The sequence below is a fragment of the Pipistrellus hanaki genome, assembly GCF_964339955.1.
Source record: "Pipistrellus hanaki genome assembly, chromosome: 10".
Classification (NCBI taxonomy): domain Eukaryota; kingdom Metazoa; phylum Chordata; class Mammalia; order Chiroptera; family Vespertilionidae; genus Pipistrellus; species Pipistrellus hanaki.
The window spans coordinates 55,075,262-55,197,217 of NC_140512.1; the positions used below are offsets into that span (position 1 = coordinate 55,075,262).

Genomic DNA, 121,956 nt, shown 5'->3' on the forward strand with positions numbered 1-121,956 from the left:
GCCCAGGGGCAGGCGCAGGGGTTACCGTTCAGAGCCGTTTGAGTCCACGGCCATGACTCGGCATACCTGGTGTTTTGCAAGGAAAAAGCGGGCCTGTCTGCTCTGCTCTTGTCCCCACCTGGCGCTCCCTCCCGCCCCTCGGTTCTGCCCTGAAGGAGTCTGGCTCCAGGCAGACCACAGGCAGGGCCCATGCAGAGGGTGTGCCCTCCTGGGCCCTGAAAGCCCGCTGCCAGGCCTCTCTGCATGGCCTGGGAAACCCCTCCACGTTCTTTGTTCTGCAGGGGCAGGAGCTCACCACCTACACACTGGCCCTGTCCTAGGTGTCCTCCATCCCTGTGCACACAGGTGAGAGAGGCTCCTGCCCATGTGTGGTGGCACAGATGTGACCCTGACCCCGGCCGGAGAGGCTTCTGATGCCCTCACAGGGCTCCTGAGAGAGGACCCCGCGTGCAGGCCCTCCTGCATGGAGTGACCTAGTGAATACTGTGGCCCTCTGCCGGGGCGGGGGCTCCCTTCTGCGATGCACACCCCTGAGCCCGTGCAGAAGCCACTGTTTCCATCGCAGGCACCGACAGCCAGGGGCCACATGGAGGGTCGGCCTTCCAGGGGCCAGAGGAGCAGCAGGAGGCCTGGGAGGGGCCAGAGAAGAGGCAGCAGGGGGGGCCAGTGTGGGCCTCGGGGTCAGACAGAACCTGCTTCTGCCCCTGTGGCCCCGGTCCCACTGCCGTGGCTGCCCCTGGGCTGGGCTGCCCGCAGGAGGGCGTGGTGGTTCCCTGCCCCCCCCCCCCCTCCAGTGTGAGGCCTGGGCCTAGTTGTCGGGGGCATGTCTGTGCACCCCCAGCCTTCCCGCTCATCTGCCTTCCCCTGGGGGGCGGCCCCCCTCCCCTCCTCCCCTCCTTCCTCCCCGCGGCCCCCGCCCGGCCTCCCCCGCCGTTTTCCTGGGGAGCCGGCCCGTCACGCTGACATCCGAGAGCACCTCGGCTGCCCTCCGGTTGCCATGGAAACGGAGCATTCTCTCCTCCTGTTTACCTTGGTCGGGGACTGCGGCAAAGCAGCCTGTGCGGGCGGAGGAGGGGGCGGGGGCGGGATGGAGGGGATGGAGGGATGGAGGGAGGGGGAGCAGCCACTCCAAACCGGATCATTCCGGTTCGGAGCGCCTCTCCCGCTAGGCGGGCGGGCGGGCGGGCGGGCGGGCGGGGCGGGCTGGGAGGCCCTGCAGCAGCTTTAGTCTGGAGGCTTCTCTGCCCACCCCACCCCCTCCGCCCACCTCGCCGGCCTCCCGCCTGCCCCGCTGGGTGGGGGCCCAGCCTTTGTGGTGCTGCTGGGCAGTTGCTCCCCCCGCACCACCAGGGGCCCTGCAAAGGGGGGGGGGGGGGGCCGATGGAGCTGGAAGGAGCCCGCGCTGGTCCTCCTCCAGGGGGCGCTTTGCCCCCCCCCCCCCGCCCCCGGCTCAGCCCCCCTGCGCCTGCAGCACAATCCGCCCCTCCGGCCCCCCAGGCCTCCTCCCGCCCGGCCACAGGCCCCTTCCCGCCCAGGAGACGCCGGGCCTCTGGAGGCTCTGGTCCTGCAGGGGGGAGCTCGCTCTCGTGCGCTCTGGCTCCTGTGCCTGGGCCGCAGGAAGGCGCCCCCTAGCTGGTCCGGGTAAAGCACCGCCTTCATCAGCCTCTGGTGGCTCTGGGGGGGCAGGCTGCCGCACCCCATCACATGGGGGCCCCGAGGGCAGGCCTTCAGGGCCCGGCCCAGAGCGGGGAGCCAGCCCGGGCTTCCCAGCCCGACCCCCCACCTTCCCGGCCCCAAGGCCGCCCCCTCCTGGCGGAGTCCGATGGGCCTGCTTCCCGCCAGGGAGGCCGGGAAGCCCCCGAGGTGCGGGGACCAGCACCAGGCCCCGTGCTGCGCAGGGAGACCCCGGACTGCGGGCCCCAGCGGGGAAGGCGGAGGCGAGGGCTGCAGCGACGGGGTCTCACTCCGGAGGGGAGGCGGCGCTTCCAACACCCCCTCCGTCTTCCCCCAGCGGCCACCCTTCTCCCCACCCCACCGCCATCCGACAGGGGGACCAGGGGGAGGGGGGACTTCCATTCTCCAGACACCTTCGAGGTCTTCTCCTTAAGGACTGGCTGTCACACGGCTAGAGGTGACATTTCTTAAAAAGGAGGCCTCGGCTTTGCAGGCAGGGTCCCCGTTTCCTGAGCTCCGCGGGTCTGGCTAACCCTCCTGGCAAACCACTGACCTTGGCTGGCCTTGGCCTTCCAACCTGTGGGATGGGGTCAGACCTCAGGCTTCCATTCCAGCACCGGCTGCTGACCCTGAAAATGCTTGGCTGGGCTCTGCGGTCACGGGGAGACCGAGCAGGGCTGCGGCCAGCCCCCCTGCCCCAGTGCACCCCCCGCACATGCCGCCTGAGCCACCGCCAAGGCCTCTTACTTTCAAGGGAGTCCGGGCGGCGCAGGAGGAGCAAGAGGCGGGCGGTGCCATCCTGAACCTCGACCTGATCTTGGCTGTGTCAGTGCACATTCTATCATACCTCTCCTCTAGGCTGAGCCGAGGGAGGAAACCGAGGCCCCAGATGCCTGATGCATTTCTCTGTGGTTGGCAGAGCAAATAGTACGTTTGTTCGTGGCACTAGAGCAGCGTTTTTCAACCGCTGTTCCGAGATGTTGCCTGGTGTGCCGTAGGTGCAGACAAGACAAGAATTTTATAATTTTTCACTATTTTGTTTACTTAATATTTCATAATAAAGTAATTATAAAATACTTTCTTTGTGTTTATTTGATTCCTATTCAAGAGAATTACTTTATATATAGTCAATATAGGCACAGAGTTAAATTTTTTAACATTTTCTAATGGTGGTGTGCCTCGTGATTTTTTTCATGAAACAAGTGTGCCTTTGCCCAAAAAAGGTTGAAAAACACTGCACTAGAGGCCCGATGCACCAAATTCGTGCAAGGGGCTCAGCCCCGCCTGCCGCCATGGCTGCCTCGACCCTGGCAGCTCCCGCTCCATCTGGAAGGATGTCCGGTCTAATTAGCATATTATACCTTTTTTTTATTATTGGGGGGGCGGGATTTTGAAAACACCCTTCACAGTCCTGGGGACAGCCTCCTCAGCTCTAATAACAAGTTGGCTTTAGGTGGAAGGTTCAAGAAGGATTTGCCCAGCTGACGTGGTTCAGTGGTTGAGCATCCACTTATACACCAGGAGGTCATGGAGTTGATTCCTGGTCGGAGCACATGCCCGGGTTGTGGGCACAATCCCCAGTGTGGGGCGTGCAGGAGGCAGCCGATCCATGATTCTCTCTCATCATTGATGTTTCTGTCACTCCTCTCCCCTCCTCTCTGAAATGAATAAAAATAAAGAAGGATGAACTCCCCTCTATGGTGACAGACTGAAAGACAGCTGCTTTCTCTCCTTTTCACAGCTGCCACATGCAATACTGCTCCGAACTCCTGGCCTGGTGGGAGGTCCGGAAACCAGTGGCCTGTCCTGTCGCAGCCCTGGGGTGGCCAGGTGGTCACTGCCCTTCCTGAGCGGGGCTTGGCCCCTTCCTTCCTGCAGGGGCCGCCGAGGTCTTCCTGAGCAGCTGGCTACTGCGGAGCTTGGCCACACCGTGTGTCAGGATCTGAGAGAAGTGTCTCATTTCTGCTTTTGCAACTTCCGGGCCAGGCCCCCAAGGCCTGTGCAGGATGGAAGGATTTGCTGCGTCTGCTTTGTATGTCACTCGGAAACCCTCTCCCTCCCCTCACCTCACTGTGTTTATGGAATAAAAAACGTCAGCCCTGGAATAATGTTCTTGCTCAATTTTATGAATGGATGGAATAATGAGGAATAGGCTCTGGGTGACAGGATTAAAACCACACTCAAACCTGGAGAGACTGTCGTTTTTAAAAAGTCCCTCCCTCCCTGCACTTTTTTTCCTTCTACTAGCTTCCAAGATCGGCTTTTAAATCAAAGATTCCTCCAAACCAGTCAGGCTACAACTGAATCAATGAATAAATTAAAAATACCAATACCCCAGCCCCACCCTTTGAAACACCCGATCATTTACAATCTGACCCAGATTTACAGTATTCTGAGGAACTAAATTGGAAGAGCTGTGAAGAACTAAAAGAGAGAGGGGGGGGGGGGGGGGAGAAACACACACACACACACAAAAACCAAGAACACACTTAAACAAAACAAAAAAAACAGCAGTCCCTGCAGCCCCATCTCACTACTGTTAGCTCTTTGGGCTGCTTTTTGGATACCCCCTTTACATCTCCAATTAATATGCTTCACTGGTTATTGCTCCGATTTGAGACATTCTGTATATTGCCTACCTAATATGGAAGATGAGGGTTAGCTCATTTACATAGTTCTACCTTCCCTGCCTCATCCTCTTATATTTAACTTCTTGACTAACTGTAATTTGAAGTAAATATTTCACCTTCGTTTCTTGTTCCATCAACTTTAGAGGACGACAATAATAAATGTCTAATAATGTTTACTACGTGCCAGGCAGCATCCACAGCACCTGACACATACCTACCTGCTCACTGAAGCCACATAATCACATCAAGAGACAGGTTACTGTCACTGGCCCCACTTTAGGGAAAATAGAGGTAAGGCCATCTTACTATTGTTTTAGCGGTTCTCCAAGAGCGAGAGGAGGTAAACGCAGGGCCCAGTCTGCCATCTTTAGAGTTTTATCAGAACAAGGATTGGGAGGCATTGCTTCTGGCCCCCGCTCTGGTTCCCTGCTGAATCGTTAAGAACGACAGTGATGCCCTGGTGGCTTGATTGCTGGTCAGGGCACATAGCCAGGTTTTGGGTTCGATCCCCAGTCCGGGTGTGTGTGGGAGGGAACTGATCAGTTTCTCTCTCACATCAATGTTTCTCTCAAAAATCAATCACATTTTTAAAAGAATGACAGTGACTAGTAAGGTAGCAAGTTCTCTCAGTCATCTCGGCCGGCACCAGGCCGTTAGTCACTCAGCCGTGGGGCTTGGATTCCCACATGCCACAAACCAGCTAAATTAAAATCAACTGAGGAGTCTGTTCAGAATTCACCTGCTAAACTGAATCTTTGAGATTTGGGCCCAGGAATCTGTATTTTTAACCAACATGCCTCATGGTTTGGAAACCGGGGGCTTACAGGTGGGCCGGCAGCTGGGCTTGTTCTATTGCAACCCCAGTGCCAGCACGGTCACGCGGAGCCTGCACCGCCGCGGCACTCACAGAACGGTCAGATTCATGATCTTAATCCCAAGATCAAGGTGAAGAGCTAAACCCGGTGCAATCTCAGTGCTCCCATCTGATGCTCACCGTGATGCTCACCGTAAGCCTTTGGTCTAATCACAGGATGTTAGGTCTGAAAGGGACGCCTACTCCGGACACAGGGAGCGGGGACAGCGCTGTGGGAGGAGGGGTCCCAGTAGACGGTGCAGTGATGCAGAGCACAGGTCTGCAGAGGGAAACGTGGGGAAGAGCAACGCCAGAACTAGGAACTGGCTTCATCCCCAAAGGACCTCCTCCTGGGGCTTTTCCCTTGAATCATAAAGACAGTCATGACTCTGAGTTCACAGTCTTCCCTTTCAACTCTCTGTGGCTCTTCCAACCATTCAGAAAAGAGTTCATACATCCATACAGACTTGTCTAGTGGTAGTTTGTGGAGCACATGGGTGGGGCAGTAAAAGGGAGTGGGGCCTGCCCCACAGTCACACCCTTGCTGATGTCCCGAAGGGACTCGTGTTCTGTGGAGGTAACTCTTTGCCCAGGAGTTCCATGTGGCAAGCAGAGAGAAGGAGCCCACAGTGAGCGGGGGTGGAAGGTGGATGACCCACAGAAATTACACAGAAAAGTGGACCCTGGAGGGGTGATAAATTAGGGGGTGGGGTGGGTGAGATTGATGCTTAGGTCACACAGGTGAGCTCACATACCCACAAATTACCATCAGACAATCAAGATAGTCTTAAACCAAATAGATTCGGATGATTTATTGATCATGTTGTTTTTAGAAAATCAACAGCAAAACACTGACAAGGTACATAAATACAGATTGGACATTTTAGGGTAAATTCACTATATTTCCTACTTGTTTGTAGGAAACCAGGTAAGGTGGGAAAGCTGTCCTGATCATACGGCATGCACACCAGACTGCAAAAGGACTTCCACTCTATTTAACAGGACTGTGGCAACAGCTTTATAATAAGGCAAGCATCGCGTGTGGCCTGAGCATACCCTGTATGAGAGCCACGTCCAGGCTCACGCTCAGAGGCTGCGTGCGGGAGAGGTTTCCCTCTCTTGCCTAGGATCTTCCAGAAAATGCTCCTTGGCAGGTGCCTGTCTAGGAGACGCCTGGCGCTGCCCCTGCTCAGACTCCGTGCCAGGAAGGGGCTCCAGAGAAGGTCAGTGTGCTCCTGATGCCTCCTTTGTATTCTAATTGTGCAACTAGTACAACAGCAACTACTGAGCTTGGTGAAACTGCCTTGGACTCACCCTGTCCACTAAGCAGGGCCCTTAAGAAACTTCTAAAAAGTGGGGGGAGAAATTAAAAACATGAAAATTACACTAAAAAGATGGCACCGCTTTTGAAGCATAATTCAGAACTTCTTTTCATAACGTCAGACTGGACAGGTGGTTGCTTTCCCCCAATCTAACAGCCTCCGAAGGAAACCCACTGCTGGGCACGATCTGGTGGCGATGAACGGAGCGCAGAGGTTACAGACCCCGACTGCGTCTGCCTCGGGCCTGGCCAACGCTCCACTCTGCTCCGGGAGTCCTCAGGCATTTTGGGAACCAAAGCCACTGAAGCGAACAGTGACAGTTTTTGAAGCTTATGGTCACGAGACCATAAATCCTCACCCATCTTGAAGCTCAAGGCCAGAACAATGAAGAATAAGGAAAATGGCTTTTTGTGTTACATCAGAGTGCTGTCAGGTAGACAGTTCAATAACCTTTACTCTTTCTAGATGTCTGTAAGACCACCTAAAGACAGAGGGGTTTTACAGGAGTAAGACAACACAGACTCCGAAGATAATTCAACCTTTCCTGCAGGCCAAGCACTATGGCTGGACAGGAAAAAATAAGGCTCCTGCATGAATAGTGGGAAAGCAAGTATATGTCAAGCTAAAGACATGTGTTGACATGATGGGTTTTCTCCTCACACACTGCGTCGTCTTCCCACGGGTGCTGAGAGTTCTTTGATGGTTAGATGGCAGATGGTCTAGAACTCAGGGCAGGAAACTATGCCAAAGCTGAACTCAGGATTACCACCGGTGGGTCCTAATGTCAGCAGACTGCCCAAGCTAACCAGGCTGCTCATGTGTCTACTGGTTCCCAACCCTTACCAGGATTCCTCCTTTTCCATTTCTAACCACTCACAGCTCCACCCATTGAAGAGAAGGTGCTTCTGGGGGAAGGGTTAGGAAGGAAAAACTATATGAATCAAGTGTGACAGAAAAGTTGAAACACTGATTATCTATGGATTTCAATGATCTGTGCTTTACTCTTGCTATTCTGGGTAACCGAAGGTCACTGTTAACATACCATTGCTTAGAAATGTTAACGCTTATTATACACCTAAATCTAGCTATGTGACAGACATGAATAGTTCAGAGCGAAGTTTCACATCATGTCACTAGGGCCCTGAAAGAAGATTCTGCCGGTGGAAACGGTTTCAGTGTGGCCCTGAAGAATAGCTAACATTTCAATCTAGTCTATATTGTTTTATAGATTTCTCCAGGATGTGGAAAACACTCTATTAAATTAAGAAAGCATGATTTTCTTTACTTAAAGTCTGACATTCACAGATAAATTCGTATGTACATGGGAGAACTGGTAGTATTAAATATTAGGTTTTAATTCTCCACTTAGGAAACTCTCACAGATAGACTTCCTTGTTCCTGGGCAAAGAAATGTAGGCAGATATGCAAACACGAAATAGTACAAAGATGACTGGGGGAAGTCTCAACTCAAACAAATCTAAGGACTGGAGTAACAAAACACTGACTTGAAAATCCAGCTCAACCAAGAGTTGGCTTAAGCCAGCCGACTCCAACTCAAATTCTGGTTATAGTTTCATCTAAAGTGATGAGCTGGCTTCCCCAAAAGTGTTGGCTACCTGCCTTATAGTCATATCCCATATATAATCTGTACATAGCCATATGTGTTTCTTTATATTGCACTTAAATTTTCAGGACTGCAGAAAGATGGCAGGGAATACCTCAAAGAGGTGGAGAAGCAGCAGGCATAAACTTTCCTAAATCAAGTAACAGTGTCAGGAATTCAGAGTTAAAAGTTCAAGAATAACTTTAAAAGCTGGTTACAGATATACCAAAATGCCTGGTGAGCCTTTATATAAAATTGTCATCTACATTTAAGTCATCATAGACACAGTCCCATTTGGCATCCAGAACATGTGCATAAAGTGAAGTTTACAGCACTTAGAGTTGATCATACTACATCATCTTCACTAGTTATATTAAAAGAAGACATTTTGGACCAGACATATGTACTTTTATGAAAATGTCACACAGGTCTTATATGTCAGGCCTCCAAAGTCTACCTCAAAGACGACCGCCCTGAGGCGGCTTTACAAAAAGAATGCTAGCAAGTGCGGACTGAACCAGACTTTCTCTCTAGCTCTCTGTGCAGAACTAGAGACCTACTTATATCCCAAGAACCATGAAGGAGAAGCACAGAGGCTGAGCTCTCCGTCTTTGGTCCCCATGTAAATCCATGACAAATCCTTCCACCACCCTCGACTGCAAGACTTGTTTAATTCTTGACGTATTTCCCCCAATGATCCAGAGACTACACTAGAGTCATGCAGCAAAGCTTTGTTTTGAATTCATGGGGCTGCTCACTCTGACCTGCTCAGGAGAGAGCTCCTCGTTGCAACAAGCCTGGCGGTGGCTGGAAAGTTAGTGCCAAACAGCCTGGTCATGGCAAAGTGAGGGCGGGGCCTCTAGAGGACCTGCTCCTTTTCCCGCCTTTCTCCACACCCCTCCCTCCCTGCAAAAGGACCCAAACTCAGAGATGAATGGTTATTGCAAGACCTTGCCAAACACAGGCTCCATAAACTCAACCCAACATGGATGGGATGGTACAATATAATAAGGCCCGCACGTTAGGAGTTCAAGTCTAGAGGCCACAATTTTCTCTTCCCCAGCACTGAACTCTAGGTGGTAACTTTTAGGCATAACTCAAAGATGATTTTTAAATCCACACATGAGCTAAAAATATCCCTTCTGGGATGAAGTAAAAAGAATAACTTTAAAAGCTAAGTGAAAAAGAGGCACTTAAAGGAAAATGTGTCCTAAACTCCCATCCGAGTCTCCTGTGGTGAGGCGACCAGTGGGATGACCAGCACTGTGTGCCGTCAGCACCTTTCACACGCCCAAGGCCTTCCAAATGCTGAACTACTCGAGCAGCATGATGGCAGAGCATGTGAAAAGTTAAGTCATTTCTTTCCTAGAGTTAAAAACAACACAAAATAAACCAGAACTAAAATTTTGCACCAAAAAGTGAATGATCCTCAGTTTCATCCCTTCCTCATGCTAGTTTTTTGTTTGTTTGTCTGTTTGTTTGTTTAGAGAGAGTGGGAGGGGGGGAGAGAGAAAAAAAAATCTATGTGTGAGAGAGACATCCATTGGTTGCCTCCTGTACATGCCCTAACCAGGGCCTGAGATTGAATCTGCAACTGAGGCATGTGCCCTTGACAAGGAATTGAACCCGAGACCTTTAGGTCCCAGGATGATGCTCTAAACACTGAGAAACCAGCCAGGGCTTCTCATGTTAGTTTTTAAAATGATGCTCAGTTCTTCAGGAAAGATGACCTGTGGCTTCCCCCTGCCCCCTCCCCCAGGACCTTTTATCCATTTACTAGACAAGTACTCACAGCACTATGCACATTAAAGCAGACAGAGAAGGAGGCGATAAGCTAAGAGAAAAATCAAGGTAAACCTGTCATCTAAGAAAATGGCAGGTGACGGGCCAGAGTTGGAGAAGAAGCAAGTTCTGAAAGGAAATGGCCCCGTGACAGTGGAAGCTCACAGCTCAGGGCAGTGCCCTCCCAGCCCTGCCCTTCTCCGCCTCTCATGAGCTTACAGTCATGTCCCACAGCATTTGTGCCACTTATTTAGGATCTACAACGCCCCATGAAGAAGACAAAGTGATACTTGAAGAATTAATAAGCATAGGAGAATTTCAAAACTGCTCAAACGAAGAACTTGGACCACCATCGATTCTTGATTTGAAACATTCTTGGTGTCCCAGTTTCTAAGACAAACAGCACAGCTATGACACACGGAAGTCCTTTGACAAGTCACCTCTAACTACTGCTGGCACCATAAGGATGAAAAAAGAAATCACTAATTAAGAGTTGCTGACCTGCTTAAATTTCCTCCAAAGTCAAAATTTAGGTTTGGATATCTCTATAGCAAGATGTCAACCACTGTGGCCTTTAGAACCAGCTATTCAGATGTATCTTTGAAATAAGTAAGTTAAACATCTAGCTTTACACACAATCTGCAAGACTCTCAAGATTAGCCTTCTTGTTCTATCCTCCAAATGTCTTGTTGCAGGATTTAAAATGTTTAAATTTTATTTTTCTTTTCATTTATGATTTAATTTATAGAGCATTAGCTGACATGGTCATGTGTTCAAATTTTCTTTAAAAATTATTTATCTTATCTTGATTCATAACATTATTAAGGTACTTTCAGACTTTCCCTCAATGCCATCAAGGAAGAGGGAGAATGTGAGTATGTGTGTGTACGTATTGGGGTGGGAGGGAGAGAAGCAAAGAAAGAAACACAAGGGAAACTGAGGTTCCATAAACTTAAAACCAAAACCAATGTACAGAAAGGCATCTGATGTATTTTCTGAATAAGGCCTTGATCAGGGTAACCAATCCTCTTTGTAGCACATTCTACACTGCCCATAAATAAAGGAGTCTCTTTAAATTAACATTTCCAGTATCAATGAACAGTCCAGAAATCCTCATTTCAAGCGCTCGATGAGTCCCTGTGTGAGTCCGAGGTGCAGAAGCTGTGTTCGGGAGAGGTTGGCTAGGTTAGGGAAGGCTGCGAGCAGCCTCTCCCATGCCAGTTCCAGCAAGTTAGGCACCACCAGCCAGATCTTAAACAACGAGCCAGTCCGTTTGTTTTCGTGGATGTTCACCACTCCTCCATGAATGTACATGCAACCAGCCTATGAGCAAATGGCAGTCAAAGAGGATAAATTCAAACGGGAGAGAAACAGATACTAAGACTGAAGAAAAAAATTCAACATAGGCTGAATTGAGATGAGGTGAAACAAAAAATTTCTCACTGATTCCAATATAGTGCAGCGATCACGACTGGTTTAAATAATGAATGAGATCATAAGGGGAAAACTATACATTTTTTTAACTTCAACAAACATTAAGGTTACTATCCAATGTGCCCAATAATGGACATAAATAGATGAAAATCAAGGTCTTTGCATTAAAAAAACCTAGTAGAATTCTCAATAACCTAGCATCGTGGGGTAAATCTATTCTGCCCTCCCGGGAAACCCCTTTGATAACACTATCAGGGCCTGAATGCTGCATGTAGCACTTCTTTTACATTTATGCTGCTCTCTTACACTTGTATATGATGTGTTTTCTCCCCGCTGCTCAGAAGAAGAGCTGGCTTTGGGAGAACGTTTTAAAAACACATCCTTAATCCAGAATCTACTAATGTCAGGATCTTTTTTTCTTGCTAATATTCCTAAAAAGATTTCTTTAACTGCAACTATGTAAGGGAGATATGAAAATAAAAACTTACTGGTGTCACAGCTGCACAGTGAAAATACACGGGCTCTGGCATGGTAGCTGGAAGCTTTACCCATTGAAAAGTCTGCAGATTCAATTTCCAGATATCTCCCAGGATCACTTCTCCATTGTAGCCCCCACAAATAAACACATCTGTCAAACAACAAGAGAAAGCCGAGGTCACACAAAGAAAATGAACCACAGCTCTAGCTCAGGGCTAGCTGATCTGGGACCGGTTCAGCAGATTTCCCCAAACCACAGAGGACTTCAGCTGGGTGGGCCTCTCCTGCTGCCGGCTTGTCCCTCGATGGACACTATGCTAGGATCTTTGCTAGGACAAAGGAGCAAGCCTCTAAGCAGGCTTCGTGTCTAGGTTCTGACACCTATAGGTGCCAGGCACAGAAAGAAGTAAAAAGGTCCAGGGAAAACAAACACACACAAGGTTCAGGGCACAAGCAGAAGTGCACATGCTCTATAGGGGAGATGGCAATGGGGCTCCAGGTGATCAATACCATGCCAGACTTACGGTCAGGAGATTTGCCCTAAAGAAAGCTAGCCTTGGATGGTGTGGTTCAGTTGGTGGGCATTAGCCCATGCACCAGGAAGTTGCCGGTTCGATTCTTTGTTAAGGGTGCATGCCCAGGCTGCAGACTCAATCCCCAATGGGTCATGTAGGAGGCAGCCAATTGATAGTCATATCGATGTTTTTTTCTCTCTCCCTCTCCCTTCCTAGCTCTCTAAAAATCTATAAACTATTCTTTTAAAATATATTTTTATTGATTTCAGAGAGGAAGGAAGAGGGAGAGAGAAACATCCATGATGAGAGAGACTCATCGATCAGCTGCAAGTCCCCCACTGGGGATCGAGCCCACAACCTGGGCACGTGCCCTTGACTGGAACTGAATCTGGGGCCTTTCTATCCACTGAGCCAAACCAGCTAGGGCATAAACTATACTTTAAAAGTAAATAAATAAAAGAGCAAAGCTTCTCAGCTAGAGGAACTACATTCCTCTACTGGACACCTCATGTAATCATGCAATAAATCTGGTATCACACACTGGGTTCCCAGGAAAGAAAAACAAAAATCTGGATTTCTTTAAAAGTGAAGCATTTTCATTTTAAGTGTTAGTAATTTAAAAAAAATTTAATACACACATAAGCCAAATAAAACACATCTGTAGACCACCAGTTTGTAAATTATTCTTTTAAATAACGTCCTGGAAAGGATCGACACTTATGTGCACGCAGAGACAAATGTTCTCTATGCAGACATTTAACCTGAGGAGAAACATTTGTTGGGCTGTTCTGTTTGGGGGCACAAAAGAGGCTCTTCCAAGTTCTCTTCAGCCCAAAGAGGACAATCTGAAGACCCATTTGATGTGTATGGCTATTTATGTCAGAGGGGGAAAACCTTCCCAAATTCAAAGTTTTTCTTTGTTGTTGTTTTGTTTTTAGCTTCATAAATTCTGTTAGTTATAACTAATTAGACAACTTGTAATAAAGGCTATGTGAGCCTTCAAATTAAATGTCCAGAACTAAGGCTGAATTTCATTTGTAAAGTGCCTGGTCTCAAAGAATAAAAAAAAATAGCTGTCTTATTTCAAGTCTTGATTAAGATTAAGCCAGTACTTAAACAAACAATAAAATACACAGGAAACCATTTTGACTAGGATTCAAGAAAAGTACAGTTCCATTCTTAGAGAGGCAAAGTTGAACAATGCCACTATCTATAAATCTTATCCAAAAAGCAGAAGCATAATAAAAGGAATCTGTACTAGAGACAGCAGCATAATCCCAGGAAAATCCAAAGTAAGCTGCTGAAAGGATACAGGCTATCAAACTCAGTTATATACAACTTCCTCCCAGAAACACATTTAAGGTGCTACATCAAACTATAAAACAAGCTGTAAATTAAAAGACAGAAAGGTTATCCAAAGAGGAGTCATTTATCACACTTAGATAAAGTAGCTGCAGCTGCTCTCTGAAGCCACACAATGCCTTTGTTGTAAGATGGCCCAGCAATAAGCTAACAGTTCTGTTTGGCATCAGTTAGAGAACAAAATAAACTTTACGATATAATACTCCAGAAGGAGTTATTACAATTTTAATACAATGTTCACTGAGGTCTCTATTGTATGTCAAGATTATTAGTATTCCCCACCATAACCACTGACATTTGCTCAGGTGGGGTGCTGAAAATCAGGTGGTACAATAAAAGCTTATTTATCACCAAGTTCTGAGTTCTCTGATAACTGGAGGAACCCAAACATACGAGCTTACTTTATAAAAACTGCTGAGAGAAGCATAACTTTATGAATTTCCTTTTAAGTTGAAATTACAAGAAACAGACTGTTCCCAAAGTTATGTGTCTTTTAAGGAGATATCATTAGGAAATAAGGCATTCTCAGTATATGCAATTACAAAAATGGAACCAGAAAGTTATTTAGAATCCTTACCATTTTTTATTTGAACACAACTGTGGCATCTTCGGGCTGCAGGGAAACCTACCAGACACATAAACACAGAAATTCCATTATTCATAGAAATAGCATTGATATGACACAGTGATGGACATACTATGAGCAACTCACTTAAAACAATCCCTTTGCTGCATTATATCAACATTGCTTAGCACTTCCAGTCTTCCCTTATTGCACACAAACAAAGCCATTAGAAGTCTCATCAGAGTGGTACAAGTTCAAGGTGGTTCAAGGTGCCAGGAAGACAAACTGGGGTGGCCAACGTCAGGGTTACTAGTGGGTTTCCCAAGCCCTTTTACTTTCAAACAGGTAGATAGATCTTGATTTAAGTACCTATTTCTTATCCCACCCATGATTTCTCACTTCCATTGAAATCAGCAATTCCCGGAGAGAAACCAAGATGGCAGCATAGGTAAACACCTAACTGCAGCCTCACACAACAATTTCAATAAAATACAACTAAAATACAAAATGGACATTACCCAGAACTACAGGAAAGTCAACTGACTGGAAATTCTACAACGAGAAGGAAAGAGAAAACCAGAAGGAAAATCAGAGGAGCTGTAAAAGCCTAAGGTATGGAGACCCGTTGCGTGTGCGGAGAGGACGGAGCCGGAGAGGAGGGGGTGGCTGAGTGCCTGGCTGGCGTTCTCTAACGGGAAGGAGATAAAAGCTCCGGACTGTGCTGAACCCCAGTTCCGACTGCACTGAACCCCAGTTCTAGGCCAGACCCTGGAGACCCAGGCTCACATGGAGGGAGCCTGGGCTGTAAGGCAGAAACTCAGGGGAGCAGCGAAAGGAAGTCCCAGAGGTATGCACATTGTATGCAGAGAACGCGCAGAGAACGGATGGTTGACTGTGCCGCTGGACTGCCCTGGCAGGAAGGAGACAAAAACTCCAGATTGCTCTGAACCCCACTTCCCACTGAACTGAACCCCAGTTCTGGGCTCATTGGGGGAGAGTGTAGACTGTTTGGTAGTGGGCGAAACTCGAGGGCGCCTCACTCTCAGAGGTGCTTGCAGCGAGTACGGAAGCACACTGAGGAGCACTGAGACTCAGAAGCCTCATAGGGCGGGGCTGACAGAAGCCAAGGCTGTAGGCTCCACCCTGAAACTCTGCCCCATCCAAGCTGAACACAGAGACTTTTAAGGCTACCAACTCAGGGAAGCTGTGAAAATGCTGAGAAAAGGAAACAGATCACAAACGAAAGAAATGGAGGACAAAAAGCGACTGGATATAGAATTCAAAAACCACGCTTATAAGGTTTTTCAAGAATTTCCTAGAAAAGGCCGATAAAATAAACGAGACCTATGAGGATATGAAAAGGGATCAACTAGAAATAATAAGGGATCAACTAGAAATAATACGGGATCAACAAGAAATAAAGAATACATTGTCTGAAATAAAAAATATTATACAGAGTCCTAAAAACAGAATGGAAGATTGCAAGAATCAAGTCAAAGATTTGGAACATAAAGAGCCAGAAGATACTCCTCCGCAGAAGCAAGAAGACAAGAGAATCCAGAAAGTAAGAAACCTCTGGGACAACTTCAAGCGAACCAACATCAGAATTATGGGGGTCCCAGAAGAGAGAGAGCAAGATACCGAAAACATACTGAAAGAAATAGTGACAGAAAACTTCCCCCACCTGGTGAAAGAATTAGACTTACAAGTCCAGGAAGTGCACAGAACTCCAAACAAAAGGAATCCAAAGAGGACCACACCAAGACACATCATAATTAAAATTCCAAGAGTAAAAGACAAAGAGAGAATATTAAAAGCAGCAAGAGAAAAGCAAGTAGTTACCTATAAAGGAGCACCCATACGATTGTCAGCTGATTTCTCAACAGAAACCATGCAGGCCAGACAGGAATGGCAAGAAATATTCAAGGTGATGAATAGCAAGAACCTACAGCCAAAAATAATCTATTCAGCAAAGCTATCACTCAGAATCAAAGGCAGATAAAGAGCTTCACTAATAAAAAAAAGCTAAAGGAGTTCATCACCGCCAAACCAGAATTATATGAATTGCTGAAGGGGGTTCTATAGGAGGAGGAAGAAAATAAAGATAAAAATTATGAACAACAAATACGTAACTATCAACAAGTGAATCTAAAAACCAATATTAACAATATTAACTGGTGAATATAATAGAATCAGAGGTATGGAAGGGGAGTGAACTGACAATTCTCAGGGAAAAGGGGAGTGGGGTGGAGGAAGAGACTGAGCATAAACTGTGCACCTATGGATGAGGACAATGGGGGCGGGAAAAGGGCAGAGGGTGGGGTAGGAACCTGGTGGAGGGGAGCAATGGAGGGGGGGAAAATGAGGAACATTTGTAATAATACGAATAAAGATTTATTTAAAAAATAAAATAAAATAAAAATAAAATAAAGAAACCAGCAATTCCCTTTAAAAGTCTCTGCTCAACTGCTGAAGAAGAGGAAGACTTGGGTTAAGGAATACAAGTAATTTCTAATAACGGTTCAACAGATATTTTACTTGTCATGTAACTCAATAAAATTAAGTTTTCCCTTCCAAAACAAGTAAAAGTATAAAATACATTTGTTAAAAATAAATGAGCCAATATTATAAATTTACCTATTTTTTCATGGGGTTTTGTTGCAATTTCCTCCCATGCATTTGTTTCAAGGTTGTATGCATGGATCTTGGAGAGAGAGAAAAAGAAGATACACAAACATCATTTTAGCTAGCCTGAAAACTGGATTTTAAACAACAGCCTGTACAAACATATATTCTTTTTTGAAAATTTTTCTTTTCCTGTTTTTATCTGATTTGTTGTTAATTCTAAGACAAAGCATTAACAGTTAAAAATTAAGCACATAGATTATCTCAATATTTAAAAACAGAAAATGAAGAAAAAAATTAGAATTTTGCAACTTCCACATTTTCTACATTGAGTATGTATGATTTTATAACAGAAAAAAAAGACTATAAAGGTTCCAAAGCAGACCAGGATCTCTGCCTCCTACTCTAGATGTCCTCTGCAGACGTGCGTTTAGAAATGCCACAGGATGGAAGGACTGAGAGTCCTTCAGAGCTCAGCTTTCTCAAGACAGTGATGCACAGCCCTGCAATTCCTGTTCTTTTTAGATAGAGAGCCCTGATGATGATAAGGATGTGACATTCTGAGAATGCTGGTTCCAATTCCAATTAGTTGCTCCATTCAAGCTACTATATCTTCCTTTTAGTCATTTTCCTCATCCAGCATGAGAGGATAATTTTCACGGAGCGTATTCAATGTGTGATAATGCAGCTGTCAAATAGAGAGCATATTAGGGGCACAGAGCTCAACCTTACATGATAAAGAGCATGCAACGAAAAATAGATATTAATGAAGAACCTTTTCAAAACTAAGGTATTACAGTAACAGAAGTATCTTGCTCAGCATAGCACATTCCTCCCTCTATACTTCTCCCTTTTCTCTCTCTCTCTCTTTTAAAAATATATACCTTGTTTAAGGAATAAGCTGTCCAGGAAGTACCACCTCCCAAGATGTAAATCCTCTGTCCATCATGTGCAATTTCATGTCTGTATCTGAAATACACAATAAAATACGTTTATAATTAAGTGAAAAATGATCTACCTAAGATTTAGCCACTAGGCTTCTTACTGGATTATTATTTATAATAATAAATTATTAGAAATAACCTAAGTGGCCTAAACCGGTTTGGCTCAGTGGCAGAGCGTCGGTCTGTGGACTGAAGGGTCTCAGGTTCAATTCCGGTCAGGGGCATGTACATTGGTTACGGGCACATCCCCGGTAGGGGTTGTGCAGGAGGCAGCTGGTCGATGTTTCTCTCTCATCGACATTTCTGGCTCTCTATCTCTCTCCCTTCCTCTCTGTAAAAAATCAGTAAAATATATAAACTGAATAAAGAGTTGTTTCTTGAAAGAAAGAAAGAAAGAAAGAAAGAAAGAAAGAAAGAAAGAAAGAAAGAAAGAACCTAAGTGTTTAATAATGTGAATTGGTTAAATAAATTATGGAATATATATACATAAAATAGATTAGTATGCAACCAGCAAGAATGGTGGCATAGAGAATAATTAATATATTGAGAAGTTGTTTTTGTGTCACTAACTGAAGGGAAAAAAAGAGTTATATAAGAGCAGATGGGCTATAATTCCATTAAAAATGTATAGATAATTGCAGGCTCTCTTTGGAGCATACCCATGCCTTCCTTTCTTCTTTTTCCTGGCACCTTAACAATGTGCCGCTCTGATGAAACTTCCAATGGCTTTGTGTGAGTGTGCAATAAGGGAGGGCTGGAAGGGCTAGGCAGTGTTCGTTGAATGCATCTTTACTTTTCTCTCCTAAATTCTAAGGGTCCTCACGAGTCTTGCAACCAGGGAGCAATGAGCAGCTCAGGCTAACCCTGAACCTGTCTCCAAGACTGCCTTTTCTCTGACTTTTCAGGGAACTAACAGCAGCCCTGCCATGGCCCAATTCTTTCCTCTATCATTTCTGGAGAGCCAAAGAAGAGCACTGCCTAGGCTCTCTCCTGCTGCTTCTTGTGCCCCAAGCCCTGTGTCCCCAGTTTTAATAAATGTACTCTCAAAATAAATAAATTATAGATATATAAATATGCAAGGAAATTATTATAAGGTTACAACCAAAATATTAACCTTGGTTATCTCTGAGTTTAGATTTTGTTTTTTTTTATTTTCTTCACTTTGCTTATTTGTATTTCCTATAATCTTTTTGCGATAACTTTACATAAGGAAGGAAGCCATTATAGAGATTTAAAAAGTGATCTGCCTACATTTAATTAGAAACTCTAGACCATGGGCTTTTAAACTAAAATACTTATTTAACAGATACAGGATACCAGGAAAATTATGCTATAGAGAACTGTGAATAGAATGTGAAATGCCTATAACTTTTATCTAAGCAGCCTAGCTACCAGCTGAAATAATTTATAATATGACCATAAAATAATTCAAGAAGGCAACCATTTTTAAATGCTTTGAAAACTTCATCTATTTCCTCCTTTCCATGAAGGAAATAAATGCTGATAAAATAAATTACATCAAAATTATTCTAGTAACATTCCACTTCCCAAGTCCTCTCATGGTAAGGTCTGCAAGTTAGCCCACTGCTGTACTAAAATAAAGTCTTTCTTAGCATCTGTATACCATTTTGCTTAAAGATTGCAAAGAGAATTTAGATTAGTTTAAACAAAATAATTAAAAAATTATTTACTATACCTCTGATTTTAAACTAGAGGGCAAAGGATCATTCTAAGTTTTGCAATGAGTTTAACTCTAAGAAGCAGCAACCACTATTAGGAAATAAAAGTGAAAGATCTAGGGTCTTCTAGAAGGCAGCCAGAGTGAATCATGTGCTGTCTGTTTAACAGATAACTTGAACAACCCTCCACCCCTTCTCTCTCTCTCTCTTCTTCTCTCCCTCCATACCTCTCTTCCTCCTATCACTCACCCAATCGATTTTCATTGAGTACCTCTATAGGTATGGCACTAAGTCCTATTCTGGCGATACAGCTGTGAGCAAATGAGCCAAAGAATCAAAATATGCAAAGTAAGATGGAAAATGAAAAAATAACTAGAAAGTAATTGTTTTGCCTGTGATATAAAATGTAATTACAATGCTACCATTGGTGCCTTCTTCAAAGTATTACTATCTTCCTAATGCAGAAAAAGTGAAGTATAAGAGAAAATAACATGGGAAAAAATTCCAGAGTTCAGAGGGAAATACCACTCCCTTACCAGGAGACACTTCTTTAATGATGAGCTGGGATGTAACAACCAGGTAGCTATTTTAACCAGGCCAAAGGATTTTTTCAAACCATATTACCAATATGTGGAAAAAAGACAAATCTTAGGAAGAAAGAATAAATGTGCTTTAATCTTAGAACCTTACCTCTCTTCTGGTAGATCACAGGATAGGTTGTTTGGTTTTAGTTGTGTCCACTCTCTGGTATTAAGATCTAATTTGTGCAGGTCTGTGCTGTAAATATAGCCAGTTGTCCCTCCGAAGACATAAAGGGAGCCATTGATGATGGCCATGGCCTGGAAAACAAGGAAAGGGGAAAAGACTGACTCGTTAGCACTTGATTAAAGAATATGAACTTATTAAATACCCCCAAATCAGGTTTTATGAAATTCTCTTGTATTTTTTAAAAATATTTTTACTGATTTCAGAGAGAGGAAGGGAGAAGAAGAGAGAGATAGAAACATCAATGATGAGAGAGAGAATCATGGACTGGCTGCCTCCTGCACGCCCCTTACTAGGGATTGAGCCCGAAATCTGGGCATGCGCTCTGACCGGGAACCAAACCGTGACCTCCTGGTTCATAGTCTGACATTGAATCACTGAGCCACACCAGCCAGGTCTCTTGTATTTTTTAACCTTCTAAAACACAAGACACCTAATGAACTAAAGATTTTAGAGAACTCAGAGATTATTTTTATTTTTATTTTGAGAGAGGGGGGCGGGGAGTGAGAAGTTATGGGTAAAAAAGGGAGAAACATTGATGAGAGAGCAAGACATTGATCAGCTGCCTCCCACCATGGAGCCCGAAACGCAGGCATCGTGGGAATCAAACAGGCAACCTTTCAGTGCATGGGAGCTATACTAAGCCACACGAGCCAACTGAGCCACACTGGCCAGGGCACTGAGATTATTTTTAGAAGGTAAAGTTTACTCAACTGGAAAGCCAGTTCCACCTAGATAGCCAAGGGGGTCAGATGTTCATAAGGGCTTCTAGCCAACCAAAGAATTTATAGATCATGGATGTGAACATTTTCACTGAAAACTGCTTCTCACCTAGCCAGCATGGCTCAGTGGTTAGGTGTCAGCCTATGAACCAGGTCACAGTTCAATTCCCAGTCAGGGCACATGCCTGGGTTGCAGATTCAATCCCCAATCTGGGGCACGAAGGAGGCAGCGGATCAATGATTCTCTCTCATCTTTGATGTTTCTATCTCTCCCTCTCCTTTCCTCTCTGAAATCAATAAAAAATATATTTAAAAAAGAAAAAGAAAACTGTTTCTCTTCCTAAGCAATTTGAAGAAAAATGCCCTCAAGCAGAAGCAGTAATGAAAATAAGCCACCAGAATTCCTTAGGAAAGATTTAGAGTTGATAGTCCCAAAACTTGATGTTTTCCACCAGACTTTCTTCTTCAAAGTAAGAATGGCTATTTTTATTGGCCACTTCTTAAGAATTTAAATTCCTCCTGTTGTGAAATATAGGGTTATGACTCTACACATATTCAGAAGGTATTTATCAGTACTGATGCCAGCCAGTCAAGTAAGAAACAAAGATTATTTTAAGTTTAGTCATTATTCTCAAAGAGTCTCTGATATATGGCGAGTTGCATCCTAACTTTTTGGACATAACTTTTCAAACCTAGGTTTGAAGCACTGAAACCTAACTGGAAACTAATCTCTACATAATCTGTGTTTCAGCTCAGATCTTAATCAAGTGCAGGGACCACATACTCTGCTACTTAGGTCAAAAAGCTCTTCAAAGAATCCTATCACTAAAGATGACAAGACCTAGACCATATGGTGCCCAATCTCTTGTTGGAGGTGGGAGGGAGAATGGGGTGAGGTCCTGATATTTAAGAAACTTCCATACAGGTCTACATCATAATCCTAAATTGGATTTGAAATAAAGATGGGGGGAAGGAGAGAAGGCAAGATATCAGATTTACAAATTACAATTTCACATCAGAACTGAAAAAACAAATATTAACTAGAGTAAATTTACTCTCCATTTTAACAACTGGTAGTACCCTGAGCCACTGGCCATGTGGCTCAGTGGTTGGAGTGTTGGCCCGTGTACTAAAGGGTCTTAGGGTCCATTACTGGTCAAGAGTATGTACCTGGGTTGCAAATGTAATCCCCAGCCCTAGTCCCTGGTCGGGGTGTGTGTAGGAGGCAACCAATCAATGTGTCTCTCACATTGATGTTTCTCTCTCTCTCCCTCCCTTTCACTTGCTCTAAAAATTAATGGGAAAAATATGTGATATAGTCAACATCTTAGTAATATATTAAAATGAATGTAAATGGAGGTTAAAGTTACATTACTGTGAAAACTCATCTTCCAACTCTAAGTTAAGCTGTGGAGATTTGTATTAGTAGGTAACTGTTCAGAGCTTTGAAAACACTGCACATTTCTGTACAAGCCAGAATTATTATTTCTTTGTAACTTATTCAAGTTGGCAATTGCTTTTGATTTGGTGAGTTGATAACATGATATAATACATTTAAGTAAGAAGAATCATTTCTACACACTATTTTTTTTAAATAATCTAGAACTGAAATCTACAATTAAACTACCTGTGCTGAAATTTGGGGGAAGTTTAGGTTCTTTTTTAAACAAGTATTAATAATCATTAACTATATCTATGATAAAGTGCTTATTTTGGTTTACTTAGATAATGCTGCAGTTGGTGGAAATGATAAACATTTAAAGTGTTAACACTCTGTGAATGCATTGGATTTAGGAGAATAAACATTTTATAAAAATCACTTGGAGAGGGTTATAAACTTAATTGTTGCACTTGAAACAAAACATCACTTTTTTTACAGTATGTCACAGAAGTGGGCTTGTATTATTTGTACACTTGTGTGACTTATCCCAATTTTTAAAAACTATTTTAATTGAAACACAGGTCTTCTTTTTGAAGAAAGTGTGTTCTTGCTTTTCCCCAAAATGTTATTAAGAGTAGAAATTTAATTTAAAAGACATGACCTTTTAAATTCTCTTGTAAAATATATTGTTTTAATTTAATTTGCCTCATTACAACTAATAATTCCCATTTCGATGGGAAGTATAGGGAAGAATAAATGCGTGTTTGTGTATATAATATATATATATATATTCACAAAAAAATAATAAAAATTAATGGGAAAAATATCTGCGGGTGAGGATTAACAAAAACAAACAAACGAACAAAAATTGGTAGTAATATAAAGATTCTGACATTGTTTGTTCCCAGAATTAGAAAAATCCAAACAAATACATCCGCCATGACCAGCCATAGATTGGTACCTGTCCATATATACGACTGGGTTTCTTCCCCCGACAGCTGAGGAGAGCCCATCTCTTATACTTCACGTTACAGACGTGGACATCATTTCCGTTGCTCTCGCCAAACGGGATGCCTGTGCCTCCGAACACTAACAGGTTGTTTCCATGCAGCACAACTGGGGAAGGAGAAGCACAAATTCCATTTATGTACTGGGCACTTAAAATGTATTCCCACACAGCCGCAACCGGTTTGGCTCAATGGATAGAGCGTCGGCCTGAGGACTGAAGGGTCCCGGGTTCGATTCCGGTCAAGGGCATGTGTCTTGGTTGTAGGCTCATCCCCAGCAGGGGGTGTGCGAGAGGCAGCTGATCGATGATTCTCTCTCATCGATGTTTCTAACTCTCTATCCCTCTCTCTTCCTCTCTGTAAAAAATCAATAAAATATATATTTTTAAAAATGTATTCCCACACAAACCCAGAATATCTAAGAAACTCAAAAATGTCTGCTTAAATGCTCTCAGAAGATAGCTCAACCCACTGATATCTAACTACTACAAAGTTCTGCAAAAAAAGAGATTTAATTCATGCTATATGGAATATATCATATAACAATATTGAATGATATGAACTACAATACACCACTACCACTCAAGACAGTTCGAGTGTATAACAAAGCAGAGGAAAATGAAGTATCATCTTTGTCCTAGCAAAGACCCAGTGGGATTCAGATGAAGGGGTAAAAGAATCACTGTTTTTGCCAGGGGAATGATTGCTTCTGGTAACTCTGGTGTTCTTCTCTGTATCGCTTCTATTCCTGCCAACATACACACACACACACACACACACACACACACACACAACTTACATACCTTCTTTCCTTCTCTGATGACAAATACCCCAAAATAGTGCTACCATATTATTTCAATGGCATTTTACCAATCTTTCAATAGATACAGTGTAAGAGTCAACAGCATGGGCTCTGGAGCCAGCAAAAAGCTAGGTTTAAATTCCTGTGTGACTCCAGGAAAGTTACTTAATCTCTCTAAATTAAATCTTAACAGTAAAAACTATTATCTTCTCCACAGTTATAATGAAACAGAAGTGATAAGTAGTTTAAATCACTTGTTGAAGGTTTCCTAAAAAAGAACCTTGCCAGCCGAAACTGGTTTGGCTCAGTGGATAAAGCGTCGGCCTGCGGACTGGAAGGTCGCGGGTTCGATTCTGGTCAAGGGCATGTACCTTGGTTGTGGGCACATCCCCAGTGGGAGATGTGCAGGAAGCAGCTGATTGATGTCTCTCTCTCATCGATGTATCTAACTCTCTATCCCTCTCACTTCCTCTCTGTAAAAAAATCAATAAAATATATATTTTTTTAAAAAGAACCTTGCCAAATTAGCATTCAATCCCAGGCAGTTGGCTCCAGAGCTGCATTCTTAGCCACTACCCAGAGGGCCTCTCTAAAGCCTCGGCTTCCTCATTTGTACAATGGCAGCATATCCAGTACCTGCAGTAGGGATGTTATGAAAATTAAATTGATACCCTGTGTGAACTATCCATGAACAGGGTTGAATCATATTACAGTGTTACTATAAATTAGAACAAGTGACATTGAACAGGACCTCTCAGACATTTCATGAAGTCAAAAGTTCAGAACTGCTTGCACTCACGTGACATCGATGCCAATTCCCGGGGCATGTACCCATCTGTGCCCATCTGGTGCCATACTCCTGTAGCAAAGTGATACCGCCAAAGCTCCCTGAAGAGAGGATAGTCTTCATTATCTGGCCCTCCTGACTCATCATAATCTGGGTTATAACCTCCAAATACATAGAGATTGGTATTATCTGCCACACAACGGTGTCCACTTCGTGCAGGTGGAGGTCTGTGGCCTAGGAGAGAGGAGGACAGTTTTCCACAGGTGGCCCAGCAGATCAAAAGCACAGACAAAACTTGGTAACAATCTTTTTAGTAGTTTTAAAAGGGGGTCAGGGGAGATTTATAGCATGGATGTACTTTTAATTTGCTTGGGTTATTTTATACATTCCCACACACTAAAGATTTCAGGGAGCTGGTCTCTATTTCTATTTCATATGACTACTTTCAGATTTTGATTTTTCCCAACGGAGGCAAAATAGCATTATAAACTCAAGAAAATGGCTGATAGCTTGAAATTTTCAAGAAAAGAAAAGAAAGAGAAGGGGTTTAATAATCTAAAAGCTTAAAGGATAAATTTTCTTATTTACTTAGAGGAGAAAAAAAGCACAGGCTAATTAAACTTAACTGAAAATATTAGAAAACTACATAAATGTAATCACAAATGTGAATGAGTCATGTAGAAATAAAAACACACACACATAAAACCTATTATTTTTCCACAATATTTAATAATTCACTTAAAAAGAAAACTTGTTTTTCAAAGAGTTACAGCAAAATGTAGAATTTAAATACTCCAGATATTCTGTCAGTTAACAAAAAAATATCCTTATATTTATCTAAAAGAGTTCTTAGAGAGAGCTCCTCACTAAGAAAAGCTATTTCTACAATTATATTTGAAAGCTTTCTGAAGTTTAAATTATGTCAGTTCACTAAAAATGATTTTGGAATTATTTTGGAGGAAAAAAAACTTGACATTATTTCTATTATCCTTATAATTTTTATACCAGTCTACATAAACCCTTACATAGCTGTCAAACCAAATATGCTTAAATATATACTGGATGGTAAGAAACTACTATAATTGACTGTTACACTAAAGACTTATCCACTTTCACATATTAGGAGTAAATACTAGAATGATGTTAATTAATATTTAGGAAATGTTGGATACCTAATAAGCATCTATTATATAAACATTTATTACCAACCAAGCCTTACTGATTTATTTTTAAAATTATAATTCACTTCCTAGGGTATGCTTTTAAACGAGAACTGAAAAAAAATTGTACAGATCTAGAGAAACCAGAAAGCAAACATAGTACCACAAAGGGGTGAATCACTCGAGTCCAAACTATCCGCCCTGAGTCTTTAATGGTTCCTCAAAGTCCTGCTCAGAGTCCTCAACCTGCAATGTAGAGCCTTTCACGACCTCGCCTCGCCCTGAGCTCTGGCATGCCTGCTGGTTTAAGTTTGTCTCTGCTTGGGAAATTGAGTCCTTCCCTTAGACCTTGACCCGGTCTGCCTACCCTTCAATGCCTAGTGGTGGAAAAACCTCCAAGTCCAGCCCATACTGCTCTTCCTCATCAAAAAACAAACAATCCTAGGGCTCTTATAACTCAGTACCTTAGTACTCAAATATTAGGTTTTACAGGTATAATTAATAAGATTATTATACCATAATTACGTAAATAATGACTATATGTAATATTAGGCAAACTATAATCAGAAAATTTACTCATGAGCTGTGATTTACTTCAAGAACTCAATTTCTCAATTTAGGAATCCTGAGACACAGAAAGTGTGGTGTGAAAGAGAGAGCAAGGGCTCCCACAAATGTCTAGATTTGAACCCAGGTTCTTTTTGTTACCTTGAGCAAGTCACTGGCCCTAACTGACTCTGTTTCCTCATCACAGATGTATTATACCAGACTCTTTCATTCGTAACTATGTCTCTGAGATTCATCCACGTTGCTGGGGGTAAAGGTCACTGTTAATTTCCATTGTCAAATAATATTTCCTTGTATAAATATATACCACAATTTATCCAGTCTATATTGTAAGAAGGGACACTTGGGTTGTTTCAAATTAGTGGCTCTTAATGCTATAAACATTTTTTCAAACATGTTTTCAGATACACAGGGGCCCACATTTGTTGGCTATAAATCTAAAAATGAAATTTTTGAGTCAGATGTATGGAATCTTTACTTTTACTAGGTAAGGCCAAACTTTTGTTTATAAAATGCTTAGTATTGGAATTGCACTTTTAATTTAGCAGTTCTTGTGGGTTTGTAGACCTATCTCATTGTGGTTTTAATGTGCATTTCTCCCATTACAAATGAGGTTGAGCACCTTTCCAGTTTAATGTCCAACTGACTTGTGCCTTTTGGGAAGTGCTTGCATAACCCTTTTATACATTTTTCTATTGAGATGTCTTTTTTTTTTTTTACTGATTTGTACAAATGTATGCTTGAGATACATTCACTTTTCATCCTATGTATTCCATATTATTTGAATTTTAATAAACACATACTATATACTATATACATACATACAAAAACTTTAAAAAATCTTCAGCAGTTTTATTTTCTCTCTATCCACCCTTTGTTTAAGTCATCTGAAATGTTACAGAATGTTAGATACATACATATACACATATATATATTAATGCTAGAGGCCCGATGCATGAAATACGTGCAAGGGGATCTGCCCTTGCAGCTGTGGCAGCTTGCCTCGGCCCTCACAGCCCCAGCTTCGTCTGGAAGGTCGTCTGGAAGGTCGTCTGGAAGATCGTTCGGCTGCCCAGTCTAATTAGCATATTATGCTTTTATTATAATAGATTATTATTCTATATATTTAGAAATCTTTTATTTTTTAAAGTTTTTGTTGATTTCAGAGAAAGGGAGATGGAGAGGGATAGAAACATCAATGATGATAAGAGAATCATTGACTGGCTGCCTCCTGCACTTCCCCCACTGGGGATGGAGTCCATAACCCAGTCATGTGCCCTGACCGGACTCCAACCATGACCTCCCGATTCATGGGTCCGACACTCAACCACTGAGCCAAACCAGTCAGCCACACCAGCCAAGCTAGAACACTTTTATTAACTTTTATACTAGACTTCACAGTTCCTTAATTTAGATGCAATTCTAAATTTTATTGTTTGTTCCTTTGCACACTACTGCTTCTTATATCCAAAACTTTCTCTTTCTTATATTTTCCATTTTACTGGGAGTACTTCTTTAAGTAATTTTCTCAAAAAGAGTTTATGTCATAAACTTTCAGAGTTCTTATTATTTTGAGCCCCACTTAAACAGTGAGGTTGGGTACATTCTGCTTCAAAATAATTTCCCCTCAGAACACTAAAGGCAATTGCTAGTTTGTTGCTCAATGGTTAGAGCGTCAGCCTGTGGACTTAAGAGTCACAGGTTCGATTATGGTCAAGGGAACATCCCTCATTTGCAGGCTCAATCTCCAGCCCAGCCAGAGAAGTGCAGGTGGCAACCAATTGATGTATCTTTCTCACCCTGATGTTTCTTTCTCTCTGTCTCTCCCTCTCCCTTCCACTCTCTCTAAAAATCAATGGAAAAATATCCTTGAGTGAGGATTAACAACAACAGAAAAATAACACTGAAGGCAAACTAGTTGGCAGGTGAGAAATGCAACACCAGCCTTCTTAGTCTTGACTCTTTCTATATCTACATTTTATCTCTGGAATAAAAAATCGTTCAGTAATGTACAGACAGATGCTTTTGTTTGTTGTAGTTGCCTTCCGGCTTGTTCCCTATGGGCCCTTTATACCTGAAGACTCAGAATCTTTATTCAACGTAGAAAAATAGTCTTTATTTATTTTCTCCCTTCTTCTGTCCTTCCTTTTGTGATGTCATGAATGGATACTGGATCACACAGATGGTCCTAAAAGTATACTTTTCCTTATGTACTTTCTTTTTTTTTTTCTTCTTGCTTTATGGTCTGAATATTTTCTTTGCTTTATTTTCATAAAGATTGGCCTTAAGCCTATATATTATTTAAGCCTCCAACTGCATTTCCATTTTAGCAATCAAGTTTTCAGTACAGAATGAATTCTTTAGTCATTCCTTTTTCTCCACAGCATAGGTTTTTTATTTATGGGTCCAATTACTCTCGACTCTGAAGAAACCTCCTATGATCAGAACTTCCTAAAGTTCCACTCTGCTTCATCATTACCTCTGCTTTCAACACAGCCAGCTATTTTATTTGTTCATCTTAGTCATCCTCTTTCAAGTCTAGTTTCCCTCAAATATCTGGTCTTCTATTCATATTAATAAATGAAGGACTACATCGATTGACAATTTTAAAAGATGTAGGTTTCCTTATCAGTTGTGCTACTGTCTCCAAACCTCCATGAAGAGAGAGAAGGAGTAGGGGAAATAACTATTTTAGAAACAGTCCCTTAATTATTGGCCCTAATATTTAATCTTTCTCAAACCTTCTCCTTTCTTCTACATTTGCTGACTCTAGGCTTAGAGTTTCAGAAAAGGAGCCCTACTACGAAATTCTCCTGACTTCCAGCATGCTCCAGGAGCATTGAGGTTGCATTTTATTCTGTTCCCATTTCTCAATCATTATAATTCCAACTACTTTCTATTTACTCTGAAATTCCACCAATTTTCTGGTATAATAACAGAACGATAGCAGCTAACATGAATTGGCTAACTGGAAAAACTCTCTTAAGTGTTCTTTGCTTATATTCTCTCTCTGGAGCCTCACAACAACTCTAGGAAGTAGGTACTATTATCATTATCCTAATTATTTTTGTTGTTGTTAATCCTCACCCAAGGATATTTTTTCACCCATTGATTTTTAGAGAAAGTAGAAGGGAGGGAGGAGAGAGAGGGAGAGAGAGAGAGAGATGTGAGAGTGACATATCAGCTGGCTGTCTCACACACTCACTCTGACAGGGGCTGGGGATCAAACTTGCAACCCAAGTACATGCCCTTGACCGGGAATTGAAACAGAGACCCTTCGGTGAGCAAGGTAGATCACACTGGTTAGCACCATCCTAATTTACAGTTGAGGAAATTGAGCCCCCAAACATAAGCAACTTGCCCAAAGTCACACAATAGGTAAATGGCAGAGACTGGATTCAGACCTAGGTAACCTGGCTTCAAAGCCTCCCTTTTCCATTTTTCAGTACAATTATGATTCCTTTTTCATATGCCAGTTTTGCCGTTTTCAGTAATATCTGAAAAGTATGGAAAGGTAAATGGGTATGTTAGGTCCATCAATGGAAACTCATTGTCTCCACTGTATCAATATTGTTTTCACACCACACAATTTTAATCGGTAGAAATGTATTTTAGAGATGATACAGGATTGAGTGAAGGCATCTAATGGTAGAAAACAAGCCGTATGCACTAGTGTTCAATCAGTATCAACACAGGTAATGTGGAGGATTCCCAAAATGAGAGACCTAAAAGTGGAAATTTCAAAAGCATAGACAAGTTATATTTAATCTAAGTAAACACTAAACAGCAGCGTTTTCATATTCTCAGCAACTCATTTATTTACTGTCACCACCAACAAAGAGAAGTCGAAACGTACTACATTTTTAGTTCCATTCTATTCCCTGTCAGTGGCCTTATAAATAATTCAATTCTACTCAAAGGCACTGTCCCTGCCCTTATAGAGCTTACAGTCTATGGCAGGCATACACAAGTAAACAACTGTAATTCAGGGTGATAAGTGCTATGATACAAGCGGGTACACAGGGTGCCATCAGAACAAAGAGATGGGCCTTCAAAGACAGTTTCCCAGGAAATAACTCTTAAACTGAGTGTTCAATCTAAGAGTTAATCTCTATTAACCACTGTTATTGTGGTTTGGGGAGATTAAACTAAATGTGTCATATTTCACCTCAGTCTGCTCCTCCATCCATCTATATAACGCCTTGTGGCTAGCACAATGGTCCACACAGAAAGCTAGAAGCTTTCTTAACTTTTCCTCCTCTTCTTCAATTAGTCAAGTCTCAACGAATTCCACTTCCTTAGATTTCAAATCATTTTCCTCTTCTCTATTCCTTCTACAACTGCCTTACTTGTAGCTGCCATCATTTCTCATCTTAATAATTATAATCACCTTGTAACTGGCCTTTCAATTAAATTTCTTCACTAATTGAAAAACAAACAGATCCTGAAAACTCACATTGGGTGGTACCCACTTGATCTGGGCCCTCTCCAATCTCTCTCCACACTCCTCCCCACTAAGCGGAACTTCCTGCAGCTCTCTGAAAGGCCATGCTGTTTTTGCCTGATTGCCTTTACTCCAGCTGGTTGGCCCTGTGGTTTGAGATGTTCCAACACTCCCTTCCTAACACCCACTCAGCCTTTAAGTACATCTCTTCTGAAAAGTCATTCTAATGGCCACCCTCTCTCCATCCTCCACGAGCTGGGCCAGGTGCCTCTTCTGTATGCTCCCATATCATACTTCCTCATCAGGACACTTATCACAAAGAATTGCACTCAATTTATTCTGTAATTGTTTCTTTCCCTGATTCTCTATTGAGCTAGAATAGCGCCTGTTAGTTAGAAGGTAATCAGGAAATACTGAACGAATGAAAGGATGAACGAACGAACGAACGAACATAGTTAAGTCTGTGAAAGCTGATGCGATAACTAAAGGAGATAATGGTTACGACAGAACGTTGAGGTAACACCCACCTTTATTGGGTAGGAAGAAAGAAGCCAGTGAAGGAAACAGAATGAACAATCAAAGAAGTAGGAAGAAAACATCTGGGATTGTACAGTAAAGTAACCCAAAAGAAGAGAAATCTAAGAAGGTGCAAGTGGGTCAACAGCATCAAACAGTACAAACAGGTCAAAGAAGGTGTGAACTAAGACAAGGTCACTGATTTAGAGGAGTTCACTGGTGACCTTGATATTGCTGAGTTTACTCCTGCCTCCTTTTTGGTACTGTCAGAGACTGTCTTCCTCAGCCATTGGTTGAGGCAATTTAGGGCTGACAAAATAATCAAAGGTATAAAACTTACCTGTGCTAATCTCCTTTTTTCCATGATTAAAAAATTGAAAAACAGAGAATACACAAAAGTAAATCCCACCATCCAGATATAACTACTACTTCCTTTGTATTTTTTTTGTTTATATTTGTACAAAAAATATTATATTAAATTGTATATCCTAATTAAACAATTTCTTAATTACATTTTAAATTTAGTCAGCCTAAGTTAGCTTTCTCATTGTAAATCAATAAATTAACGTTCTAATTTATAACACAAAAAAAGAAAAAGATGTTACAGAATTAAATGTGTCTCCTTGGCCATGTGTGTGCACTATGTTATTTTTGTCACATAACACTAAAATTACCTCTTAATTTGTATCAATAAGATAATTTATTGATGCTAAAAGGAAGCACACCACCCTAAGTATCTTATCTTGACCCATTTAAAATAGATTTTATTATTTTCAAGTTCTGGAATTTGGCTGTTAAAATAGGTAGGTACTAAAAACATTTATAGCAGCTGCAAAGATGTTTTTTAGTTTTTAAAAATATAATCTCTTTGGTTAAAATCAGATACACTGATTTATAAATAACTTAATAAAGTCTAAATTACAACATTAAGCATGCTTATCTGACAATTTGTTAATCTAGAAATATGTGAACCAGAGTTTTCAATTCTCTTCTGAGATTTTCTTTTTTCACTATGGAGTATTTTTTTTGTGTGTGTGGGAAAATATTAAAAATAGAAGGTATCTGGGGGGAAATGGGAGACATCTGTAATACTGTCAATAATGAAAATTTTCAAAATTAATAAATAAAAATAGAGGTAAGAATTACATGGTCAAAGAATGTGAACATTTTTAAGACTTTTGATACATACTGGCAAGCTGAATTCAAAAAGGCTGTGTTAAATTTACACCTTCTAAAATATATGGCCTTCATTTTCCCATAACCTTGCCAACACTGGGTATTCTTGTTTTTAGTCTTTAAAAATCTAACAGGTGAAAATGATATCTATTATTTGAATTATCATGCTTATAACAAGAGTGAAATAAATATTTGTTCATATTTATTGAATTTTCTTTTTTTAATCAACTGATACTCTTTTACCTATTCATGTTATTTTACCTACTTGTCTAGTGGGCATGGGTATTTGTTTTTAAACTGTTGATTTATAAAATCTCTTTATATATCCATAATATTAACCATTTGTTACAAATACTTCCCCTTACATCTTTTTATTATTTTTTACCATAAGAGATTTTAATATTTTAGTCACATAAATTCTTCTTTCCTTCGAATCGTGTTTAGAAAACTATTTCCCATACCCATATTTTATAAATTATTCAAAGTTCTTTTTAATATGGTTATAGTGGAATAATAGTGATATCAGTGAGATCAATTATTTATATTATCTAATACACATTAAGTGATTCTAACTCCCTAAACCTTAATTACAATTCCAACAATGGTCAATATGAAACATAGGTTTCAATTTGCTCTAGATTTATCTCATTTCAATCTTGGCTGTTTAGACAATTTTTAAAAACCAGAGTTTTGAGTTTATAAAATTCATTCCAAGTTCCCTTCAACCCATATGAAGCACAGATCTCTTGCTAGGCACACCCACCTCTCAGAAACCTGTTAGGGATCCTTATGATGGGACAGGACTGAACGAAGCGCCTCCTAACAGGGTCCCACCGTATTTTCTTCTTACCTGCCACCACAATCATCAGCAGTGAGTCAGACACATACAACACAGGGCAAATAATACATAGTTACTGCAGTTACAAAGACAGAAAAACAGGAAACAAAACAATACTTGAATACAGAAAGAAGTGATGTAAAGTAGCATTTAACCCTGTTTTAGGAGTCAAAACAAAATTAAATTAATATATAAGCAGTGATGAAAGTTTTCAGCTCATCCCCAAAAGAATACAATTATGTACACCCTTTTTTCAGAATTCTGGGTCAAAAGAACATGCATTCAGTAATCACCAATGCCATCTTGTGGCAAAAATTCACCACAACCTTTACAAACAGATTAGAAACAGACATTTTAAAAAGTCAGTGAATGTAAAAAAAAGTACTGATTAAAATTAATTAGGCTCCTGTTCTCTTCCAGGTTTGGTATCCTTTTACAAGTTCTATGGTTAAGAGGGTAAAATAAGGGGCGCCATTCTTTAAATATGAAATAATCTCTTGGCACTTCCACCGGCCAGGGGTGAGGGGATTCGTCTGCCTTCCCTGGGAGCAAATTAGCGCCACCTTAATCCAATTAAAACTTGTTTTCTTGTAAAATAAGTGGGAAACATTACAGAAATGTGAAAGGGTAATTTTGTTTCTACCCAAAATTTTGATAGCTCCCAAAGACAGCTCTTACTAGCAATAAAAATAATTAACATTTGTATAGAATTTAGAGTTTACAAAGAGCTTTCACACATCACTTCATTTGATCCTCACAACAATCCTGTACAGATTCAATGGCCATTTCATTAAGTACCTGCTATGCCTTGAGTCCTAGGTGAGGCTTTAGTGTAAGGAAAGAAAGCTACAACTCCTCCCCTCAGGAGCTCATGGTCTTGTGAGGAAGGCAGATGTCTAAACAAATAATTTCATTACAGTGAAGTAACTGCCAGAACTGGAGCTACAGAAACTCTTGGAGGAAGATATCTTATTTTACAAACAAGGAAGCTAGAGGGAAATAAGTGGCAATGCCGCAGTCAGGATTCAGATCCAGGCTGTCTGACTCAAACCTTTGCCTTCTCTCCATTATACCACACTTAACCTGCCTCACATTTCTTAGAAAGCACATAGTTTTTTGGTCTGGACAATTGGAATATATTTAAATGTTCATCAGCAAGGTCTGGTTTGTTTAGTGCAGTACTTGTACATTGAGATACACAAATTCTGTGTAATTAAAAAATGGCATTACCTGCACTTGTGTACTTATTGTGAAAAAGACAGGCTTGTGGGCAAGAAGAAATTTATTTTGCAAAAAGGGTTATCTTTTAATCCTCTAAGTCTTTTAAATCAGTAGTTCTCAAATGTTGATCTACAGAGCACTGATTGACTAAGGTGAGATTCAACAGTCCAATACAAAATGAGAAAAATATGAATAAGGCAGTGAGTTTTTTTAAAAGCTAAAATGTTCCAATTAAAAACCTTTCCATTTTTCAGAGGTTAGAAACATTTTGTTATTAAGCATTCTTTATTTTATGAGATGGAGGTTGTAGGAAGTGGTAGTTGGTTTTGTTTTTTAATATCTTTCTTGGAAAAATAGAAAATTTGCAAGCCTTGTGTATCCCCAAAATACATATATTTCTAAATTTACAGGTTTATGATATTCAAAAGCCTGTAAAACCACAGGTTTAAATCAATACAATATTTGTTGATTACTCATAAATCCAACATTGTAAACCACAGACTGTCAAAGGATACGTAAGATGTATAAGAAACTTCCCTTGACCTCAAGAAGCTTATATTCTAATTAGGGAGACAAGACAGACACATAAAACAATTATATAGCAATACAAGACAGAATATAACAAGTGATTAGCATAAAACTTGACATTTTTATGTACCAAAAGCATTAAAATGTACATACCCTTTTACCCAGCTATTCCACTTCTAGGAATTTATTCCTAAAGAAACAGTCATAGATGCATGGAAAAACGTAGGGACAAAGATATATAATTTGTGATGGTAAAAAAGTAGAAATACTTTCAATGTCCAATGATAGGGAGGTGGTTAAGTATGCCAAATAAACATACTTAAATATGTCCATATTCTATGTAACACTAAAAAGTATATACAAGAATATTTACTAACATACAAAAACATTCACAATATACTGCAAATGAAAAGTGCGAAGTACAAAATAGTACTAGATTATGACACCATATTAATAATGAAAAAATTATTTGCATATATTCATAAAAAATACAGGAAAGATATACACCAAATTTCAATTGTGGTTATCTTTGGGTGGTTATTATGAGTGCTTTTTGTTTTTTTCTCCTTAATGCTGGTCTTTATTTTCCAAGTTTTCTCATTGAGTAGGTATTACTTTTGGACTGGAAGAAAAACAATACCATATTACTTTAATTTTGTTTTAAAGCTATGGTTTAAAAAAGACTATAAAGAAATATACTGAAGTGTTAACAGTGGTTGTGACTGGGATTAAGGGTTATCACTTCTTTTATATTATCCAAAAAGTCTATGACATATTATTTTATACTAGAAGAATATTTTTTAAAATTTAGAATAACAGTGAGGGAATAACAATGAAAATTATTGAGCCAAAGCTGTAGTCAAAATCCTTTTCTGATGTTTTCTCAGAGCTCTGTCAAACGTTCTTGGCCTGTTTCTCCCTTAGCAACCAACATAAGTCTCTACAGGCACAGGCTAATGTTGACTCTATTGAGGTTATTTAAACAAGGTAGACACTGACTTCGGAACCCATGTTTTCTTCCTTCTCCCAAAGAGCAGAAAACAAGAAAAACCAGCAACATCACAAATATATGCCTTTCCAATTTCATGTAAATATATTCCTGGTCTGAAGTTTTGTTTACTGAAGTTTTCATTGTTATATATTTAAACTGCCAATCTTCATTTATGATTGCATCTACTCTTCAAAACAAAAACCATAATTTATTCATTTTATAAATAATTCATTTTTTGCTAGATTAAAAAAATGTTTTCTTTATTAGATTTACTGCACTAAAAATATAATCGTTGACTATATGACAAGATGGTAGGCTAAGAGCACTGCAAGCAAACTTCCATTAACCCCACAAATAACAAAAATGCTGTTTTTAAAAAAGTCAATCATCAAAAGAAACCAAGAAATGTCCTTAGTGAGCTAAAACTATGAGGAGTCACTGAGAGATGAAAAGCTGTCAGAATCAGTTTGGAGGAGGAAACCACAATCTTACATGCCCAGAGCGGAGAGCTACTGCAAGTGTTGGGTCCTCCGTATAAACTAAGCCCAGAGGTGGACAGCAGGAAGAATGAAACAATGTGCAGAATTTACCCATAACTGGCTGGAGGGTAGCACAGAAGTCACAAAGCAGGTCAACCTCTCCCACCTGTTTTACCTCTTTGGATCAAGCATTATAGAACAGAGGTATAAAGGTGTCACCCTGCCAGAAAAACAGTGAGTATAAACACTTGGATGAGATACAAGACAGAGCCCTGGGTGGGCATTAAACCTGAGGCCGAAGAGGGGACACTCACATGAAAGAAGACTGATAACTGGCACACTCCTTCTCATGCCTATTCCATCACTCCCCACAGTGAATGGAGACCTGCTTGGATGGTACAGAAATCATCCTACAACACTACAAAATAACCCAATCAGTTTCCTTACTAACAACTAAATTTTGTATCCTAATTATACTGAAATAAAAATTTACAGTAATAATCCTCTCAAGAATCAGAGTACATTGTTTGGTCTTTTCTTGCTTATTGGATTTCTTGCACTCTAACTCAGTATTCAGAGAATAATCTCCCTGAGGGAGAGAGAAAGAGAGAGAGGAAAGACTATGTACTGGGTAAATGCAGATGTAGAAGCCTAAATAGGAAAGACAGATTTTTAACCAATACATTTTAACAATGCCTGACGAACTAAAATTTTGCAACCTCACTCCTTTAAGGAGCACCAAAAATAGGTAGCTCTTCCCTATTTCCGTAAGTAAAACTAAGAAACTAAGCAGAAGGAAATCCTCAAATTCTAATGTTAACGATTATACTGAGAAATGTCATTTATTACTTTTACTACTCATCTGTTCCTTGATTAAAACTAGAAAAGTAATGTTTTGAAAGTGAAAACACAACTGTTCTTTATGAACTCACTTCCCCTTCTCTCAAGTCACCATTTTCTGTTGGCAAATGCAGTATCTTCCAAGGCGATATCTAGACTTTACTAAAGGTAATAAAAGCTTGTGTTCGACTAATTCTAGCAAAAGGCAATAAGGTGTTCACTAAACAACAATTTTTTAAACATTTTTTATAATTGATTTTAGAGAGGAAGGGAGAAAGAGAGAGAGAGAAACATCTGTGATGAGAGAGAATCATGGATCAGCTGCCTCTTGCGCGCCCTACACTGTGGATCAAGCCCACAACCGGGGCATGTGCCCTGACCGAGAATCGAATTGTGACCTCTTGGTTCATGGGTCAGCATTTCAAGCACTGAACCACACTGGCCAGGCTCAAATTTGAACACGTGATATTTTAAAAACTGTTTTTAAAACTCTTTAAAAATAAGATACTCTAAAAAATTGATAATAATTATGTTAATGTAACAAGTAGAGAGCCAATAAAAATATCTTAACCTCAAAACTAAAAAATGTCAGATACAAATACTGCCAAAGTAGACATGATGTCTAGTAAGACATCAGTAGGAAGCATTATATTCAGAAAGAAGAGCTATTCAAAGGATAACCTTTGTCAAAGGAAAACATTTCACATTTATAGATGGAGAGATAAGTTCCAAGCTTCAAATCACAAATGATCAGAAAAACTGGTATAGTTTTAAGAAGTTATTTTTCTTCCTGAAAGATTTTCTCAATATTTTGTTTTGTATATGTATGTGTATTTAAAACTAAATATATTACCTCTTTCTAAAGTACCAAGTTTAGAGTGCACTTTAGAAATTTCATATTCCTCCATCAGGTTTGTGGGGTTTTGCATGTTTCAAGGAATGTGTTTTATGTGACACCAAGATGTTTGTGGTTAGCGTTTGATCAATAACACATCTGATTTAAATTAACTGAGTTGACAGTTTGTTGAAACCATATGGCAGGAGCTACTATGGGTAAAAAGGGAAACAACTCAAAAAAAAGCACCATTCAACTCCAAAGATTAGTTGCTTCACTTTTTTGCTAGTTATCATACTTCTAATTTTACTATCTAGTCTTATAGACAATTCAATTATCATATCTCACATAAAGCTTGGAGCAAATTCACTAACAGAATAGCAAATACAAAAGGGAAGAGCATGAGATCAGGCTGGAGTCTAAATGCAACAGGAAGCCGCTTCTGAGCTGGGAAACAATAAGCCGAGCTTGCCTTTGAAGACTAATCTTTTTCAGTCTATAGGAAAAGGAAGACTGGGAATAGGAAATGAACACTGGGAATGACAAAAACATTGTTAATATATTCCAGTTTAAGGCAGTGGAGGCCTGATTACAGTCACATCAGAAAGAAGTGGGAAAGACAGGCAACAGAGAAGAGCATGGATCTTAGAACTACACTGACCATGTTCACATCCTGGCTCTGTCCCTTGCCAGCTATATGGCCCTCAGCTTCCTTCTCTATAAAAAAGGGACAATAAGTCAGTTATGAGTAAAGGTTTAGAGCTAGTACTATTATTAGGGGGATAAAACTTAAGATTAGCTGGATGGGAAAAGTTGAGTAAAATAAAGGAATAAATATAAAATGTGAGTTTTTAAGTTCTATAACTTGAAGAAAATTTTAAAAACACAAATATTAAGAGAGTAAGTTGGCAATACTTATCACTATGTATTGCAGCAATGTTTTTAAATGTAAGACCAGAAACAATCTAAGTGAATTATTGTACGTCCATATAGTGCAATACTTTAAGTCATGAAGAAAAATCAAATCAATCTAATGTGTTAACAGAGATCAATCCCTAAATTATATTTTTAGTTTTAAAAAAAGGTTCAGAAAAAATACGTTATGTTGTACTCTAATTTGTTTAAAATTAAAGATATCATATACCTATGTGCATATATGTGCACATTCTATTTCTGAAAAGATGAGCCAGAAACTCTAATAGATGATACCTCTGGAGTGAGACTACAGAACTAGGGATCTAGGGCAGTGGTTGGCAAACTGTGGCTCATGAGCCACATGCGGCTCTTTGGCCCCTTGAGTTTTTAGCAAAGGCCAACTTAGGAGTACCCTAATTAAGTTGATAACAATGTACCTACCTATATAGTTTAAGTTTAAAAAATTTGGCTCGCAAAAGAAATTGCAATTGTTGTACTGTTGATATTTGGCCCTATTGACTAATGAGTTTGCCGACCACTGATCTAGGTACTAAAGGAAATTTTGTCTTCCTGGTATGCTTTGTTAATGAAAATACGTTTTTACTGACCTTTAGAGAGAGAGTGGAAGGAAGAAGGAGAGACAGAAACATCGATGAGAGAGAAACATGAACTGGCTGCCTCTTGCAGGCCTCCTACTAGGGATTGAGCCCACAACTGGGCATGTGCCCTGACCAGGAATCCAGCCTGCAATTTTCAGTAGACAGGACCATGTCCAACCAACTGAGCACACTGGCCAGGGTAATTAATGTCTTCTAACCTATCTTATTCAAAGGATTTAAGGCAACTATTTGTTGCAAATATTTCTATATAATTGAATTATAAAATGAAAGAAACAAATATAAGGTTGGAGAGGTAAAAAGTGGTAAAGAGGAGATATAGGGTAAAGAGAAAAAACTGACAAGATTTTGGGACCAATTAGATAGGGATAAGCAAAAAGAAGAAATTTGACCACATTTTCAAGTTTCTGGCTTGAGTCACTAAATTGATGAGATAGACATTAAATCAGTCAATATAAGAAGCACAGAAGAACAGATATGGCAGAAAAGAGGATAAAGTTGTTTTGGGACATGTTGAATTCAAGGTACTCATCAGTCACTTGGGTGATAGTAGCCATTGGCAAACGGGCCTGAAAAAGAGGTCTGGGTTGGAGACAGATTTGGGCATTGCCAGGATATTATGATAACAGCAATGGAAAATAAGAGTAAAAAAGAAAAAAAAACAGATATACTCTTGGATACCAATATTAAGGGCAAATAAAAGAAAGCTCAAGAAATAAAAGGAAAACTAAAAGTTCTTTTAAAACAGAGACTGTCTAATCTTTGGATTGTCAGGCTCTATAAGGAGGTAGTCAAAACAAAATCTAGAGAGGTTGGATAGTATGAAGACTAAGAGGTCTCTAAAGGATTTAGTAATTAGGAAGTTATTACCTTAGCAAGAGCACTTGAATAGAACGATGGAAGCAGAAGTGAGACTACAATAGATTGAGGAGAAAAAATATAAAGAAATTAAAATAAACAATTTCAGACTATTTTTTCTGAAAGTTTCACTGTGAAGGCAAGAAGTAAAATAAGACATTGTCTCGGGGAAAAACCTTACTCATGAGATAAGCTGAGAAGAAACAGATTCTCCCTGATAAAAGAAAATATAAACACATGTTTATGAGTAAAGCATTTAAAAACAGAAATTTTAAGAGTGTCAGTGAATGTTTTGTTTGCCCTTAATTGCCCTCCCCTGCAGGCCTGGTTTCTCCCAACTGCTCTCCGTTGCAGGCCTGGGTCCCCCTCAACTGCCCTTCCCTGTAGGCCTGGTCGCCCCCAATTTCCCTCCTTGTCACCCCTAACTGCTCTCCCCTACAGGCTTGATTGCCCCCAACTGCCCTTCCTTGCAGGCCTGGTCCCTCCCAACTGCATCCCCCTGCTGGCCATCTCGTGGTGGCCATCTTGTGTCCACATGGGGGCAGTCATCTTTGACCACATGGGGCAGCCATCTTGTGTGTTAGAGTGATGGTCAATTTGCATATTCTTTTATTATATAAGATAAAATATATAGATAAAACAGAATGACAAAGTGAATGGATTAAGGAATACAAGGATGGTCCGGTAATAGTAAATCTATTAGTACAATTCACTACAATAATAGATCAAATGAGAAAAATTACCTCAGTTGTCATAGGAGCTGAAAAGACCCTTGACAAAATTTACTTCCATATTAAAATATTTTAATAAAATGGTAACAGCTGACTATTTCCACATGATAAATATGTATACTTTAATCTATAGTCAGGTCAAAGCTTAATAGGAAAATACTAACAATATGCCATTAAAGTCAAGAATATGACAAATTACTATCTTGTTGTTTAATATTTTTGGGAAGTAATAGACAAATCAATTTGATAAAAAAAAAATAAGTATGAAAATTGTTAAGGATGAGATAAAACATCTTTATTTGATGATTTTATAATTATTTCAATATAAAACCCAAGAAAAAGAACTCTCTTATTTTTTCTTAAAGATTTTTTAAAAATTGATTTTTAGAAAGAGAAGAAGGGAGAGGAAGGGGAGAAAGAAACATCTCTGTGGGAGCAAAACATCTATTGGCCACCCCTGCGTGCCCCCTCCTACCAAGGATCAAATCCTGGGCACGTGCCCTGACAGAGAATTAAATTGGCAACCTCTCGGCCCAGCTGGTGGGGTTCATTTTTTTATTGTCGACCCAGGAACCAAGAGGTCATTTCTTTGATTCCTGGGTGGGGCACATTCCCAGGTTGCGGGCTCAATCCCCAGTAGGGGCGTGTAGGAGGCAGCTGATTGATGCTATTCCTCTTTCATTGATGTTTCTATCTCTCAATCCCTCTTCCTACACTCTCTCTAAAAAATCAATAAAACATATTTAAATAAATAAATAAATAAATTGGCAACCTCTTCATGCACAGGAGGACACCCAACCAAATGAGCCATACTGGCCAGGGCAACAACTATCGTTTTGTTACTATTTATAGAAAGTATTATAATTCCAAAGTGTCTATGTACAAATTAATACTCAGAAATTAATAGCATTCCCATATTCAAATAAGATAAAAGACATAATAGAAATAGAAACTCTATTTACAATAGCAACAAAAAAAAGAGAGAAAATAACAAGGAATAAAAAAATAAGAAATGTGAAACATTCACATAAAAAAAAAATTTAAGTCTTGAGGGATGCAAAAGAAAACTTGAACAATTAAAAAATGAATTTATACCCTGTTCTTGAACAGAAGATTGAACCTCAAGTAGATGTCAATTATATCTAAATAAATCTATAAATATAATGCAGTACCAATAAAAATACTAACAGCATAGGGTAGGGTAGCTTGATAAACTAATTTTAAGTTTTATGGAAAAATAAACAAACATGAATATTCCTGGGAAGTAAAATGAGAGAGGACTATAATTAAAGAATGAAGTCATTAGGTATAAATAGGTAAACTAACCAATCTACAATAATAAAAGAGAAATATGCAAATTGACCATACCTTCACGACACCCCTCAGCCAATCAGGAGTGGGTATGCAAATTAACCAAAGGTGGGGTTAACTTTCATACACAGGCACCGAGTGGCTGGGGGCAGGGCAGGACACTTGCATCATCACTATGGCAACGACACAGGCATTTTGCACCGCCCCAGCAGCTCCCGGCCTCTGGGTTGCATGGGAAGGCAGAAAGGCAGCTCCAGCCGGAGCAATGGCGATGCTGGCAGCTATGGGAAGGAAAGCCCATTCTTTTTTCTTTTATATATATATATTTTTTTTTTAATTGATTTTTTACAGAGAGGAAAGGAGAGGGATAGAGAGTTAGAACCATCAATGAGAGAGAAACATCAACCAGCTGCCTCCTGCACACCTCCTACTGGGGATGTGCCCGCAACTAAGGTACAACCAAGGTACAAATCGAACCTGGGACCTTTCAGTCTGAAGGCCAACGCTCTATCCACTGAGCCAAACCGGTTTTGACAGGAAGGCCCATTCTTGCACGAATCTTCATGCGTTGGGCCTCTAGTGAAACAATAAAAATCCAATAGAAACCAAAATGTTATGTAGGAACTAAATATACCTAAGGACAATATTTCAGTTCTGTGATAAGTGGGTAGCCACCTGGAAGAAAAGTGAAGTTGGATTCCTATACACCTCTATCTTTACACAACTTATATTTTGTATGGATAAGTGCATTTAAAATATCAGGGGGAAAAACAAGAATTTCATTTTAGTTAGAAATAGTGTTGAAATAGGGAAGACCCTATCTTATGACACAAAATTTAAAATCCAAAAGAGATTGATAATTACAACTATAAAATGTTTTCATTTCTTTTAAAGGTATACTCTATTAAACAAAGTCAAAAGTCAAGTGACAAATTGTGAAAAATGTCTGCAACAATTTTATAAAATTTCCTAAGAACAGAGTTCCCATAAACAGTATTAAACATGCCAATAGAAAAATTAACAAAAAATACATATCCAGATGAATAAAAAATATAAGCAAATGCTATATTTGCATATAAAGGAAAGAAATAAGGTTCTTATACCTACTGAAAAAACATACCTATTACATTGGCAATTTTAAAAAGTTTGATAACCTACTCTGATACCAAGGGTATAGGAAGTCAATACTCCAACACCAATAGTGGAACATAAACTGTGGAGGGCAATTTAACAAAAATCTATCAAAATTTAAATAGTACAAACAACAATAAAAAAAAATAGAAAAAAATGTAAATAGTACATATCCTTTGACCTGCAATTGAACTTCTAGGAATATATCCTAAAGACAGACTCACTCAATGTACAAAGTTATATATGCACAATATTCATTGTACCATCATTTGTATTAGCACAATTGTACACATTTTAAATGCCTAACAAACAAAGAAATGCTCCCATCCTCCTCCCCTCTGCCAACCTCACATCTCTCTGGCGAGGACACACAAAAAAATTATCACTGGTTGCTTCTGGGAAGGAAGCCAATTAACTGAAATCAAACGTGGAAGGAAAACTTGCCTTTTAACACATGCTCTTTTGTATCATTTGGATTTTATATCACAAACATATATCACATTTTAAAACATTAAGATTTCACTATTATTTTTACCCAGCTTTACCAAATGTTCTATTTTCCCTCTTTTTTTTTTTATCCCTTTTCTAATTCCTACATTAGCAATAATGTTTTAACTGTTTCCCCAGCTAATACTGTACATGGTATTTAATCAAACTCACAATTAGTCTTAACTTGGGTTCCATTATCCCCATCATTTCCTTCCTCATGAGCTCTGCCACTGCATACTCCTCTACAAAAAGCCCTGTTCCCTATTCTTTGTGTGCATGGAGATTGTGAGTTAGTCAAAATCCAGGACCAAGAACCTATGAAACTTCTTGGCCTAGGGGCAAACAGTCACTACTCTATTTTAGGAGACAGCAAAAAGAAGAGGCTGCTCAAACAAGGTATCACAAAATATCATTTGTGCTGTCACTATGGAGAGTCCTGTCCACTATTTTCATGTTTAAGAACTTGATTTTTACCCATTTGTCCAGAGTCAGTGGAGCTTCTAGAGCAGGGGTGGGGAATGTCTGGCTCACGGGTCATAGAAGGCCCTCAAAAATCATTTGGCCTAGCCCTGCCAAGGCATTAGGAGTGAGTTAATTAAATGTTTGACCGCAGGCTCATTTTTAAGTTGATAATTTTTATGGCCCTCAAATGATGTTATAAATATCAAATGGCCCTTGGCAGGAAAAAGGTTCCCCACCCCTGCTCTAGAGGAATGAACCACATCAATTAAATTGAATTCAGAAGAAACTAATTGCTTACACATAATGCCAATGTGTTAATTTAGAATTTAAGAATATATATGTATATAAGTAGTTATGTGTATATACATATATCACTTCAAGTGGGTACATATACAAGTGTGTTCCCCAAAAATGTATACACATTTTAACAGCTGATAGCTCAATTGATGGTTTCTTTGTTTTCAGATTTAACCCATTGGAATTAATAATGGCAGCCCAAGTGTGTATACATTTTTGGGACACCGTGTGTGTGTGTGTGTGTGTGTGTGTGTGTGTGTGTGTAGAGTATCAGTTCATGCATATCACGGAATCACACACAAATGGAGAATATACGCAGGTAACCATATGGTGCTATGAGTGTGTATAGGGAGAAAAGAATAAATCAGAAGGTCTGAGAAGACTTCCCTGAAAAAACAGTGTGATCAAGCTGAGATCCAATGGAAGAAACGTAAAATAAAAAAGAGAGAGAGAAAATGGTGTGCAAGAGGGTTCCTGAAGAATGGGATAGCAGGTGCAATGGCTCTATGGCAAAAAGGAGCATAATATGTCTAATTAGGTGGGAAAAGATCAAAGGGCAAGACCATATAATGTAGAATTAACTAGAGAGTTAACTACAAACTGTGTAGAGCCTTTTAGGCCATATTAAGGATTTTTGCCTTATCCTAAAAGCAATGAAAAACTAGTAAAGGGATGTAAACAGAGATGGGAATGCTTACAAATTGCGGGCAAGAGTAAAATCAGAAGACTGCTTAGAAAGCTACTAGGGGAGACCTACGTGATAGATGACAGCAGCATTGACTGGAGTTAGAGCAGAAATAAAATAAATAGGACTTTGTTTTATAAAATATATAGGATTATATAAACAAAATATATAGGATTATACTTGAAATACAAGGGAAAAGAAAATGTTAAAGAGGATGTCCAAATTTTAAATTTGCATAACAACATGGGTCAGAGTGCTATCCCTGGAAGAATGCTCCAGGAAGACCAGATTTTTCTGTTTTGTTTCAATGAGAGAAAAACAGAGAGGAGCTGCACAAAATGTAAGAAAGGGACCTGGGTGCTCATCTGGAAATTTTTGTAGAAAAGAATGAAAAATGGAAAATGGGATTAGATTCAAAGGAAAGAGAACATTAGCTGCAAAAAATCTAAATATCTATTTGTTTATTTTTTACCTCTAGTTATAAATATCTATTTATTTGTTTATTTTTTTACCTTTAGCCATAAAACAGGCCTAGACGTTTCTATCCCTCTCCATCACCTAAAATTTTTTAAACATCTCAAAATAAGGGGGAGGGTAAGCTTAAATGCAATACTTAGGAAAAGAAAGCCTTGGTGTGAAAGAATTTCAAAGTATATATTGTGGTATCAGATGTTTCCAATTCTGAGAATAAAGGAAAAACAGAGGCTGCCTACTTGGGGAATGAAAAAGAAAGTAGAATTAGAAAAAGAAAGAGGCTGATGACCCCAAGGCATGAATTCTTACGGTTTAAACAAGTTTATCTTTACCTCTGGACAAACAGCCATTCTTGGCCTTTCGTGATAAGGGAATACAGAAATACAATAATAGCTCCACACTGAGGCCCCTTATCAGAAATCATGGCTTCCGCTGCCACCTAGTGGTAGCAGTGAGGAAGTGCATCAACCAGGTTCTTGAAGCCCGGGAACGTCTCTGAAGCCCAAGGTATACTGAATCTAAGATCAAAGACCTAAAGATTTCAGCAGTAAAGGGTAAGCTGGTGGTAGGTTTCGGTAAGAGATTCATCTTCTAATCTGTCCATACACAAAAATGTAAGTTTCTGTTATTAACTTGGGGTAAGAAAAAAAAAAAGGACTCCTGTTTTCTTTTTCATGTTAACGATCACATACCATTTAGTGATTGTAAAATACCCAATCTAATACTACCCACTCAAACCCAACTCCTGGTGCATTATACATGTGACTATTCAATAGTACTTTAATGTTCATTTCAAAGGCGCATTAAAAATGGGCTAATGTGTATTTCTACCACACATCAATAAGTGTACCACAGACATAAGCAATTGTCTCATTGAATGTGCAAAATTCCCTTTGTTAGCCTCAAATTAATCCAAATAACAATTTTTGACTGCTTAAAAATACAAGGCACGATAATAAACACAATTCAACAACCATCATGTTCTCAAAATTCATCAGCTAAATATATCACTGATAAAATCAACTTCAACATTGTTCACACAAAAACATGGTGCGTAATTAACACATCCTCCTGATAGTTCTCTTCATGGTAAAAGAAGATTTTCCCAATTAATGTCTGACCTTCTGAGTGGTATTTACTTCCCTGCCTTCCTTCTACTAACTGATTATTTACTTATAAATGTATAGTGTTACAGTGGTCTGTACACACAGATAAGTTTGACTTGTCTTTGTGGGTTTTTTTAAGACACCTGAACGGAAGGATATGGAATTGTGGGCCAAAACGTGAAATAATCATATTGGGTACATTTTCCCCCCCCAATTCTTAACCAACTGTTTTTGAAGAGTTAGACACGGCATAATTTTGGCGGTATATTCTTGATCTTCGTTTTTCCCCCCTTAAAATCCAGTCACCCTATTCATTCTGTCTCTGGACACTCTGAATAATGTCACTAGTTTTCCCTAGTTCTCTTGGAACTAAGTTTTCCCTAGTTCCCTTGGTTCTGTGTCCCACCCACCTCCCAACAGCCCGTCCACGCCTAATCCTCCTCGCTTGGTTCAGAATGCCTAACTTTTTTTTGCACACTCCAGATAGTTTTTACAAAAAAAAAAACACTCCTTGGGATGCTCTTCCCTCTCCTCTCCTCGATTTGACACCCTTTGAAACCATAACGTCCACAGCTAGAAGCCAATGCCTTTCTTGGACAAGATCAAACTCTGCGGGAAAGGACGAGACTAGGAGCCGAGTGAGCGAAACATTGGGGAATGGTCAGTGAGACGGCGGGCTCTCCTTTGAAAAGAAAACACAACTCTCAGCACAAAGCTTTTCAACAGGACAAAAATAAACCACCACCACCCGCCCTCCCTCTCCCCCGTGGGTTCCTGTCCCTCCCTGACCTCACAGACACCTTTCCTTTTCTCGAAGCCCCGGTCCCTCTGAGAAGTGTGGGGCCTGCCTTCCTCCTCTCGAGGGACAGAGAGCCAGGGAGAAAAGCAAGGGCAGCAGTGCCCGGCCCGCCGCGCCCGCCCGCTGTCAGGGCCGCGGGACCCCGACCCCCCCCCCCCCCACTCACCTGGCAGGTGCGGCCGTCCGGAGAGTTGCACGAAGCGGTTGAGCTGGCCAGTCCCCCGACCCCCGCTGCCCCCGCTGCCCCCGCCGGCCCCGCTACCTCCGCCGCCGCCGCCGCCGCCGCCGCCGCCATTGCCCGCGGCGCCTCCTCCCCTCCTGCGGTTCCTGTCCCAGCCCTGGGCGGCTGACATGACCCGCTAGCGATAGCCGCAGCCCGGTCCCGGCAGCCCTGGGCCCGGCAACACTAGCCGAGCCTCCTAGCAGGGCTCCTCTAGAGACCCAGGAGACAGGGAAGGGGGAGCGCCGGGTTTCACCAGGGACCAATGAGTGGCTGACTTCGTGACAGGCAGCCAATGGCCGGCCGTCTTCTTGACAAGTGGAGGGAGGCGGGGCGAGACGTGGTAACCATAGATATGGTTGGGGGTGGGGGGCATGTGGGCTCTGAGTAAGGCAGAAGCAGCCGCTCCTCGCTCGCACCCACCACGGGAGCCAATCCGCGGCGACTCCGGCAGGTGGGCCAATCGAAGGCCGAGTGGGCGAGGCCACGCCTGCGCAGAGAGCAGGCGACGGCTAGACCCGGGCGGGCAGGTGAAGATGAGTAACCTGTGCACCGAGAGGCGCAGGTGGAGGCCGTGGTATTCCTCCAGCTTTGCCGCCGGAGGTCCCGTTCCCTTCCCCTGACCCATGACACACAAAAAGGGCTCTTTTGGAGGGGAAAGTCCAGGGGCGGAGGCAAAACTTAAATGTAAGGCGGTATTCCCGGGTTCCCTCTCTCTTGTCTTTCAGTGGACTGACAACTCCGTAATTCAAAACAAGCCACGTCCCAAGCAAACAGCTTTAAACATGGAAAAATGTTCAAGCTCACCCGTAATTATAGTAACACGAATTAAGACGCCCCTCCCTTCTCTCCAATGAGATACTAGCTCTGGATCATTACGTTAGAAAGATTTTTTTTTTTTTTTTTTTTTAATAACACCCAGCCGAGAATAGAGTGCCAAGAAAAAGGAACTTTCATAGCTGACTGGTGGCTGTGGAAACTTTTTTATTCAATCAAACACCTTCTGCTCATAGAGAATTTTAATCAGCTGAAAGACAGGAACAGATCGAGAGCGAAGGAAATTGTAGATGTTACGGGTCAGAAGTTCCTATTGTTCCCAAATTAAACAGAAAATGTGATTTTGAACTTACTGGGCGCGGTGCAAAGTGGGAACATACAGATTGTTCACTGATGTTTATCAACGATGAGGGAAAAGAATGTAAATTGCTCAAAGGAAACGAAACTTTTCAAGGTTTTCTCCCTCGTGTGTGTGTGTGTGTGTGTGTGTGTGTGTGTGTGTGTGTTGCTTCATATGAGTAAGATGACCAGATTTTAACATTGGTAAAGCGGGACACCATTGACCGGGGAGGGGGGTGGGGTTCTTGATTAAAAATTTGGTCTATAAAAATTTTCATAGAACGCAAAAATAGTATTGTAATATATTTTTTTTTAATTTCAACATAAGTACAATTTACAAGTATAATAAAAAAAATTATGTATACTAGTCGTGTCACTTTCAAAGCCGGCGCTAGACTTTTTGCCGCCACTATAAAATATAAATAATACGAGTACTGTCTGCTAAATTCAAGAAAATTTATGTATTTATGAAATAAATTACTTACCTAAATTATCTGAATAGCTGATTTGTAATGACATCACTTGTTTAACTAGCTTACTAGCACGTAGTATGATGTGTATGGTCTGAGAGACGGTTACAAAATGTTTTTGTTGTTGCCAAGCCCAAAAAATGCCATTGTTCATTAAGTCCAAACAATGGTGGTCGAATTCTAACAACTGATCAACAATGCGAACTTTGATAAGCAGTTCTCGATAATCAATTCTCAACAATTATTTGTTATTATTAAAGTTTAACATTATAAAATTAACAAAAATAATATAAAACTCATATCCTGGCTAAATAGCCACATGGCAGCCGAAACCATATATTCCCTTCCTATTCTCCCGCCGTGCCCTAGCTTGTCGTGCATTCTTTCCAAAAATTGGGATTTTTAAAAATATTTATATTTTTATTGATTTTTTACAGAGATGAAGGGAGAGGGATAGAAAGTTAATAGAAACATCCATGAGAGAGGAACATCCATCAGCTGCCTCCTGCACACCCCCTACTGGGGACTTTTTTAAAACGCCCCATATCGGGACTGTCCTGCCAAACGTGGGATGTCTGGTCAACTTACATATGAGAGAACCTCAAGTGATGCTGAGAAAAAAGAAAACCTGCTAGAGCTGAGGATGTGTACCCCTTGGTGCCTCTAATTCCACCTTATTATTCTACTTCAGTCCCTGTTGCCAGGTATTTTACCCATTGAACACTATAATGCACTGTTTATGAAAATACTGTGGACCTGGGGGAAAAAAGTTTATGGCTCTAAAATATAAAAATCAAAATGAACAAATGTTAATTCTCTAAAGAAACTGAGTGACCAAATAGTAGATAAAGTAAATGTTATTTTTATAGAAGTACATATTCCAAGTAATAAATAAAAAGTGAATGATAGAATGTCATCATTTTGCAGCCCTAATGAATTTAGAAATCAACCCATTGAGCATTAACCATCCTAGTATCACAAAATGAAAGATGAGACTTGTGTCTCTACAACATAAAGATGACAATGACGTGTCTTGTAGGAAAAAATTTGAATCTTAATCTCATCATACATCTATATCTAACTACCAATTTATAGAAAATACAGGGGAAATACTACAATGGAACATTTTTTAAAATGCTACAGAGATACAAAGAGCAAAATCCAGGTTATTAAAATTCTCCAGGATAAACAAACAAGTTTCTTCAACAAATAAATTGCAAAGGAAAATGAGTTGAGGGAAAGATGTGTAGGTTAAAAGGAAACTTGTGAAGGTTGTATAACTGTGAATACACTAAAAATCATTGAACAGTAATGGTTGTACAACTTTGTTAATACATTTAAACCACTGAGGTGTACAATTGAAAGGGTGAATTTTATGGCATGTAAGTTATATCTCTTTCTTTTTAAAAAAAAAATATATATATTTTATTGAGTTTGGGTTGGTTTGTGGTTTTTTGTTTGTTTGTTTGTTTGTTTTTGTGGTTTTTTTACAGAGAGGAAGAGAGAGAGGGATAGAGAGCCAGAAACATCAATCAGCTGCCTCCTGCACACCCCCCACTGGGGATGTGGGGATGTGCCCACAACAAAGGTACATGCCCTTGACCAGAATGGAACCTGGGATCTTTCAGTCCGCAGGCCGATGCTCTATCCACTGAGCCAAACCGGTTTGGGCGCTCTCTCTCTCTCTCTCTCTCTCTCTCTCTCTCTCTCTCTCTTTTAAATTTAATAATATAGCAAAGGAGAAGTGGATGGGAAGCTTGATGAAAGAACATTAACCGTTAGCTGAAGCTGGGTGATGAGTACATGAGAATTGTCATTATATTGTTCTGCCTACCTTTTGTATGTATTAGAAGGTCTTCATAATAAAAAGAAAAAATAGTCTAGAAAAATAAGATTATATTAACCATCAATTGAAAATTATCTCATAGTTTTATGTTTATATTCAAAGTTAAATTTCAGAAACAAAATGAAAGATTTATTCTTGACTAAATTTAAAGCATTACATTATTTTAAAAGCCTTTTTAAACGATGAGAGCCAAATTATTTTACCTTAGAATGTGAGTACACTTTGCTGGGTATTGACATGATTTGCAGAGGGACCTTCAAAATAAGTGCACACAGACAATATGTACCTGCTAACACAATGTAAAAGCAAGTACTCAATATCGCCTATGAAGTAATAATGCCAACAATATTAACTCCAATCTAATCAATATTTAAGCTATAACATCTACTTACAGCAACTTTCAGGGAGAAAAGGGACAAGTTAAATGACATCTGAAATAATCAAATTTAGGGGGACAATCTCCACAATATCTAGCCTAGTCTCGTCAATATCATGAAAAACAAAATGAAATAACGCAAAAAACAAATGGGATGGTGGTAACCCCTAATGAAATAATAGATCTAGGCAATGATAATCAATAGCTCCTAGCATAACAAAAAGAAACCAGACATTATGTGTCTGCTGACAAAAGTACACATAATCATCTTTGAAGGAGTCTTACCCCCCAAAAAAACCTAAATAATATCAAACCATTAGTGTTAACTAGCAGTTTATAGGAAATAAAAGGGACAGAATATGTTCAATGGTATCTTGAGAATATAATTTCCAAAATATATAACGTAGAAAGCTATAAAGCAAACAGCCTATTTTCTTCAACATTATATTTTGAGGAAAAGAGAATCAAAAGATTAATAGTTTTAAGAAACATCAATCAATGTAGTGTTTGGTCATATTTGCCTTTTGATTAGAATGAGCCAACTGTTTTTTTAATGGGAAATTTTGATTGGGTATTGGATTATATTCAGGAATCAGTTAATTTTTTTTTTTTTTTAGATATTTTGGATGTTTTTTTAAAAAGAGCTATTTTAATATAAATACCAATTTTATTTTATTTTTAAAATATATTTTATTGATTTTTTACAGAAAGGAAGGGAGCAGAGTTAGAAACATTGATGAGAGAGAAATATCAACCAGCTGCCTCCTGCACGCCCCCTACTGGGGATGTACCCACAACCAAGGTACATGCCCTTGACCAGAATCAAACTTGGGACCTTTCAGTCTGCAGACCGATGCTCTATCTGTTGAACCTAACCAGTGAGGGCATAAATACCAATTTTAATGGAATCAGTTAAATAGAAAATAAAATAGAAAACAGCCTGGCTTGTTTGGCTCAGTGGATGAGTGCTGACCTATGAACCAGAAGGTCAGAGTTAAAGTCCCAGTCAGAGCACATGCATACTGAAATATTTACAGGCAAAATGCTATGGTGTCTAGGATTTGCTTCAAAATAATCCAGGAAGAGGGGCATGGAAGACAAAATGAGAATGAAATGTACTGGCCAGTGCGGCTCAGTTGGTTGGAGCATCACTTCGGTGGGTTTGGCCAAAACAGGTTTGGCTCAGTGGATAAAGCGCCGGTCTGCGGACTGAAAGGTCCCGGGTTTGATTCCCGTCAAGGGCATGTACATTGGTTGCAGGCACATCCCCCGTAGGGGGTGTGCAGGAGGCAACTGGTCGATGATTCTCTCTCATCAGTGTTTCTAGTTATCTGTCCCTCTCCCTTCCTCTCTATGAAAAATCAATAAAAGATTTTTTTTAAAAAAGTGGTGGATTTGATTCCTGGTCAGACTCCTGGTTGATGTTTCTTTCTCTCTCTCTCCCTTCCTCTCTCTGGAATCAATTATATATATATATAAATTAGAATGATTGTAGATTAAACAAGGATGGCCAAGAGTTTATACTTAGTATAGCTGGGTGATGGGTACTTGAAGTTAATTACACTACTTTCTCTCTTTTATAGTTTAAATTTTTCCTTCATAAAAAGTTTTGTTTAAATAGTTCTTTAAAAAGCAATTCCAGATTAAAGGGAATTTACAACAAATTGTATGTAGTTCTCTTGAACAAATAAACATAAAAGATAATTTTAGAACAACTGAAAAATATTTTAATTTGGAAAGGTTATTAGAGAATATTAGGAAATTAATGTTATGTTTATTAGGTGTGATAATGACATCAAGGATAGATAACACAATCTATTTTTTTAAATGCATAATAAAATAATTAAGAATGGACTATCATGCCCTGGCTAGTGTGGCTCAATTGGTTGATATCACCCCATGCACCAAGGTCACCTGTTGATTCCTGGTCAGGGCACATGCCTGGGTTTCCGGCTCAATCCCCAGTAAGTGTTGTGCAGGTGACCAAGCATACATCTATCTCTTCCTCTCCCTTCCTCTCTCTCTCTCAAGTCAATAAAAACGTATTTAATTAAAAAAATAAAATAAGCCCTGACCTGTTTGGCTCAGTGGATAGAGCGTCGGCCTGTGGACTCAAGGGGCCCAGGTTCGATTCCAGTCAAGGGCATGAACCTTGGTTGCGGGCACATCCCCAGTAGGGGGTGTGCAGGAGGCAGCTGATAGATGTTTCTCTCTCATCGATGTTTCTAGCTCTCTATCTCCCTCCCTTCCTCTCTGTAAAAATCAATAAAATATATATTTTTTTTTAAAAAAAAGAATAGATAATCATAATGCCTTAAGACAGCAGGACCATCTCTACTCTCCTGGGGCTTACCCAAGAATATAGTGTGACCAGCAGTAAGAATTCTCAGTTCACACTAACTCAGGAAAATATAGTCAGTCGGAATTAGCAAGAAGTCTGTATTGAGAATATTTCCAGGAAATGATATTTTGCAAATGTTGAGTACATACAGTGATTCAAATGAATTTCCAGAATTGCTTTCCCACAGAGATTCTATCTTTTAATGTAGTGGGGAAGTAGAGGATTGGGGGAGTGGTAAAAAGCACTTACTATATTATGAAATCTGGTTTTATTTGTCAAATTGGCACCTTAAACTCAGCGCTGTGTAACCCAGTGGCTCTCAGCTCTCACTGCACATTGGACTAACCTAAGGACATTTTGGAAAACACTGATGTTCAGCTCCATCCAGACCATTTCGATCAGAATCTCTGGAGCACGGGCATTGCCATATTTTCAAAGTCCCCTGAGCTATTCACATCTAATGCCAGGGTTGAGATCACAAGTTTAACCCTCTGTATACCAGTTTTATCAAGTGCAAAATGTGAGTAATATCTTCTGTTTTAGCCTCTACTGAGAATTATTGTGAGAGGTCAATGAAATAGCATATGTGAAAATACATGGAAAAATATAATGTTTCACCCCAGGGTCATATTCCCATGTTAGCAATCAATGTATAGCAATCCTTTAAAAATGTTTACTTCTTGGACTGTTGGTTAGTTTGTTATAAATTAAATATGACCCAGGATCATATAAATTCCTTGGTGAAGAGTCAAATGTGACTAACTGCTTGTCATCAGCCCAGATCAATTAGCATTGATATGGAGAAGCCCAAAGTAATGAATCTTTAGTTTACTTAATTGTGAAAAGTATAAGCATTTATACATGTAAGCATTATACACATAAGCATTACACATATAGATGTCATAGAAATGCAAAATATATAAATTGCAGCTAAAGTTAAGTTTGGCTGCCCAAAGAAAAGAAAAAAGGAAAATGAGGGCTCACCTGGTGTGAACTAGACACTTCTATGTGTACTGATTATTTATTTATTTATTTATTTATTAATATATTTTATTGATTTTTTACAGAGAGGAAGGGAGGGAGATAGAGAGCTAGAAACGCCGATGAGAGAGAAACATCGACCAGCTGCCTCCTGCACACTCCCCACCGGGGATGTGCCTGCAACCAATGTATGTGTACTGATTTTTTAAATGGGCACATTAGCCCTGGCCAGGTTGCTCAGCTGGTTAGTGTCATCCTATTTGGGATCAAACCCCCATGCTTGGAATATTTTCCAAGCATAGGGGTTCGATCCCAAATTAGAGCATATATGAGTCAACAATTGCTGAAACCGGTTTGGCTCAGTGGATAGAGCATCAGCCTGCAGACTGAAGGGTTCCATTCCGGTCAAAGGCATGTACCTTGGTTGGGGGCACAACCCCAGTAGGGGGCGTGCAAGAGGCAGCTGATCGATGACTCATCAATGTTTCTAACTCTCTATCTTCCTTCCTCTCTATAAAAAATCAATAAAAAATATATAAAAAGAGTCAACCAATGAATCCTATATAATAAAAGGGTATTATATGCAAATTGTCCCCTCCATTGGAAGTTCGACTGGAGTTTGACCAGGGAGTGGGGCTGGGCCATCAACCACCCAGGGCCCCTCCCCCTGGCCAGCCTGGCCTGAATGGCCCGGATCAGGGTTGAGGCCAGCTAATGCCATCCGTGCACCAATATGTGCATAGGGCCTCTAGTGTATAAATAATGTGCAAATTGATCTTTCTCTCTCCCTTCCTCTCTCTGAATTTAATTTAAAAATATATTTTTTAAAAGATATTTTAAATAAAAATAAAATTAACCCACTATAGTATTTTTAAATGATGTTTAAAATATATTTTTATTGATTTCAGAGAATAAGGGAGAGGGAGAGAGAGATAGAAGCATCAATGATGAGAGAGAATCATTGATTGGCTGCCCCCTGCACGGTCCCTACTTGGGATCGAGTAGTACTGTCCCAGCACTGAGCCACGTAATCTTACAACCATCAACTATAACAACAATGCTCTTGTAGTGGTGTTTTATAGCTGAAAGATTAAAACAGAAGTCAACTGTAGTTTATTGTTATTTAACAAGTTTTCTTTTACCCTTGACATCAGGAAAATGACATGATGTGACACAGTAATATATTCCATTAGTTTTTGCAGGCTAATGAGAAGAGGACAGAGGCTCCATGTAACATGTAAACAGGTACCCATGCCAAATAAAGGCTGCATGATGTCACAGCAGGAAATCCCAGTAAAGTTTCATAGTGGTCCTAATGTGTTAAGTTCAATAAAAAAAAATGGAAGTTTATTTTTTAAAAACTGAATAATGGTCCCACATTTTTTAAAGTAATGTGAACGAGTCATTTATTTATTTCATCCAATAATCTAATAGAAAGTTCTGGGTTAAAACTCGACACTTTTTCCCCCCGACATCTGTAATATTGAACTTGAAGTTCAGATATTTTTTTTTCCTATTCCCAATTCCAATAATAATTGGTTTATATACTCATTTGATGTGGCTTTATGTAACACTAACTTAACTACAAGGGAGCAAGACAGTTTTATGAAAATATCAAGTGACATCTCGTTAAATTGACATTAGGGGAATGCTCTCTGGCAAACATTTGTGAAGTATAACATCCAATTATCCCAACCAAGTAAATAGAGCCTTACAATTATTAATATCATTTTGCATTTTGATGTAACAAGCTTAAATGAACAGGCCCTCTCTGCATGTGTTAATATTATTAAAACTAAATTGCACAAGCAGATTAAATAGAGAAACTAAATGGGGACACATTTTTCACTTTTCCCCAACATTGATAATTGTAGTTTAGCAAAGCAACATCATTAATCAGAGTAAATTAATGTCACTAATGTGGTGTTTTGAGTTTATGGTTATCTAACTTATAAGTTTATTTTATGTTTTATAAGCACTGTAAGCATAATAAGCTTATAAATAATTTATGCATTTTAGTAACATTTTGATAAAAAATAACTTGTCAACATTGAGGAGCCTTTTTTTTCTTTTAAAACAGGACGAACAATATTAAAAGGTGAAATGAACATTACTCAATTTTAAGGAATACTGTTCTACCAAATTCTCCTTGTTGCTTAAGTTAAATTAGTTTTGTTACGCCAGGCTAATAGCATTCTAATTAATATACTACCTTAAGAGTTGTAAGATATAGATGCAAACCATAAAGTACAATTCCAATGTAATATTTACTATACAAAGTAGATTCTTAATAACTAGAAATGCTTTTTAGTTACTCAGCTGGGAGAGGTAAAATAATACAATATAATAATAAAGTTGTAATAGTCCCAAGATTACAATAGCCATATGGGTAACTACACCACGATGTCTTTAAATTCAATTTTAATTTTTAAAATAATGACTATGGCCAAAACCGGTTTGGCTCAGTGGATAGAGCATTGGCCTGTGGACTGAAGAGTCCCAGGTTCGATTCTGGTCAAGGGCATGCACCTGGGTTTCGGGAATATCCCCAGTGGGGGGTGTGCAGGAGGCAGCTGGTCAATGTTTCTCTCTCATCAATGTTTCTAGCTCTATCACTCTCCCTTCCTCTCTGTAAAAAAATCAATAAAATATATGTAAAAAAAATAATAATGATTATGTCCGTATTATGTAATCATCCATAAGTAGAGGAATAGATAGAAAAAGTAAAAATCTCCCCTTCACTCTCCACCTGGTCCTACTTTCTACTCCAACAGACAGTTTGATGCCTAACCTTCTAGATCTTTTTCTATATATTTACCCGTATGCACCTATCCTATTTTAGTTTGTTACATAAGTGGGATTATACAGAATGCATACTGCAGATGGCTTTTGTTCTTTTACACAACGTATCTTGGACGTGTTATTATATTTTAACTTTTAAATTATTTTTTAATCTGCAGCCATTCTTCTGTCACCTTTGGTGGAAACTCGAAGAGTGAGGACCTCTTAGGTTTGCCTTTTTTGCTGGTGGGCTCCCCAGGAAGCATCGTTGGAGTCTCCCCTCTCCAGCTAGTCCTCATGTCCAAGTCAGAGTCTCCCAAAGAGCTTGGGCAGCTGCGGGGGTTTGAGCTTTGAAATTGCTGATGGGAGTCTGAGGAGCCCTGTTGAACAATGGGGACCCTCACAGACTTCATGGGGATGAGGGATCCCAAACCTAGTGCTTCTGAGGTTTTGGGTCTGTCACGATGCCACTGTGGAAGAGGGGGTGGGAGAATTGTGGAACCAGAGAGGGCTGTCTCAAGAGAAGATTCTCAAAAACCTGGTCCCCACTTAACTGTGGAAAAGACTTTAGTTGGTGGTATTGAAGAAGACAACGAAGAACATCACCTAAGAGATTATTTTGAACAGTGTGGGAAAATAGAAGAGATCGAAAGCATGACTGACCAAGGCTGTGGCAAAAAGAGAGGCTTTGCTTTTGTAACCTTGAATGTCCGTGACTCTGTAGACAGACTGCTCATCTCATACACTGGATTTTGAGAAAATGGTTAATTCAGGGATTGGTGAACGTTCAAGGGTCTAATTGTGTTGACATCAACATAGAAGTGATAACTTGGGTGAAACTATTGCTCACTGGCTGGCACTCAGGGGCATGTTTACTGAAGTGAGTCTTTCTGATTTGCTTATTTTCAAAAACAACAGGTAGTTGTTGGCTTGGCTTGCAAAAGCATGTTCACTCGGGTAAGTTACTAATCAAGTGAACTTAAAACTGGCTCTGATTTCTGGTTGTTCCCATGGGAGTGTGGGGAGTTCAGAAATTCTCAGTACTCTGTATGCTAGTGGATAGAAGTGGTGGTGGAAATTTGTGGAAGTTCTCTTCTACTTTAAATTATTTTAAAGTGAAATAGGAAGTAAAGCCCTCAGCAGACAGGGAGAATGGCTAGGTGTAGGTGTTGAAGGTTTAAGGAAAGAGGCATAAAATAGGTATGAAAGTGGGAAACGAAGTGGACTAGGCAGTGGTCACCAACCGGTGGTCCGTGGATCACTGGTGGTCCGTGAGGTCCAAAAGGTTGGCGACCACTGGACTAGAGAACTGTAGTATGATTATTGGGCAGAATTAAGGATCCATTGAGATCAAGAATCCTATATAATAAAGATGCAATATGCAAATGATTGTTATGCCCTGAAGCATAAGGACTGATCAGGGATCAGCAGGAGAGTGGGGCAGTGAGCTACAAGTGGGCGGTGGAGAGCTACAGGAGGAGGCAGGGCAGCAAGCTATGAGGGGAGTGGGGGGAGAGGAGACAGGGGGGAGATCAGCCCGCTAACTCCCCATGCCCCTCTCTCTCCCCCTTCTCCCCCCCTACCGGCCCACCCCCTGGTCAAACTGCTGCAGAACTCCCCGTGGAGGGGACAATTTGCATATTACCCTTTTATTATATAGGAGGATTAGCTTATTCTCAGCTCATATTCAAATTTTGCAAAGCGAATGAATTATTTTACCTCTCCTTAGCTAGCTTAAGTTTGCCGACCAACTTAAGCTAGCTAAGGAGAGAAGAAATATGAAAGCTGATGAGGTTTGGTACAACGGGAGGTGGTTAGATCTACAGGTTAAAGGTCCTGGTGGGTGGAAAGATAATTGAAGTTAGGAGCCCATAGGCCGTAGGGGTGTCGAACTCAATCAGAGAAGGGGCCAAAATCTAAAATCCAGCCTAAATCGCGGGCCGAATGGTTTACTGAACAGTCATAAACTGACAATGTCATAAACTGACAGCGGAGTGCAGTGATGACAGCGCGGTGCGGGCCACATTGCAAGGCCTGGCGGGCTGGATTTGGCCCGCGGGCCTTGTGTTTGACACATGTGCTAGGGAGTTAGCTGAAGGGGTAGGGTGGGGAGGTCCCATTTTCATCTGCCACTGCTCAGTCACAACGGTCTTTTTTTTCAGTTTGTTATATGAGACAAACTCCTTCCAATCACTAGCTCATCCATTTTTTAAAAATATTTTTTTATTGATTTCAGAGAGGGAGAGAGAGAGAAACATTAATGCTGAGAGAGAATCATTGAACAGCTGCCTCCTGCACAGCCCCCACTGAGGATCGAGCCTGCAACCCTGGCATGTGGCCTTGACCGGAATCAAACGTGGCACCCTTCAGTCCAGCCGTGGCCAACCTTTCGGACCTCACTGACCACCCGTGGTCCACAGTCCTGCGCTCTATCCACTGAGCCAAGCAGCTCCAGCTTTCTCATCCATTTTAGCCCCAGCACTGGATACTCTCAGGAGACTCTGCAAACTAAATTTGGTCCTCTTTTTATTCCTTTCTTCTTTGGAGCACTTACAATTTCAAAACTACAGGGGGGTGGGGAGAAGTGTTTGTTTGAAGTCAAAGTCCACTAAGAACTATGTCTCCTTTGTTCACTACGGTCATTGCAAGCTCCTAGGGCAGCGTCATAGGACACACCCAATAAATGTATTTACTGGATAAGGGAGAAAGGTATTCAATAATGCCCAATGCCACAGACTTCTAAACCCACCTATAATACGGTTGCTAAGAAGGATTTTTTTTTTAAGATTACTTTTTTAAAATATATATTTTATTGATTTTTTACAGAGAGGAAGGGAGAGGGACAGAGAGTTAGAAACATCCATCAGCCGCCTCCTGCACACCCCCCACTGGGGATATGCCCTCAACCAAGGTACATGCCCTTGACCGGAATCGAACCTGGGACCTTTCAGTCCACAGACCAACGCTCTATCCACTGAGCCAAACCGGATTTGGCAAGAAGGATTCGAAATCATTTATTCTAAATCATTTATTCCTCACTTGTAAAAAGATAGAATTTAGGCGGGCCATTTAAGTTAATTACTTGAAAACTAAACTGGGCCCTTTGTTCCTGCTTAACTTGGAGAGACAGAGCTCGAAATTTCCCTTTATCAGCCCCCAAATGCTCTTGCTTAAAGGAAACAATTAATTAAGGTTCCATCTAAACTCCAGCGGCTCCCCCCAACCCCGCCCCGAGGTTACCAAGCCCTAAAATGGCCTGGGAGGGGTGGGTCCCGTGGGCATGCGCAGAAGGATACCTGCGGAAGGGGATCGTAACCTCCCCAGAACGGAAGTCCCCGAGCCTTCAAAGCCCCGGGGAAGTAATTCGGCAACGGACCAAGATGGCGGCGCCCAGCGAGGGGACGGCGTTTGCTGCGGGGATTGAAAAGACTTGGGGTGCAGTTGTTCGCTCCCCAGAAGGGACTCCCCAAAAAATCCGGCAGCTGATAGATGAGGGGATTGCCCCGGAAGAAGGAGGCACTGAAGCGTGAGTTCGCGAGTCCACCCTGGTCCAGCTCCGGCTCCTTGGAGAGGGTTGCCCGGCCTGTGGGGCTCCCCTGGGTGGGCGACTCTGGCGGCGAGGATGGCTTCGTCCCGTCATCGGAAAGAGACTGGGGTCACTATGGGCTTTAATCTTCTCGGGGTGTACGGGGTTGCCATCGTCATGTTTTGGGGAGAAGGGAGAAAGAAGACAGCTATGTGCACCTGGCTGCTCTTAGTTGGGCTTTTTAACCTTTTGTGAGCTGTGGGCGGCTTGGCAGCCTGCTAAGATTTATGAGTTCTTTCTCAGCGTAATATTTTTAAATGCATAAAGTAAGTTACGTAGGATTATGCCCGGCCGGTGTGGTTCAGTGGGCAGCTTCGAACCACGCACCGGGAGGAGTTCAGGTCGGTGCACAGCCCCGGTTGCGGGCTCCGTCCCCGGCGGGACGGGTGGTGGGGCAGCCCGTGGTGTTCCGCCCCCTCTCCCTGCCTCGGTCAGAGGAAATAAGTACATAATTACCTAGGATGCTAAAGGGAATCGATTCTGTTGGAATTCATTTATGAAGGTAGTAGAAAAAGGTAGTAATGCAGTCACATACTACATTATAAACGCGTTGAATACTGTCTAGCCATAGGTCTTTTTAAAAAAATTTATATCTTATTGATTTTTTACAGAGAGGAAGGGAGAGGGATAGAGAGTTAGAAACATCCATCAGCTGCCTCTTGCACACCCCCCACAGGGGATGTGCCCGCAACCAAGGTACATGCCCTTGACCGGAATCGAACCTGGGACCCTTCAGTCCGCAGGCCGACGCTCTATCCACTGAGCCATCAGTCTTTTAGCTGCCATAATTTTGAAGTAGTGATACCAGCATAAATATTTCAAAACACGTGCAGCCACCCTAATGTGACACAATGTCTGTAATTTCCATTCGTCACAAATACACAGGTATTGCTGATGCTGCTGCAGTTTTATTACCTTCACTCATAATTGGAAGAATGCTAAATTTCAGTTAGAGGTTAATAAAATAAGGGTCATTTTTTTCCCCTTCTAAGTTTATGAATCCTGAGGTTTTTCCCAAGAACCGCACCTTCCTGAGGCTCTCTGAATCTCTGGGAAGAATTCTTACAATAAATTCCTTTTGGTTACAGTAGTGGATGTAATCCTGTTTCTATTAAAATGACTTTTGTCTTCAGCAGTTCCGCCCAGTACCCCTCCCTGGGGGCTGTTGAAATACCTTTCCCTGCAATTAAAGTAATTGTTTTTTGCTGGGAGGGTTTTCTCCCTGAATTTTTTTCATGCAGTTGCCTAAAGATCTTTGATTTGACTTTTCAAAGTAGTACGTTTAGCGGCAGAGTGGGTATCAGTGATTGATCTAGGTAGCAATGCCAAGATTGTTTTCTTCTACTGTTCAACGAATTAAATGTCTAAGGTGGACCAATTATATAATGCACAGAAGCCCAGTCTTATTTTGTGTTTCCTAAAGTTATACAAAATATAATTGGGGAACACGAGTAAACTAGAGGGACAGTTAGTCACAGTAGAGGTAGGGATTGCTTAGAACCTAGGTGTGGACAAACAGAAAAAAGACAGAAGGATTGGGATTCTATTTAGTAAGTGCCATCGTCCAAAACCCCCTTGGGGTACCCAGACCCTCAGGTGCCCAATGCACGAATTTGTGCACAGCTGATCGGGCTGGCCGGCCAACTGCCCACGGCCCCTTTCCCTGGCCTGACTGGGGCGATCGGGCCAGCCCGAACTCCCAGTGGAGGGGACAATTTGCATATTAGCCTTTTATTATATAGGATGACATAGTGTTTGCATATAACCTGTGCACATCCCCCATATACTTTAAATCATCTCTAGATTACTTATCATGCCTAATATTATCTATCTATCTAAAAGCCTAAGTGACCATCGCAACCGAAACAACTGAACAGATGACTGAATAGGCTGCATTGGGTGACCAGGTCGGCAGGGGGTCAGTTAGGGGTGACCAGACCGGTGAGGGGGGCAGTTGGGGCAATCAGGCTGGCGGGGGGGGGGGCAGTTGGGGGTGACCAGGCCAGCAGAGGGGGGCAGTGAGGGACAACCAAGCTGGCATGGGGGGCAGTTGGGGTGACCAGGCTGCTTGGGGGAAGAGGGCAGTTGGGAACAACCAGGCCGGCAGGGGTGGCAGTTGGGGATGACCAAGGGGCAGTTAGGAATGATCAGGCAAGTAGGCAGGTGAAAAGTTAGGAGCCAGTGGTCTCGGATTGTGAGAGGGATGTCGGACTGCTGATTTAGACCGGATGCCAAACTGGCAGTCAGACATTGCCCGAGGGGTCTCAGATTGGAGAGGGAGTAGGCTGGACCGAGGGGACCTCCCCCCATGCTCAAATTTTGTGCACTGGGCCTCTAGTAATGTAAATAGTTGTTTACTGAATCACTAGGAAATAATGACAAGAAAAGGTCTGTACATGTTCAGTGTAGACACAGTCATCATAGGCCTAACTACATAGTTCACGTCAGCAAAAACGTAATATTTCCCCCCCCAAATATTTTAAATCTGCAGTTGAATGAATCTGCAGATGTGAAACCTGCGGATGCAGAGGGCCTACTGTATTGTGAAACCACTGAAAATGTTATCAGAGGCATTGCATGACTGAAATGATTTTTAGCAAGATTAAAATCCAGTGCGGTGTGGTTGAGGATGTGGAGTGCAGAGAAGCTAGATACAAAATGTTTAAGCAAAGTGATGCCATGATGCCACGGAAAGATTACCAGTAGCTCTGCCATTTTGTTTTAGGAAAGAGACATCTGCCACATTCCAGTCCGTTAATGGATCACCCCAAGCAGAACAGCCGCCATTGGAATCTACAAGCAAAGAAGCCTTCTTTAACAGAGTGGAAACATTTTCTATATCCTTTTTTAGTTCATGCGAATTGTACTTCTGCCTGCTCCTGGAATTGTTATTCCCCAGGAATAACACTACTTAACACTACTTGCTCTGATGTTTTAAATTTAAGAATTTAACTTGGTAAGAAATCTTTAAAAATATATTTTTACTAGAGGCCTGGTGCACGAAAATCATGCACTGGGGGTGGTGGGCTCAATCTGGCCTGTGCCTCCCACAGTCTGGGAGCCTTTGGGAGCCCCCGGGCCTACGCCGTCAGTCAGACATCCTTAGCGCTGTTGCAGAGGTGGGAGGGTCCCGCCACTGCTGCGCTCACAGGCCATGAGCCTGGCTTCTGGCTGAGCACTGCTCCCCCTGTGGAGCGCACTGACCACCAGGGGGCAGCTCCTGCGTTGCGAGTCTGCCACCTGGTAGTCAGTGCGTGTCATAGCGACCAGTCGTTCCCTCATTTGGTCAATTTGCATATTAGCCTTTTATTATATAGGATTGATTTCAGAGAGGAAGGGAGAGGGAGAGAAAGAGAAACACCATGATGAGAGAATCATTGATAGGCTGCCTCCTGCATGCCCACTACTGGGGTTGGAGCCCAAAGCCCAGGCATGTGCCCTGACTGGGAATCAAACTGTGACCCCTGAGCCACACCAGCTGGGCTTGGTAAGAAATTTTAAAGGAAAATTAGTATCGTAAAATGTTTTCTCTCAAAGGAACATTTTAGATGATGCAACCTTTTCCTTTTACAGAAGAAAAAACTAAGAGTCAGAGAGGAGAAGGAACAATAATTAACATTTTTATATGTGTTTTCAAGTATATTATCACATTTGATCTTTACTTAAACCTATGAAAATAAGGTATTATACTCACTTTACTGAGGAGGAAGCAGTTCAGGTAGGTTGTGTGACTTGCCTAAGGTCAACCTGCTAGCAAGTGGCAGAGGCGGGACTGTAGCGTAAGGCTCTTGGCAACCAAACCTAATGTTTTTTTGAGACTTCTATACTTTTTGTCTTTCTATAGATTTTTCTCTGTATGTTAGTTATCTATTGTTGCATAACAAATTACCCTAAACTCAGTGGCTTAAAACAACAGACTTATTATCTCACAATTTCTGTGGATCAGGAATCAGGCACAGCTTAGCCGAGTTCTCTGATTCAGGGTCTCTCACAGACAGCAGTAAAGGTATGGGCTGGGGCTGCAGTCTCTCTCTCTCTCTCTCTCTCTCTCTCTCTCTCTCTCTGTCTCTTAAATGAATAAATAAAATTTTTTTAAATAAATAAAAATTGTTTTAATACTTTTTTTTACTGTGTTTTCCCTCAGTTTAATATATTTATTTCTATATACATAAAGAATAAGTGAAAGGTTTAATTTCTCACTTAATCAATTTAATGTACTTGCAGTGTTGTTTTTCTTAACATGAATACTCTTTGAAATGGGCAGGTAAGCCCCCTGAGCTGTCTCCACTTGTCTGTGCAAAATATGGCTGGGTCACAGTTGAATGTGACATGCTCAAGTGCTCCAGCTGTCAGGCTTTTCTCTGCGCCAGTTTACAACCAGCTTTTGATTTTGACAGATGTAAGTATAAAATACAAATTACATTTTTTTCCATATTCAATATAGACTCTGCTACTTTTTCTGAAAAGACTGGCCACTTGTTTGATTAAAGAATGTATACTACTGTATATAACAAGGTGAATTTGTGTTAGTCTTCTCTGTATGAACTTCAGTCATTCCTTTTTTTAAAAACTAAACTAGAATGAACTTGGTTTTATGTATTCTGGGAAACTAACAGTAGTATGTTTACTTTATGGCTCCAAAATGTATGCTTAGGCAAAGAGACAGAAGACTTGGTGAAGGCTCACACTTTAGACTGCCTGCCTTATAAGATACACGATACTCTCTTTGTTACTGATCTTAGGATCTTGATTTAGAACGTGTTTTGTGGAAAATATTAAGATGCTGCAACTGCTAATATTTTATATATTTTGTAATTTTCTTATTTTTATGTTTGAGTCTATACTCTTAAGGCTTTGAATCTCTATAGTGTTTTCAAAGCTTCGTTTCCTCTGTGGGTTTCAGATAAGGAACGATGTGCTGAGCTGAAGAAAGCCTTGTGTACGGCCCACGAGAAGTTCTGTTTCTGGCCAGACAGCCCCTCTCCAGGTACGTACTCCCAAGATTTCCCGTTTACCTTCTCTTCTTGGTCATTGCATTTCTAATATTGTATATTGTATATTTATTTGTGAAAATAATATTTCAAGTTCTTGGTCTTTATATTTGTGCTTTTCAAGAACTGACTTACATTCATTCATTTATTATGTTACTGCTTAACTTTATTAAGTGCATTTGACATGCCAAAGACTTAGTCATGCAAACATTATCCCATTTAATCCTCATAGGGCCCTGGAATGTAAACATTATCAACCCAGTTTATACACACACACATACAAACACACAAACACACACACACATTATTGTTGTTTTCCCCCCTTACTCCCCTCTTCCAAAACCCCCTAGTTCAAACCAGTTTTTAGGTGAGGAAACGGAGAATCAGAAGTCTTAAAACTGCCGAGACCGGTTTGGCTCAATGGATAAAGTGTCGGCCTGCCGACTGAAAGGTCTCAGGTTCGATTCTGGTCAAGGGGATGTACCTTGATTGCAGGCACATCCCCAGTAGAGGGTGTGCAGGAGGCAGCTGATTGATGTTTCTCTCTCATTGATGTTTCTAACTCTCTATCCCTCTCCCTTCCTCTCTGTAAAAAATTAATAAAAGATATTTAAAAAAAAAAGAAGAAGAAGAAGAAGAAGGTCTTAAAATTAACTAGTGAGGAGTCATAACTAGGATTACGTATCTACTTTCGAACCCTCTGCCCTTCCTGTGATAGCAAGGAGCCCCGTGTTCTACCTTGGCTTCCTTTGGTGCACTAACAGCCCTAATGATGGCAGTTCGGTTGCTCACAGAACCCCAAATAACAGTGATTACAAATCTACAGTTTATCCCAGTAAAATGGCACAGTCTAACAACAGCCAAAGACTGCCCCACAGTGGCCTGGACCAGCCAGGTGCCAGCACCTGTTCTTGCTGTATAAGGGCCATGGCAGGGGACACGCTTTCAAATCAGGAACCACTGATATGGGTGCAAAACACTTAGAACAAGAGAGCCCAAAATGAGATCTTAAGTGTGATTTTTTTTTTTTTACATATATGTATTTTGGTGGTTATATAACCAGCCTTAGTTGCAGAGCCATCAGGTTACAAAACTCTTTGGACCAATGGTTACAGAGCAACACTGTTAATCCATATATTTCATCCTCGACCAGAAATCAGTGCCATGTAGATATCTTTTCTTTATTTTAGTAGGATAGCTGAGGCTCATTTTAGGGACACTGATGACTAGGAATATTCCACGAGTGACCACAAAGAGGAAAACAATGGATAGAAGGTGACATGAGTGCCATCTACTAATATATGAAGAAGTGATAGAAAAGGGATTATTTATTTATTTTTTTAAGGAAAGGGATTATTAAAAAATAATATTTTAAAGTGAAAATGACAACACTTTGTAAAGTATGTGATTGTTTAACTATATGCTGTACACCGGAAAAATAATACAAAATAATAAGGAATATAAACTGTAATTGAAAAATTAAATTTAAATAAATTAAAATTCTGAGATCCAAATTTTTAGTTTTAAGTTATGGAGAAGACAGTCTTAGAAGATGCCTATGAAATTAATAGATGATACTATGTACATGGGAAATCCCTCAGGCTGTCTGACTGCCTCACCACGTGAGTAAGGTTAACAGAAGGAAGTCACTGATGCACACCAAGTGGATAGTGTAGCTTTCTCCTACCTGGCTTTGGTCTCTAAACATTCAATTTGCTTACAGTAGACTTAGGAGCACAAATGGTTATGGTATTAAATATCTAAAATAATTTTAGCCCCTTGCAAATTGATACAATATAGCCATGAATTTGTTTTAATGTTATCTTTATGAAATATGGTACATGAAAAGAGAATGTTATTGGAGTAAATTGTAGGTAAGTTTCCCAGGTAGTGTGATTTGGGGAAAGGTTTTTTTTTTTTTAATATATTTTATTGATTTTTTTACAGAGAGAAAAGGGAGAGGAATAGAGAGCTAGAAACATCAATGTAAGAGAAACATCAATCAGCTGTCTCTTGCACACTCCCTACTGGGGATGTGCCCGCAACTAAGGTACAGGTCCTTGACTGGAATCTAACCTGGGACCCTTGAGTCCACAGGCCTGTGCTCTATCCACAGAGTCAAACCAGTTAGGGCTGAGGAAAGGCTCTTGAAAGATAAAAGCTTCAAGTGCCTCACTGAAAAAAAGGGAAGATGACTGTAAGAAGGATTTCCTGCTATTGGCCTGTGCAGTACAACAAAACTATAAGAAGGATTTCCTGCCTATTTCATTGTGCAGTACAACAAAACTCAGTCCTATGAGGATGAATTCATCTCAGGCCAGTGTGCTCAGGCCAAGTTTTTAAGGGTCTGCCTAGAGCTCTTGGTGAATCCCAACTCTACTTGCTATACACTTCTTTTTTTTTTTTTCTTTTTTTTTTAAATATATTTTATTGATTTTGTACAGAGAAGAAGGGAGAGAGATAGAGAGTTAGAAACATCGATGAGAGAGAGTCATCAATCAGCTGCCTCTTGCATACCCCCTGCTGGGGATATGCCCGCAACCAAGGTACATGCCCTTGACTGGAATCGAACCCGGGACCCTTCAGTCCCCAAGCCGACGCTCTATCCATTGAGCCAAACCGGTTTCGGCGCTATACACTTCTTTCTTGATCCTGTTCATAACTTCAGCCGCCACTTACTTACAAACCTGTAACTCTTATCCAGACCCCTCTTTGAAGCTTGAGTTCTATCTTTCTAAACATTTCTACTTAATATTTTGTAGGGTACGTAGAACTCAACATAAACAAAACTAAATTCTTTATCTGATAATTAATACTTGGTTGTCTTATATTTTCTTCATGTTGGTAGAGGACACTAATCTCCTCTTCCAGTTGTTTTAGCCAGAACCCTGGAAGTCATCTTACATGTCTTCCCATTACCACCACCTCCCCTGGTCAGTCCATTCTCCTCTTCAGTAATCTCAAATAGGACCTTCCAATTATACTATCCCTGGGTTTGGTTCTTTAACATTCAAGAGACTTGAGTGGAGAAAGGAATACCCACAAGTATTTATACATTAATGCTTACATTTATTAAGTATATTCAATAAATACAATTTTGAAGGTAATATTTTTCTAACAGGTAATAATTACAAACTAAACTAAATTCCTTTAAAATTTTTAAATCATAATCACTATTTTACTAGGACTGATTGTTTTGAACATATTAAACACTAAAAGTAGACACATATTCACATTTTAATTATAAAAGGTATATTTAAACTCACGTTAAACATTTGCATGATGGGTTCATTTCTTCCCTTTCACCTTTGTAAGTTTTTATTAGTATGTTATTTTTTTTCTAAATATATTTTTATTGATTTTAGAGAGGAAGGGAAAAGATGGAGAGATAGGAACATCGATGAGAGAAATATCATCAATAGACTGCCTCCTGCATGCCCGCAACTCAGGCACATGCTCTGATGGGGAATCGAACTGTGACCTCCTGGTTCATGGGCTGACGCTCAACTATTGAGCCATACTGGCTAGGCTATTACCCTGTTTCCCCGAAAATAAGACAGTGTCTTATATTAATTTTTTCTCCCAAAGTTGCGCTAGGTCTTATTTTCAGGGGATGTCTTATCTTTCCATGCGCTAGGTCTTATTTTCGGAGGATGTCTTATTTTCGGGGAAACATGGTACTGTAGTACTTTCTTAAGTTTGCAGCAATCAGACCTGACCCCAAATTAGGAAAGGATGATCAGAATGATGTTGGGACCTGGGGCTTCTTCTCCCAAATATGTCAAACCTAAGCCACTAGTCATTCAAACAAGTTTCCTTTTTATTTTTATTTTATTATTTTTATTTTTTAATATATTTTTTATTGATTTCAGAGAGGAAAGGAGAGAGACATCAATGATGAGAGAGAATCATTGATTGGCTGACTGCACACACCACACTGGGAATTGAGCCTACAACCTGGGCATGTGCCCTGACCGGGAATCGAATCGTGGCCTCCTGGTTCATAGGTTGATGCTCAACCACTGAGCCATGCCAGCTGGGGATCCTTTTTATTTTTAAACCTCACTTAGTTTTTTAAAGTCCATACTTTTTCCATTGCTTTCGTTTTTATATCCTGACTTTTCTAGTAAAATGATGATGCATCATTTTAAATTGATGTCACATGTTTTGACATATTTGGTTACTTGCAACAACTTTAAATAATTTAATAATATTAAAGACCAAAATTTGGTTGCTAATGATAGACTAAATGGTGGACAAAAATGCTACCGCTGCTATTTTTTTTTTTTTTGGGGGGGGGAGGGGCCCTTTTAATAAAAAAACTGAAAAAGATTTTTTTTTTTTTTTTTAAGCAGCCTGTTGTGATATAATTGACATAAAACTGCCCATATTTAGGTATACAATTTGATAAGTTTTGACAAGTTTGTACACTCATGAAACTGTCACTACTGGAATTCTACTTAACTGCATGAGTTTATGTTCATTTTCCCAATCTAATGCTGTATGTAGTATTATTGTACCACAATAATGAGGTTTTTAATTTTTTTAAATGAGGTTTCATTCATCATTTAGAGTTTTAAAATACTGATTATCTTTTTCTATCCTCATGCCACTGGTATCTTATAGGAATTATTATTTTATATCACTTTGATGTCTGCTAAGCTTATTTCTTTGCATCCAAAGACCCCGTACAATCTGTACTCCTAACTAATGCGTGTTATCTATAACATCACTTTCTTCTTTAAAGTAATCTTTCAGTAATCTCTTATTTTTTTTATTTTTCTTGATGTTACAGAGAGAGAAACATTGATTTGTTTGACCACTTAGTTATGCATTTAGTGGTTGATTGGTGTATGTGCCCTGACTGGGGATCGAACCTGCAACCTTGGCGTGTTGGACCAATGCTCTAACCAACTGAGTTACCAGGCCAGGGATTCAGTAATTTCTCATCACATACATTAATGAAGTCGTGGTCTGGCCACTGACTACATGAACTTTATCTCCTGCTACTCTCCCCATAGGCATACCATGTTCCAATCCTGTGAAACTACTTAGAATTCCCCAAATGTGCCATTCTTGGGCCTTTGCTTTTACACACTATTGTTGGTCTTTCAAATTCAGCTTAGACTTGACTGCTTCTGAGAAACCTTTTCTGAAACTCTACTTTTTAAACATAATCACAGAAATATCATCACCACCCCATAAAAAACAAAACAAAAAAACTCAATAGCCCTGGCCGGTGTGGCTTAGATGATTGAGCATCTTCCTGCACCAAAAGGTCGTCAGTTCAATTCCTGGTCAGGGTTGTGGGCTCAATCCCAGTAGGAGGTGTGTGGGAGGCAGCCAGATGTTTCTCCCCCTCTTTTAAAAACCAATAAAGACATATATTTTTTTAAAATCAATAATTGTTAATATCATAAAATATCAGTTTTACATATCCCATGTGTTTTTTTATTTGTTTGTTTTTAATCCTCACCCAAGGATACGTTTTTATTGATTTAAGAGAGAGGAAGAGAGAGTGGGAATGAGAGAAACATGGATCAGTTGCCTCTTGTACCAGCCCTGACGAGAATCGAAGTTGGAACCTAGATCTGTTCCCCAGCCGGGAATTGAACCCACAGTTTTTTTGGTTTACAAGACGATGCTCTAACCAACTGAGCCACCTAACCGGGGCTCCCCACAGCATTACACTTTTTTTAATTTCTTTTATAATTTGCACCAATATAATCCTCCGGTCTATTTTTTCCACAGATCGATTTGGGATGTTGCCATTGGACGAGCCTGCTGTTCTTGTTAGTGAGTTCCTAGATCGGTTTCAAAGCCTTTGTCAGTTGGACCTTCAGCTTCCTTCCCTGAGGCCAGAGGACTTGAAAACTATGGTGAGTTTTTCTTGACTAGTCTCCCGTGGCCTCACTTGTCGCCAGCATGTGTATATGAAGCATTTCTTTTAATGACAAGAGGACACAGATTGCTTTGAAGAGAACCACTGGTTTGTCACTCAATTGTCCTTTTTCAGTTTTCATCAGGAAGGTGACTATTGAGCCTGGCCGGTGTTTCTCAGTGGTTGTCCACCCACAAACCAAGAGGTCACAGGCTCAGTTCCTGGTCAGGGCACATGTACAGGTTGCGGGCTCAATCCCCAGTGTGGGGCGTGCCAGAGGCAGCCGATGAATTTTTCTCTTTCATAGATGTTTCTATCTCTCTATCCTTCTCCCTTCCTCTCTCTAAAATCAGTTTTTTTAAAAACATTAAAAAAAGAAAAGAAAGAAAGGTGACTATTAAGTGTTTAAGTAAATAGGTTCCATTTAAATTTTCAGATATGATTCTTTAAGTGGCATAAATTCAATTTTATCCTGATTTGTTACTTAAACTATTTAACAGAAGGTGCTGAAATGTTATTTCATATGGTTTATTGAATATCATTTCCCAAAGAAAGTGCTAGAGGAGAAGTTACAAACTCTCTTCTCTCTTGTGAATAGAAGTCTTGAAATGTCGCTCGTCTGTACTTTGAATGTTTACTGTCCCATTTCCTCTCCTTGTAAGTACTTTGAAAACAAGCTTCATTGCAGGAACTAGAAGCTGTTATTTTGCTTCTTTAAATTGAGAGGTAGTTATGGACTTTAGCATCAAACCTCTGATGCCTGTTACAAATCTCACTCTGTCCCCAGCCAAGGTAATTTTTTTAATTCTCATGTGAGGATATGGGTTTTTTCCAAAATTAATTTTGAGAGGGAGGAAGGGAGAGAGAGAAGTTGATGTGAGAGAGAAATATCGATTGGTTACCCCGACCAGGGATCAAATTCACAACCTAGATATGTGCCCTGACTGGGATTGGGACCTGCAACCTTTTGGTGTATGGGACGATACTCCAGTCCACTGAGCCACCCAGCCAGGGCCCAAGGCAATTTTCCCCCACCCTGTCATGGTTCTTTAAAAACTGTGGTAAGCTGTGTTCTGTCAAAAAGTAAATCCAGTGTCAGGCCAAGATACACACAGTGACCTTTTTTCATTATTTGAGTTTGAAGTTTACAGGTTTCAGAGAAAATGTGCAGTTGGTAAACTGAAAACAAATTGGTACTATGAAAAGATTTGGTGGTTCCTTACTCAGTCAGCAGATCCGGGGCAATTCAGAAAGCTGTGTGCTGCCGTAGTGCTGTCCCAGGACATCTTCTTAATGAAGAGAACTGTCTTCATGTTGGTCATTTCTGTCATGATTTTTGCCTTGAATTATGTAGGTGTATCATTATGTGTAATTTTCTTTTCATGGTGACTAAAACTTAAAGCTTTTTTGTTGTTGTTGTTCCTTTGTAGTGCTTTACAGAAGACAAGATCAGTCTTCTCCTGCACCTACTTGAAGATGAACTTGACCATGGGACTGATGAGAGAAAAACTGCCACCAAATTAGGCTCAGATATCCAAGTGCATGTCACTGCCTGTATTCTCTCTGTGTGTGGCTGGGTAGCATGTAGGTTAGTCAGCAAATTTGGCGGGGGGACATCATACACCCCTATACTTCAGTCACTATAGCACTTGGAGATCACATGGTGTTTCCTATAAGGAAAGTAGAAACAGAGAGAAACTGAAGAGGTAGGGGCATGGAAGATAGTTAAAATCAATAACAAAGCCAGAGTTAGAACTAGGAAATTTTTAAACATACCTGAACTTTGTTCCTTTCACTGTCACTTCCCAGCTGGGAATTGTATTCCTATAAACAATGAAGTTCCTTTCTACTTTCAGAAAGGAAGGAAAATGAGTTCAGTTGATAAAAACTAGCAAAGGAAACAGCAGCTGGAGTCTTCTAGGCCCCCATTTTGGTGTTCCCATTCTAGCTGCTTTGGTGTAGAGTCCCTCTGAGATGGAAGACTGTCAGAACCGATCTTGATTCATTTTAATATGTTTTCTTTGGTAGATGAAGGAATAATTTTCATTTAAAAGGGAAAAGTTTTAAGAGGGATAGGGAAATTTAGAAAACGTAACTTTTAAGAGTCTTGCCATAGAAGAGCACACCAAGACTCCTAGGTGTTTCTATAGGAAATAAATGAGAGGTGATGACCTTGGGGGTCCTGAGGTCAGAGGATTGGGGCCCCGGAGAGGACGTGCTCCCAGTCACTGGGCCCTTTCAGAGATTTGTTGGATGAGATAAAGCACACTTGCAAATCATTACACTTAGTCCCTTGGAAATAATACCCTTTGAGAAAACTTCCTTTTCTGTTCCTGCCTAGTTCTTCCTTGGAACCCGTGCAGCTCTCCCTGATAACGTGTTCGCACTGTATGAGGAAAGTGGGGCTCTGGGGCTTCCAGCAGATTGAGTCATCCATGATCGACCTGGACACATCCTTTGTCATGACCAGCTCCCCGATCCCTGGCCCTGAGGGCCGGCCGGAGCGCTTCCTCTTGGTGCCCGAGTCTCCTCGGAGGATGGTGACTCGGAGCCAGGATGCCACGTCTTCCCCAAGCTCAGAGCAGGTATGGACTTAATTGGCTTGTTTGGGGTGAACTTTTTAAAAACAGCATTCTTGGCCCTGGCCAGATAGCTCAGTTGGTTAGAGCATCATCCTGATACACCAAGGTTGCAGGTTCAATCTCCAGAAAGGGCATATACAAAAATGAACCAATGAATGCATAAATAAATGAAACAACAAATCAGTGTCTCTTTCTCCCACTTCCTATCCCCACCCCCTTCTTCCCTTCTCTTCCTTCCCCTCTCTCAAATCGATAAGTAACATTTAAAAAATAAAAACAGCATTCTTGCCAAAAACGTTGGTGGAAAAGTTGGAAGTTAACTTAGGAGTCAGTTCTAACCACATTGATACCACATAATGGTTTTATTTACCAGTTGCAATGGAAAAGCTAGATTCGTTGTTTTGTATAGAAATCTGATATTCTCAGAAACTAAATTTTTACCATTTAAACTCTAAAGTACTTGCACCTGCTTCTAGAAATATTTCTCCTGACCATAGTCACTAAGAACACTGGTGTATTTCCATTACCATCTCCCCTTCCTCAGGCCGAAAGGAGCCCAGGACCCATCTTCTCTCGGACTCGGAGCTGGGACTCCTCTAGTCCTGTTGACCGCCCTGAACCAGAGGCCGCTAGCCCCACCACCAGGACCCGCCCAGTGACCCGGAGCATGGGGACGGGAGACACCTCTGGCCAGGAAGTGCCATCCAGTCCTCTTCGGAAAGCCAAACGAGCCCGCCTCTGCTCATCCAGCAGCTCGGTGAGTCCACTGCACCTGCGGAAATCCCTGAGCACAAAGAGCAGGCCGCGCCCTTACCTGCAGCACAGAGAAGCAGGTGTGAGCTCGTCCTGTAGCTAAAGGTTAAATGTATGAATAAGCTTAACGATGGGAAACCAAAGGGAAACATTTAAGGGTTTTGTCATTTGTTTCTTTGGGATGGATTCTGGAGAGGTAATAAATATGTCAGGGGTCGGACAGCAGTGAGCTAGAGGAACAGACCAGACAACTAACAGTGCCTCTGAATTTACATAGCACTACGCTCCATTAACACCGTTCTCCTCCTCCATCAGGACACGTCTTCACGAAGCTTCTTTGATCCCACCTCTCAGCACAGAGACTGGTGCCCTTGGGTGAAGATCACACTTGGCAAGGAAGCCAGGGAGAACGGTGGAACTGAGGAAGATGCCAGCGCCCTGGCAGAACCAGGCTGGAAGGCAGTGCTGAACATCCTCTTGGCCCACAAGCAGTCTAACCAGCCAGCGGAAACAGATGCCCTGGTGAGATGAGCCGTTGTCCCGAGTGTGTGAGGCACTTGCCGTTTATGGGTTGAGGAGCGGAGCTCAGTCCTATAATTAGCACCCTGCCTGCCCTCAGCTTTCGTAAGTCAAGTCAGACTCCGTCTGGTTTCATCCTGGAGAACAGGCATGGAGCTGGTTCCGTCTTTCTGCAGTTTAGCATATGGCATTCTATCAGGTTCTGAGAAATTCTTGGTCTTCTCCACTAAAATGTCTCAAAGGGAAAAGGAGTAAAGAAATGGAAGTAGATGAATAGGCAGCTGCCCCGGCCTCGTGTTGCAGAACAGCTGCTTTCCCATCTGTTGCTGTCGCTGGCATTCGGAGCCTGGCCCGTTAACTTAGCTTCCTAGAGCACCGTGCTCTGGCACCAGGACTGCAGTTTCATTCTCACAGTGGGCAGGTTACTTTGCCCTGAGACACGGCCCCAGACTTGTGCGCTGAACCTCAGCTAGCCATTGCAGTCATGGCTGCTGCCAGTCACAAAAGATGGGGAAGCGCCCGTCCGTCATGGCAGCTGAGAAAACAGGTCAGGTGTTTGCTCTGTGCAGAGGCTGGAAGTGATAAGAGGTGGGCATTCAGGAACCATGACAACTGGATTCTCTTTTCTTTGCTGGCTCATTCCCCAAGTTGCCTTGTAGCCTGCTTGGTATAAATATAAGAATTTCTGACCTCTGTTTCCTCCAAAGACAAAGTAAAATAATACCCGACAGATGTTTACAAGAAGTATTTCCAGACATGGTGCTGTAGGGTCACAGGATTGCACTGGGAGGAACATAGTGATGCTAAAAGCCCAAAAAAGTGCATTTGTTCCCTTAGTAAATGTACGCAGGAAGGTTTTTCCAAGTCTTTGCAGGAAAAATAATCTGCATTTTTCCAACTTAAAAACTTGAAAATATATAAAGCTATCTGAAGAATAAATATTTGACCCATCTCTCAAATAGGAGAGATTAAATCTATCTTTGCACATAAATTCTCTCTGCCTAGAGCTTCATGAAATAATGGTTCTGCCAGTTTTTATTAACTTCCTCTCTCACTTCAGACTAACAGGAAATCCCATAGGACCCTTTTTCTTTTTTTTGGTAGTGGGAAAAGTTGGCCTCATAATTGGCTCTGGGCTCCAGGACTATTGAAATTTTTTTTTGGCAGCTTGTCTTTTAACCCCCCCACAGCTGCTATGACTGGGAAATACAAAGCTTAATGAGGCTGTGGTAAGGGATCTTGATGTTGGAAAAAAGTTTACACTATTCTTCAACTTGCTTGTTTCAACTTTGTCTCTTTATTAACTAAATCACTCTCGGTCTCTAGTGAAAGCTCAAACTTTTCCCTCTGGGACTTTATTTTATTGAGACACTCGTCCACAAAGAGGATAAGAAAACAGTGAAAGTGTCATTATGTCAGAAATCGGGGCGGGGGTGACTTTATGGATTATCTTGTTAGATATTGTTTGTGCTCTCATTGCTGTGACTCAAAGGCAGAGAGAACCAAGTGTTCCAAATCACTGAGGACTTTTTTATCTTTTAAAGAATTGTTTTGTCTCCCAGTAACACCACATCACTTCATAGGCAGGATCAAGTGGCAATGAGACTCTTCCTATTATTAGCTTTGCTGGCTAAAACATGAAGCTGAGAAGACTAAGGTTATAATTTAAACTCTTAATGGTCACTTAACTTTGTTTTATTCCCTCACCGTGGATTATATTATTAACTCCAGCTAGGCATCACGTAAATGTGAATCCTAGTTCACAAGAAACAATGAACTAGGACCAATTCAGCATCACTGAGGAGAAACCAGAGCAAAAGTGTGCTGCACTCTGGTCGGTCAGAAGTGCCATCCTCACATAGAAAGATTAGGACAGATACAGATATTTGGAGAGAACACATGAGCAGTATTTTAGAAACTTAAAGTGTGATAGCAAGAGTTAACAGTAGAACACAAGCTTCTTGATTTTTTCTCTGGCTTTAGGTGTATATTATGTATAGCACTATGTAAAGTTAACTTGTTTTATTCAAACTTGGTTATATCTAGATCATTGTTGGAGAAAGGTACAGACCAAGCCTTAATGCTGTTATGTATCCTTCATCTCTGTGAAAAAAGTTTAAAATCTAATAATGAGCTTTTCTACCCATAGAGTCTGTCTGAGAAATCAAGGAAAGTATTCCGAATATTCCGGCAGTGGGAATCTTTATGCTCATCCTGAAGATATTCCAGCCCTTCCCGGAGAGAAGTGGAATGAGTGACGTCGAAAAATAAAGCGTGGATCTCCTTTGATCAGCTGATGCTAAGTTCTTCTCCGTTCTGGTTTAATCAAAGGGAGCTCCTGCCCTTTCAGAGGCAATGAGTGTCACCGTCTGCATCTGACTGAGGGGAAACCCGTTCCCACACGGGCGTGCGGACCTGATGAGGCACAGCAAACCTGGTTCTGTGAAACTAGACGGAGGGCCAAGTTCATGAGCACTTCCAGTGTCTTTAGTGTGAGGCAGTGATTTAAGGACTCATATATCCCAAGAATATGACTCCGTATTAATAAAATTTTTGTTAAAATTTTAATGCTGGACAGCTGTTTTCCTTCTTGCCTCCTGGGCTGATGTAAAGGAAGCAGAAACAAAATTTCAGTGGATCAGAAAACAGTCAGATTCTTAGTTTTTGGATTAGCTCAAAGCCTAAAATTTATTTGTGGTTCTAGTCAAAGAAGTATTCCTAAACCAGAGCCAAGATGATGTCCATTATGTCCCCAGGAATATCTCCTGATGTCTCCAATGAGTAGTAAGCTGATCATTCTCTCTTCACTTTAATGCTAACAATAGGAGAGGAGGGCCCTTCAGAAAGACCCCTCTCCATGTGCCTTCTAATGCCTGGCCCCCCTGAGTGGGGCTCCGAGGCTTTCACTGCTGGTGGGGAGCATCATTCACCCTGGTGAGGATTGACCCTCCCCACCTACATAAGACTGTTCACTGATAAAGTAACCATGAAGACTAGAAAGTAGTTATTCTCTGAAATGCCATATTTTCTTTCAGTAGCCGGTTGCTTGGCTTTATAACCCACACCATTTATACTGAAGTATTTTATTTATTTGTATTTATTTATTTTTAAATTGATTTCAGAGAGGGAGAGAGAGTTAGAAACATCAGTAATGAGAGAAAATCATTGATTGGCTGCCTCCTATTTGTCCCCCACTGGGGATCAAGCCCTGGCATATGCCCTGACCAGGAATTGAACCATGATCTCCTGGTTCATAGATTGATGCTCAACCACTGAACCACACTGCCATGCTATACTAAAGTATTTTTAAGAAAATAATAGACATTATAATATTTCACTCATGCTAAACTTTATGAAAAATAGAACATTTTTCTATGTACAGTACCCAACAAAAATTAATCCCCTAGTATCATCTAATACCTAGTCCATATTCAAAATTTTTAATTGTTCCCAAAATGTTCTTTATATTTGATTTGTCCAAACCAGGATTCAGTCAAGGTCATGGTTTGCATAAATGTCTTTACTATAAAGAGATCTTTTCCCCATGCATAATTTGATTTTTTTCCTCTTTTTCTCCTCCTCTAGAGAGAAAGAGACATCAATTGTTCCACTTATTTATGCATTCATTGGTTGAATTTTGTATGTGCCCTGTCCATGGATTGAACCCAAACCCTGGCACATCAGGATGATGCTCCAACCAACTGACCCACCTGGCCAGGGCCATGCATATCAGATTTTAAATCTGTCATTTCTAATCCTGACTTTTAAAATGGTCAGTAGTGTTGCTATCTCCTCTATCAGTGGGTGAGGCCAGTTATTTTTTGAGAGGTGCTCTTCTGCCTTTGGCAGTGGTGATTGCCGTAACTCTTCATCATTGCATCTCCATAGTCCTTTCAGAGGGTGACTAATGACAGTGCTAATGTTCCCCAAATGGGAAGCCATCTGGAGACTGAGTTTGAAGCCTGCCCTCTAGAAGCTCATAGCCTCTAGGTCAGTGGTTCTCAGTCTTTCGTAAAAACTGCTGCTGTAGAGCCTAAGACCATCGGGAAACACAGATATTTATATTAGGATTCATAACAGTAGCAAAATTACAGTTATGAAGTAGCAACGAAAAGAATCTTATGGTTGGAGGTCACCACAACATGAGGAACTGTATTAAAGGGTTAGGAATTAGAAAGGTTGAGAACCACTGTTCTAGGTGATAATTTCTTAAGAAGTGTTTAAATTTTTCCACAATAATTTTTAATCTATACTCCCTCCAAAAAAAAAAATATTCACATTTCTTTAAAATTGGCAAAGCGCCACAGTTTTTTGTTTGTTTTTGTGGGTCTATTTATTTATTTATTTTTAACTATAAATGGAAACAGATTGGGATAGACATGGTATAATTCAAGAAAACATTGTGTTCTCCACATGTGAGGCACTGTATATAATGCATAAATAAATGACTGCTTGGTTTCCACCTTTATGAACTTTATAGTCCAGGATGAAAGACACATTTGTACACAAATGTTGCACAAGATAAAGAGTGTTAAATACTCCAGGAGAATTATACAAAAAATTAATTCTCATGTATGGGATTGAAGAGAATTTCAGTCAAGGTGTAGATTTGGGACAGGTGAGAGGTGTAGGCTCCAGGGGAACAGGGATCTTGTCTGTTTTATAATCTTAACACTTAAAAACTGCCTGCACATGGTAGACACTTAAAAGAAGAGCATTTGAGGCTAACGGGACATTGTGAGTAGATAAGCAGTGCTGGAAGCTAATTCCAGCATGTCATAAATGCAAGAGTTTCATCAAAAGATTGATGGAACTTGGGGACTCGGCAAGGGCTGAATCACCTATGTTATTGTCTGTTGGAAATGGCTAAGGGCATTTTCCTAAACCTGAAAAGGATGTATAAATGATTTCTTGCTGTCAGACAGCTGAGGGCATCTTAATTTACATGTTATTGCCTCCTCCTGGCCAAATACCTGAACAGCTGTAGGCAGTTTCCCCCAATCTGACAATGGATATGTATTTCTACCTTGGTTTAGGACAATTTGTGTTAATAAAAAGCAAGGGGTCCAGAGAGACAGGAGAACTTGGTTCCTTTAGCTAAGTTTTCTCTGGCTCCCCAAAATGCCTTCCAAAATTATGTTTCATCTCTGGACTCTTGATTAATTTACACACAGTGACTTATCCAGATTCCTGAACCCCCTTCTAGAAAGACCCCCGGCAAAACAGAATTTCACATGTTCCTGAAAGAACAGGTATTCTGCTGTGGCTGGACCTTTGCATTCTAGAGTAGAAGAGAGAGGCTAAGACCATGGTCGGCAAACTGCAACTTGCGAGCCACATGCAGCTCTTTGGCCCCTTGAGGGTGGCTCTTCCACAAAATACGATGGCCTGGGTGAGGCTATTTTGAAGTGGCGTCAGAAGAAGTTTAAGTTTAAAAAATTTGGCTCTCAAAAGAAATTTCAATAGTTGTACTGTTGATATTTGGCTCTGTTGACAAATGAGTTTGCCGACCACTGGGCTAAGAGAATAGAGATTGGGCCAGACTGGAATCTTATATTATACTGAGGAGGAGTTTGGTCTAGATTCTGTGGTAAAAGAGAAGCTGTTAAATTTTTGAGCAGGGCAATAATACCTGTGCGTAGGAAAGTCATTCGGGTGTTTGTGTAGAGCGTGCGTTGGGGAGACAAGGCTCTGAGAGAGGTATGATGGCAGGGAAAATGGATAATTGGTAGAAATGTCAGCAATGACTTCAACATGATCGTTTTGGGTGTGAGGAAGAGGAGAGGAATCAAGGATGACATTGAGGTTTGTTTCCGATCAGGATAGGGAATTCAGGTGGAAAGGGAAGATAATAGTTATGTTTTTAACATTTTGAGTTCAGTATTTGTCTAGAAATGATGTGCTAGAGATCAGCTGGTGTGACTCAGTGGTTGAGAGTCGACCTATGAACCAGAAGGTCATAGTTTGATTCCCAGTCAGGCCACATGCCCAGGTTGTGGCTCAATCCCCAGTGTGGGGTGTGCAGGAGACAGCCAATCAATGATTCTCTCTCATCATTGATGTTTCTATCTCTCTCTCCCTCTCCCTTCCTCTCTGAAATTGATAAAATATTTTTAAAGAATAAATTTTAAAGATTTAAAAAGAAATGATGTGCTTGAGGTCAGGAAAGGAGGATTCAGTGTGTTGAAATTGAATGCTCAGTATCTATAGAACCATGTACAGTGAACCCATCAGCCTTATTGTCTTCTCACAGGATCTTTTTAAAATATATAATTTATTGATTTTTTTACAGAGAGGAAGGGAGAGAGCTAGTTAGAAATATCGATCTGCTGCCTCCTGCACACCCCCCACTGGGGATGTGCCCGCAACAAAGGTACATGCCCTTGACCGGAATCGAACCTGGGACCGTTTAGTCCACAGATCAATGCTCTATCCACTGAGCCAAACCAGTTTTGGCTTCTCACAGGATCTTAATGCCAGCCTGTTTATCTGTGTACCTGAGGGCTCAAGGCTGCCTGTCAGAGTTTCTGGCAAATTCGCTACAAGGCTGGACTGAGTATACTTTCAAACAATGATGGGTGTTCTCAGATGGGGTGATGGTTCATTTTCTGTGGGATGCCCGGATAGCTGTTAAAACATTATTTCTGGATGTGTCTGTGAAGATGACTCAGGAGGAGATTAGCATTTGAATTCCTGAGCTGAGTGAAGAAGCTTGCCCTCACCAATGCAGTGGGCATCCTCCAACCCATTGATAGCCTAAAAAGAACAAAAAGACAGAGGAGGAACCAATTTGCTCTTTGCTTGAGATGGCACATCCATCTTCTCCTGCCCTTGGACATGGGAGCTCCTGGTTCTCAGGCCTTCTGTCTGGGGCTGGAACTGTGCACCAGCTTTCCTTGGCTCTGGCTCAAAAAAGGCAAATGGAGCTTCTTAGCCTGTCATGTGAGCCAATTCTCATAATAAATCTCTGCATATCCTATTGGTTCTATTTCTCTGGAGAATCCTCACCAATACAGATGGGATTGAGCTCATGAACTATGTTCCCAAAGCATCCTTGTCTTCCACATACGAGGACGTCACTTCAACCCGAGGCTGTTCATTCTTCTTGTGGGTTGTTCCAAAGTTTTTGATTTGGCCTTTCTAGGAACCCACTTTTCCTAATTTGATTATTTATTTTTTAAACATTTTATTGATTTTTTTACAGAGAGGAAGAGAGAGAGGGATAAAGAGTTAGAAACATCGATGAGAGAAGCATCGACCAGCTGCCTCCTGCACACCCCCAACTGGGGATGTGCCCGCAACCAAGGTACATGCCCTTGACCGGAATCGAACCTGGGACCTTTCAGTCCGCAGGCTGATACTCTATCCACTGAGCCATTCTTTATTTATTTATTTTGGCAGATCTTTTTAAAAGTAAATAATGGCCTAACATATCATCTTTACTACTTTAATACCTACAAAGGTAGCATTATATCTTCATCCTAAGGCATTTTTCCCACTTGCACTAGCCACACTAGGTAGCTTATGGGGATGCTATACAATGTCTATGCTCTTTGTCTCCTGCTGGTAAATAGAACTTTCAAAGCTTTCCTCTCTACCTCTCACATCAGAGCCTTCTTTTGCCATCCTGATCCCAGCGTCAGAGCAGGTGGTGGCATCTCAAAGACCCCCTGCTATTCAAGGCTAGTCAGACTCCCTCGTTTGGCCAGTCCTCCCGGCCTTCAGATTCTTCTTTTATTGTTTTTCTCCACTAAGGCCTCCAGAATTCTTTTATTTAAACACAGGTTGTATTTCCCATCTAAGTTTATTTTGTCTTCACAGAGGGAAAGACTGCAGCTCAAAGACATTTAATAACTAGCTCTGCCATAGAGCTAGAGTGTGGCAGAGCCGCACTCAGTCCATCTCCCAGCCTTCTGTTCTTTTCATTATAATACAGCTGTGGTCCCTCTCAGCGAGGCAATCCTATGATCTTCCTTCCCAAGAACAAAGTCAAAATCTGCCTCTCGCCGCAGCAGGGAATGCCTTGCATCTGCTCATGGGATGCTGCTATCCAGAAATGACTCTTTTTTACCTGGCCCTTTACATTTTTATCCAACTTTAATAAACTTGGCAGCGGGAGCATTCTCTTCGGGGGCTTTTCTCATTTACCCATCAAATTCATCGACCGGTGGTGGCTGCCCTCAGAGCCAGCTTGTACATCCGTCCACGGCCTTCCATTTTAGCAACAAAAACAGCTGCATGCACAGCCTGACCAACAGCAAAAGTTACGAACACTACCTCCTCCTCGGTTTTCCTGCTATTTTTAGTTTTATTCCTATTCTGGGTTTTCTTTGGCTTTCTGTGGCTGTTATCTGGGTCAGTTGAATCATGCCCTCAGCAGTGAGGGCTGCATCTGGGCCCTTCAATTAGAACCCATTCATTCCATCTTTATCCCGGCTCTCTCTTTTCCTCATTGCTCCTCGGCTGAGGTGGTCGGTGGTGAGAGTTTTTCTTTTCACCACGCCTCTCCAGTCCAGTCAGCATCAGGTAGCTGAAGCTAATTAGTAAGAAAGGGGAAAGGAAACAAAGTGTGTAGGAAGGTTTCTGGGGAAGGCTGGTAGTTTACCCAGAGATTTCCCAAAGATTCAGGCTGTGTGGATCATATACTTCTCAGCTCTCTGTCCTCACTCCAGTCAGCTCTCTATCACTCTCCCAGTGGGGAGGTACAGAGTAAAATGGGCTGTTTGCCACAGCCCTCAAGAGGATGGAAATAGGAGCATAAAATGTCAAACCTGGAGGGAATTCCAGATTTACAACAAGGCCTCACTGTTTTCATGAGGAAACCAAGGTCACAGAGACAAGAAAATCATCTTTAGCCTCCACGTCCCTTTCCTAGCCGGAACTAGACCCAAAGGGGAAGACGGAAACCGCCTGAGCGTAGCCCGGGGGGTTCAGAACATTTCGAAGTGACAGTGAAGCAAAGGTCAGCCTCTGGGATATGAAAGCAAGGAAGATCCTTGAACGGGAGAACCCTGAAAATCGATATCCTCACTACTGCAAATAGCTACCACAGCAAGTATACACTACATATTCTAAACGCTACATGTTTCACCTCGCTCAAGGTCACACGGCCGATAAGTAAAAAGGCCAGAATCCAAACTCAAGCCATCTGTGCTCTGTGGGCAGCGGCCACAGTGTTTGGACAGGTTCAAGCCTCGGACTAATGACAGGGCCCAGTCCTCTCACGGCCACGTGCAAGTCCCGGCTTGGAGGGCAGGGCCCTCCCTGGACAATTATAGCCAACAGCTGTAGTTGCGGGCTTGAACCTATGGTCCGAACACGTGACCCCACGTGCCTGAGTGAAGTGGGCTTGATGGAGTTCAGATGCGTGTAGTTGAGTAGGAATGAAATCCACAAGAATGTTGTAAACATCTTGATCACTCCCTTACTTTGCCTCCTGACATCTGCTAAGAATAAAGACATGGTTTGTGGGCGCTGTCGCTGTCTCTCCATGAGGAAGCAGCGTCCCACTGAGACCCAGCTTTCACTCTCTTGTCTGTCTTTTCTAAGCCTCTCACCTGCCCCCACTCAGGGTCACCCTTAGCCGTGCCAGCACGGCACAGTGCTCCTAACTAGACGGCCTGTCTTCTAACCAAAAATATAGTTCAAAAGAGGAAAAGTTATATGCATGAAGATGTTCGGTACATGGTTACTTAAAATAAGTTGAAAATAACCTATAAGTTGAAAACAGCCCTGGCTGGTGTGGCTCGGTTGGGCCTTATCCATTGAGCTTCACAGCCAAGAAAAAGCTAAAGGAGTCCATTACTGCCAAACCAGTATTACATAAAATGTTGAAGGGTAGTCTTTAAGAAGAGGAAGAAGGAGAAGGAAAATTAAAAGATTAAAAAAAAAAAAAAAAAAACAGGCAATAGATAAATAAATACATATCTATCAACAATTGATCCTAAAAATCAAAGTAAACAAATAAGAAATCTAATGAACAGAATAAACTGGTGAAAAAAAAATAAAATCAGAGGCATGGAAATGGAATAGACGGTTGGTCAGCAAACTGCAGTGCATGAGCCACATGTGGCTCTTTGGCCCCTTGAGTGTGGCTCTTCCACAAAATACCACAGCCTGGGCAAGACTATTTTGAAGAAGTGGCGTTAGAAGAAGTTTAAGTTTAAAAAATGTGGCTCTCAAAAGAAATGTCAATAGTTGTACTGTTGATATTTGGCTCTGTTAACTAACGAGTTTGCCGACCACTGGAATAGATTAATGATTCTCAGAGGGAAGGGAGGTGAAGGAGGCAGGAAGATATTAGACAAAAATCTTATGTGCATATATGCATTATCTATGGACACAGACAATAAGATGGCAAAGGCTTGAGGCGGGGCAGGAACCGGATGGAGGGAAATGAAGAGAGGGTGGGAATACTCTCAACAATAAAGATTAAAAAATAAATTTTAAAAATAAAGGATAAAGGAGTCAACTTGTAGAAAGTAGAATGAAGTTACCAGGTGCTGGGAGAGGGGATATGGGAGTTGGCATTGAGTAGGTACTGAGCTTCAGTTTTGCAAGATGAAAAAGTTCTGGAGTTTTATGCACAACAGTATGCATGTAGCTACTTACTGTACTCTCAGAAATCGTTAAGATGGTAAATTTTATGTTATCTTGTTTTTGGATGTGTGTATTTTTACCACATTAAAAAGAAAAGAAATGGCTACTTTTACTGCCATCAACCTTTTATATGTACAGAACAAGACCACTCCTGTCCCCTTAATCCTTCCGTTAGGCTTAGGCAGCAACAGTCACCACCCCTCTTCCTCTGTTGATTGTCTGGGTACGTCCTGGCTCGGGGTCACGGCTCAGCAGTGCCATGGTCCTGGTCTTCCAGAAGCTTCAGTTACTTCTTCTCAAAAATGGGAAGAAGCTGGGACCGGTTTGGCTCAATGGATAGAGCGTCGGCTTGGGGACTGAAGGGTCCCCGGTTCAATTCCGGTCAGGGGCATGTACCTTGGTTGCGGGCAGATCCCCGGTAGGGGGTGTGCAAGAGGCAGCTGATCGATGACTCTCTCTCATCGACGTTTCTAACTCTCTATCTCTCTCCCTTCCTCTCTGTACAAAATCAATAAAATATATTTTTATTTTTATTTTTTTTTTAAATATATTTTATTGATTTTTTACAGAGAGGAAGGGAGATAGAGAGCTAGAAACGTTGATGAGAGAGAATCATCGACCAGCTGCCTCTTGCACACCCCCTACCGGGGATGTGCCCGCAACCAACGTACATGCCCCTGACCGGAATCGAACCCGGGACCTTTCAGTCCCCAGACCAACGCTCTACCACTGAGCCAAACCGGTTTCGGCAAAATCAATAAAATATATTTTTTAAAAATGGGAAGAAAATGGATGTGAAACCAGAAGCAAGACCTCTCTTCTGCAGATCCAAAGAAATGAGATGTCAAGTGAAAAGAAACTTTTTCGATATTAAGTGCCTGGAAAATTTCCCCTCCTAAACATCATGCCAGGTTCCAAAAGAACTGCAGTCACTGCAGCCTGCCTGAGAGTCCAGACCAGGTGTGTGGCCTGCCGTAATAAAGCAGTTCCTTTCAGAGCCACTAGATGGCCCCCGTGCTCCACATCTGACTTCCTCACCAGGCAAACCTGCCTCCCCATTTATACTCATCACTAGCAGACCAGCATTGGTGGACAATACTTTTCAAATAAATTATTCTCTTTTTCAGCGTCATTTTAAAAGTTTATTTTATAGAGAGGAACATCAATATGAGAGAGAGAGGGGTGGGGAGAGAGAGAGAGAAAGAGAGAGAGAGAGAGATTGCTTGGCTGCCTCCTGCATACCCCCACCGGGGATTGAACCTGAAATGCAGGCATGTGCCTTGACTGAGATTCACAATGGTGACCCTTTGGTTCATTGGATGGCGCTAAATCAACTGAGCCACGCCGGCTAGGGTAGCATCATTCTTTGTCATTTTATGGCAGGTCTTCTTTCCTAACCCTGTGTTCAGCAAACTGTGGCTCTTTGGCCTCTTGAGTGTGGCTCTTCCATAAAATACCAAGGCCTGGGCGAGTCTATTTTGAAGAAGTGGCGTTAGAAGAAGTTGTTTAAAAAATGTGGCTCTCAAAAGAAATTTCAATCGTTGCACTGTTGATACTTGGCCCTGTTGACTAATGAGTTTGCTGACCACTGGCCCTAACCAAACTCAGTTTCCTTGAAGGCTGAAGCTGCCTTGTTTCTACTGCAGGCTCAGAGAGGTAGACCAACAACATTTACCGAAACAGCAGGGAGCAAAATGGAGAGAATGGGTGTTAGTTGAGATAAGAAAGAGGAGGGTGGGGGGGGTGTCGGGGGGGGGGGGGGTGTCGGGGTTAGGACCCTGTGACCAGGGTTAAGGGCCAGGGTAGCAAGGACCAGAAGCAGACTGGACGGGAATTCAGCTGCAAGAGGAAACCCAGGGGACGGCGGGCCGTTGGCAGCCATGTTGGCACACGCCTCCTGAGGTGACTTCCTCACGCCGTCAGAGCCCCAGCCAGAAAGTGAGCAAGCCGCCGAGGGAGCTCTGCAGACATGTTCACGGGGCCCGGCACGCGTCCGACCGATGTCATCGTGGCCACGGCACAGCCGCGACCCAGCCGATGACCCTTTGATGGTGGGGATTCCAAAGCCTGTGACTAATGCTAATGAACCCCGACTAATTAGCACTGAGCACAAAGAGGTCAGTGTCTCCACTGAATCAAGCGGGGAAACTGAGGCGTGGAGTGGGGAAGCAGCTTTGCCCTATTAGTCAGGGGCCCCGGGCCCGAGTTTATCGCTGTCCTGCTCACACGCCCTTGAGGCCGCCCTTGGCAGTCAGGAGTAAACACTTCCAGCCCAGCTGCCCAGGGGAGGAGGAGAGGGGCCTTTCCTCAGGCTGTTTACTGGCTGGGTAGAGACGTTGGGCGAGAACCTCCCAGTGGCAAAGCCTACTGGGCATGACAATCCCCGCCCCCTTCCCCCGCTTCTACTGGCGGCCAGACTCAGCAGGGACAGCCAGGATCACAGGTGGTGGCATGGCTGGGCCAGACGGAGAGGCCTGAGGTCCCGTCAGGGCTCAGCCTTCCTGCGCTGCGGCCCCTGTGACAGCAGGAGAGAGGCTGTACTGTGTGGGAGTTCTGGTGGCCTGGGTTCAAACCCTGGACTCACTGGTTACCAGCTGTGTGCTCCTGAGCCAGCTCCCCCATGCCTCGGTTTCTCCATCTGTGAAATGAGGAGCTATGTCCTAGGAGTGTTTTGAGAAGTAAATGAGACATGTGAAGTGCTTCCAACAGTGGAAGCTGGCACATAGCAAGTGCTCAGTAAATAGATTTTTAAAAAAATATATTTTATTGATTTTTAACAGAGAGGAAGGGAGAGAGCTAGAAACGTTGATGAGAGAGAAACATCTGCCAGCTGCCTCTTGCACACCCCCTACCGGGGGTGTGCCCGCAACCAATGTACATGCCCTTGACCGGAATCGAACCTGGGACCTTTCAGTCCGCAGACCGACGCTCTACCACTGAGCCAAACCGGCTTCGGCTTTTTTTTTTTTTTTTTTTTAGTATTATTTAAACAAGGCAGGTTTGACAATCCTTAGCTACACACCTGGCCACTTAGCTACCCTGTTGGCTTCAGCCCAGTCATCTCTCTTGCCAAGTTTCTCCAATTTGCCGGGTCTTTTGTGTCTCCTGAGGCCGAAGAGCACTGACACAAGAGGTGCTGGGCTCAGGAGACACATACCAGAGTCCCCTCTCCACACGTCCTTGCTCGCAGTTGGGTTCCTTTAGCCCAAGAGCCTCCATGACATCATCAGACAATGCAGGGGCCACGGGCTCAGCTCCAAGCCCAGCTCTAGAAACATCTTGGGCAACAAGACACAGGCCAAGAGAACCACATTCCTGCCGGTCCCTCGGGCCCTGGCAAGCCCACCCTCAGGAGGTGGTGGTACGGCGATGACAGGACAGCTAATTAGAGTCGTCACCCTGCTGGGATGGGAACACGGCTTGTTTGTCCTGCGCTTCTCACCTGAGTCATCCATCCTGCAGCCACCTGCGCCTGGAGTGGGACCAGCAGGCTGCCAGGCGTCCGGAACCTTCTGCACACCGAGCCTGGTGAGTGCCCGCACTTCCTGCTTGCTCTCCCCTCAGAAAGCAAGTCTGGGCAGCGTGGTTCTGGAGGCAGAGCGCCAGCTGAGCGGAGCCTGGCTGGGCCCGACAGCAGGCCAAAGCTCCAGGGCCCTTTCTGGGTGAGCAGAACCAGGCCGGGGGCCCTGAGCCTTTGGAAAAGCACTGCCACCTATCAGGGATGAAACCAAGAGGCAGAGATGGGACAGGGCTGTGGCTTTGTCCCTGCCTCTGTGCCACCAACACACCACTGAGCTGCTCCCGGGGCCCCCTGTAGGGCCACAGCACGCCCCAGGCCAACCCTGCAAGTCACCACCACTCTGGGCTCAGCTCCCACTAGGTCAGCCTGGGGTTTTCCAAAGTAAAATGAGGAAGAAAATTGATGCTATATTCACAAAAACAGTTTTTAAGTTATGATAAATTAGCCCTGGCTGAGCATCATCCCGATAGACCAAGGTTGTGGTTTCAATCCCCAATCAGGGCATATACAAGAGTCAACAAATGAAGGAATAAGTATAAATAAGTAAAACAACAAATCAATGTTTTTCTCTCTCTCTCTCTCTCTCACCAACCAACCAGTCAATCAATCAATCAATAAAAATACAGTAGAACATTGAAAATGCTTCTTTGAAAGTATCCTATATAATAAAAGGCTAATATGCAAATTGACCCAACAGTGAAATGACCGGTTGCTATGATAACTCTGACCACCAGGGGGCAGACCTTCAATGCAGCACTCCCAAAGCAGGAGCACCGCTCAGCCAGAAGCTGGGCTTATGGCTGGCGAGCACAGTGGTGGTGGTGGCAGCCTCTACTGCCTCCGCAGCCGCGCTAAGGATGTCCAACTGCCGAGACCGGGCCTAAGCAAACAGCCAGACATCCCCCAAGGATCCGGCCTGCCCCTCCCCTCCCCCCCGCCTTCGAGTGCATGGATTTCGTGCCCCGGCCTCCAGTATAAAATGAAAAAGGCCCCTGCTCCCCCTCTGCCTCCCTGTGTGAGGGGAACGAGAAGGATGTGACAGAGGCGAAAGGTGTGGTCCCCTCTGAGGAACCTGGAGGAAGTTTACAACATTGGGCGATTTCCACAGCAGGCCCATCTGTGGCACAGCTGGTAGAGGCCAAACGGGGACACCGGTGGGGACAGGAGACACAGGAAGCAGTGTTCTAAGTCAGTGATCCCCTAAGCTTAGGAATGCGGTTCCCTCTTCCTTCCAGACAGAGCTACAGGGCCCCACAAAACAAGGCACCGGCCAAGAGGCCACTTCCCGGGGCGGGGCCCGCTCCCCACAGCGGCGGCTGCTGCTTGGCCCCCTCGCCCCTGCAGCGCCCCGGTAATTGGAGGCTTGGGGTGGCACCCCTGCCATGCAAGCTGTGCCCCATTAAGGCCTCAGCATTCCTGTAGCCACTCATCACCCTCGTGCTTTCTAGTTTGGCAGGAAGTGAGGCTGATGACAGCTTATCCCCTGCAGGGAGGGAGAGGCAGGAGGGCGGAGGAAAGCCTAGTTCTGGCCTTGCTGACAAGAATATGACCTCAGTGTCATAATGACTGGCTTTCTGGCTCACCTGCCAGCTGAGGGTGACTCCCCGCCCCGGCCTGTGAAGGTCCTGGTGGGCAAGGACCAGCCAGCGGTGGTCCCAGCAGAGGTCAGAGGTCAGCCGGGCGTGGTCCCAGCAGAGGTCAGCCAGGGGTGGTCCCAGCAGAGGTCAGCCAGGGGTGGTCCCAGCAGAGGTCAGCCGGGGGTATGCACTGCACTGTGCTTAGCTGCACCTAATTCTACGCTCTCATGAGTACGAGGGGTACTCAGCGTTACAAAAATTATATAATAGAAGGGGTACACATATGTCAAAAGTTTGGGAAACACTGCTAGACTCTGAAAATCTTAGGACAGTTTCATTAGAGCATGTTCACAAGTGCTTGAGGAATAAATGAGAGGAAGTATGCAGCTGAGCACTGGAATATGTGAAATCATGTGTCAAATACCTGTGATCTGTCAGCATTTCCTGACGGCTTCCTCTGCCCTCCACTTTGTAGGTCTTCCCAGGGACCGTACCCCCAGCAGCTGGCAGTGCCGGGCACAGAGAGCGTGATGAGGAATATTTGTTGCACGAATGAACAAGCAGATGTTGGGAGTTAGTGTAGAAGTTTGGAGGCAGAGCTCACTTTGTCTTGCAACCGTAGTGTGGCCACGAGGACACCTGTTCTGATCCTCTGAGAACCTGCATTGATAGGGGTCTGGAAGACATGATTTGCCCTCCTCTTTTTTAAAAATATTTTTACTGGTTTCAGAGAGGAAGGCAAAAGGAGAGAGAGATATAGAAACATCAAGGAGGAGAGAGAATCATTCATTGTTTGGCTGCCTCCTGCACACACACACACACACACACACACACACACACACACCCCACCCCCGGGGGATTGAGCCCTTAACCTGGGCATGTGGCCTGACCAGAAATTGAACCATGACCTCCTGGTTCACAGGTTGATGCTCAACCACTGAGCCATGCGGGCCAGGCTGCCCTCCTCTTGATGAGAAGGCAGGACAGTGCAGGAAGAGAAAGGGGAATTACCTGAGGGCCGGAAAGGGGGATTCTGGGGTATGTTTAGGCCGAGAAGTGAGGAAAGGGACCGAGCGTCCCAGCAAGTATGTGATCTGACTCTGACACATCACGGACACTTTGACATCATATATACTCAGTGGCTCCTCTCCGTCTCATCTGGTATTCTCAGCATGGAGCAGGTAAATGAGAGAACTTGAGTTTGGAAACTCTTGAGTTTATTTATTTATTTATTAAATATATATTTCTTTTATTTCAGGGAGAGGGAGAAAGAGCTAGAAACCTCAATGATGAGAATCATTGATCAGCTGCCTCCTGCACTCAGCCCCTTTGGCGATTGAATCCCAATGTGCCCTGACCGGGAATCCAACAGTGACTTTCTTGTTTATAGGTCAATGCTCAGGCACGAACCACACCAGCAAGGCCTTGAGTTTTTTGTTTGTTTTAAAAATTAAAACAAAGGCAATGCTTACCTGGCAGGGGAGATACCGTGATCATGAAGGTGGTTTTCCCAGGGTGAGGCTTCCCCATTGCATTCCAGATGTGCTGACCCCTGCAATTTCCCCAAATGTGAGAAACTCAACTGCATAGTTTGTGGTAGTGGGGGACTTCATTCGTGCTGAAAGAAAAAAACAAGTAAGTAAAGTAAAATAAAGGTAACCAACCTTGTAAGGAGCTTGATCATTCACAAAAATGTTACACGTTCATTGTCTCATCTTACCCTATAACAACTCCATAGAATTAGGTTAACAGACATTAGTCTCAACTTCCTTTTGCAGTCAGTAGTGGAGTAAAGACTCTAACCCAGGGCTCTCAGACTCAGGGCCCTGTACTCTGTCTACTGTATTTTACTTGTTATCGATTGCATTACAACACTCCAGCAGGGAATTAAAGGAAAAGGCTGTCTGAAAACACCTTGTAAAACATCAAGCCTTGTCCTATGTAATAAAAGCCTAGTATGCAAATTGTCCCCTTGGGCGTTCAACTGCTCGCTATGACGTGTACTGACCATCACGGGATGGTGAGAAACGAAGGAAGGCCCCTGCTGGCAGCTGGAAGGCCCTGATCAGCCCTGATCAGCCCTGATCAGCCCTGATCGCTGGGCAGGCCTAGAGACCCTATCCATGCATGGATTTCATACACCGGGCCTCTAGTGTTTTCATAAAATATTTTTAAAATTGTGATATAGCATATGGCCAGAGCTACTGCTGGTCCATATAAAGTCTTTCTAGCAGAGAATGAATTGTTTGTATTTTGACCAACCTGTCCAACTGTACATGATGAATTTATGGGGTGTGGGAAGAGAAAGCAACAGATCTAAGTCGCAAAATCTGGGCTTTAAACCCAGCTCTGCCCCTACTAGCTTTGTTACAGTGAGTTTGCCATTTGCCTCTCTGAACTTCAGTTTCCACATTTATAAAACTTAGATATTAATTATACTGCTACCTTTATCACAGCATTCTGATGAGGTTTAAGTGAGGTAAGATAGTATTTGAATGAATATACATATACAGGGTGTCCCTGTATATGTATACATATTGTGTGTGTGTGTGTGTGTGTGTGTGTGTGTGTGGTCCCCAAAAAATGTATACATATTTTTTTCTGATAGCTCAATTGATGTTCCTTTCTTTTCAGATTTAACTCATTGGAATTAATCACTATTCAAAAAATGTGTATACATTTTTGGGGACCACACACACACGCGCGCGCACACACACACACACACACTAGAGGCCTGGTGCACGAAATTCATGCACGGACAGGGTCCCTAGGCCTGGCTGGTGATCAGGGCCGATTGGGGCCTTCCTTCCCTCGGCTTCCAGTTGTCACCAGGGGCCTTGGTGGTCAGCACATGTCATAGTGAACTCCCAAGGGGACAGTTTACATATTAGCCTTTTATGATATAGGATATATACACACACATACATATATATATATAAAGTGATCTATACACTATAGCTGCTACTTTGCCTTTTGCTTTTTTGTTTTATGGTGGTGGTGGCGGGGGGATATTGGTGATGGGCATATTTCCCTTAGAGTTTCTAAGGCAGAAGCCAGTAGGCCAGTCATCATCCACACAGTTCCTTCTTCCTAAAAGGACTGAGTTTTTCTTGGATCCTGGAGTCAGCTAGTGTATCTTCTCCAGCAGCAGAAGGTAAGGGCTCGACAGCCTCAGAGCTGTTGAGGGTGGTACTTCTCCTGAGGGCAGAGAATGAGCAGTCCTCACCAGCTTCAGGGCTGGGCTTCTGCAGGTGGGTATCCAAGGTCCTGCATGGTCTGAGCCTTGGTTACCCTTCATTCAACACAGAGTAACTGACAGGGATTGGATCTGAGCTCGTAGAGAGAGCCCTCATAAAATGTTCAGTGTGAAAAATGCCACCTTGCCCTTTTGAAGAAAGAGAAAAGGAAATTTTGCATCCTACGTCAGGCTGGGGAGGGGCTCAGCCCTCCAACCAGGCGGCAGCAGGAGAGTGTCAGTTTCTCTCTGGCTGAAGGCATGGGGCCCTGGGGCAGCGAGGGGCCAGAGGGCACTGGAGCTGCTTGGGGCTCTGGGGTACCGCCCCTTCATAAGCTCTGGGTTTCCTTATAAGATTTCTTCCTATTTTTGTCCTCTAACCCAGACTTTTCGCCCAGCTCTTCGTCTACATTTCCACAGCTTCCTGAATGTTTCCACTTAGATGTCCTTTGTCACCTCCATTCAGTACGACCAAACACCACTTCTTGTCATCCATCAGTGCCATCATTTTTATCCTAGCCACTCAGGCTGGAAACCTCAGAGACATCTTTAATGTTTACTATCCCCTTCTCTCTAACCACTATCAATCTCTATCTCCAAACCTCATTCCCTCCTGTATCTCTCACAGCCTTGCATATTCCCTCTCCCACTGTACGGCCCTCCCCTGGCCCAGACCCTCCTGACATCCTGTCTAGATTGCTGTCCAGGATGGCCCTGCCTCTGGACTTTACCTGGTCTGACCCACCTGGCGCACACTCCTGCTAAAATGCTGCTTTGACCAAACCACCATCATTCTCAAGATCCTTCAACAACTCCCCATGACCTATGGAACTGGCACTTTCTCAGTCTGATTTCAACAATCTTTGTCCATTCTATTTTATTTTAAAAAATATATATCTTTATGATTTCAGAGAGGAAAGGAGATGGAAAGAGAGAAACATCAATGATGAGAGAGAATCGTTGATCAGCCGCTTCTTGCACGCCCTCCAATGGGGATCAAGCCCGAAACCCAGGCATGCGCCCTTGACAGGAACAGGCTGATGCTCTATCCACTGAGTCAAAACAGCGAGGGCAATCGTTGTCCATTTTAATTGCATGAAAATGAAAATTATGTTCTAGCCACACTGGTCTATGAATGTACTTCCTGAACAAACCACACTCAGCCCGGTCTCCATGCCCATGCCTTCCTTTCTCCCAGGAGTGGAGTGCCCTTCCCTGCCTCTCTCCTTGTCTGCATTGTACCCTCCCTCTAACACTCAGCTCTCATCACAATTTCTCATTAGCTCACACGATTCGTTGCTCTGAACCCCCGCTGTGTTCACTGCCTGTAACACACACATTTATTTCTTGCTCATTTTTCAGGCAACATCTTTGCTTCATGATAATGATTAAGAATGTGGGCTCTGGCCCAGCTGGTGTGGCTCAGTGGTTGAGCGTCAACCCATGAACCAAAAGGTCACTGGTTTGATTCCTGGTCAGGGCATATGCCCAGGCTACAGGCTCAATCCCCAGTTCGGGGTGTGTAGGGGGAAATCTATAGATGATGTTTCTCTCATCAATGTTCCTATGTCTCCCCTCCCTTTCTATCTCTAAAAATCAATAAAAACTTTATATATATATATATATATATATATATATATATATATATATATATATAAAATTGATTTCAGAGAGGAAGAAAGAGAGAGATAGAAACATCAACGATGAGAGAGAATCATTGATTGGCTGCCTCTGCTTATAGCTCTTTTTAAAAAATATTTTAAAATATATTTTATTGATTTTTTTACAGAGAGGAAGGGAGAGGGATAGAGTTAGAAACATTGATGAGAGAAAAATCAGCTGCCTCCTGTACACCCCTCACTGGGGATGTGCCCGCAACCAAGGTATATGTCCCCAGCTGGAATTGAACCTGGGATCCTTCAGCCCACAGGCCAACCCTCTATCCACTGAGCCAAACTGGTCAGGGCTGATTATAGCTCTTTACTGATTATAGCTCCTCTTAGTACTTGGTGTGTTATTTCATTCATTCATTCATTCAACAAGGATTTATGGAGCACTGTCTGGGCGAGGCATTGTAGCAGGTGCTGGGAATACAACGGTGGGCAACATGGACACCTGCCCTCCACAGCGTACCACCTAGGGGACCAACGATGACCATAGGCAGTGACATTGGTTTTCTCACAAACACGCAGAGTGAACACATCCAACTAAATGAGTCCTCGCCTCCAAAAGTCAACAGGGGATGATCCCCTCCCCTCCCCCTCTAACAAAGCTGCCACTGTTCAGAAGGTTTTGTATGTTTTTAAAATTATTTTAATTTAATTTAACTTTATTGATTCTAGTGAGGGAGGAAGGGAGTGAGACAGAAACAGAGAGCGAGATGTGAGAGAGAACCTCCCATACAGGCCCAACCGGGGACCAAATCCACAACATTGGAATGTGCCCTGACCGGGAATTGAACCTGTGTCCTTCTGGATGAATGGTGATGCTCCAACCAACTGAGCCACACCGCCCAGAGCAGGTTTTGTATGTTTTTGTTTTGTTTTTTTAGCTTTTCTCTCTCAAAATAGCTTTTAAGAGCCTCTGGCATATTCTCTTGCATAACCTCCGTGGAGGCAAAGCTGGGAGTGGTCTGGAGCCATTCTGACTTAGAAATAGTTAAAAGGCACTCAGAGTTAAGTCTGACAAAAAATTAGTGTGATAAAGCTGGGCAACAACATTGCGGGTAGAACATTTTTTAAAAATGTGACTCTCTGGAGACTGATTCTTGTCAGTCTCAAAAACTGTCTCTGGAAGCAACCTCCCAACCGGCGAGCCAAGAATGTGTGGAGCCACAACAGCATCACTGTTCAGCCTTCCAGAGGCGAAAAGGGCAGCAGCTATTTGGATGTGAAGTTCCAGAGAATGGCGGGGCTGGTACACCTCACAACCTTGGAGTTCCTTTCAAACTTGAGAACTGATGGTTCTATTTTTGTATTAAAACACACACACACAAAAACACCCTGCCGAAACCGGTTTGGCTCAGTGGTTAGAGCGTTGGTCTGCGGACTGAAGGGTCCCCAGTTCGATTCCGGTCAAGGGCATGTACATTGGTTGCGGGCACATCCCCGGTAGGGGGTGTGCAAGAGGCAGCTGGTCAATGTTTCTCTCTCATTGACTTTTCTAACTCTCTCTCCCTTCCTCTCTGTAAAAAATCAATAAAATATATTAAAAACAAACAAACAAACAACAAAAAAAAAACAATCTTGCCGAAACCGGTTTGGCTCAGTGGATAGAGCATCGGTCTGCGGACTAAAAGGTTCTGGGTTTGATTCCAGTCAAGGGCATGTACCTTGGTTGTGGGCACATCCCCAGTGGGGGGTGTGCAGGAGGCAGCTGATTGATGTATCTCTCTCATCGATGTTTCTAACTCTCTCTCCCTTCCTCTCTGTAAAAAAAATCAATAAAATATATTTAAAAAAAAAAAAAAAGACAATCTCATTCCTTCAGATGTACAAACTCCAGGAGAAGGAAGGGGCTCCAGGCAGCACCTTCCCAGCCCCCTGTCTGTGGCCCAAGACACCAGGGGCAGTTTAGTGCCAAGGTGCCTGCATCCTCTCAGGTCTGTCCCTCCCTCTAGGGCTGTGACCTAGGGCACATGGTGTAGCTGCTCTGCCTCCGTGTCCTCGGCTTTAGAATAATAATAAACATTATTATCATCACTAATACCTTGTAAGTGCTGCACAGGGAAGTCGCGAAAACTAAATGAGTGAGGACATTGTGAGGCTCTGAGAGGCGCGCCTGGCATGCGATCAGGCCCAGTAAATGAGTGAGTCATTCCTAATGATGATGCTTAGCTCTTGAGGAGCAGGGACCAGGCATGCTCCTTTGTTTTCATGGTTTCTAGCATGGAGCTACCAACAGGGTGCCTGCTCAGCAAAACTTCGTTCCAGAATAAAGCACACACACACACGCACTCCTCCAAGGGCTCCGTGTCCTGACGTTCACACATGTGTACACAGACACCAGTCCCTTGCCGGCTCCCTTCCTCTTGGGCACTCGCCTGTAAGCATGTCTTCTGTGGGGCCTTGTTCCCGGTGTTCTGAAGACTCCGCGGCAGTTCTCCGCTCTTTGGCCGGCAGACAGCAAGGGGGTTTGGGGAGCAAGGTGCATCAGGAGTGGGGTGGGAGCAGAAAACAGAGGGCCCTCTGTTTTTTTGTTGTTTTTTTGTTTTGTTTTTTAAAAATATATTTTATTGATTTTTTTACAGAGAGGAAAGGAGAAGGATAGAGAGCTAGAAACATTGATGAGAGAGAATCATCAATCAGCTGCCTCTTGCACACCCCCTACTGGGGATGTGCCCGCAACTCAGGTACATGCCCTTGACCGATTTGAATCGAACCCGGGACCCTTCATCCGCAGGCTGATGCTCTGAGCCAAACCGGTTTCAGCAGGGCCCTCTGTTTTAAACACTTGCCTTACCTGTTCCGTGGGGACCATCCAATCACCATTTAAAATAGAGCCCTCCTGATGGCCAGGTCAGGCCAGCAAGGCCTGCTGGGTCCCATCCTACCCACGTGGCCGTGAGGCTGAACCCTGCAGCCGGCAGGCCTGGCTGGCTGCTCTGGAGAAGAATGGCTTTGTCTTGGGATCCAGCGGTAGCTGCCTGGCTCGTTGGGAGCGGCCGAGGGCGGTACGGGAAAGAAGGCTGTGGTTCCCAGAGGCTTGCAATGTCCTGGCGGCCTCTTCCTCACCCAGGAGGGCCTCCGGATCCCTCGGCAGCTGGCACCTCGCTGGCTTGGTTTTATTTTTAGACACCTGTGGTGGGTTGGGTGATCTCCTCCTGAACACACTCCCAAGCCACCAGCAGCATTTTCAGCAGCTCAGGTCGTGCCTGTCTCCTCCCCAGAACTGACCCCAAAGCGGAACACAAACAGGGCACAGGAAAGGGGGGAAGGTCAGATGGCTAGCTGCCTCTGGGAGGGGTGACCACCTTCTCTTCATGCTTGGCCTGGCCCAGCTGTGCCTGAGCAGAGGGGTTCTCGTCTCCAAGCCTCCGCCCCTGGCAGGCCCCGCCGGGCCTGGCTGCAGGCCTGGTCACAGCCCTGGGGGCACAGGCAGCCCAGCCTTCCTCAGGGCATCCTCCTCCTCCCGCAGGCCCCAGTCATGCAGGTCCCAAACACACAGGAGGCTTGTTAAAATCGCCTGTTAACAACACACATGCCTGGGCCCCGCGGTAACCTCATTAAATCAGAGTCCATGTGGTGGATCTGGGCGTCTGCGTGATAGCAGCAAGGTTCCAGGTGACTCTGATTCACACCAAACTCAGAGTCGATGCCCTCCTCGGTGGCCGGTTCTCTTTGATCTTCACCTCCTTGTATCATTGAACTGGGAAGCCCCGGGGGCTCAGAGGGGTGCCCTCGGTCATTTCTGACTCTAAAAAGTAAAGTGGCCGTTGCAATCATGCAGATACCAGATCGCCAAAATGAAGAACTTCTTGTCTGTGTAGGATGGATGCTTCTTGCCTAACAGGCTCTGCGTTTTAAATGTAAATCGTGAGGATTGTGAATAAGAGCAATGGGGCTCAGGAGTGGGGCCTGGCACAGTTAATTTAGGCAAGAGCGTTTCTTGAGCAGCTAGTCTAAGGCAGACATGATTCCAGGCACTAGGCATAGTGCACTGAACAGGCCAGAGTGGGTCCCAGCCCTCATGAGGCTGACATTCTGGTGAGAGACATTCATTAAATGAACAAATCCTATATAATAAAAACATAGTATGCAAATTGTCCCCTGGATCGGGAATTTGGCCCAGAGTTCAACATGGGGACGGGGACAGCTGGGGGAAAGGAGAAAGGGAGCAGCCACTAGGGAGCCTGTCAGTGCACAAATTTCGTGCACTGGGCCTCTAGTAAGTACATAAAATCACTTCATGCCGAGACTGGTTTGGCTCAGTGAATGGGACTGAAGGGTCCCGGGTTCGATTCAGGTCAAGGGCATGTACCTTGGTTGCGGGCACATCCCCAGTGAGGGGTATGCAAGAGGCAGCTGATCAATGACTCTCTCTCATGGATGTTTCTATCTCTCTCCCTTCCTCTCTGTAAAATATCAATAAAACATATTTTAAAAATAAAAAATAAATAAATAAAATCACTTCAGACAGTAATTGAATCAGGATGTTCTCAAACACAAGTAACAGATTCCAACTGAATTAGCTTAAGTGATAAGAGTACTGCCTACCCCTCTGTTATAGACAAAACACTGAATTGTGGATCCCCTCCTTTCCCCTCCCCCCTCCCTCACTCTCCCCCCACTCCAATTTCATATTGCAGTCCTAAGCTCCAGTGCCTCAGAATGTGACTGTATTTGGAGACAGGACCTTTGAAGAGGAGATTAAGTTAAAGTCATTAGGGTGGGCCCTACTCAGCATGGGCTGAGGCTTGTATTTTGAGGAGATGGCAGTTCTGAAGGAGGAGAAGTGGTTTTAGAGAGGTCCTGAGGTTACCTGACCTACCAACGGACGCTGTGGTATGTGAGACGCTGAACCTCTTCTCTCTTTCCTCCCTCTCTTCCTCCAGTCACACAGAAGTGCCAGGAGTTCATCTAACATGTGCTGTGCTCTCTCTGACCATCACCTCCCCTCCTGCCCTTCAGTTGTGCTGCTTCTTCCCTACATCCCTCTTTCCCCACCCCAGATCCTGCCCTAGCCTGGCTCACTTCGATGTTCTCAGGACTCAGCGAAGGGTCACCTCCTCCAAGAAGTCCTCCCCAATTTCCTCACTTTGGGGTAGCATCCCACACACGTACTAGGTATGAACTATTCAACAACAATGACGATGGTAAATATGTTACTTTTTAAAAGATGTTGTTGGCATTAACTAAAACCACCTCAAGCTCAACCCCCTGGATTGGAGAGAAGTCTGATACCAATAGTTTCAGAGATGGAATCTATGTCCTTGGATCACCACTCAACCCTGGAAGGTTTAGAAGGGGTCCCCGGTCCTGGCCGGGTAGCTCAGTTGATTAGAGCATCAAACCGATTCACCAAGGTTGTGAATTTGATCTCTGGTCGGGGCACATACAAGAAGCAGCCAGTGAAGGCATAAATAAGTAGAACAACAAACACATCGATGTTTCTCTCTCTCTCTCAAATCAATTTGAAAAAATAAAAGGGGTCCCCAAGACTCCCCATCCCCCAATAGGAAGAGGCTCGGTTGGCTCTGCTGTTCCTGCTCTGTGAGCCAACACTGCTGCTGCAGGTCTAGTTCCCAACCCGCTCTCAACATTGCGGTCCCAAGGCCTCTACCAACCTAGTTCTTTCCCATTCTTGGATTCACCTGCGGTTTGGCTGCTGCCCGTTTCCGAACCCCCTCCCTCCTCAACCCTTCCTTAGACAATAAATTGTAATCTCACTGATAGGAGATTTATAAATGACCTTCATCACCTCCTATTATCACCTCCTGGAGGTAAAGATTTCCCAGAAGTCTAAGAGGCCTGTTTCTCATACTGGGAGGGGGAAATACCTTTCATTCCCTCCTCAGGTATCCAGAACCACATAAATAGACAGTTGATTTTCAATTGTAATCTACACAGGTATCATGTATCATACATTTATATCTCATCCTAACAAAAAACAAAAACAAAGAAAGAAAGAAAGAAGAAAAAAAGAGGTGAAATTCACCTGCACTGTAATTATGTGTCTCGATCTTCCTAATAGGCTTGGAAATATCTTGAGAACAGATAGCCCATATTACAAATATTGTATTCCCAAGATGTGTGCATAATAAATGTTGGATGAAGGAATGAATTTCCTGTGGAATTCAGAATGCTCAATACAACATTGTACTTACTGGCCATGTTACAAGGCTTAAATACCAAGGCCTCTGGCTTTCTCTTTACCAAGAGAACTCCTGGTTTTCAGAGTCTGGTAGCAGCTTGTCCTTCCAGACTGGGGACAAGTTTGTGTAAGGCGGAGTATCTGTACAGGAATTTTCTATCATGTTTGGCCTAATCTTTGACAGCTTGTGAAGATCAGTACCCCACCCAGCTGGCATGGCTCAGAGATGGAGCGTCGACCTCTGAGCCAGGAGGTCACGGTTCAATTCCTGGTCAGGGTGCTTGGTTGCAGGCTTGATCCCACTGTGGGGTCTGCAGGAGGCACCCGATCAATGATTCTCTCTCATCATTGATGTTTCTATCTCTCTTTCTCCTTCTCCCTTCCTCTCTGAAATCAATAAGAATATTTTAAAAAAATGATCAGTAGACTTGACTTTCCTGATTCTAGGCAGTTCACAGTCAACGTGCTACTAATTTAGGAAACAGACTTATGTGAGAAATGTTCTCTCAAGAAAAACATCGGAGGACCATTTATGTGAATGAGCAGGGTGTTTGTTTGTTTGTTTAAGTGTGTGTAGGGGGATGTTTTGTTTTGGGTTTGCTCCATAAAAACCTTGGTTTCTCGGTGTTAATACAACTGACCAGATGAAATGTTACCGCCTTGTGCTGAAAACGGACGTCATTAGCACTACTGCCCACTGCAAGCAGGCCATCCCATTCCCAAAGACAGGCGGCCAGAGGAGGCTCCTTGGCACGATCGTCTTAGCCCTTCTGACTCAAGGTCTCCGTCCCTGTCTCCAGGGAGGACCTCGAAACACAGTTACCTCAACAGCAGACACATGGCTATCCCTCAATGAGAGAAATTTAATCCCAGTGATCTGTGCGTAGGAGCTAAAGGAACACCAATAAAAACCCAGCAGGGTTTGAGGGGAAAATATCCAATAACCAATAAATACGTATTTCTCCAAAACAAGTCGTACCAAACTCATTTATAGGTTCTTCCCCCCACCCCCACCCCTCCTTGATTTAATTACTGATCTGGTCGATGGCTGGAATGCAGTGGGAAGCAAACCGTGTCCTATAATGAGAAATACTCTCCCGTTAATGCCAACACAGCCACGCTCAGGTTAGATGTGAGGGTGTCCTACCCGGGTGAGGGGGGCGTGGGGTGGGGAGAGGGGGGAGGAATGAGCACCAGCAGGGGCTGGGAGCAGAGGCCTCTCCACAGAAGGGACCATGTGAGAATCAGTTCTGGTGGGGGCACTGTGTATCTGGTCCAGACAGAATCCGATGGGGAAGGAACGAAGCAGAATGGGGAAATGGGAAGCAGATGGAGCTAACATTGGGGGACTGCCTGCCTCTGTGCGCAGTTCTCAGGGGCTTCCTCAGATGGCAAGGAAGGCCGGGAGGAAAATTCTCCACAGAGACCTGGGCCACCGGAGCTAGAATTCGAGAAAGTTAAATGAAAGAGGAGGCGAGAAACTCTACCTAAGCATTGATTAACAAGTCATTACTGAGCACTCGACCACACATGCCCGTGACTCTGCTGGACACCAGGAATATTGTTAGATCTGGTTTCACCCTCATGGAGCCTCTGGTGCTGTGAGAAAGGGGGAGACTAATCAATTAATTAAACAAAGACACCCTGCCGGGTGACTTGGTTGGAGTGTCATCCCATACACCAAAGGGTTGCAGGTTCGATTCCCAGTCAGGGCACATACAAGACTCAACCGATGAATGCATGAATAAGTGAAACAACAAATCAATCTCTCTCTCTCTCTCTCTCTCTCTCTCTCTCTCTCTCTCTCTCTCTCTCTCCTTCCTTCCCTCTCCCCAACTCTCTCTCCAATCAGCCAATACACTTACTTAAAAACAAATTAAAAAAACCAAGACAATCATGACCTTTGACATTCTACAACATTTTCGTCTCCTGGGACTGGCCAGGGCCTTGCCTCAGCCATGCTCTATTGCCCAGCAATGCCAAAGACAGATTCAGCTCGAAGACAACAGAGGATGTCTCCTTTCCTCCCGCAACATCCCAGAAAGGCAAACTGTTGCAAATGAACCAAGTTAAGTTCAGTTCATTTTGGAGAAAGAGGTGTCAATGATTTATTTAAATACTAGTGGCCCTGTGCAAGAATTTGTGCACATTGAAAGGCAATTAAATGGAAGAAATATTTTAATATCACTATTCAGCCTTTCTCTAAAATAGAAGTGCCTGCCAAAACCGGTGTGGCTCAGTGGATAGAGCATTGATCTGTGGACTCAAGGGTCCCAGGTTCGATTCCAGTCAAGGGCATGCACCTTGGCTGTGGGCACATCCCCAGTAGGGGGTGTACAAGAGGCAGCTGATCAATGTTTCTCTCTCATTGATGTTTTTAACTCTCTATCCCTCTCCCTTCCTCTCTGTAAAAAAAAAAAATCAATAAAATATATTTAAAAATAAAATAAAATAGAAGTGTCAACCAAATTCACAATCAACAATGACAGATCAAAACACAAGTGATTGATTGGCACTAGAGAAAACTTTAAATATATCGCACATGCGAAAATCAATGTTTATTTTTAAATTGCCAATGTGCGTCATATGTACCAGCAGGTTGGTAGGTTAGACGGTCAGACAGACAGACAGTCAGTCACTTAGCCTTTTATCTTACCTAATAATAGACAAACATGTAAATTGACTATACCTTCGCTATGCCCATAGCCAATCAGAGTGACTATGCAAATGAACCAAAACAAGATGGAAGTTAATTTGCATACACAGGCGCCTAGCGCCTGTGTCCCAGGAACATCCTGGCACCCAGGTCACTGCGAGGTAAGGCCTGGGCAGGAGCAGACCCCCTGCAATGGGTCGCAGGGAGCTGGGGCTCTGTTCCTGCTCAAGGCCAAAAGCCTCCGCTGGAGGGCTGGTGCCTTCCCCTGTTCAGCCAGGTTGCCTCCCACAAAGGGAGGCCAGCCCGAGATTGGTGTGAACTATAGAGGAAAGGCCTTTTCTGACTGCACATTGGCTAAGCTTCCTGTATGCCACTGGTAATATTCTTAGTAACTTGGGTAATAAGAACCCAAAAAAGTGCTCTAGGGTTTTTCCACCACACTTCTGGAGGAAAAAAACAAAGGTCTGATGCTAGAGGGGATAAGAAATGTCATATCCTGCCCTAGCCAGTTTGACTCAGTGGATAATGCCTCGGCCTGACGATTGCAGGTTCCGGGTTCGATTCTGATCAAGGGCATGTACCTGGGTTGCAGGTTCCTCCCTGGTAGGGGCCCAAATCAGGGCTCATGCAGGAGGCAACCAATCAAAGTGTTCCTCTCACTTTGATGTTGCTCTCTGTCTTTCCCTTTCTCTTCCACATTCTCTAAAAGTCAATGGAAACATATCCTCAGGAGAGGAGAAAGAAAGAAAGAAAGAAAGAAAGAAAGAAAGAAAGAAAGAAAGAAAGAAAGAAAGAAAGAAAGAAAGAAATGCATATATCCTATGACAGGCACATCTTGAAAATGCCTAAAGAAAATTGTCATTTTTTCTTGGTGAAGGAACTGGAGTCCATGTTGATGAAAACACCTTGGTGGCTACAGTGGCTGGCAGTGGCAGCAGCAGCTCAGTGATAGGGCTGGTGCCTTCCTCTGATCAGCCTGGTTGCCTCCCACAAAGGGAGGCCAGACTGTGGCTTAGGCCTGCTCCCCATGGGACTGTGAGGTAAGGCTGAGGGCTCCCTGAGGGCTCTCAGTATGTGAGAGGGGGCAGGTTGGGCTGAGGAACCCCCCACCCCCAGTGCATGAATTTTATGCACCGGGCCCCTAGTAGATAGATAGATAGATAGATAGATAGATAGATAGATTACTACTACCGATAGTGGTTGTCTGTACAATCTTTTTCTGAAAATCAAGAATCTTGCTTTAGCTGGTGTGACTCAGTTGGTTGAACATTGTCCCATGCACCGAAAGGTTGCTGGTTTGATTCCCAGTTAGGGCACATGCCCAAGTTTTGAGCTTGATCCCTGGTAGGTAGCATGCAGGAGGCAGCAGGTGGATGTTTCATTCTCTCATTGATGTTTCTCTCTCTCGCTCCTTTCCCCTTCAATTTAGGGGCCAATGGGGATAAAAAGGGGGGCATATATAATATTTTCAACAACAAATATTTAAAAATAAATAAATAAATTTCCATTTTAAAGCCTTAAAAAAGAAAAAGAGCCCTAGCCAGTTTGGCTCAGTGGATAGGTGGCCTGCAGACTGAAGGGTCCTGGGTTCGATTCCCATCAAGGGCATGTACCTGGGTTGCAGCTTCTCCCCTCCCCAATCCCTGGTGAGGGCTTGTGCAGGAGGCAACCAATTGATGTGCTTCTCTCACATCAGTCCTTCTCTCACATCAGTGTTTCTCTCTGTCTTTCCCTCTCTCTTCCACTCTCTTGACAAATCAATGGAAAAATATCCTCAGGTGAGGATTAACAAAAACAAAAAGAAAAAGAAAAGAAAAAAGAATCTTACAGTGTTCACACCCTTTGCCCAGAAGTTCCACTTTATTTAGAATATATCCTAAGAAAGTTTTAAAAATTAGAGTATTATATACAGATATGCAGTATTAATTATAACAAGAAATAAGGGATGCAACAAGTGATATGAATTGATCCACAGTAAGCAAATCGTGATGAAATAGTTAACAATAGCTAAAAACAATGTTGGAGCAGGTGCTCATGATTTAGTAAGGGGGAAAAATTGACACAAACTCATATATACAATACATTCCAACTATGTAAAAATATGGGGGCCTAAAAATGAAAACATGCCAAATATTAAGCATTTTTCCCCCCTCTGGGACAAGGGGTTATATAAGATTACATTTAAAATTGATTTCAGAGAGGAAGGGAGAGGGAAAGAGAGCTAGAAACATCAATGATGAGAGAGAATCATTGATCGGCTGCCTCCTGCATGCCCCCTACTGGGGATCTCACCCACAACTAGAATTGAACCTGGGACCCTTCAGTCCGCAGGCTGGTGCTCTATCCACTGAGACAAACCAGCTAGGGCATGACTGTTAAGAATAACATGTTCTAAATTTTCTCCACTAGAAAATATTACTTTTAAAATCAGAAAAGAGTTTCTACCAATAGAAAATAATTTCAGGCTTATAAGCTGTTATGTCTGATCAAATAATTGAATAGATACTGCCTCCCCTGGGAGCTGACCATAGCCCTAGGGTATTTTTCCCATTGATTTTTAGAGAGAGTGGAAGGGAGTTGGGGGGGGGGGGAGAGAGAGAGAGAGAGAGAGAGAGAGAGAGAGAGAGAGAGAGAGAGAGAGGAACATCAATGTGAGAAAGACCAGTGTGAAAAAGACATGATAGAACCTGCAACCGAATTATGTGCCCTTGCCCAGAATCGAACCCAGGACCCTTTGGTCCGAGGGCCAACACTCTTACCCACTGAACCAAACCAGCCAGGGCAGAACTGCCCTTTAGCGTTTACCACTTCACAGCAGACATTTCCTTTTGCTTAGACCACATTCCATTTGCTAAGACCATTCTCTTCCCCCTGGGGACTTCCCAAGGATCTGGACCCTCCCAGAGTTTCCCACCGAAAAAGCCGGCCTCAGAGAGTTTCCCCGATGAAAAAGCCCGTCTAGAGTCCTTTCAAACCTCTGGCTGCCCGTCCCGGGGTGCTGGTGCATATTTGGGGCTCAGCCCATCTGGTCTCCCGATGACCTAATAACTCCATAGTCTCTTACCTCGTGTGTCCTTCCTTCGGCGACCCTCACTTAAGCCGCTGTGGTTGAGCTTTGAATTCTTAAATTTCCTTCTGTTTTCTGGCCTGGCTCCCTCTTCTTTGTTTCCATTTGGGGTAGCAGCAGAGGCCTGGCAGGAGGCTTTGGTCTCAAGAGGAAGCAAATAGCGCTGAGATGAGTGGGGAGGAGAGGAAATGAAATGTCTGCTGGGGTGGCAGCCAGCTGGGTCCCCGGGACGCGGCCTGGCACCTTCCTGGTGGGAAGACAGGCATTCCCAACAGCTGCTGCGTCCCTTCCTCTCTTCCAGAGTTTGAAAATCTGGGGTAACCTAGACATCATCTGTGTGCCTGGCACAGCCCTCCGCTGAGGGAGGGGACTGAGGGCCTCCAGGGGAGGAAGGGTAATCTCTTTAGCGGCAGGAGAAGGGACCTGGGCTCAGGGGATCAGAAAGTCCACCATTAGCTTCAGGGAGGCAGAGCCTGTATGTTCCTTCTGAGGCAAGAGATACAAACAATGAAGCCAAGGAGGAAAGATCTCATAGGGGCTGGAGCGGAAAGCCTGGGGGGGGGGGGGGGGGAGGGCGGAGACTCGGGACACTCTGTTGTCCTTCCTCAAGTGTGTCCGCTCAGTCTCCTTTGTGACCCGGTTCCGCGTGGTTTCTCTACTCAGATAAACGGGTTTACTTCCACCTGTTTCCCAGAGGGACCACGGAGGACACAGGCTGTGTCTTCCTTTTGTTTCCTTGATTCGCTGATTGATTCAACAGATACCCCTCTGACCTCCTCCTCCTCCTCCTCCTCCTCCTCCTCCTCCTCCTCCTCCTCTTCCTCCTCCTTCTTCTTCTTCTTCTTCTTTAATATATTTTATTGATTTTTCACAGAGGGGAAGAGAGAGGGATAAAGAGTTAGAAACATCGATGAGAGAGAATGGTCGATCAACTACCTCCTGCACACCCCCTACTGGGGATGTGCCCGCAACCAAGGTACATGCCCTTGACGGGAATCGAACCTGGGACCTTTCAGTCTGCAGGCCGACGCTCTATCCACTGAGCTAAGCCAGTTTCGGCTGACCTTCTTCTTTCAGCAATAATTCCCAAACATTCTCCGTTAGCGGGCTACTTCAGGGGAGGCAGAATGCCCCTTATTAAAAGTGTAATGTACCCCCGTGCTTCCCAAACATTTCCATGTGCTGGTTCACATCTCGGTGAACCGTAATGTGACGGAAGGAGGAGCCGATCGTGGCGCCCGCTGCTGCAGGGCTGGGGGGTTCCATCTCTCCTCTGCACACCTGGAGCCCCCATTTCAACACGCCATTGGGAATTTCCTATCTGGCCCTTGAGGCGGAGCCACTGGGCAGGAAAAAAAAAAAAAAAATCCCTAGAATACATGCCATCTTTAAACAAAAGCATTACTTTTTAAAAGCATGCCTGTCAGTAACACAATGATGACCTAAACGATATGTCTTAAATACTGCAAACACATCTTAAAGGTATGCCCCAAACAAAATATGGGCATGCTAATATGATGCTGACATCCCTGTTCCTATGAAGTCCCTGCCTGCCTGCTAGGCCTGGACTGCACTCGGAGAGCCGTTGGCGAGAGGCAGCCTGCTCTGGGCCAGAGGAGAGTCGGTGGGCTCTAGATAGCGATTCTAGCACGCGGGGAGCATGAGGGCTTATGAGCATTACCGTCAAACTCATAGCACTATCCTCCCCAACTACCACAGGTGCTGAACTGAATGATAACTGGGCTTGAGAATAAGATAAATTGAGAAGAAAATATAGCTTTATTACTGAGAAAGCTGGATTGGAAAAAATGTGGCTGGTACCTACATTCAAACAGGCTCCCGATAGTTTTCTCACAGAATTAAATGTACAGTCTTCGGCAACGCAGGGCAAACACCCCCATCCTTCTTGTCAAGGACTGGGGGCTCCCCCCATGGGGTACAGGACCAGTCCCTCCCCGAGGAGGGAGCAGAAGTTTCCATTCACAAGGTATGAATGGGGGGAGGATGATGAAAACAGCCCGAAGAGCATTTGAGAGTTTAATGCAGCTCACCTGCCCTGGCTTCCTAGAAAACAGAGCTTGAGGCAAGGCCTAGGGGTTAATGTTTCACTGGGGAGGTTGCAAACCCAGGGCCACAGGAGGAAGGGAAAGCGCCAGAGGGAAGGAAGGAGAGTAAATATAAGCTGGCTAGCAGCCTCACAAGAATATCCACATGGTTGCCGCTCAGTCACTTGGGATATCTCCATGGACTGAAGGAGTCGGTCGGTCGGTAGGAGAAACATGGGGGCAGCAACTGGCAGCTCCTTCCAGGCCCCCCTCCCTCTTTGGTCAAAGTTTACCCCTTGCCTGGGTTGTCGGAGCCCCTCGGAACAGTTGCTGGGCAGACAGGGGCTCCTGGAGGTCAGTGAGTGGGACGTGAGCGCCGGAGCTCCCAAGGGGAGGCTGAGACAGCCCTGAGAGAGTCAGAGCCTCAGAGAGAAGCCGGTGCTGCAGGGCAAGACCTGGCAAGATTGCTTGGGAAGGGATGGGGCTGGGCCCGTCCAAGAAGGTGTATAGACTGGGCCCAGAACACTGACTTACTGTCTCATCCCGAACTTGCCCTGATGATCTGGGCAGTCAGATGACTGCAACTTTGCTAAGCACTGGTTTTTTTTAAAAAGAATGTGAATTGAGAGCTTTCTTGTGTTCTCTCCTCATAATGAGATGATGCAACCGTCTGCAAGGGCCCAGAGGCCTTCGAAGTTTGTGCTGGGCCTGTAACTGTGCAAAAGGCCTGGGTCATTGGCCCGACCACCAGCCAAAACATGGCATTGGAAAGGCATCATTTTTACTTATTTTAACAGTTTTCAAGTTCTATTTAGTATCCTTATTATTTTTTTAACTGGGATATCACTCATAGATTCTAAAACTCAATCTTTTAAACTGTACAATTCAGGGGTTTTACTATATTCACAAGGTTGTACAACAAGTAGCACAATTAATTGTAGAGCATTATCGTTACCGCCAAAGGAAACCCCATACCCCTTAGCAGTTACTTCCCATCTTCCACATCCCTAGCCTAGGAAACCACTAACCTACTTTTTGTCTCTATGCATTTGCCTATTCTGGACATTTCATGTGAGTAGAATCATACAACATGTGGTCTGTAGTGATTGGTTTGTTTTCTTTTAAAAAATATTTTTATTGATTTTAGAGAGAAAGGGAGAGGGAGAGAGAGAAACATCAAGGATGAGAGAGAATCATTGATTGGCCTCCTGCATGCCCCCTACTGGGGATGGAGCCTGCAACCTAGGCATGGGCCCTTGACCAGAATTGAATCTGGGACCCTTTAGTTCGCAGGCCAACGCTCTATCCACTGAGCCAAACCAGTTAGAGCTGGCTTCTTCCACTTAGCCTGTTTTCAAGATTCATGCATGTAGTAGCATATATTAGAACTGCATTCCTTTTTATTGCTGATTAATATTCCATTGTATGGAAATACCACATTAACTTTTTCACTAATTAATGGACATTTGGCTGGTTTTAACTTTTTGGTTATCATGAATAACGGTCATAGGAATGTGTACAGGGTTTGTATTTTCATTTCTCTTGGGTGCACACCTACAAATGGAATTGCTGAATCATGTGTCAACTCCATGTGTAACTTTTTCTGAAGTGGCTGTACCACTTTACATTCCTATCTATGAGGATTCTCATGTCTTCACAGCCTCACCAACACTTATTGTCTATTTTTTTGTTATTCTAGCCATCCTGGTGGGTAGGAAGTGGAACCTCGTTGTGATTTTCCCTGATGACAAAATGACATCTTTCCACGGGCTTATTGGCTTTCTAATCCAATTCATCGCCCGTTTTTCAATTGGGTTGTCTTTTACTTGTTGAATTGTAAGAATTCTTTTTGTTTGTTTGTTTCTGTTAATTATCACTGGAGGATATTTTTGCATTGATTTTTAGGGAGATTGGCAGAGATAGGGGAAGACAGAAACACATTGATTGGTTCTCTCCCTCCCTCTCCCCATCCCCCCCGCGCGTCCCCCTCCGCCTCCCGTGCCCATCCAGGGTTCAGGCTTAGGAGGAGGCTGCAACCAAGGTACCTGCCCTTGGCCGAAATGGAACCTGGGACTCTTTGGTCTGCAGGCTGACGCTCTATCCACTGAGCCAAACCAGCTAGAGCTGTAAGCATTCTTCATATATTCTGGAGAGTAGAACCTTGTGAAATATATGTTTGCAAATACTTTATCCACACTGTGGGTTGTCTTTTCTTTTTCAAATATGTTTTATTGACTTTAGAGAAAGAGGAAGGGAAAGGGATAGAAATAGAAACATGGATCAGCTGCCTCCTGCACGCCCCCCTACTGGGGACGGAGCCTGAAACCCAGGATTGTGCCCTCACCGGAATTGAAACTGTGACCTCCTGGTTCATGGGTCCAACACTCAACCACAGAGCCACACTGGCTTCGCTTTCTTCATGTGTCCTTTGAGAAAAGAAGCCCTTTATTTATTTATTTATTTATTTATGTACTTTTATTGAGTTCAGAGAGAGGAAGCGAGAAATAGAGAAACATTAGTGTGAACGAGAAATACTGATCCGCTCTCTCCCGCATGCACCCTAACTGGGGATCACACCCGAAACCTGGGGATGTGCCCTGACACGGAACTGAACATCCTTCTTTTGGTGTGCGGGACGAGCTCCAACCAACTGAGCCACGCCGGACAGGGCAAAACATTTTAATTAAAAAAAATATGTTGGGGAAAAAAGAAAGTTAGCCCTCGCTGGGTTGCTCAGCTAGTTGGAGTGTTGTTCAGATACCCTGAGGTTTCAGGTTCAATCCCTGATCAGGGCACATACAAAAATCAGCCAGTGAAAACATAAACAAGTGGAATGACAAATCAATGTTCCTCTCTCTCTCTCTCTCTCTCTCTCTCTCTCTCTCTCTCTCTCTCATCAATAAATAAGTTAACTTTTTAAAATAAAAAATATGTTGATGCATATCTTTTTCTTTATGTATGCATATATCAATGTATACTTTTTATTGAGATATAATTGGCATATAACATTATATTGGTTTCAGTTGTAGAACATGATTCATTATATGCATATATTGCAAAATGATCATTTTAACCAAGAAGAAGGTGACTGGATCAAACCAATCATTGCAGAGTTTGGTAACCAGCCTCTCCCCGCCCCCTCCCGCTGCCACCGGCCAGTCCAGGAGCACATTTCCTGGGCCCTTTGCCATGTGCCCCTGGAGCAAGGCCAAGGCAGCCAGTGTGCCTGAGTGACACCAAACTGCCTCTCGGAAGCTTGGGAGAAAGTCCGAGGGGAGAAACGGAGGAAAGAAAAGGAACCAGGAGTCCCAGTCTCTCACTGTAGCTTTCTTTTTCTTTGGTCAGCTAAGTAAATCCATCCAGCTCCCTTTCCCCTAATGCAACTCCATTTCTTCTCCAGCAAAATTAGCAGAAGGGCCCTGGTTGGCACTGAGAGGAATAAGAAAAATTTGGTTACGTCTTTTCACACTTAACGTTCCTGATTCAATGCAAACCGTGTCCCAAGTGTAACCTTCCTGCTATTAGCCCATTTCCCCCCACAGTCTGTCAGGGGTGAGCAGATGGATTCCTTAGGCACCAGTGACAGCTGGGGTTGGAATTCAGGATCCCAGAGTTTGAAGCCACCTCCCACAGGGCTGGAGCCTCCCCATGCCTCCCCCAAAGAGCAGAGTTCACACATGCTACCTTTATATCTATAATAATAAAAGCATAATATGCTAATTAGAACGGACATCCTTCCAGACATCCTTCCAGACCACCTTCTGGACGAAGCCTGGGCTGGGAGGGAAGCTCGGGGCCTGGGTGCCAGAAGGAAACCAGTGCCAGCAGCCCGGGGAAGGAAGGCCTCCTCTTTTTTTAAAAAAAAAAAATCTATGGCAAATGCTATGTGTTACTTGTGTGTTTTTTTATTTTATTTTTATTTTTTAAAAATATCTTTTATTGATTTTTTACAGAGAGGAATTGAGAGGGATAGAGAGTTAGAAACATCGATCAGCTGCCTCCTGCACACCCCGCACTGGGGATGTGCCCGCAACCAAGGCACATGCCCTTGACCAGAATCGAACCTGGGACCATGCAGTCCACAGGCTGACGCTCCATCTACTGAGCCAAATCGGTTTCAGCAGAAGGCCTACTCTTGCATGAATTTTGTGCATTAGGCCTCTAGTATATATATATATATATATATATATATATATATATATATATATATATATAATTTCAGAGAGGAAGGGAGAGAAAGAGATAGAAACATCAATGATGAGATAGAATCATTCATTGGTTGGCTGCCTCCTGCACACCTTCTACTAGGGATCAAGCTCACAACCAGAATCAGGAATGGATCTGTGGCCTCCAGGTTTATTAGTTGAAGCTCAATCACTGAGCCACACTGGCCAGGGCACACAGTATACCATTTAAGTGCAAATGTCTGTTTTAGGCACAGACAATACAAAGATGAATAAGACAATTCCTACTCACAGTGCAGCAAGGAAGCTGGATGGGAAACAAACAGCCACTCTAACCACACGACACCCACAAAACAGAAGTGTTCTGTACACGTGGAACCTGGCAAGGCCGCCTGGACTCCCGTGGGAGGTTTGAGACCGGCATCTCTGTTTGCCCTTGGGGGGGACCTTGACCTGTACCAGCCACACGGGCTGGCGGAAAGGGCAAGCTCCACATTTGGTGGAATGAAAGGGGACTCCGTCCAGAGAAGGCCAAGTCATACATTTAGTGGAAAGAGAAGTTGTGGTTCTTCTCATTCAGCAGACCTGAAGGTAAAGAACCCTTCGCTAAAGCAGGCGAAGCTTCTTTCTCTCTCCTCGGCACCTCTGCCCTGTCCAAAGGAGAGGAGAAGACAGGAGATGAGGAGACGGGAGAGGAGGGAAGAGGACATTCTCTTTCTCTTTAAACATTTACTGTGATCTGAGCAACAAGGAAGATTAGGACTTAAAAAAAACCCCACAACAACACACACCTTAATTGAACTATAATGCACATATGTAATTTACTCAAAGTGTACAAGTATATTCAGAGAATTGTGCAACCTTCACCACAATCCACTTTAGGACATGTTCATCACCTCAAAAAGAAGCCCTGCATCCCTCAGCGGTCACCACCCCGCCCCCCATCCTTCCTGTTCCCTCAGCTAGAGGACACGACCTCTAGACCCAGGCCTTTTCTGGACATTTGATATGAAAGAAATCATATGTGCATTTCTTTGGGGGCTGGCCTATTTCTCTTTGCATAACATTTTCAAGGCTCATCCTTGATATAAGTATGTATGAGTATTTCATTTATTTATTTATTTTAAATATATATTTTATTGATTTTTTACAGAGAGGAAGAGAGGGATAGAGAGTTAGAAACATTGATGAGAGAGCATCATCGATCAGCTGCCTCTTGCACATCCCCTACTGGGGATATGCCCACAACCAAGGTACATGCCCTTGACTGGAATCGAACCTGGGACCTTTCAGTCCACAGGCCGAACGCTCTATCCACTAAGCCAAACCGGTTTTGGCTCATTTATTTTTGTTGCACAATAATATTCTATTGTATGAATATATCACATCTTACTTTTCTATTCATCAGTTGATGGACATTTGAGTTGTTTCTACTTCTTGGTATTATGAATAATGCTGTTTAGAAATAAATATTCATGAACAAGTTTTCTCCTCTCCTTTGGACAGGGCAGAGGTGCCGAGGAGAGAGAAAGGACTTTACTGCCTGGAGTAGGACTTTACTGCCAGTCGTTATCAATCTTTATTAACTGCCTATTGCGTACACAGCACAGAGAGGGGAGTGGGGTGCACAAAGGGTTGCAGGAGGGCTGAGACCCAAAAGCACTATAAATGTAAAATGTAATTCCCCAACTGTCCTCTGACTAAAGAGGTATGAAGTCAAAACACATTTCATGATTCTTCAATGAATTCTGGCTCAAAACAAACAAACAAACGAAGCCATGGAGGGGATAGTTAAGAACATCTGGTTATGGCCCTGGCCCATGTGGCTCAGGTGGTTGGGCATCGTCCTGAGCATCTCTGTTTGCCCTTGGGGGGGACCTTGACCTGTACCAGCCACACGGGCTGGCGGGAAGGGCAAGCTCCACATTCGGTGGAATGAAAGGCGACTCCATCCAGAGAGGGCCAAGTCATACATTTAGTGGAAAGAGAAGTTGTGGTTCTCTGAAAGCTTACCAGTTTGATTCCAGGTCAGGGCACACACAAGAATAAACCAGTGAATGAATAAACAAGTGGAATAACAAATTGATGTTTCCCTCTCTCTTTCTTTCTCTCTCTTTAAAAAAAATTTTTTTATTGATTTTTTTTTTTTTTTTTTTTTTTTTTTACAGAGAGGAAGGGAGAGGGATAGAGAATTGGAAACATCAATGAGAGAGAAACATTGATCAGCCACCTCCTGCACACCCCCACTTGGAATGCGCCCACAACCAAAGTACATGCCCTTGACAGGAATAAAACCTGGGACCCTTCAGTCCACAGGCCAACGCTCTATCCACTGAGCCAAACCGATCAGGGCTCTTTCTCTCTCTTTAAATGAAATAAACACTGTAAATAAGATTTTTAACACACACACACACAAACACACCTACATGCAGGTAAAACAGAAATGGCAAAATGTTAGAAGTTGTTAAATCTGGATGGTGGAGATTTGGGTGGTCATTGTACAATGCTCTCCTTTTTTTTCCCCCCCAGCATATTTAAACATTCCCAATAATAAAATAAAAATTAATAATAAAATAAAGATCTAAAAAATTACCAAAAAATCCCCAAACTACAGCAAGGAAAAGGAGATCAATGTAAGGGGTATACCTTTTAAAACAGGGTGGTCGAGGAAGGCCTCTTTGAAGTTAGGACATTTGAATAAAGAAGTGGAGTGCAGAAAGCCGGGAGCTGGCTATGAGACCTAAGGAAAGGGCATTCCAGAAAGAGAGATCTAAGGACCTAGCGTGGCTGAGGAGATGTGAGGGAGGCAGGTAATGAGGTTGAAAGCTTAGCCTAAGTCCAAATTAGTCAGCCTCACAGGGGCGACAGAATGGACATTTTAGTGTCAGTTTCAGGATGACCCAGTGACAAGCTGTGAATGGGGAGTACCTTGGGCTGAACCATATTTTAAGACATGTCCCTGGCTCCTGGGTGGAGAATAGACTGCGAGATGACGGTGAGGTCATGGTGGGTAAGAGTGGAAGCAGAGAGGCCAGTTGATGCGGAGGATTTACCGCAGAGGGGGCGGTGTCTCAGGTGAGGTGGACACGGGGAGAAGGGCTTGGGTTTGGCAAATATTCTGAAGGGAGTTCTCATGGAGTTTGCTGATGGCTGCATGCGAGAGGAAAAAGGTCAAGGGAGACTCCAAGGATAGGTGAGCCACCCGCCAAACGGTGGTGCCTTTTGCTGAGATGGCAAAGCCCGGAGCGGGTGCACAGACTTTTCCTCTTCACAGGAACGCTCCTTTGGTTTATAACAGCCTGGAAGTCTTCACAGTCACGGCCAAGAAGGGGGTGAGATTTAGGTTGGGTTTTCCAAATAATGAGTTCATCAAAGTCAACAAATTACGTTTTTCATTTGTGTCAACAAACAGGGTGGCACAGCAGAGAGCAAGTGGCATGGGCTTTGACGTTAGGGACCTAGATTTGAATCCTGATGCAGCTACTTACTGGCTAGGTGAACTTGGGCAAATTACTTAACGTCTTTGAACTTGAGGTTCTTCATCCATAAAGGTGGCAAAATAACTTGCCAGGTTGTTAGGTCATTAGTCACACACCTTGGCACAGCGCCTGGCACCGAGTAGGTGTTCAATCTATAAGGTTTCCCTGCCACTCTGTAGAGACCATTAGGGACTGCTATCAGCTGTTAATATTTTGTCATCTTTTCAGATAGAGTATTACTTGCTTCCTTTTATTCATTCAATATTTGAGGACTTACTGTACTCCACATGCGGTTCCAGACATTGGCAGCTATATAATATAACATATAAATTAAACAGACCAAGCTCCTGTCTTCATGAGCTTACCTTCAGGTGGAGAGAGAAGACAAACAGAGAGCTAAGTAAAATGCAGTATGTCATATGTGAGATGGTGGTAAGTCCTGGGGAGCAAAGGGAAGGAGAAGAAGAGGTGCTGGTAAAGTTCTATGGAGATGGTGACATTTCTGCTTTGGCAGAGGGAGTGGCAGGTGCAAAGGCCCTGGGGCAGGGACACACTTTGTGTATATGAGGAACAGCCAAAAGGCCAGTATGGCTGGAAAGCAGTGAGGGGAAAGGGTAGGGTCAGCTTCTGTAGGCCTGGGAAGCCTGTGATGACTTTGGTTTTCACACAGAGTAAAATGTGTCATTCTTGGAAGGTTTTGAACAGTGGGAGAGACAAGATCAGATTTATGGTTCAAAGGGATCCCTGGCTTCTATCTGAGTGAATTCAAGGGTTGAAGAGATGAGGCCAGTTGGGAAGCAACTGTAGTAATAATGATGGTTTGGTAGAGGTGACGGGATAAAGATTCTGGATATATTTGATAGGAGAGCCAACAGGATTCCTTGGTAGATTACATGCAAGGTAGTAGAGAAAGAGAGGGTCGAGGATTGTAGTCCCAGGCCTTTGGCCTGAGCGGCTGAAAGAATGTACTAACGTTGACATGTTTGACTATTCTTAACTTTAAAAATGGTAATCTCAATATTTTTCAACTTAATAGATGCCATTTACTGAGATGGGTAAGACTGTGTGAGGAAGAGGTGGAGAGGTTGTCAGAAGTTTATTTATGGACATGAGGGAATGTCTGACAGGCAGCTAGCTGTATGTGTGTGTCTGGAGTTCAGGGGCAAGGCCCCATCAGAAAGGTACACTAGGGCCGAAGCCGGTTTGGCTCAGTGGATAGAGCGTCGGTCTGCGGACTGAAAGGTCCCAGGTTCGATTCCGGTCAAGGGCATGTACCTTGGTTGCAGGCACATCCCCGGTAGAGGGTGTGCAAGAGGCAGCTGGTCGATGTTTCTCTCTCATCGACGTTTCTAGCTCTCTATCTCTCTCCCTTTCTCTCTGTTAAAAAAAAAAAAAATCAATAAAATATATTTTTTAAAAAGAAAAGAAAGGTACACTAGGGAGTCAGAGCATGGACGGCAGTTTAAGCTCCGAGACTGGATGAGGTCACCTGGGATTTAAATGTAGATAAAGAAGAACAGAGGCCTGAGGGCTGAACCCGGGGCTTCTGGCATTTCCTGATCAGGGAGATGAGGAAGCAGCAAAAAAAACACAGGTGGCCATGCCTGGCAAAACGAGGGCACCTGCACCCAGGGCAGCTGGCCCAGGTGAGGGCTCCTGCATGTACGTGTGAATAATTTCTAGCCTTGCGCCTTCTTTGAGCCTTGGCATTGGAAAGTAAGTCATGCATATGTGTGTGTGTGTGTGTGTGTGTGTGTAGAGGGGACATGATAATATCTTATGTATAACTAGCATCTGGGAGGTTGCAACATCTCTTTTATTTGACCTAGGCAAGGGGAGTGTAGGTGCCTAAACGGAGGCACAAAGATTAGGTTACTTGCCCACATTACAGGCACACCTCATTTCATTGCGCTTTGCTTTATTGTGCTTCATAGATGTAGCTTTTTAAAACAAAATCCTCAGTCAAGGAGTGAGGATATTTTATCCATTGATTCTAGAGAGAGTGGAAGGGAGGGGTCTGGGAGAGAGAGAAAAAGAGAGAGAAAAACATTGATGTGACAGAAACACACTGATTGGTTGTCTCCCGCCCCCCTTCTGCACACACATACATGCACACGCACATGCACACGTGCACGCCATGACCAGGAGCAGGAGGGTCAGACCTACGACCCAAGAACATGCCCTTGACCAAGAATCGAACCCAAGACTCTCCAGTGTGCGGGCTGATGCTCTAACCGCTGAACCACGCCTGCCAGGGTGGATGTTGGCATTTTTTACAAATGAAGGGCAAGACGCTCCAGCAGCAAAAAAAGATGACAGCTTGCTTTATTGCGATCCTTCCTTTATGGCAGGAGTCTGGAACCGAACTCACATCACCTCCGAGGTTTGCCTGCACATCAGTGATAGGTAGCAGCTGACTTGGGACTGGAAGGAGTTTTCTGTCTCTAAGTTTCAAGCTCTTTGGGGGTTGAACCGTGCTGCTTTGGGGTTGGTGTCTGCCCCAGGAACCAGCCGCAGAGGCAGCAAAGACATGGGGACATGACAGCCAAGCAGGAGGTGAAATCTCTGCATCCTTGCTGCTGGGCGGCCCTCGTGTGCCTGTGCTCCCAGCGACTGCCTGTGTGGGAACAGATTGTAGCAGGGTAACATGGAGATAGCTTGAAACGAGTGTTAAGCTTTTATTTCTATCTCAGCGAGGAAACTGCTGATACCATCGCCCATAGCGGGTTCTGGACCCGTGCGAGATGTTAGGTGCCAAGAATGCCAGCTCCGATGAAATTACTTCCCGCTAGAAATGATCGAGTGGAAGCAGAAGGCCTCATTGGGGGACTTTCCCATGGAGTGGGGACCGGGCCATGGGGTTCACAGGTCCCCTCAGAGGCAGCAGCTTCTGGGCTGGCCTCTTCCACTCCGCAAATGATTGGTTTCGTCTTGCTCCCC

At 42.8% G+C, this 121,956-nt stretch overlaps 2 protein-coding genes and 1 long non-coding RNA gene across 4 annotated transcripts; 2 read left to right on the forward strand and 1 right to left on the reverse strand.

Annotated features, from left to right (window-relative positions):
- Nucleotides 1–5,954: 5,954 nt before the first annotated feature.
- KLHDC10 (kelch domain containing 10) lies at nucleotides 5,955–48,857 on the reverse strand. Of its 2 annotated transcripts, XM_084897653.1 has the most exons (10): nucleotides 48,566–48,857; nucleotides 33,556–33,642; nucleotides 24,942–25,163; nucleotides 23,295–23,449; nucleotides 20,156–20,304; nucleotides 17,727–17,811; nucleotides 16,855–16,921; nucleotides 14,230–14,277; nucleotides 11,787–11,926; nucleotides 5,955–11,187 (listed from the first exon to the last, which is right to left on the reverse strand). In XM_084897653.1, exons 1-10 carry the CDS (start codon nucleotides 48,750–48,752, stop codon nucleotides 10,978–10,980), a joined length of 1,350 nt encoding a protein of 449 aa, XP_084753779.1. In that variant the 5' UTR covers nucleotides 48,753–48,857; the 3' UTR covers nucleotides 5,955–10,977. The 2 variants fall into 2 exon arrangements, with proteins under 2 accessions (XP_084753779.1, XP_084753780.1); XM_084897654.1 differs by lacking the exon at nucleotides 33,556–33,642.
- LOC311629523 lies at nucleotides 40,248–45,764 on the forward strand. The gene is made up of 2 exons (XR_014796215.1): nucleotides 40,248–45,087; nucleotides 45,286–45,764. It is a non-coding gene; the product is annotated as an uncharacterized lncRNA (long non-coding RNA).
- Nucleotides 48,858–61,858: 13,001 nt separating the features above from the next.
- Nucleotides 61,859–79,416, forward strand: ZC3HC1 (zinc finger C3HC-type containing 1). The gene is made up of 10 exons (XM_084897649.1): nucleotides 61,859–62,056; nucleotides 64,842–64,953; nucleotides 66,365–66,515; nucleotides 67,020–67,103; nucleotides 72,859–72,986; nucleotides 74,419–74,576; nucleotides 75,330–75,573; nucleotides 76,115–76,327; nucleotides 76,639–76,845; nucleotides 78,992–79,416. The coding sequence occupies exons 1-10, from the start codon at nucleotides 61,911–61,913 to the stop codon at nucleotides 79,058–79,060; spliced, it is 1,512 nt and encodes a 503-aa protein (XP_084753775.1). The 5' UTR covers nucleotides 61,859–61,910; the 3' UTR covers nucleotides 79,061–79,416.
- Nucleotides 79,417–121,956: the final 42,540 nt, after the last annotated feature.

What these genes read in the sequence shown, in the direction of transcription:
- KLHDC10 (XM_084897653.1), bottom strand. Translation starts at nt 48,752, where the DNA reads ATGTCAGCCGCCCAGGGCTGGGACAGGAACCGCAGGAGGGGAGGAGGC. An exon ending in GGAATTGGCATCGATGTCAC is followed by an intron (nt 23,450 to 24,941) that starts GTGAGTGCAAGC and finishes CTCCTTCCCCAG; the next exon opens with TTGTGCTGCATGGAAACAAC. An exon ending in CAGCTTATTCCTTAAACAAG is followed by an intron (nt 16,922 to 17,726) that starts GTATATATTTTT and finishes TCTCTCTCCAAG; the next exon opens with ATCCATGCATACAACCTTGA.
- ZC3HC1 (XM_084897649.1), top strand. Translation starts at nt 61,911, where the DNA reads ATGGCGGCGCCCAGCGAGGGGACGGCGTTTGCTGCGGGGATTGAAAAG. An exon ending in ACAGAGTGGAAACATTTTCT is followed by an intron (nt 64,954 to 66,364) that starts ATATCCTTTTTT and finishes TAACATGAATAC; the next exon opens with TCTTTGAAATGGGCAGGTAA. An exon ending in GCCAGACAGCCCCTCTCCAG is followed by an intron (nt 67,104 to 72,858) that starts GTACGTACTCCC and finishes TTTTTTCCACAG; the next exon opens with ATCGATTTGGGATGTTGCCA.